At 45.3% G+C, this 141,662-nt stretch overlaps 5 protein-coding genes and 2 non-coding genes across 14 annotated transcripts in view; 2 read left to right on the top strand and 5 right to left on the bottom strand.

The window, feature by feature from the left end:
* Positions 1-9,536, bottom strand: part of Celsr2 (cadherin EGF LAG seven-pass G-type receptor 2) — a 25,698-nt gene extending 16,162 nt beyond the window's left edge. For all 3 annotated transcript variants that reach the window (XM_090334340.1, XM_090334341.1, XM_090334342.1), the window contains exons 1-2: positions 5,703-9,536; positions 779-1,426 (exon numbers count right to left, since the gene is read on the bottom strand). In XM_090334340.1, the coding sequence (XP_090190466.1) occupies positions 779-1,426; positions 5,703-9,030 (3,976 nt within the window). In that variant the 5' untranslated portion in view covers positions 9,031-9,536. The remainder of the gene's footprint in view (positions 1-778; positions 1,427-5,702) is intronic.
* A 10,780-nt stretch (positions 9,537-20,316) lies between these two features.
* On the bottom strand, positions 20,317-38,614 carry Sars1 (seryl-tRNA synthetase 1). 2 transcript variants are annotated; one of them, XM_090334339.1, is made up of 12 exons: positions 38,408-38,614; positions 31,549-31,619; positions 28,647-28,727; positions 26,877-27,035; positions 25,731-25,874; positions 24,821-24,976; positions 23,325-23,546; positions 22,483-22,612; positions 22,057-22,214; positions 21,484-21,555; positions 21,019-21,148; positions 20,317-20,682 (listed from the first exon to the last, which is right to left on the bottom strand). In XM_090334339.1, the coding sequence occupies exons 1-12, from the start codon at positions 38,541-38,543 to the stop codon at positions 20,525-20,527; spliced, it is 1,617 nt and encodes a 538-aa protein (XP_090190465.1). In that variant the 5' UTR covers positions 38,544-38,614; the 3' UTR covers positions 20,317-20,524. The 2 variants fall into 2 exon arrangements, with proteins under 2 accessions (XP_090190465.1, XP_090190464.1); XM_090334338.1 differs by lacking the exon at positions 21,484-21,555.
* An 8,759-nt stretch (positions 38,615-47,373) lies between these two features.
* Elapor1 (endosome-lysosome associated apoptosis and autophagy regulator 1) lies at positions 47,374-122,532 on the bottom strand. 5 transcript variants are annotated; one of them, XM_090334335.1, is made up of 23 exons: positions 122,109-122,532; positions 120,755-120,973; positions 91,565-91,685; positions 89,590-89,782; positions 81,541-81,688; positions 81,095-81,175; positions 79,232-79,337; positions 78,950-79,099; positions 69,310-69,398; positions 65,994-66,171; positions 64,660-64,788; positions 63,969-64,059; positions 62,767-62,872; positions 61,842-61,979; positions 58,968-59,231; positions 56,091-56,264; positions 53,463-53,643; positions 52,959-53,055; positions 52,403-52,504; positions 51,186-51,312; positions 50,924-51,102; positions 49,647-49,812; positions 47,374-47,658 (listed from the first exon to the last, which is right to left on the bottom strand). In XM_090334335.1, the coding sequence occupies exons 2-23, from the start codon at positions 120,908-120,910 to the stop codon at positions 47,590-47,592; spliced, it is 3,045 nt and encodes a 1,014-aa protein (XP_090190461.1). In that variant the 5' UTR covers positions 120,911-120,973; positions 122,109-122,532; the 3' UTR covers positions 47,374-47,589. The 5 variants fall into 5 exon arrangements, with proteins under 5 accessions (XP_090190461.1, XP_090190460.1, XP_090190458.1 ...); XM_090334334.1 differs by having other exon boundaries at positions 122,117-122,532; XM_090334332.1 differs by lacking the exon at positions 122,109-122,532 and having other exon boundaries at positions 47,374-47,689; positions 120,755-121,128.
* Positions 92,609-92,731, top strand: LOC150061445 (U6atac minor spliceosomal RNA). The gene has a single exon (XR_016536078.1). It is a non-coding gene; the product is annotated as a U6atac minor spliceosomal RNA (small nuclear RNA).
* A 71-nt stretch (positions 122,533-122,603) lies between the features above and the next one.
* On the top strand, positions 122,604-129,065 carry Cfap276 (cilia and flagella associated protein 276). Its single transcript, XM_090334337.1, has 5 exons — positions 122,604-122,746; positions 125,898-126,014; positions 127,266-127,381; positions 128,399-128,526; positions 128,924-129,065. The coding sequence occupies exons 1-5, from the start codon at positions 122,711-122,713 to the stop codon at positions 128,992-128,994; spliced, it is 468 nt and encodes a 155-aa protein (XP_090190463.1). The 5' UTR covers positions 122,604-122,710; the 3' UTR covers positions 128,995-129,065.
* A 3,253-nt stretch (positions 129,066-132,318) lies between these two features.
* Positions 132,319-132,700, bottom strand: LOC150061442 (small Cajal body-specific RNA 2). The gene has a single exon (XR_016536075.1).
* A 4,153-nt stretch (positions 132,701-136,853) lies between these two features.
* Positions 136,854-140,461, bottom strand: Tmem167b (transmembrane protein 167B). The gene is made up of 3 exons (XM_090334330.1): positions 140,317-140,461; positions 138,187-138,318; positions 136,854-137,031 (listed from the first exon to the last, which is right to left on the bottom strand). Exons 1-3 carry the CDS (start codon positions 140,324-140,326, stop codon positions 136,949-136,951), a joined length of 225 nt encoding a protein of 74 aa, XP_090190456.1. The 5' UTR covers positions 140,327-140,461; the 3' UTR covers positions 136,854-136,948.
* Positions 140,462-141,662: the final 1,201 nt, after the last annotated feature.

Raw genomic sequence — 141,662 nt, 5'->3', positions numbered from 1 at the left:
ACCCAAGGAGCAGCCAAGAGCCTGCAGGGAGGGTCAGGATGCAGAGTGGAGGCAGTAAGCATCTTAGGGAGAGCCAGGGGTGAGACGTGTGGGAGGGAGGTAGAAATGGAACCGTTCTGCCCAGGATGCAGTGTCCAGTCACCACTACCTGCACACCCTGCAGCTGCTGCCCCCAGCTTCTCCATGCCTGGAGAGAAAAGTGTGTGCTGGAGTCCTGGAAGGTAGCTCACTTGGCTGTGGGAGACCAGACCTAGGCTTAACCTCAAGCTATCTGGAGTCAGTAACCTCACCTCAGCATTTCCTCAAATACAAGCCAGTACTCGTCAGGACCCAGCGTTTGCTGGGTGAAATTAATTAAACGAATCCCCACCACCAACTTATTTTAAGCGGCTATTGGGCCTTGAATTCAAGGTCTAGCATGCTTGCTTGGCTTTTTCACTCAAGGCTGACACTCTACCACTTGAACCACACCTCTACTTCTGGCTTTTTGCTGATTGATTGGAGATAAGAGTCTTGAATTTTCCTGCCCAGGCTGTGTGTGAGTGTGAGCGTGTGTGTGTGTGTGTGTGAGTGTGCACGTGTGGGTGGGGTGCATGAACAGAGTGCAGTGCAGGCCCTTCATTTCCCCTTCCAGGCAGTGGTCAACACGCAGAGAAGTTCTGAAGGCTGGGTGAGTGGAAGTCTATCTTGCTCTGGGAAGGAGTGAGGAAGCGATCTCCACTAGCACCACAAGGTTTTTAGACGGCAGCCCCCGCCCCAGGCCCCCTCCCGGGCTCACCCGTGTAGCCTTCACGGCAGAGGCAGGTGTAGCCGCCCTCGCGAGTGCGACAGCGCCCGTGGGGCCCGCAGGGCCTCGAGTAGCACAGGTCCACCTCGGTCTCGCAGTAGTCGCCGGTGAAGCCGGGCGGGCAGCGGCAGCGCAGCCCCCCGACGGGGTGGATGGGCCGGAAGAGCACGGAGGAGGAGGCGATGAAGGGCGCCGAGGAGTCGAAGCGCAGCACCGACACGCAGCGCATGTAGTTCTCGCAGGGCTCGCGCAGGCAGATGTTGTCGTCGAAGGGCAGCACGCGCTGCGCCGAGATGGCGGTGAGCAGGCTGCGGTTGAGGTACAGGCGCTCCTGCAGGTCCTCGGACGGCAGGAAGGGCGGCCCGCCGCCGGGCCCGGGGGGCCGCCCCACGGACAGGCTCACGTTGAGGATGTGGCCCCCGGGCGCGTCCGTGTCCCGCTGCACGTTGAAGACCACCACGTGGTCCGGGGGCGTGGCCAGCGTGGCCGCCACGGCCTGGATGAAGAGTCCCAGCAGCGGGGACAGGAAACGCTCGGGCGACATGTCCTCCAGGCGCAGCGTGATGCTGTGCGTGAGCATCTCGTCCGTGATGATGGTGACGCGTAGCGCGCACTGGGCCGTCACGCTGTGCACGCCATCTGCGGAGGGGGAACGCCCGTGGGTCAGCATCAGGCCTGGGCTGGGCCGGGCCACAGTGCCAGGTCCTTGCAGGCGCGTTGGGTAGACCCTGAGTGGGGAACTCCGGGAGAAAGAGCCAGTGGGTCTCAAACGCTGTACCTCCCCTCCCCCCCACCCCGCATGGCATGTAAACTGGTATAAAGGGGGACCAGTGACTTGGAAAGATCAGTGGAGGGCGGCAGCCTTGCAGGGGCAGTCCTGTTGGGCTGTGTAAGAGGATGAGATTGTTCAGAAATTCTCTCTGTGTTTCACATACCTTCCCGCTCAGTTCCCTGCTGTGAGATGTGACACATTTGTGTGTGTGCTAGTCCTGGGGCTTGAACTCAGAACCCTGAGCGTTTTTGCTCAAAGCTAGTGCTTTATCACTTGAGCCATGGCTCCACTTTCTGCTTTTTGATACTTAATTAGAGACAGGACACTCACAGACTCTCCTGCCTTGGCTGGCTTTGAACTGAGATCCTCCTGAGTAGCTAGTATTACAGGTGCAAAGCATTTTTTTTAATGTTTGTGATGGGTCCCTGCTCCACCCATGAGTCCTGCCCCCCTTATGGCAGAATCAGGAACAGGAACCCCATTTTGTCCTTTGCTTACTTTTCTCCAAGGCCCAGAGCACTATGAAAGACCCACAAAAATCATCCCCTCATGGCCCTGTCACTCTTGACAGCAGGGCATTACCTGGGCCTGGCAGCATTGCCGCAGCAGGGCCGCGTGGGAAGTGAACTGGGTCAGCCGGCCATGGGGCCCCTCCCACTCAGCCTATGACTGCCTGGGCATAGGCCTGCTATCTCCATGGCAACACCCCACACAAAGCATTCTTCCCGCCCAACTCTGGGTTGCTGCTTTGGGGAGCGTGGGGGACCCCACCCCAGAAAATCCAGCTGTGCCACCTTAATGGGTGGCAGAACCACCCACTTGTTCCACGCTAAAGTCAAGGTACATAGAAGTGGTGGAGATAGGAGAATCTGGGCAGCTTCCACCGAGAGACCCCAGAACACCACTGGGCTAGTATCTCCTCTGGCTTCACACCCTCTGGCTACTCATCACCCAACTACCTACCTGCCATACCCTCCAGCGGCACACTCACTTATAAACAGCTAAATACTAACGCACTTGTTGGTGTCTCATGCCACCCACACACCAGACACCCAGAAATACCATGCACACCTGCATGTGCTTACATATGGGAATGGATTTGACGTCCTTCAAAAGTGAAAGCTGAGGCCATGGGGAAGGGAAAATGGCTTGGGAAAACTAGGAGATAATCATGTATTTATCTAGGATAATGCCTTACACATAGTAGGTGTTCAATAAACACTAAGAAGTGGATGAGAATCTATACAGTTTCCAGAATACAATAGTCTTAAAAGTACAGCAGGAGAGGCCCCAGAGCACATGGCACCTAAGCAGGAATGGGCAGGGGCCAGTTGCTAGGGTGGGGCAGGAACAAGAGAGGATTGTGGGACTAGATTCAGTGGTGGTGTCACAACTACTTGAGGAGGATGGCAGAGAGTCAAGCTTCACGGGCAGCTTAGTTAAGCTGAGGCAGACTGAAGCCAGACACCCATCTCAGCTATATTCCAACCCCACTGCAATCTGTCCTCCAGTCTCATAGCTGTCAGCCACCTGCTCTTGCCAGCAAACCTGCTGTCACTGATCACTTCTGCTCCTCCCACTCTGATCTAGAAGCTCCTGCTCAGGCTGCTCCCTCCTATTTGATCTCTCAAGACACCAGCCCACAGTCCTCCAAGCCTTCTAACCTGCCTTGAGATTGCTGCTCTACGAAGCTTGTCCATCTACCATCATTCCTCTGCCTCCTTTCAGAGCCACTGTACTTTCTCCACAGCTGGCACAGGGGCTCTGATGCACCTGCCCAGAGGTTTCTAGATAGGATATTCCTTCCAGGAAAGAAGTAACCCAACGTTCCACACACAGTGCTCTCGCTTCTTAGGGAAGGAGCATTCAAGACCAACAGGCAAGAAAAGCCCCACTGCCTCTCATCCCTGGGAACAAACGTTCCTCCTTGTGTCTCCCCTCAACATTCCAGGCCCCGTCTGTGCCCCTCGCCAGTGTGTCTCCCTTGCTTCCCATCTGGCCCACCATCTGTGGCCACCTGCCCCTTCTGCTATTGTCCCCACTGCAGCAGCCAAACTATTGCTCTATCCTTCCTTCTGTCCCTCTTTCCTGATTTGACCTCCATCACCCCTCAGATTCACAGGCAGGGTAGGAACAGGGGTAGAGTCCCCAGGGACTCTGCAGGTCTGGGAAGCTGAGCAGGCCATGGGCAGGCACTGCTGTCCATTCTGGCAGAACAGGAAGCAGCAGGGAGAGTTTGAGCTGCAGGGGAACCATCCAGCCTGGGCTGGTGCAGCTGCAGCCACCAGGAAGAAGAGAGGGGGACGACAGCCACTGAGGCCTAAATCCAAAGATGGGACAGGGGCAGACAAAGGCCCAGGAAAAGAGCCAACATTGGAGGGAGTGGGAGAGGAGAGTCTTACAGGAGCTGGGGGAGAGGGTAGCAGAGGGAGGCAGTGCTGAAGGACCCGGCATGGGCAGGGTGGGAAAGAAGGAAGAGACAAAGAACCAGAGAAGAAAAACAAAGAGGCAATGGGAGTCAATTCCCCTCACCCAGCCTCCTGAACTTTGGGGTTGCCTTGGTGACTGCCTCCAAGGGTCAGGCTGAGGGGGGAGAGAAGGCTAGGACTGGAAGGCCAGCCCCAGCTGCTCTGGGTGCCCTCCTGGACTTCCCCTCTGATCTAGGGGATTTCAGTCAGGGACTCTGCACTGGCAGGAGACAGAAAACTGAATGGTGCGATTCTGTGCCCTGGGTCTTTAGCATCTAGCCACACTCACCAAAGATAGGCTAGGGATGGAGGACAGGAGACAGAGGCTTCTTTCCTTTCTATGCTGCCACTTCCTTTAGTGCTAGGCATGGATAAGAATGTCTCCCAACTTCCTCCTTCTGGAGAGGAGGCTAAGAACCTGGTCCACCACCTGGTCCATTCTCCTTGGTCTTGGAGACTCCCTGGGGTTTGAGCCAGCAAAGCATCTATCAGCAAGCATGAATGGGGAGGGGGCTAGAGCCTCCCTTACCTCATGTGTTTGTTGCTAACAGTGGACCCCCATGAGGACCCTTATACCCTCAGATTCAGGGTAGATGCTCCGTAATCCAGGTGTGGTTCCCTCTCTGCTTCTCACCTCCCACACGGATATACAAGATAGCACACTGTCATGCACAGGGCTGGCTCTCCTCCCCCAGTCCTGTCTGTGAAGTGTGCAGGTTGAGCGCATGGCCAAGCAGCAGGAATGCCCAGCCTGGGCCCTGGCCAGGCTCCCACACCCCTGGAAATCTCTCCCCACTGGATCAGAGTTCTTGGAGTGTCTGCACTGAAAGTTCAGCCGTCTCCTGGCTCATTTTGGTAACCATGCCCCATCTTGAACCTGAGCTGGTCACAGACAGCGGGGAAAGCCTACCACCTAGAGAGAACCCACGGAGAAACCAGGGGAGTCCCAGCGGAGTCCTGACTTCCCTGCAGCCCTTCCCCCCAAGTCAGACCCCCAACTAAGGACTCTTGACAGTGGGGTCTGTTTGGACACAGACAATGAGCACTGGCCTTATTTCCTGCAGTAGCTCTGAAGGGGAAGCCAGGCCAGGCTCTTTCTGCCTGGAGGGAAAAGAATGCTGTAGACAAAGTCCATGTCAGCTCAGTTGGGAGCCAGAAAGGGCCAGAAGAGGACAGCAGGGTCCTGACCCCTCAGAAGAACCCGGTGCCCCCTGCAACCCTCTGTCCTGCCAGAGGCTGTATGAGATCACAGGACTGTCCTGTTGGTGGGGAGGGAGGTGAGGGGCCAGCTTGCTCCCCTCACAGGCCACGGTGCCCTCCACCCTTCCCCCAGCTCTCCAGGCCTCCACGAGCCTCCCCTCTCCCCCACCCCACGCCTTGAGCAATTCTTGGCAGCCACAGCCAGGGCAGCCTCACAACACTTCCCCCCAGCACGTCACAGGCTGGTAGGCAGGGGGCAGCCAACCAAAGCAGCCAGCCCAGCCTGGGGCAACAGGCGGGGCCTGCACCAGGCTGGCCAGGATTCCTGGGGCTTCTTCCCAAGCTGGTTCTTGCACTCTCCTGGGCGAGCCACTGGCAGAAAGGTGGGCCCTTAGCACCCCCATAGATGGCTTTCTACCTCCAGTGTCTCCCTAAACACTACTCCCACCCCAACTTTACCTGGGCCCCTTCTTACCTGACACCAGCACGCTCATGATGGCCTCCAGAGGTCGGTTGTTATCCAGTGCCCGGCTCAACCTCAGCTCTCCGGTGGAGGCATTGAGCAGGACCAGGCTGAGCTCATTTCCTCGCTCAAAGCTGTAAGTGAGGCTGTCTGAGATGTCAGGGTCATGGGCAGGCACGCGGCCAATGGCGCCCCCAGGAAAGCTGCTTGAGCGGTTGGTGACGTAGTTATTGAAAAGGATCTCAAAGTTGCCCAGCACTGGTGGGTTGTCATTGCGGTCCAGCAGCCGGACATGGACAGTAGCCCTGCTTACCAGGGGAGCTGATGTGGCTTGGATGACCAGCACGTATTCGGGCCGGTCCTCGTAGTCTAAGTCCACCAGGGCAGTCAGCTCCCCAGAGAAGATGTCGAGTTGGAAGACCTCAGGAATGTTGCCCTCCACAATCTGGTACATGATCTGAGCATTGGTGCCTTCATCGGGGTCGGTGGCTGTGACCCGGGCCACAGCCAACCCAATAGGGCTGTTTTCTTCTACAAACACATCGAACTCATCCTGCTCAAAGACAGGTGGATTGTCATTCACATCCAAAACAGTGACTGTCACTTCCATGGGTGTGCGGGCGGGGGGCATCCCCTTGTCCACTGCATACGCTCGCAAGACGTACTGGGCCACGTTCTCGCGGTCCAGCCTCCGCAGGGTTCGTACAATACCCGACGTGGACTCGACAATGAAGTCACCATCTCCATCATCCCCTCCTTGGAAAGTGTAGAAGATCCGGCCATTGAGACCAGAGTCCCGATCCGTGGCCGAGATCTGGAGGACACTGGTGAAAGGGGGCACATCTTCGTAGATGCTCCCCTGGTAGGAGTCCCGTAGGAACTGAGGGGCGTTGTCATTGACGTCGTTCACCAGAATCTCCAAGTATGTGGTGTCAGACTTCTGGGGGATGCCGTTGTCCCGAGCAGTGATGGCCAGCGTGTAGGACACCTGGTCTTCATAGTCCAGCTCCGCCTGGGTGGTGACAGCCCCCGTGTCCGCATCGATGCGGAACTGAGGGATGCTGTCCTCCATGAAGTAGGTGATGCGGGCATTCTCACCTGTGTCCTCGTCTGTGGCACTGATGAGCACCACAGTGGTACCGGCCGGCCGGTCCTCATTCACATTCACTGTGTAGTGAGAGCTCTGGAAGACGGGACGGTGGGTGTTGGCATCGGTGACATTCACCACGATCTGTGCTGTGTCTTGCCTTGTGCCATCAGACGCAGTAACCGCCAGCACATACTGACGCTCAAGCTTGTAGTCCAATGGCAGGGCCAGGGACACCAGGCCACCACCACTCTGGCTGGTGATGGAGAAGCGGTTTCGAGTGTTGCCGCTGGTGATCTGGTAGGTGATGACACTGTGGGCGTCGCGGTCCACGGCTGACACTGTCACCACACTGGTGCCCACAGCCGCATCCTCATTGAGCCGCACCGTGTACTCCGGTTGCGTGAAAGTTGGGTTGTTGTCATTGACATCCAGGATGGTCACACTGACGCTGGCCGAGGCGGTGAGAGCTGGAACACCGTGGTCTCGGGCTTCTACACCAAAGCTGTAGAAATCAACCTCCTCTCGGTCAAGCTCGGCAGCCACAGAGATCCAGCCGGTGCCATTGTTGATGGTGAAAGGGAAGTCATGCCCAACTCCAGCCAGGCGGTATTCCAGGCGGGCATTGTCACCAGCATCAGCATCGATGGCCTGGACATGGAGAACCAGGTAGCCCAAAGGGACGCTCTCTAGGACAGTGGCCTGGAAAGGGGTGCTGACAAAGATGGGGGCGTTGTCATTGATATCCAGGACTTGCACTGTTACCAGGCCAGAGACATTGGAGAGCGGGGGCCGGCCGCCATCCTGCGCCCGCACCCGTAGTGTATACTCTTTGGTTGTCTCATAGTCAAGAGGGCTCACCACGTCCAGAGCCCCAGTCTGGGCATCCAGATAAAACTGTCCCCGGGCATTGCCACTCATGATGCTATAGTGTACCAGGGCGTTGCTTCCCTTGTCTCGATCTGAGGCCGTCACCCTGAGGATGGGGGCTCCTGGGGTCACATCCTCCCGCACCTGGACCACATAACGCTTCTCACTAAACTGGGGGGCATTGTCATTGTCATCCTCCACAGACAGAAAAACAGCAGCCGTGGCACTTCTGGGGCCCGGATCCCGACCCTGATCACTTGCCTCCACTATCAACTTGTAGGATTCCACCTCTTCCCGATCCACAGGACCACGGGTTCGGATCACCCCCGAGCGAGGGTCAATCTCAAATACTTCGGAGGGGCTGTCCCCAGACCCCTCCAGCAGGCGGTACAGGATATTGGCATTGGGAGGGGCATCGCCATCTGTGGCCCTGACGGTCAGCACCTCGTAGCCAACCTCCAAGTTCTCCCTGAGGCTCTCCTTGTACTCCTGCTGCTCAAAAACAGGGTCATGGTCATTGGTATCCGTCACCAAGATGGTGAGGGTGGCCAAGGCACTCCGTCGGGGCATGCCATGATCCTGTGCAGTGACCCTGAAGACGTGGGTGCTCTTGGTCTCTCGATCCAGCTCCTCGGCTGTGGTGACAACGCCAGTGATGGGGTCCAAGGAGAAGAAATGGTTGGAGCGGCTATCAAACAGGGCGTCCATGGTGTACTCCAGCCGGCCTGCCTCGCCCTCATCTGGATCGATGGCTCGCAAAGATGCAACGGAGGTGCCTGCTGGCTGGTTTTCGGGCACCGTGGCCTGATAGCTGGGAGGCTGGAACTGAGGGGCTGTGTTCACATTCCTTTTCCTGCGCCCTCCCAAGGACTCCTCCGCTGGCTCCTCTTCCCCTGCCCTGAGCCCTGGGGCTTGTGTCAGCCTGCAAGACTGGCATCTCAGCCGGGGGGCTTTTAGGCATGGGTGCTCTTGAGGCAGGGTCAGCTTGCCCTGTGGGGAAAGGTGGCCTCCGATGCCCACGAGGCGACAGCTCCAGGGGCAATCTTCAGGAGCTGGTGGAAGGGGGATGCGGGCCCCAGATTCGGGACACCAGGCCCTCAGGCCATCGTGATGGGGCACCAGGTGGCCAATCAGCTCCGTGCCTGCATCCTTGCACCGGCTGGTGTAAAGCCAAAGGTTCGAGGCTGAGGCGGGACAGAGCCAGCCCACGGGGACACAGGCCCCGGAGGAGCCGCGTCCCCCGGACCCCAGGGAACGACAGGGCCCCACTTGGTCTCCCCGTAGTGGTGGCGGCGGCAGCAGCAGCAGCAGCAGCAGCAGTAGCAGCGGCGGCGGCGGCGGCAGCGGCGTCGGGAGGGGGACGCTGGCAGCCCGGCTCCGCATCTCTCCCGGCTCCCGGCCAGCCGGGGTCAACAGGCGCCGCGGCTCCTCCTCCGGCTCCAGCCAGCCCTGCCGCGCCTCATGCCCGGCCCGGGGCGCCGGTCCGCGGGGACCACCTGTGCGCCCCGCGGGGCCTGCGTCTCGGGACGGCTCGGCGGGGCCCTGCGCCGCGTCCCCGGCTCCCACGGCTCCCGGAGCCCGGCTCGGTCCCAGGTTACCCCGACCGACTCTCGCGGGCTCGCGCCTTCGCCTCCACCTGCTCTCCCGGCGCCCCCGACCTGTGCCCGCGGGCCTCGCGGCGCCCTCGGCCCTGCTGGCGGCTCCCCCCGGCCCCCCAGCCCCCGAGCGGCCCCGCCGCCCGCGTGGGATCGCCCACCTGCGCCTGCGGACCTGCGGCGCCCAGACCCCAACCCAGCCCGGCCGCCACCGAGGGCCCCTGCACCGTCCGCCCGCGCCCGGCGATCTCGCCGCTGCCGGTCGCCGCGGGCCTGGGCCCAGCCCCGCGTTCCCTCGCCTCCCCGGCGGGCGGGCGAGCGAGCTCTGCAGCGCGGCGGCGGCGGCGGCGGCGGCTCATTACCATAAACCTGCTGGCGCCGCCGCTGCCTTAAAGCGGCGACGCCCGCCGCCCGGAAAGAGGTGGGCCCCAGCCAGCGCCCGCCTGCCTAGGACGCTGTCAGCTTCCCGCCGGTAGAACCGGGCAAGTCGGCGCGGGGATCGTGCTGCAATCTACCACAACCTAGAGAGGAGCTCATCAGAAGCCAGACCGGGAACGGTAATCACAGAGGTGGTTCTTTGGGTTTGTCAGACCTTCGCAGGGGCTCTGGGGCCATGCTCCCAGCTACACAAACAGCTCTGCTGTCAGGGCTGGCCCCGATCAGACTGAGCTAAGAGGGTCTGACTCAACAGTACAAAGACTTCCTCAGATCCAGAGGTTGTAGTCTGCCCAGGGTGCTCTTGGGATCCAGCAGCTTAGGGTGCAGAACAGCTCCAGGCAGGGAGCCATGGCACCTAGATAGTCCTAGGGTGCAGAGAATGTTGAGGAATTAAGGTATGAAGGCTGTAGCTCCCTAGAGGCAGGGAGGCCCACGGCGGTTATTGGTCCACCACCCACCCCTTAGCTGTGTGACCATGTCACTTTTCTCTTAATAAAATAAGGGGATTGAAAAAAACAATTGATTTTCAAAGTGCATTTGGTGATAGGCTCTTTTTTTTCCTCATCCCAAAATGAGACTCTTATCTCCAATTAACCAAAAAGCCAGAAATGGAGTTGTGCTCAGATGGCTGAGTGCCAGTCTTGATTGAAAAGTGCCCAGGCCCTGAGTTCAAGCCCAGTACTGGCACTAAACAAACAAACCCAGAGGAGTTAAACTAGGATCTGGTGTGTGTGTGTGGGGGGGGAGGTTCAGGACTGAGGCCCCAAACAAGTATCTGTGGGCTACCCTCTCTGTGTGGAGCTTGAGGATGCAAGCAGATCCATCCTACTGGAAACCTCTGGATTAGATCTTCTCTTCCAACACTGCCTTGGGGTCACAGCAGTGTCACTTTCAGCTGGTCAAGGTAGATCAAGGTGGAGAGGCTTAAAGAAGCTCTGGTGACCACACAGACATGCCAAGGATGAGAAAACAGGTTTTCTCTTTCTCTCCTTGGAAATACAAAAGGAGCTGGGTGAAAGGATTATGGCAAAGGCGAGTGAGTGGGCTGGAAAGCCATGGGGTGGGTGCAGGACCCCTAGCCCAAGCAAGTGACTCCCCTTTGTCCTCTGGACAAGGCCAAAGGTACCTCTAGAGTACAGAAGTGCCCCAGTTGCTTGCATAGGGCTCAGTATCTCCAGACTTTATGGTTTGAGAGTATCTAGGGTCTGTGTGGGCATTTTGCTCTCTACCTAATAGCCATGTGGTGCAGAGAGTGTTCGGAAATTATACCATCTGTTAATTACCCTTTGAATTGGGGTTGGGTAATGAGACTCATTTCTGATGAAGGCCTGATGGAGAAACTGCAGCTCCATTCATCTGGTTCCCTTTGTAGCTAAAATAGATTTTCTGGGTGGGAGAGAGGACAGCTTCTACTCTGGTCAGGGACCAGTATTTGAAGCCCAGCAGTAGAGCAGGGTGTGTGTGTGTGTGTGTGTGTGTGTGTGTGTGTGTGTGTGTATGTGTGTGTGTGCAGGAACCACACAGCTCTCTAGGTGAATGGCCTTTCTGCCCAAGGCAGGCAGGCTCAGAGATGCAAGGACCCCTTTCTCCAAACAAATTGGTATATAATACTTCACCCTTCCCAGCCTCATTTTTAGGAGCCCAGAGAGCTGCTTCCTTCTCTACCTCACTAAAGCAGAATGGAAACTTGAAAACCGTATGTCTACTTTGAGGTGGCCCTAGTAAGACTCCTAAAGGAAAAGTTTCATGGAACTTTCCAGTTTGACACTTTAGGCCTACCTCCTGAGAGAAAAACCAAAGTTGCAGTGAGGTCCTGGAGTCTATTGAGAGAACTTACTGCATACCTGTAATCTCTGATACTTGAAAGGCTGAGGCGGGAGGTTCACAGGTTCAAAGTTAACCCGATCGAGATTGTGAGATGTTGTCTCAAAAGGAAAAAGACAAGAAAGGAGATTTATGCTGTCTTGGGGACTTGAGGGTAACCTGCTGAAATAGCCCTGGAGTCTCCTTCAGCTCTGGGGAGGTGGGGGGGGGAGTGTTTCTCACTTAGCCTTCCTAACAGAGGGTCTCTACACTTGTCATGAGTACACACTTGGATAAGGCATGACCCCGGCTCTCAACAGAATAATATAACTTGGGAGCAAGGCTCTAGGAGCAACTGAGATGTCAGAGTCAAAATGACTTTAGAGAGCCAGGTTCTTGTGATCTGAGGATTGTGGTTCAAAGCCAGCCTGGGCAGGAACATCACTAAGATTCATCTCTAGTTAACCAGCAAAAAGCCAAAATGGAGCTGTGGCTCAAGTAGCCTATCATTTACCAGCCTTGAACCAAAAAGCTAAGGGGCTGAGCCCAGTCCTTGAATTCACACACACACACACACACACATACACACACACACACACACACACTCTCTCTCTCTCTCACACACACACAGCAAGAAAGATTCAGAAAAATCAGGGAAGATGTGTGATATCTCAAACGCTTCTTGGAGAAAGAAGAGGGTGCATCTCAGAGAATCTGTAACAGCATTCCTGGCAAGAATTCTTTAGCAAAGTAATTTAATCTATTGGTTATGTTAATCTGGCTCCATGTTCTTTGTATACTATGAATGACTAAAAGGAATGAACAAAATGTGTCCCCTTGGCTGCAGCTGAGATTAAAGTGGGCTTGTTGTGACCTGGCACCCTAGAAGGGCAGTTAGGGGCCACATCAGGAAGAACCAGGTGGCCTCTGTCTCAGACAGATCCTTATGGGCTGAAATTCTGGAACCCATGGCCTGCTGAGAAGGAAGGCAGGGAGGGAGGCAGTTGATGGGAAAGGCTGAGGTGACATTTGATGGATGGGGCAATTTCTATGTCATGAGAAAAGGATGAGTAGAGCCCCAGGTGCCTGGTCCCAAGTTTGGACTCCGTGCTGCTTTACAGGGGGCACAGAACTGAACGCATGGTGGGCCTAGTAAAGGGAAAGGCGTTAGCAAATCAAGCCAGACCCCTGAGTGTTGTCTACCCCACTTGCCTTGCGCACCCAGTCTGCAGCTCCTCCCAAGCATTTGTTTCTTAGCCCTCACTCTAGGATTAGCAGAGAGTTCTCAGAGAATTGTGATCTTTCTTTTTCTTTTTTTTTTATCGGTCATGGGGCTTGAACTCAGGGCCCAGATGCTGGGTTTTCTGGTGGTTAACTGAAGAAAACAGTCTTGACTTTCCTGCCCAGGGCTGGCTTTGAACTGAGATCTTGAGGTCTTAACCAGTTAAATAGCTAGGGTTATAGGCATGAGCCACCAGCACCTGGCAGGTTGTGATGAAATTTATTATAAACTGTGCTGAAAGTGAAAATGCAGAAGAGTTGCATGCACTTTTCACCATTGTAAATTTGAAGAATTGTGTGACTTGAACTACTGCATGCTGGACATTTTTTTTTTCAAATAATAGAGGCCAGAGGTATGACTTAATGGTGAAGTACTCACATAAGGCCCCCGAGTTCAATCTTCAGCCCTGTATGCTATATAGTATCATATACATAAATATTATAGTATACAATATAGGATATAATAGATTGAATTGTTTAGTGTATTAATATGTAATATTATATATTAAATTTGTTTCTGGCTTCTATGAGGTGGATAGCTCCTTCCACTACAAGCTCTTGCCATGATATACTGTGCTGCCACAGGACCAAAGCAACAAAGCTAAGAAATCATGGATTGAAAACTATGAATTTCTGATCCAAAATGTATCTGGGAAGGTAGCTAAATGCTCATGGCTCACATCTGTAAGTCTAGCCACTCAAGAGTTTGAAATATAAGGATGGCAGTTCAAGACCAGCCTCAGTAGGAATGTTCATGGGAATCTTATCTCCAATTACCCAGCAAAAAAGGCAGAAGTACAGCTGTGGTTCAAGAGGTAGGGCAATAGTTTTGTGCAAAAAAGCTCAAGAACAGTGTCCAGGCTGTGAGTTCAAGCCCCAGGAACAACACAAATAGACACACACACACACACACACTAGCATAAAGCCCTGAGTTCAAGGCTTTTGACACCAAAACTAACTAACTAACTAACTAACTAACTATTTGGAAAAGTTTGAGAAAGAAAAGAAAGAATGTAAACAGAAAGAAAGAAAAAGGAAAAAAAAATACCACCATACTCCTCTCCTCTGGGCCCAATATCTGCTGACAGTTGGCTTTATCTTACTTAACTTTTGGAGCAAGCTGGGGAAATAAAGTGCTGACAAATGCACTGGGCCCTCCCTGTCCCCTCTTCATGTGCCTGCAGGACCTCTGTCATGGCCACAGCCAAGAACATGAGTGAGAATTCTTGGAATCCCCTAATGTCCAGCCTGATCCAAATTCCTGTCTCCCAAAGCTCTTACAGTTTGTGCTTTCAAACTAGTTTATACATCTGACTGCATGCCAGGCTAATTCTCTTGCCTTCCTCCCCCCACCTTTCTATCTTTCTTTCTTTCTTTCTCTTTCTTTCTTTCTTTTCTTTTCCTTTCTTCCTTCCTTTCCTTCTTTCTTTCTTCCTTCCTTCCTTCCTTCCTTCCTTCCTTCCTTCCTTCCTTCCTTCCTTCCTTCCTTCCTTCCTTCCTTCCTTTTTTCTGACATTGACTGAAGAGTCCAGGCTGGTTTTCTGATGGAGGTCCACATAGTCTATTTATTTGACTACAGAATCTTTCATGACACCTTTATTGGACTAAAGAATCTTTCATGCAAAACCTAGAGTCAGAGCATGTCACGGCATCATGTTTAAATTCTACATGGGGGCTTCCCTTTTGCCTACCGGAATAAACCCCAAGTTCCTCAAATCAATCCACAAGCTCCATGCACAGTGGTGGGGCTTCCTCTTCCTCCTCCCTCTTCACTCAGTTCTGGATACTTGGCTTCCTTCCAGTTATTGAACATCACAGTCTTACATGCCCCCTCCTTCATATATGGCAATTTATAATTATACAGAGCATGTACCTGTTAATTTACTTGGCTAAGAGCTGTCTTATCCATTGGCAGAAAGTTCTAGGATCAAGGAGAACAAATGTGTCCCAAATATATGTCACCTAGCATAGGTGACCTGACCTAGAACAGGCATTCAGTAACTATTATTCAAATGAATACTTGAATGAGTGGGTGGATGGACAGCACAGGGAGTGACCAGGTGTCTCTTCAGCCTGGAGCTTCCATCTGGTAGGTAGTTGGGTCTCTGGCTCACTCTGCAGGAAGCTCTGAACTCATTTACTCATACTATACTGCATTCTCCATGCCAGCTACACCCAGGGGTACTAGGCCTGATGCCCTAGACTTTCTCCAGGGCTCAGTGAAAGATTGCATTGGATGACAGGTTCAATCTACAGTTGCCAGAGCTGTTTGTCAGGGGTGGCTGAAAAGACTAGCATTACAAGCAGAGGATGAAGCCCCTGCCCGGCCCCACCTGTGTTCAGGGCCACATGTCTAGGTGTAACTGGCACACGGATAAACAAGATTTCAGTTCAGGCCTTGAGGTGTGGCCAATTTAATACCGAGACAACAAAAGTGGTGGGGCTAAACTCCTTAATATTTTTGTATATGGGTGGAAAATTTAGGGAAAGCTCTTTGTGGAAGTGGTATTTGAATGGCTTTGAAGTCAGAGGAAGGATCCCAGAGAGGTCAGTGGGAAAGCTTGTGGGGAGAAGGAACTGTAGGGGCAAACATGAAGGGGATGTGTGCATGGTCAGTGTTGGCAGAAGGGGAGCATGCAAGGACCAGCAGAGCAGAAGGCTTGCTAATCTGAACGTTTCCATGAACCCAGGGCCTCACTGAACTTGGCAAAACCATCTGCAATGTTTAGACAGACAGGGAAGGCTCAACGTGGCTGAATTCTCTACCAGGTGACTCAGCTACCACAAGGAAGCTGTACCTGCAGGAGGGTCTGGGCCCACACACCAGCAGAAATGCTGAAAACCAGGCTCTTTACAGGGGCAGAGTCAAGTGACTGTGGACTCAGTGGCACTGTGCTGTAGACTGGCCTGAGGGTAAAGAGGAAGTTGCCCAGGGTAAGGGGCAAGAGTGTGGAATGAATCCTGGGACAGAAAGGGTGAGAAGAGTGGGTAGTGAAAGTAGAGCTCTAAACTCTGATGCTCAGGTGGGGTGGCTGAGATGATCAGATGAGAGCTGAGTGCTGGTGGCTCACACCTATAATCTTAGCTACTCAGGAGGTTGAGATCTGAGGATCACCATTCAAACCCAGACCAGGCAGGAAAGTCTGTGAGACTCTTAACCACCAGAAAACCAGAAATGGAGCGGTGGCTAAAAGTAGTAGAGTACTAACCTTGAGCAGAAAAGCTCAGGGATAGTGAGGTCCTGCAACCAGGGGACGGGGGAGAGGTTTATCCTCCAATCCATTCCCCCACATCACTGGCAGGACAGCAAATGAAAAAAGCAAGGGAGGCCAGAAGCCCAAGGAATTTAACATTTAGGGCCAGACATCATCTCCTTCCCTGCCCACTTTCCTTTGCCCTCCTCAACTCAAATTCACCCTCACTCTGCACTTGACCATTCAGGACCATTCAGTCCTCCCTCCCAAGCCTCTCAGTGTTTCTTCTACCTGGAATGTGCTACATTCCCTCCAAGGGTGGGGGGGGGGGCGGGAGGGAGAGCCAGGAATACTGATGAGGTAGTGGAGCCTAGAAGTACCCACTGCTGATAGATCTTCTTCAAGGGAAAGAAGCCAGATGGAATGGTAATTTCACAGGAGAGGCCTGAGTGCAGGAAGCTGTCTGAAGATGGTCTTGAATCAGGTTAGTCCTGAAGGGGAGAGGTGGGAAAGGGAAGGAGCCATGAAAAGGAGAGGGAAGATTCAGGACAGAGCTAGCTGAAGAATGAGAACTCAGGGAACACAGAATGGTCCTTTTGGCATAGGATGCAAGGGCTGGTTTTGTGGGGTGAGGATTAGTTGTTGTTTTTTTTTTTTTGGTCCCTGAGATGGGAGAAAGACTAATGCTATTCTTCCACTTCAGGGTTCTAAAACAAGACTCCCTGAAGGATCAAGCCAGCTTATCAGCAATTTACACCTCGATAAAAGTAATTTCCCAGAGGGTTCCTGTAGGTCTATGTAGTGGAGGGTGGAGTCCAGTCCTACAGAGAAGCAGGGGGCAGGCGCCAAAATGCCAGGCTTGTGAACCAGTCAATTAGAGCCACTGCAATCTTATCCACCAGAAAAAAAAAAAAGGTGGGGGGGCCTCCTCAGAGGTCCCTGGGCCCCCAGGGCAGACCTAGAGGTTGAAAACTGGTGCCCAGGTCCTCTTTCCAGGCAGGTCAGTAGGGAAGCTGCACATTGCAGGTTTCCGCAACAAGACCCTGCCGACAAGCACCCTCCATGGGTGGGGGGGGGATCTTAAAAGGGCAACATCAGAGGCGGAGCCATCAGCCCCACCTGGGCCTGCTGCAGCTGGGAGCAGTTGGGAGCTGCAACGATGCATTCCCCTTTTGTGCCTGTCTGGGAGAGGCTGCTGGGGAACCCCATGCTGGGAGATGCGGGGGGGGGGGGAGTAGAGCAGGCCCCTCATTCTGGCACAGGCTCTGACATGCAACACATTTCTCTGGGGCGCATCCCAGCTCTGCCTTGTCAGACTCATCCTGGGAGTGCAGCCAGGGCGGGGCCCCAGGCCTCCTGTGGGAGGTATGGGGGCTCCCCAACCCTTCTGGGGACCAAGGTAAATAAATGGAAAAGCTTCAGGAAAGAAATAGCAGAGCAGGTCACCAGAGAGCCAGTTCCCAGGGGCAAGATTTTGCTCAGCCAGCTGCCATGCCCGGGGGTCCAATGAACTCAAGTTTCCTGCAACTCACACTGGCTTTTGTCTTTTAAATGCTGTTAGTCCAGCATCTACTTGACCCTCAGTAAAAGCCACACACAATCTCCTAGTATCTCTTGCTAGAAAACACTCAAACCTGCATCTTGGGCCCTGAATTCCTGGGTGTGGGAACCAAAGATTGGTGAGGGACTCAGGGTTCTGACTCACTCCACAGAGCCTCCGGGGCTTGTTTGCTGAGGTAACCTGGGTGGCTGAGGTTGGCAATGGGCCGTCAAAGTGCCAGGGATGAGGGAATCAGCTGTAGGCTGAAAAGACAACTCACTATGAGGGTGGAGTCAGGGTTATCTGGGCCCTTTCCTATCTGCTCAGGTTCCAGGTTGATCAGCATATCCTAAACAAAGCTTGCATCAGCCCCAAGCCTCCCCCCCCCTCCCACTGCTTCTGGGGCAGGAGTCTGTTTCAGCTCACTGGGAGGCACGGACCATGCCTTTCCCAATAGAATGAGTTGAGAGCAGGAATCCTCTCACCCAGCAGTCCTGCTCCCACTGGTGCCTAGCAGTAGGTCAGCCTGGGCACTCATCTGTGTGACCTATGGAGAGGCCTATGTTGGTCATTTCCTGGCCTTCTCTCCTTTGACTTCAGCAAGCAGGGGTACCTCCCTGCTGACCCTGTCATTTTGTCCACACAACCATTTTCCTAAGACAGGCTGGCAAAGACAGAATGGCAGCTCAGGGTGTCCAGGCACCAAAAGAAGCTGGCTCCAGAGAACTAGCATGGTGAAGAGGTCAGACAGTCAGTGCACGAGTGGCAAGAGGTAGGCCAGGGTGTCTACAGGCTCAACTCCAGCCTATAATCCTAGCTACTCAGGAGGCTGAGATCTGAGGATTGAAATTTCAAGCCAGTCAGGACAGGTAAGTCCATGAGATTCTGATCTCCAATTAAACTTCAAAAAGCTAGAAAGTCGGGCCAGGAGTTTGGCCTAGTGGTTAAAGTGCTTGCCTAGCATGCATGAAGACCCGGGTTCGATTCCTCAGTACCACATACATAGAAAAAAGCTGGAAGTGGTGCTGTGGCTCAAGTGGTAGAGCTCTAGCCTTGAGAAAGTCCAAGGACAGTGCTCAGGCCCTGAGCTCAAGCCCATGACTGGCAAAAAAAAAAAAAAAAAAAAACAAAAAAAGCTAGAAAGTGAAGCTGTGGCTCAAGTGGTAGGACACCAGTCTTGAGCAGAAAAAGTTAAGCGACAGAAATTGAGCTTCTGTTCTCCCACAGAGGCAAGTAGAGCCTCCAGCTGGAAAGTCAGCAGTCCAGAAGAGCGTGGAGACTTAACTCAGATAGACTGAGGTGTGCAGGCACCTGAGTTTCTAAGGGGCATGGAAAGTGGGGTGGGAGTAAAATCAGCCCCTGGTTCACTGTGCAAGCTGCCTTTCTTTGATCCAAATAGTGAGGCTGTAGGAATGTGAATTCTGGTCCTGAATTACAAATGGGAGTAGCCTGTTCTTTTGTCTCCTTGCCCTGCTTTGTTATCCTAGAGCTACAGCCTAGAGAACCTGCTTGGGGCCCCCAGCTGGCAGAGCAGGCTAGAAAGCCACGCACTTGACAGGGTTTCCAGAAGCAAGATCCACAGGATCAGCCCCCAATGGAAATTAAGCCACGTGGCTTTTTTTTTTTTTTCTTTTTTTCCCCTTAGCACCAAGCTCCAGCAGGCCCAGGGAAGGGGACTAAGGGGCTGAGATGAGCTGAAGAATCAGCGATGACAACTCAGATCACACTCTCAACTCTCAACCTCCCAAAGAGACACAAGTACAAAGCCACCTAGAGGCAGAGCTTCCGCATGGCCTTGCTCTCTTATTCTCCCCTCCCCTCCTGGGTCCTTCCGCCTGCCAGGATAGAACAGGTATAATCATGTCCCCCACCCTACCTTCTGGGACCAAGCAAAGATGAAAGGGATCATCTACAAGAATTACTTTTACCTGCTAGGAGAGGTGCTAGCCTGACCTAAGGTGTTATTAAGAATGGAGGACTGTAGATTGCAGATGAAAGGCAGCATATGAATAAAGAGCTGGAACACTACCTTCCCCAGGGAGAGGGTACCTGCTTACTGTGGCCCGAGGAGACTCCTGGGAAGGACAGAAGGTTCTTCTGGTGGTCTCCCTGCCCCCAACACACACTGGTTATCTGCAGGCTTTAGAGTTGCAGCAGGGAGCAGCTTACAGTGGTTTACCCACTTAAGCACAACTGTATAAAAATCACTAAGCTCTTGAACCTTGGGGTCCCTTTGGAGCTAGGAGCCTCCCACCCTCTCCGTGGAGCTCATTTATGGAAACATAAATGCTAGGAGGCTTTGGGCGAATTCTGGTTTCTAAGCTACTCCTTCCCACTGTTTTAGGGAGCAGTAAACTTACAGAAGATCCTGGCCCTACTGCTGTTTGCCTGTGTATAAGACTCAGTTGTTTTTGTTTTCCTACCAATATTGGAGCTTGGATTCAAGGCCTGAGTGCTGTCCCTTAGTGTTTTTTGTTACAAGTTGCCACTCTACCACTTGAGCCATAGCTTCACTTCTGGCCTTTTGCTGGTTAATTGGAGATAAAAGCCTCTCAAGTTTTCCTGCCCAAGCTGACTTCAAACCTTGATCCTCACATCTCAGCCTCCTGAGTTTTACAGGATTATAGACATGTGCACAAAATGCCTGGCAAGACTGCATGTTTGTACTCCTCCTTGAGCCATTACCAAATCTAATACTGCCTTCAACTACCAAACATGCTTAATGGAGCCTTATTTGGAAGGGAAGGCAAGACCTCAGTCCTAGAGAGAATGGGCAGAGACAGGGTTGGAGCCTGGGAAGAAGATGAGGACGTCTTCTACCCTCCCCAGAGATGCTTTATTACATGGCTTCATCAGTTATTGGTAAGGAGACAGGAATGCCTGCATGGCACATGGCAGCCAGTTCCCCTTGGCTGTGCAGTCAGGTGGGGAAGGGCGAGGAGTGGGGCTTGGCCTTCCTGCTTCGGGGCAGGCTTGAGAACCCAGCTAACAGAAAGGAGGTCTGGTAGGCTGGGATGAAGGGATGCTCAGGCCTCAGTGACCTTCATGCTCTGCAGCTGGTTTTCCAGGGTGACTTCTTTTGCTGCCGCTTTCTTTTTGTTGCCCTCATGTTGCTTCTTCTGCTTCTTGGATGGCTCCTGGTCAATGGGTGCAGGCTTTACAAAGGGGATCAGTTCTTGGAGTCCTGTGAGAGAAGAGCCGACCATGTGAGCTAGCGTGTCCCACAGAATCAAAGCACAACCATCTCAGGGAAGCGTGCAACAAGACAACAATCTCTTTGGAAAAAGGAGTCAACAACCATCAGAAATGCTTGCTTATTTATTCTTTTCTCTCCCCATCTGAATTATAGCAGAATTTGAATATTACACTATACTGGCCACTTTCTCTTTTTTCCTTGCACTGTCCAGCATCAGAGGTCAGGCAGAATTTTGGGAGATCATCTCATAAGATAGCATCACATACTCTGCAAAGGTGTAAGGAAAGGAGAGAAGAGGGAGAGGGGCTGAGCTAGGAACTGTACCTGGTGGCATGAACTCCTTCAACTTCTCAGGCACAGTGATGCCCTTCTCGGTCTGGTAGTTCTCCAGGATGGCGCAGATGGTGCGGGTGGTGGCACACATCGTAGCATTGAGCATGTGGACAAATTCCACCTGGGAAGAGAGGGTCCCAAGGGAAGTCAAACTCCACCCCAGCCAAGCGGGGTGCATCCAGCCAGAACTCTCCCAGCTACTAATACCCCAGTGAAAACGATGGCTTCTATCCATCTTCAGCTTTTAAAAACTAGAATCGTTTGGTATTAATGCCTATTGGATAACTCCAAAGATTCTTCATGCCTGCATGCGTGACAAATGGTGGGTCTAGTGTTTTGAGAGTTGGCGAGAAGGAAGAAATCATCATTGTGGTCCCTCCTTTTAATCCATGCCAAACCCAATATACAAGAGATCAGGGTCTGGACTGGGTTTGAGAGATGAGCTTACAACCCGACCTTCTTGGGCGAAAAGAAGGAAGACACTGCCTCCAACTTGTTCTGTGTAGATAAACGGAGATTATTCTTTCTCTAGAGTTAAGGAAAACAAAGCCAGAAAGAGAAAAGCTTGAATTACCTTGTAGAAGAGAGCTAGAATCAGGATTCTATCTGTAAGAACCCAGTCCTAGATGGGCACTAGAAGCTCATGCCTGTAATCCTTACTATTCAGGAGGCTGAGGTCTAAGGATCTCAGCTTGGAGCCAGCCTAGGCAACCAAGTCTGTGAGACTCTTTATCTCCCATTAACCAGCAAAAAGCTGGAAGTAGAGATGTCACCCAAGTGGTAGATTGCCAGCCGTGAGCAAGAAACTATGGGACAGTGTCCAAGCTTTAGTTCAAACTACTACTGGCACACATATACACCAACAAAATAAGTAAAGAACCCAGTCTTGACTCAATGAAGTTATTTCTGGATTCTCTTTTGGGTCCAGATTGCATGGAGAATTTCCTGTGGTTCTGGGAACTAACATGCTTCAGGGCTGAGGAGCTGGTGCCCCAAGTGAAGGCCCACTGCCCACATCCCCACATCTACCTTGTCCATCATCTTCTTAGTCTGCCCATATCGGATTCGGAGCCTGCGAGCCTGATAATCCGTGCAATTAGAACAGGAGACCAACTCACGGAAAGCACCCGAGCCTGGAAACCAGGCCTCTAGGTCGAGCTTCTTACTAGCAGCATGATTCAAAGAGCCTGTAAGGAAAAAGCCCTAGAATTCAGGAAGGAGGGATGGTATTTCAGGTCACCCTCCAGTAGCATGAAGAATTCTTTCCTTCACTTCCTCTAGCGGCACTAAGAGGTCTCATTCCCACTGCTCCCAAGGGAGCAGGCGATGGGCGGGTCAGGAGCATGGGGAAGGTGTGGGACTGCAGGCTAGCTCTGTGTGGGGTGGCTCAGCTGGTGAGGTGGTGTTGGGGATATACAGGAAAGGCAGGTGGAGGAGATGAGGGGGGTCTCCTACCTGAGACAATATTCACAATGTGGTAAGGGATCCCCAAAGACTGGTAGAACTCTTCTGCAGTGGTAATCATCTCTTCAAACATTTCCCATGACTTGTTGTCATGGGGCGATGCATACACGAACTGTTCAATCTACAGAGAGGCCAGAGCGGTGCAGGTGAATAAACGAGAGGACTGAAGTAGAGACCAAGAACCAACATGGTTTTTTGTGGGGGTTTTTTTGGTGCCAGTCTTGGGACTTTAACTCAGGGCATGGGTGCTATCTCAAAGCTTTGTACACAAGGCTAGGGCTCTACCACTTGAGCCACAGCTCCACTTCCAGCTTTTGATTGTGTGTATGTGTGGTTAATTGGAGATTCATGGACTTCCTTACCCCTGTTAGCTCTGAACCCTGATCCTCAAATCTCAAGACTGCTGAGAAGCTAGGATTACAGGTGTGAGTCACCAGTGGCCGGCTAAGAACAATGGACTTTCTAGAGAGCCACCAGAGCACTTGATGCCAAGGGCTTTACATATGTTGGCTGGTTCGATCCTTGTTCATTCTAGAGTGAGTACCATGATCACTATGCTCCTTTGACAGAGGTGGAAACAGCACAGAGAAGTTAGGCAACTCATTCATGGTTACACAGCCAGTAAGTGGTGGAGGTGGAATTACAATTCAGGCAGCCTGGTTCCAGTCTGTGTTCAAGGTCACTCTGCCATGTGCTTCCTGGGTTCTTCCTCACAGACAGAGCTGTGGGAATGACAGGAAAAGCTGGAGACACTTCTGTGAGTCCTGTCACTTCTGGAGCTGTCTGCACAGGTGGTGGATGGAGTCTACTCTTGACTCTGATCTTCTACTCACCTTCTCAAACTGATGGACTCGGAATATCCCACGGGTATCACGGCCATGGGAGCCCACCTCCTGGCGGAAGCAGGTGGACAGGCCGGCATACTTGATGGGTAGGTCTTCTGGCCTCAGCCATTCGTCCCGGTGGAGTGCGGCAATGGGCTGCTCTGAGGTGGCAATCAGGTATTTCTCATCGTAGGAGTTATCGTCAGACTTTTCACTGCCTTTGCCAATGACCTGCAGGAGGAAGGGGCCATGCTGGTTAAGACTGAGGGAGGACTTCCGCCTATCTAGACACAAGTGAAGAATTTCCTCCCATCCCTGCTGGAGAGCGGGGAGGGGATGCTAAAGAAAGCAGTGGTCTGTCCCAAATGAGATTCCTGGCTGGGTGAAGTTTTTAAACATGTATAGAGGCTAATATAAGGAGAATGTTCAAGACCAGCCAAGGCAAAATGTTAGTGAAACCTCATTCAACAAAAAAGCTGGGTATGGTGGCAAATACCTTTAATTACAACTACTTAAGAGGATTAAGGTCCAGATTAGCTCAGGTAAATGAGACCCAATGGGTGCTGGTGGCTTATGCCCATAATCTAGCTACTTAGGAGACTGAAATCTGAGGATTACAGTTCAAAGCTAGCTCAGGCCATGTCATTCTTATCTGCAATTAATCAGCAAAAAACAAAACAAAACAAAACCCACAAACAGAACTGTGACTCAAGTCGTAGAATGCCAGCCTTGCATGAAAAAGCTAAGAGACAGTGCCCAGGCCCAAAGTTCAAGCCCCAGTACCAGCATAAAAACAAAAACACAAACAAAACATGAGACTCTGCCCAAAAAATAACTGAAGTAAAAAGAGTTGGGAGTACAGCTCTAATAGCAGAGTAGCCTATTTAGCAAGTGTGAGGCACTGAGTTTAAAAAAACAAAACAAAACAAAAAAGCAAAAAGAAATCCCTGACAGAGATCACACAAATGTAAATTAAAATATATAACACAATTATATTAGTGGAAATAGGAACGCACCTAGTCAACACATGCTTGTGAGACATTTATTAAGGGTAAGTCATTCTGCCAATGCTGGGCAAAAGAGAGCCTGCTTTCTGTATTTAAGTCAATCCAGTGGCAGTCCTATTTCCACAATGTGCTTGGATATTCAGGTAAAAATAATAATCTTTAAAAAAACAATAACAGACCCAAGGGTTGTGAAATGGTAGAATGCTTGCCCGGGGTATGAGGGCCCTGGGGTTAAACCCAGTACCACAAAAGTGGGTGAGTGAGTAAAGAAAGAAGATGAACGTCAAGGACAGGAACATGCAGAGACATTCTAGAAATTCCGAGGGCTGGACAGACTGGGTTAAGACCTTGTCTCTCAAAAAAAAAAAAAAGTTTGCATTTTTAGCTGAAAGTGCTAAATACCACAGACAAGGAGCATGGCAGAATACTGTTGGGAGAGGCTTGCTCTGTGCCACTGAGGCAAAAACTCAGCCTCCTATGCTGACCTGCGCCACTTACCTTATAAAGTTCTTCGTCAAACTGACTGAGCTGTGCCACCTCCTGCATGACCTCTTTCCTCATGAAAAAGGGAGTATAAATGGGGGTGTAGCCTCGGCTTCCCAAGGTGCGGAGGGCATACTGGATGAGAGCCTGTTCCAGGAACACCAGGACCCCCTAAAGGAGCAGAGACACAGCACTGGGTGAGTGGGTCCTGTCACCATCTTCACCCCGCACAACAGACACTCAGTGGTATCTAGGCAATGGGTAGGAACACACTGCAGGCCAATGAAGACTATATACTGCTACAACTACTAGAATATTCCACCACCAAAGCCCAGCAGTCCATCACCAGGATCCCATTCAGAGAATTCTCTTTAAGATACCCCAGTAAGGCAAATGCATTATTCATCCAGGGCACATGAGGATTTCCTGTGCTAAGTCTGAAACTACTAGACTTATTTGTAAACGTAGAGCACACTTAAGTATATGGTGTTTCCGAAATTATTTCACCACATCCTTCTGGAAGTTTTCCCTGAATTCATGTGCCTACTGTAATCTGTGTCTGCTGCCTCCACTTCCCTGATCTCAAAACACTTGGGCATACTCAGACCACAAGCTTATTACACTGGGTTTTGATTCTTTGTTACTTGTCTGACTGTCCAATTACACTGAGCTCCTCAAAGGCAGAGACTGTTCTGATTCAGTCAGCAAAGCGTATTCATTATAGAGGATCACTGAGTGCCTTTTGTTCTATGGAATCTGGATAAGCACTCTCTTGCCTTAGAAGGAGAATTGCATCTAATTGCTACACATTTGCAGACAAGCAGGCAGCACAAGTGGCAGATTTGTGGGCCTCTTTAAGTATGATTATGATTTTATGCTTTCCTTTTTTATTCCTTTCTTTATCCCACTGGTTGCCAACTCTTACCTTCAGGAAGTATCCCCGACTACCAGCCACAATGGCCCCCTTTTCGCCTTCAAAGCCATCCACCATCACCACAAGGTCCACGTGAGAGTACTTCTTCCTAACTGTACAATCGCCCCAAATCCTCTCTACTTTGTTATCTGCATCCTAAGGAAACAAAACCAGAAACTCACAGGATTTCTTAATTCTACCACGTCCATCTTCCCCAAACTTCATACATAAATAACAGAGCTTTGTGAGACCATGGCTTAAACTGAGCAGCAACTTTTAATCCCTGTGTATAGAGATGAGGGAATTTGATCAACCAGAAAATACTGAATTATTAAGTCCCAGATACAGTTTTAGCCAGAAAACTAGGAATCATGATTTTTCTAAGAAATTAGCAGCATTCACTTGCTTTTTGTTGTTTTGTGTTTCAGCTGTTTTGTTTTGTTTTTTTAACCCTTTTAAATGACTCCTCAAAAATCCTGTCTAAGGTCAAGCCACCCAGACAATCAGCCATTGCCTGGGGTACAGAGGAGAATGTAGAGGATTTTTTTTCCAGGCTCCCATTGGTCTTAGGGCCACATGAAGGCGGGCTCAGGGCCATGACCCCCGAGTCTGCAAAGACTCTGAGGCCTCCCTCACACCCAGCCAGCAGTGAGTTTAATGTTCACAAGGGAATGAATGAAAAGAGGCACAGATGGGCCCAGCCTCGGCTGGGGTGTCTGGGAACAAAGACTGGGCTCAGAGCAGCTTTGTGTAGGGGAAGCTCCCGCTCAGCAGGAAACTTTTATCATGCAGATTTCCCTTCAACCTGCAGCTTCTCAGTGGGGTGTGGGTGAGGGAGGGGGTTAGGCTGATTTAACAGATCCCTCCCACAGGACCCACTGCTACCAGGGGCAACACACAGTGGAGGACAGCAGCCCCATTTAGAAGCGATTTCTGTGCCAGGAGTCCCCTCCTATCTGCTGTCTCCACCACTTCCCAATCAGGCAAGCATCTGACTTCTGCAATGCTCAATTGGTGGGCAGAGGGAACACACAAAGAGTTTGCTCTGACACCCAGGACCAGTCACACAGCTCTCCTCAGGGCCCCATCCCTACAAGCCATGTCCCTGGCAGACAGGGAGGAAGGCAGCCTTTGCCCTGGTGGGGCACCCACACTTACCTCATCATTACTAATGGGCACAGAAGGGTGTAGAAGGTTCCCGATCTCTCTGAGATTCTCAAAGCGCTCTGCCTCCAGCTTTATCCGCTCAGCATCACACTTCAGGATGGCTTCATCGATGAGAAGTCGGACTTTTTTGATTTGTGAGACTTTCAGGGTCTGTAGATAACCAGGCCAGACTCACACCCAGGCCACCATAATTGGGTAGGTGCAGCAGGAAGCTGCTGGTGCCCTAGCCCTGTCCTCTATGACAGATACACAATCATATATATCATTTTCTTTTTCTGTTTTTGTTTTTTTTTTTTCCATAGGGCTGGGATTGAAGCCAGGGCCTCCAACATGCTATATAAGTGCTCTCCCATTCAGTTACATCTTTAGCCTGGGAGTAGATTTTTAAAAATCAGCAATGTGGTGTGTTATACCTAAAATCCCACCACATGGGACAAGACAGATAATTGCCAAGGTCTACATAGGGAGGCATTATCTTAAAAAAAAAAGGAAAGCATGGAGCCAGGGATGTGGCCTAGTAGTAGAGTGCCTGCCTAGCATGCATGAAGCCCTGGGTTTGATTCCTCAGTACCACATATAGGGAAAAAGCCAGAAATGGTAGAGTACTAGCCTTGAGAAAGCCCAAGGACAGTGCTTAGGCCCTGAGTTCAAGCCTCAGGAATTGGAAAAAAAGAAAAAAGCAAAACAAAATAAAGAAATGAGATTTATTTCACAGGGATTTGTATGGTCTTGTCCCACAAATCTATGGAGCTTTCTTTTGGGGGTACCTCAGACAGAGATGAGTAGATTTTGGGTTATTCTTGCTGCTGCTATACATCCCAGGTTTGTTTGTTATTGTTTTGAGACAAAGTCTTACTATGTAGCCCGAAGAAGTCTCAAAACATCACAACCCTCTTGCATTAATCTCCTACATCCTAGGATTATAAGCAGGTATCAACAGGTCCAGAATCCTAAAAGTTGTTCTTTTGTTGTTTCCTCTGATTCCAGGGTTTGAACTCAGGGTCTTGCTTGACTAGATTGTTTGGGGCTGGTATTCTATGACCACTTAAAACACATCTGTTGTTGTTGTTTTGCTGGTTAATTGGACATGAAATCTCACAGATTTTTCTACCAAGGTAGGCTTCGAACTTCAATTCTCCATATCTCAGCCCAAGAGTATTTAGGATTATAGAGGTTAGACACCAGCACCCTGTTTCCTAGGAGTTTAATACAGTGACTCTAGAGAACTTTTCCTTAATTTTCACTAGTAATTTTTTTTATTACACCAATTTAGCACTTATTCCAGGAAGATCATAATTTGTCTTAACCTACTTTGTAATCCTTATTGTAGAAGTCTCCAACTGTAACTGGATTGGAAGCCCTGAGCAGGTTGGGCTGGACAGGAATAGGCTAGCAATGTGATCCTTCAAGCATACTTTGCTTTTTGGTTCATACTCTTACTACATGTTAAGGATTTCAAAACAAGAGTTCAGTGACAAAAACATGAGAAACTTACTGCCCACTGTGATTAATAATTTACTCAATTATAGTATACTGAGAAAGTGACAAAAACCACACACAGTTTGGCTCCTTTATTTTTCTGTTCCTCAACTTTTCTATTTCTTCTATGTATGTGTAACAAGCACTCTACTGTACAGTATAGTAAGGGCCCAGGCTGGAAATTCAAAGCTCCACATTGTTGTGTGAAGCAACACCTGCTGTCTAGGGATGAAGTTAAGACGAAAGAACAAGAGCTGGGCTAAGCAAAAGACAGCAACTTACTGCTAAAGTGTCTGCAGTGAGGTCATCAAAATTTAACACATTCTCTGGAACAGATTCATCTTCTCCCACTGGCTCTTTTTTCTGCAGGAATAAAAAAGGAGAATCCAATTAAATTAAGACAATATCTGAGATTATTTTATGAAGTGGACATCAGATTAATATATATCACATAAACTGATCACAGAATGCCCCATATGAAATTGAAACATGAAGAAAATGGAAAGATAGAAATTAAAGTTTCAACACTCATTCTACCACTTCTTCGCTTTTGACCTTGGCTAACTCAATTAATGTTAGGGTGACAGAGGAAACACCATGAGCATAAGAATGGCTTTTCCTACACAAAGGTCAGTCATGGAAATCAAGAGAGAATATATTTGAAATGGCTATGAACTCTGAACTTCTGGAGAAAGGCCCCGAGGGTGGATCTGTCTACACACTGGGAACAATCCCAGCACTGAGGTGAAGAGAAAAATGGATGGAATGACAGACTATGGGGAGCCAAGGAAAATACATGAGAGAATCCACAACTAAGCACAATCAATGCTACATGACAACCTGGCAGGAGTATTGTCAGGACTCCTTTTCTTCCCTCTGGTTTCTCTTTGTGTTTTTTTGGTAATGTTTTGCCTAAGCCTCATTTCTAATCCTTACAACTAAGCAGGGTCATTTTAAGAAGACAAGTTAAGGGCATGGGTGAGATGGTGTGGGAGTGTGTGTATGGGAGGGAGAGTAGGAGGTTGGAAGTTTGAACAGGCAGTTTAAGATGAGAGGCAGTCCTGGAGTTTGGCCTAGTGGTAGAGTGCTTGCCTAGCATGTACGAAGACCTGGGTTCTATTCCTCAGTACCATATATATAGAAAAAAGCTGGAAGTAGTGCTGAGGCTCAAGTGGTAAAACTCTAGCCTTGAGAAAGTCCAAGGACAGCGCTTGGGCCCTGAGCTCAAGCTAGGACTGGCAATAAACAAACAAACGAACAAACAAACAAATAATAAAATGAGAGGGGCCAGAAGTTTGGCCTAGTGGTAGAGAGCTTGCCTAGCATGTCTGAAGACCTGGGTTCGATTCCTCACTACCACATACATAGAATAAAATAAAATAAAATGAGAGGCAAAAGCAAAAGAATAGAGTTCAAGTTCAGCACAGGGCTACATAGTGAGTGTTAGGCCAACTGGACTACACAGTAAGGTCCTGTCATTAATCAAAGGTCCTTATAACTAGGTATATTATACCATGACAAAACACGCCGTGGCTCTAAGTGATAGAGCAGTATCCTCGAGGAAAGCTCAGGGACAGCACCAAGGCCCTAGGTTCAAGCCCCATAGCCAACCAAACAAAAATCGAAAAGGTTTAGTCTCTGCTAAGCATGTATACATAAAAGTAGAGAAATCATGTTCAAGTCAGACACTGTACCTCATGCCTGTAAATCTTAACTACTCGGGAAGATGAAATCTGAGTCTTAAGGTTCCAAGTCAGCCTAGGCAAATAAATTCAAGAGACTCTTGTCTTCAATTAACTAGCAAAAAAAAGCCTGAAGCAGAGATGTGGCTCAAGTGGTGGAATGCCCATCTTAAGCCCCAAAGCTAAACAAGAGCCTGAAGCCCTAAATTCAAGTCTCAATTTTAGCATGTGCACACATACACCAAAAAATAACACAAAACCTTCAGCAACAAAGAATAAGGGCTTAGACTTGTAGATTAGAGGTACACTGTTTACCTAGTGTGTGGGGGACCCTATGTTTATTTGGTCACAGGACCCAACAAAGCAAAAAATGAACAAATGGAAAGGAATGGTCAACAAATACAGTCATGAGGCTCATTGTACATATGTGATACGAGTGGGGGGGTGGGAGAGACTGATGGAAGGAATGACTGTGACTACTCATAAATGGTCACTGTGCTCATAAATGGATATGTTAAAATTGTAAACCCCTTGTACAACTGTTTGAAGACTTTAAACCCCTCCCTTTTCCCTTAAGAGAAGACTAATAAATAAACATACTACCTCCACTCTAGGTTTGTAGCAAAAGTAAAAATCAAAATGAGGTATAGATGTCTAGGAAAGTACTAGAACACTTCCCAGTGCCATACATGTAAAAGGACTATCACTACCAATTTAATAGTGGGCAAAACTGAACAGGCCCCGCAGTAAAGCCAGACCTAAGAAGGTCTGCCAACCTACTGTTATCAAAAACACCCAGCCTTCTGAGTGAGGTAGCGCACACGTGTAGTGCCAACACTCCCAGCTCTGAGGCAAGAGGATCAGGAGCTCCAGGCTACACAGTGAGACTATCTCAACTACCACCACCACCAAAACAAACACTGGGCTACTATTGGTATACATTTCCCAAAGGTGTCATAGGATTGCTAACTGGCAAATGGTTAAGCAACTTGAGTACCACAGGAAGAAAACTTAATTCTCATTGAACTAAAATTTGGTTCCATTGCTAGAAAGATACAGACTCTTATGAAGTAGAAGGTGGGCTTTGTATTATATTCTTTATTGGTTCTGGCTCCAAATTTTCCTTTTGTTTTGTTTCAGGATTTATAGCTTAAAAACTATCTAGAATGCTGAATTCAATTCTTAAAAACTATCTAGAATGCTGAAAACAATTCATTCGTTCATTCATTCATTTAGTGGTACTGAGGACTAAACCTGGGGCCTCACAAGCTTGCTAGACAAGTGTTCCACTACCTGAGCCACACTTCCACTGTTTTTGAGACAGGGTCTCACTATGTAGTTTAGGCTGGTCTTGAACTCTCAGTCTGGAAGGCTTGGTGCTGGGATCACAGTTGGATGCATCTCACTAATATATTTTCTTATGAAGTGGCTAAAGGGAAAATGAACAAAGAATTCATGATGAGTCTGCTCAAGTTCTCAAGGCTGTTGCTTAGTTCTCTTACCTTCATTTTCTCTCCAATTGTCTTGCTGCATAAGTTCTTCAGTTTGTTCAAGTTGTCAGCTTGAAATCTGCCTAAGAATAAAGAAAGGAAGAATATCCAGAGATGCACAGAATTCAGCTACTCCTCCCCATGGCTCTTCATGCCTGCTGTTGTTTGGACAAGCGTTCCCAGAGGACCCCAGGCTTAATCCCCAGCCTAGAACTACTGGACGGTGATGGAACCTTTAAGAAGCAGGTAAGGCAGGAGGTCTTAGGTCACAGGGCTATGCTGTGGAAAGGATAGTAGAAATCTATCCCATTCTCTCTCCCTCTCCTCTTCCCCCCAACTCCCCTATTTTTGTCGTAGGTATTAAAATGCCTAGTCATTGTCCCTGTAAGTTAGCATTGTACCACTTGAGCCACAGCACCACTTCCAACTTTTTTCTGTGATTCATCCCCTCTCTCTCTCTCTCTCTCTCTCTCTCTCTCTCTCTCTCTCTCCCTCCCTCCCTCCCTCCCTCCCTCCCTCCCTCCCTCCCTCCCTCTCTCTCTCTCTCTCTCTCTCTCTCCCCCTCTCCCTCCCCCCCCCCTCTCTCTCTCTCTCTCTCTCTCTCTGCTTCCTTGTCACCAAGAGGTAAGTAGCTTCCCCCTCCAAACCCTCTTGCTGTGATTTACTGGCTCACCAAGGGCCCAACAGCAACAGGAACAACCAATATGAACTAGGCCCCCCAAACTGTGAGCCAAAGCAAACCTTTCACAAAAGAAGTGGTTCATGTCAAGTGCTAATAGAAAGCTGACTAGCAAGTTGGGCGCTGGTGGCTCAAGCCTGTAATCCTAGCTATTTGGGAGGCAGAGGTCTGAGGATAGCAGTTCAAAGGCAGCCCAGGCAGGAAAGTCCATAGGACACTCATCTCTAATAAATGACTTGGAAAAAGCTGGATGTGGTTCAAGTATTGAGCACTACTTAGAGCAAAAAAGAAGCTCAGGGATAGCACCTAGGCCTATAGTTCAAGGCCCAGGACCCACCCATAGGCACACACAGAGCTAACTAACAAAGTTTGATCTCAGCTTAAAGTCAAAACGTAGGCAGAATTGCTTCATAGAGTAGAAAAATCTTAAGGGTTTTAGAGTTAGCTGACACACACTGTTGACAACAGTTAGGAGATCCCCAGTAGTTGGTGAAAAGGAAAAGGTCTTTCTTAAGCTGAAATTTTAAAATGGGCTAGGGGAAAAAGGCTCAAGTGTGAGGCCCTGAGTTCGAACCCCTGTAATAATAAGAAAAAAATACAAGTATCATAACCCATATACCACTGTGCAGCAACATAATGAAAAATTTTAACGATACACTCATATACCTATTTTTTTTTGCCAGTCCTGGGCTTGAGCTCAGGGCCTGAGCACTGTCCTTGGACTTTCTCAAGGCTAGAGCTCTACCACTTGAGCCTCAGCACCATTTCCAGCTTTTTTCTATGCATGTGGTACCAAGGAATCAAACCTGGGTCTTCGTGCATGCTAGGCAAGCACTCTACCACTACACCAAACTCCCGGCCCCCACTCATATAACTATAACCTGACCAATTATGTTTAAATTTACTCAAATGATATTGGAATCTAGAAAGAGGCCAAGGAGGAAAGGGAAAGTGATAGAGCGGATAAGATTGAGTGGTATATATTACAAACATGTATAGAGATGTAACAATAAAATCTCCCTCTGCATAACTAAGGCACTTGATTTTTGGCCAGTCCTGGGGCTTGAATTCAGAGCCTAGGCACTATCCTTAGGCTTTCTCCCACTTGAGCCACAGCATCATTTCTGGCTTTTTCTGGGTATGTGGTACCAAGGAATTGAACCCAGGGCTTTGTGCATCCTAGGCAAGCATTCTACCACTATGCCACATTCCCAGTCCCGTTTTATTTCTTTTAAATTTAAAGAAAGAGAGCACCATATTTCTATATCACCAGGCTAGAAATGATTAAGTATTCCCTTTGTTGTGACATAACACTCATCTGGCAGCTTTGATAAAAATTCCCTATATAATATGGGTTTTTTTTTTTTTGGCGGGGGTGGGGGAAGATGATATACTAATCAGCTAGGATATTGGTCCAAATTAACGTATCATCAGTCTAATTCTGATTTGCAAACATTGGATTACATTTGGGAGCAATATGGTAAAAATCAAGTTTTTAAGAGGTCAAATTGATAACTAAAGTAAGACAAAACACACAGGTACTATCTTAGGTTTTGCCAATAAACTCAGATCTTTGATGTCTCTTTGAACGTTAGCAAAAAAAAAAGATATACCTATTTTCCCTCATTCATTTGTAAACAGGGACAAAAATTAATGGTGGTTTTCAGGAACTAGAAGAGTAGGGAAAAAGAGAATGTAACTGGAAAGAGATAGCAAGAAAGGGCCTATAGCCAGGGTGTGGTGGTAGTGGTGATAAAATTCCATAGAAACACATACACATACACATACACACACACACACACACACATTAAAATATGTTAGGTTTGTGCAGTGCAGTAGTGTTTCAGGGTCTTGAACTCTCTCTTGGTTGGCTTTTCCCACTCAAGGCTAGTGCTCTACCACTTGAGCCATAACTCCACTTCTGGACTTTTGCTAACTAATTGGACATAAGAGTCTCATGTCCTTTTCTGCCTTGGGCTGGCTTTGAACCACAACCCTCAAATCTCAGCTTCTGGAGTAGTTAGACTCACAGGTATTAGCTTTGGCATTCACTATTTTATCATCAAAGATGCTATCTATAGATTATTTATTTTTGCCAGTCCTGATCAGTGTCCTTGGGCTTTCTCAAAGCTAGAGTTCTATCACTTGAGCTATGGCACCACTTTCAACCTTTTGTATGTATGTGGTGCACTCTACCAGTAGGCCAAACTCCTGGCCCCGGATTTTTTTTTTTTTTTTTTTTTTACTGAATACCATTTACTAGATTTAAAAAGTTCCCTCTACTCCTAGTATGCTGTATGCTGTTCTTATCATGAGTTATTGGCTATCCATATGAGAGGAAAAAATAAAAAATAGGGCCGGGAGTTTGGCCTAATGGTAGAGTGCTTGCTTAGCGTGTACGAAGGCCTGGGTTCAATTCCTTCGTACCACATACATAGAAAAAAAAGCTGGAAGTGGTGCTGAGGCTCAAGTGGTATAGTTCTAGCCTTCACAAAAGTTCAAGGACAGAGCTCAGGCCTTGAGTTCAAGCCTCACGACTGACAAAAAAAAAAACAAACCCCCAAACCAACACCCTTTAATCCCTAGCTTATACAAGGTGAAACGAAACATATACCTAAATGTGAAACCAATCTGCTTGTGATTGGCTAGTTTCAATAGAGTAAAATGTATTAACATATGGTGATTTTGAAATAAGATTAACTCTGCTATCTCTTCAACAGTCCCTTTTGAAAAGAAATCATTTTGAAATAAAACTTTACATTTCAAATATCCTTTTTTTTTTATCCCAAAGCAGTTTTTCTTTTCCTTAAAAAGAGCCAAACTACCAGGCCAAGTAGGAACTTTTAAACAACACACTTGTGTGTGTGTGTTGTGTACAGTACTGGGGCTTGGACTCAGGGTCTGGGCGCTGTCCCTTAGCTTTTTTGCTCAAGGCTGGTGCTCTAGCACTTAAGCAACAGCTCCACTTCTGTTTTTTTGGTAGTTAATTGGCAATAGAACTCTCATGGTAGCTCATGCCTGTAAATCCTAGCTACTCAGGAGGCTGAGATTTGAGGATCATGGTTCAACGCCAGCCTGGGCACTAAAGACTATGAGACTCTTATCTCCAATTAATCAAGGGTATGGTGGTAGCCTTGAGCTGAAAAGCTCTGGGACAACACCCAGATCCAAGGGTAGGGCAGTGGCCTTCAGCTTCCGTAGCGCTCAGAGACAGTGCCTAGGCCTAGAGTCCAAGCCCCATGGACCCACACAAAAAGAACTCTCATGGATTTTCCTGCCTGTTGTAGTTTTGAATCACGATCCTCAGATCTCAGCCTCTTGGGTAGCTAGGTGTGAACCACTGATGGCCCCTAAACATTCTATTTTTTTAGAGTAACTACAAACAAATGCACATCTACGTGCTTGGCAGCCTTCTTAGTCTGTCACAATCCTCAGATCTCAGCCTCTTAGGTAGATAGGTGTGAGTCACTGATGGCCCCAAAACATTCTATTTTTTAGAATAACTACAAATACACAACTACATGCTTGGCAGCCATCTTAATCTGTCAGACCCAGGACACGAGATTGCTACTCCTAGACTTTAAACTGCATTCCAGAGAGATTTCCTGCCTGGACTGAGCCTAACCCAGAGGGGGTATGTGCAACAGTGCAACAAAGATAAGGGTTTGCTTTAAGGCATTTATAGTAAAGGTTAACAGAAAACAGAACTTGAAGTAAAGGTAAGAAGAAATCTCATTCAGGACAAAATTTGAGGTAGGATAGAATTCCTGTGGCCAGCAGCAACTTCCAAGAAACTCAGAACTCTTGGGGCTTCGGGAGTACAGCCAACACAAATATGCCCAAATGTGGCTTTGTTATGCTGCTCTGAATAGTAAAGAAAAAACTGCAGCTCAATGAGTTGTGGTAATCTCCAGTGTAGTAGTAGGTTAGGTTAGACTCCTGTATTCCCAGTGGAGCCCTTGAGGTACCTTACATAATCTCCACAGCTTAAATGCTCTGCACACACACACAACCTCTCCACACAGCCCACAAGTCTTTATTTCAGTGCTATAAGTTGGAATTATATGTACATCTGGGATGTACGTATAAGTTAAATAAAACAATTATAAGAGCTGGGTGGTTCATGGTTCATGCCTGTAGTCCTAGCTATTCAGGAGGCTGAGATCTGAGGATCACAGTTAAAAGCCAGCAGGGGCACAAAAAACCCATGAGACCCTTAACTCTAATAAATTGCCAGAAAACAGGAAGTGGCTCTGTGTCTCAAGCAGTTGAGTGCTAGCCTTGAGCTGAAGAGCTCAGGGACAACCCGCGCCCAGGCCCAGAGTTCAAGCCCCATGACTGACCAAAAAAAAAAAGGGGGGGTGGGAGTTTGGCCTAGTGGTAGAGTGCTAGCCTAGCATGCACGAACACCCGGGATTGACTCCATGGTACCACATACATAGAAAAAAGCAGGAAGTGGTGCTGAGGCTCAAGTGGTAGAGCTCTGTTCTTGAGAAAGTAGTCCACGGACAGTGCGCAGGCCCTGAGCTCAAGAGGCCACTGCTATGAACTAGGCTTTGCACATGGTCCCAACAAACCAGACTAGAAATCAAAATGGAGTCATTCATGCTAAAGTTCTAGACTTTTCCAGGAAACAAAAAAAGGGACAGGTTTTCCAAATACATTAGTTTCAATATGCATGTCAATGACATTTCCTTAAAAATAAAAAAATAAATTGAAGTGGATGGAACTGGTTCACTCCAAGAATCCTAGCTACTCAGGAAGCTAAGATACAGACTTTTCTGCACAGGTAAGAAAGTCCCTTTCTCCAATAACCAAAAACCACCAAAGCCAGAAGTAGACAAATAATAATGGTTCCAAAACCATGTCCCCAGGCCTATTTTAGGCAGGGTCTCCATATGTAGCTCAGGATGGTCTTGAACTCAGGTTTCCTCCTACCTTCATGTCTGCTCAGAGTATTTTTAGCCTAAATAAAACATACAGTGATTTCATTTCCACCACAATTCAAAATCTTCAGATTCAAGGATGGACTCTTACAAACTATCACATTAGAGTGCCTCATATTAACGGAGTCGGACACAACTCCAATTAAACATTTTTATTTGGTGCCCAAGACCCTTACAATTTCTTCACAAAAATCCATCACACTTCTGGGTGCCAAATGCCTGTGCCATCCAACCATAAACCTAGTTCTCAACTCTATTTGAAACTGATTTTAAGGGGGAAGGGTCAAAGGAGAGTGATAGACAAGGTGAATCTGAACATATGGAAATTTCACAACAAACTCTCCTAATGTATATTAATTTAAAAAATCATTGCGGGGGGGGGGAAGAACCTGGTTCTCAGTTGATTACGGACCTATTGCATCAGACAAAACGAATCACATGTGTCTGACAACATCCGGCCAACTGGTGAGCACTCCGGCTAATCTAGACGGATTGAGAAGCAGAGGATTCTAAGGTTTTATTTAGCGTTATGAAAGATGCACTGATCAGTTCCAAGTTTTTGCCCGACTCTACCAAAACTTCCACACACACACACACACACACACAAATAATAATCAAACAACCTCAGCAATTACAGGCTTCTTTTTTTCTCGGCTCACAGTCTCCCTCCCCTCCCGTCGGTCTGATCTGCCACGGGAAAGACTTCTGAATCATCGGTCAGAAAGATGGCCTTCTCCAAAGCTGCAGGACCGCTGCCTTTGACCAAGAGCAGCCTCCAAAGTCCCCAAATGCTTCCAAGACGGTGGCATAAACTAAACTGTGCTACGGACGCGGCTCGGTCCGAGACAGGCAACTTCAGATCCTATCCCCACAGAGAGGCTAAGATGGCCTAGCAAAAGATGACAGAGATGAGTGATGGGACCCAGAATGCCCGGGCAGCTCCCACCTGGGTACCCCGGGGTGGAGAAGCAGGCCTGACAGCTCCCCGGGCGCGTGCGCCCTGCGCCTCCCCGCCGGCCCGGCCCGGCGCGGCGCACGGAGCACGCGCAGAAGGGGCTACGCGCAGCCCGAGCGGAGGGCAAAGCCGGACGCCTCCCGGCGTCAGACTGTAAGGGAGACAGGCAAACCCTGGGAGCCACCAGAGCCCGAGAGGGAGCATGGTAAAGCGCAGAAGCTGTGACCTCTGCAACGGTGACTCGACTGGCAGGGCGAAGCAGAGGGCTACCTCGCGCATCCTGGTACTTACATCGCCGCCACTCACTGTCTGCCTTCACCAGCTGGTCCACTAGTCTCGGGTCTTTGAAGCGCTTCTCCTGCGTCTCTCGAATGAGGGCTGGGTCCCCTCCTTTATCCACCCGAAACAAATCCAGATCCAGCACCATCTTCGCTTCTTCCGGACCAACACTCACAGAAGGGAGGATAGGACCACAGCAGCCAGCCCGTGACCGCCGTACTGCGCATGTGAGCTGAACTGTTCTCTCTGCGCACGCGCAGTGTGGCCGTGGTGGGCGGGGTGTAGACGGGAGGGGCGTGGCCTTCTGCCTGCTGATTGCTCCCAACTCTGCTTTAAACTATTGCCGGTGCTGCTGATCATCCTCTGAAATTGTGGGTTCCTCCACTTTCTCCTGTCGCAGGGCCTTATCTAGCCTAGGCTAGATTCATGACTTGATAGTTAGAGCCTTCTTTAGATGCCGGTTTTTATTTTTCCCCAACTACTGCCCCCATTTATTTATTTTTTTAGACAGGGTCTATGTAGTGCAGTCTGGCCTCAAACTGTAATCTTCCTGTCTCAGCCTACTGCGTGCTGGGATTACAGGTGTTTAACACATCACCAGTGACCTCTATTTTGTTATCGGAGTACGGTTACAATTTTGTTGACAGGGTTACCTCAACTCAAGACTTCTACTCTCAGGGGCCTGAGTGTGGGCTAGTGATAGAGTGCTTGCTTAGCATGTACAAAGCCCTAGATTCAAGACTTCTCTCTTCCTTCAAAGCTTGAATAGCTTTTTAAATCTGATACTAGGTAAATCAGGTCGTCCTTTGACCAATCTTTAAAATAACAGAGTTGGGAAAGCCCAGCTCCCCAAAGTACATAATAATATCAGATTTGAAAGTAATACAAGGTATTGGGGTCTTGGGTGTATTTGAAAGTCTCTGGAACAAAGACTTTATCATATATTGTATAAAATTCTTATGTCTGTGAAAGAATGCAATAGGGCCAGGCACTGGTGTCTTATGTCTGTAATCTTAGCTACTAGGAGACTGAGATCTGAGGATAGTGGTTCAAAACTAGCCCAGGCAGAAAAGTTCCCCTCAGTTCAAGCCCCAGAACTGGCAAAAGAAAAGAAAAAAATAGCACCAGGAAGTAGAGGTTGGCTCAAGTAGTAGAATGCCAGCCTTGAGTGAAAAAGTCAAGCAAGAACACAAGGCCCCACTCAGGAGGCTGAGATCTGAGAATTGCAGTTCAAAGCCAGACAGGAACTAGGAAGTCCATGAGACTCTTATCTCCAATTAATCACCAGAAAACCGGAAGTGGTGCTGTGACTCAAGGGGTGGGGTGGTAGCCTTGAGCTGAAGAGCTCAGGGACAATGCCCAGGCCCAGAGTTCAAGTCCCACGACTGACAAAAACAAACAAACAAAAAGCACAAGGCCCTGAGTTCAAGCTCCAGCACCAGCACACAAAGACATTCACTCACACATACACACAAAGATAGCATGAGGTAAGGATTCTATTTTCTGATTGAGCCAGTGTTTGCCAAAACAAGATGATTAGAGATGTCTATACCCTATTGCCTAGAACCATATGCTGCCAAGAAATACCTATTGTCTCATATATACTATATATATATACATGCACAGTGTATATGTATATGTATAATATGTGATGTATGTGTCTCTATATATGTTTGCAGGCTGGGTGCTAATGGCTCATGTCTGTAACCCCAGATACTTGGGAGGCTAAGAGCTGAATATCTATGTTTATGACCAAGTCCCACAGGAAAATCCATGAGACTTTTTATCTCTGATTAATCAGCAGAAATTGGGAAATAGACCTGTGGCTCAAGTGGCAGCATTTCAGCCTTGGGCACAAAAGCTAAGGAACAGCACCCAGGCCCTGAGTTCAAGTCCCAAATCTTACTATTAGCAGAGAGAGAGGAGAGAGAGAGAGAGAGAGAGAGAGAGAGAGAGAGAGAGAGAGAGAGAGAGAGAGAGAGAGAGAGAGAGGGAGAGAGAGAGAGAGATCCTTATGTGCAGACTATGAGATGGTCAACTTTACCAGTATGAACATATGTACCAAGGATGATAGTGCATGCCTGTAATCCCAGTTATTCAGGAGGTAGAGGTGGGAGGATCTTGGGCTAACACCAGCCTGGGTAAAGTTAAGGAAAGACTACCGGAAAAACTAAAAACAAAAGGGCTGGGAACATGACTCAAGTGATAGAATATTGGCCTAGTGAATCTGAGGCCCTAGTATTGCAAAATCATTGAAGCAACTCAGCAACTATAACAATAAATGAATTTAAATGTATTTCTGATAAGAGTTTAAATCCACTTGGACATGTCATTTTTGTTATCCCTTGTTAACTCTCCTAAGAGTGGTTCTTGGGTGTTATTTCTGACGATTCAGGGGTTTAAGGACCCTTTACTAGGAAGCAGTGAGTAATCATATCTCTCTCCGTTTCTTTTCCTTTTTTCCTCACTGCCTGTTTCTTCCTTCTTTTCTCCTTCCCTTCTTTTCCCTGTGCCTCTCCATCTCCCCTTCCTAAGTAGCTGGGATTATGGAGATGGCCAGTTTCACCAGTGAGAAGGAATTGTTGATGTTCCTTGAATATCTGGCAAATTATCCACAAAGTTTTGTGTTTATCTCTCTTTGTCATGTTTGTCTGTGGTTCACAATGAAATACCTTCTTAATAGTTTTAAGTACAAATCCTCAGTGACTTCTTCTCTGGCCACTACTTTGTCAGTGACCAGAAAACCTTTTAAATTATCTACACATTGCAGCTGGGCACAGGTGGCTCATACCTGTAATCCTAGCTACTCAGGAGGCTGAGGTCTAAAAATCATGACCTAGACTGGGCAGAAAAGTCCCTAAGACTCATCTCCAATTAACAAAAGAAAAGAAAGAAGGGGGAAATAAACGGAAGTAGAGCTTTGATTCAAGCTGTAGAGTACTAGCCTTGAGTAAAACAGCTCAGGGGCAGTGCCCACCCAGCCCCTGAGTTCACACGTGTGCACGTGTGCGCGTGTGTGAAATTATTCACACATTTACATCTCATACATATAATTGCAATGTTGGTGATCTGCAGCCTGCACAGTGCATGATTAAATTTGTGAAAGGTGGACATGGTCCATGAAACCCTAAACTAAAGCCCTAAATATCTAGTGGAGAGAATTCTTTTGGGAAGTGACCGGAACTAAAGTGAAGGAAATTAACCAAGCAGGAAAAGCCAGTGACCCTGGAAAATTTTAAGCCTAGGATTTTCTTCACATCCAGTCTATAATAATACACTTCCTACCCCAAAAAGCTGAGTTTACTTGTATTCGTGGGTATGTAATTATGTACTTGCCATATGCCATTTGAGGCCTGAACTGAAGGTCAATGGAACTAACAAGCCCAGTGATTTATGTGTTACCTTGTTTGCCTTTCACCTGGTCTCAGTATCATGTGATGAATTTTATTATTGTGAAAACTGACTAGGTCTACGTTGCTCTTTGGGGCCATTTTCTGTCTTCTTTAATGTAGGACTCAAAGACACCATTTTCTGTTTAGCCAGCTAGCCAGCCCATCCACATTCAAGAAAAACAACTCCAAAGGCATGTTTTTATTTCACCAAAAATATGACATGCAATACCCATCCCCTAAAAACTACAAATGCTTACATAATAAAAAGGAAATCCAGTTCATACTGACCAGACACATATTTGATTTCACAAGTCCGGAAAAAAAATCTATTACAAAGTCTCTTTCGTATAAATATACTTTAAGGTAGAGTCAGATCAGAAAAAAAGTTTTGTTGGTATAAGAAATCCCCTAGTCCATCAGTACATCACAATCTTCACTTGTATTTCCAGTGAAATAAATACAGGCAACAGGTACAGGATAAGAGTTACTTGTGTGCTCTTTGACCCTAGGGAACCAACACAATTTAAACATTATTTCCTGAGCCTACGTTCTCTCCTCAAATAGCTTTGAGGAGAGCTTAGGTCAAGGGCTAAAGCCTTTCTCCCATGGTTAGATCTAACATATGTGTTCTCAAATGTGTGTTCAAGGCTGGAGTTATAGCTCAGTGGTAGAGCACTTACCTAGCTTGTGAGAGTGCCTGAGTTCTGTTCCTAGAACTGAAAACAAAAATGGATATATAACTCTATGTGCATTCCAAAATCCATCGATGTGCGTGTGTATGTGTGTGTGCTTGCATTTGGTCATGGGACTTGAACTCAGGGCCTGGGTGCTGTCTCTAAGCTCTTTTGCTCAAGGCTAGTGCTCTACCACTTTCAACTCCAACTCCACTTCTATTTTTTTTTGAGTGGTTAATTGAAGGTAAGAGTCTCATGCGGGCTTTTCTGCCTAGGCTGGCTTTGAATGCTATCCTCTGATCTCATCTTCTTGACTAGCTAGGATTACAGGATGAGCTATCAATGCCTGGTGAATTTTATGTTTTAAATGGGTGAATTGTTAGCTATGTGAAGTATATCTCAATAAGTGTTGACCTATATAATTCTAGCTTCTCAGGAAGCTGAGATATGGAGGATTGTGACTTGATTCTAGCCTGAGCAGAAAAGCCTGTGAGACTCCATTTGTACAATAACTGGCAAAAAGCTAAGCTGGAGGTGTGGCTTAATTGGTAGAGCACATGCTAAGCAACCCAAGCAAACAAAACCTAGAGGCTCTGAATTCAAACCCTGGTAAATAAAGTAAAACAAGATAAAGTTAAAATAATCTGGATGCTAGCAGCTCACATCTGTAATCCTAGCTGAAGGCTGAGATTTGAGGGTCCTGGTTCAAAGCCAGTCTAGAAAGACAAATGCATGAGACTTTGATTATTAATTAGCCACAAAAAGATCTAAAATAGAGGTGTGGCTCAAGTGGTAGAGCACTGGTTTTGAATGATAAAAATCTAACAGATATCACCCAGGCCCTGAGTTCAGCCCCAGTACTAGCATTTGTTTGTTTGCTTGTTACTCTAATTAAAAACAAATCTGAGGGCCAGGAGTTTGGCCTGGTGGTAGAGTGCTTGCATAGCATGTACAAATACCTAGTTTCAATTCCTCAATACCACATGCATAGAAAAAGCCAGAAGTGCTATGGCTCAAGTGGTAGAGCTCTGGCCTTGAGAAAGTCCAAGGACAGTGCTCAGGCCCTGAGCTCAAGCCCAGGACTAGCGAAAAAAAAAATCTGAGCTGGGGGCTCACACTTGTGATCCTATCTCCTCAGGAGGCTGAAATCTGAGGATCACTGTTCGTGGTCAGCCCAGGAAAGATCAATGAAACTCTTATCTCCAGTAAACCACCCAGAAAAAACTGGAAGTGGTGCTGTGGTTCAAGTAGTAGAGTGCTATCCTTGAGTGCAAATAGTTCAAGAACAGTGACCAGACCCTGAGGTTCAAGCTGCAAGACTGGCAAAAAACAAAAAACAAAAAAACAAGTGTCTAAGTTATCCACTTCCCTTAGAAACAGCCCAGTAAATGGTGATTGCCTCCCATTTCTGGGAGAGTAGAGACTTAAGTTTGAGGTTGCTCTGGAGGTACTTAGTTTCAATATGTCAGAACAAAGACAAAAGGGATTCTACTTTTTCCACAATAGTTTAAGAACCTTCTGTGACCTTCATCCTAAAGGAAGTTACTTACTCGCCAGGTATTGCCGAGGCTGCTTGAGCTCAGGGGTTATCTGTATGCAGCTATCTGGAGACATCCCACCAAGACTACAAGCTCAGAGAGCCACAAAAGGGAGAGTAATGGGGCTTGAACTCAGGCCCTAGGCATTGTCCCTTAGCATTTTTTTTTAATGATTCATTGTCCTAAGAGTCTCACAAACTTTCTTGCCTTGGCTGGCTTCAAATTGCAATCCTTAGCTCTCAGCCTACTGCGTAGCTTAGATTACAAGCAAGAGCCAGTAGTGCCTTGCCAGGAGAGAGAACTTGTCTACTTGAAACACCTGAAACCTACAAATATTTCTTGATTATTGAGTCATTGGACTGCCTGCCACCTCTCATGCTGCTGATGGCTGGGAGTCTTGGCACAGCTCCACTTCTCACTGGCTTCTAAGACCACTGCCAAGGCATCCTTGGCTAATCAGATGAGCCAACCACTTTGTGGCAGACAAATCACTTGGAAATGCCTTTTCATTCTATATCAACCATCTGGCTACCCAAATGGTCACTGAGAAAGGACACAGGCACAAACCATAGGCAACTGGGGTTTGACCAAGGGATAGTCATGCTAGCCTGATAGTGATGGAAAATTGCCAGTAGTAGGAAGAAAAAGTCACTGAAAATTTTGTTTTCATTTTTATCATCCTGGGAATTTCAAGTCCATCAATTAACAGTTGACATAAACACGAGAAAGGGATAGCAAGAATACCCACTCTACTCACCTTTCATAGGTGATATTGCCAGAAAAGGAGCCAGAAATCCTTTTTGGTTTTTGTGCTTGTCTTGGGACTTGAATTCAGGGCGTCATTCCTGAGCTATTTTGCTCAAGGCTAGCACGCTACTCTACTAGTTGAGCCACAGCTCTACTTCTGCATTCTTAAAACAATTTTTTGGTAATGATAAGAATCTCACAGACTTTCCACCTGGGCTGGCTATAAACCCTGACCCTCAGATCTCAGATTCTCCTGAGGCGCTAGGATCACAGGTGTAAGCCACAAGTAAGTATCTGGCTTTTTTTTTTTTTTTTGCCAGTCCTGGCTTGAACTCAGGGCTTGAGCACTATCCTTGGACTTTCTCTACCACTTGAGCCACAGCACCTTTCAGGCTTTTTCTATGTATGTGGTACCAAGGAATCAAACCCAGGTCTTCTGTGCATTCTAGGCAAGCACTCTATCACTAGGCCACATTCCTGCCCTCTCCCCTTTTTTTAAGTATACAAAGAAAATGAAAAAAGGAAAAAGAGGTCAGGGACTTGGAAACCAGAAGTATCCCAATTTGAGGAAAATCTTGTTAAACATTACTAGAATCCCTCCTTGAAGACTAGTTTAGTTCTGCTATCAAGCTATGAGTCTGGGATCCGACTCTTTTTTATTTTTCTTTTTGCCCATATGGGGGCTTGAACTTAAAAGTCTTCATGCTCTCCCTTCAGTTGGTTGTTGTTTAAGGATGACACTCTACCACTCAAGCCATACCTCCGATTCTGGCTTCTTGCTGGTTAATTGGAGATGAGAGTCTTTTGGCTTTGTCTACCTGGCTTGTCTGCCTAGCTTTAACCTGTGATCCTCAGATCTCAGCCTCTTGAGTAGCTAGGATTACAGGTGTGAACCACCTATGCTTGGCTTACCTCTTTTCTGGCTAACCTAGAAATTGGTAATTCTGTGGCTGAACTAATTTTGTGGCTGAGTTAAGCCCAGAAACAGATAGCAGGGTCACTCAGTGTCATGTCATTGTGGACTGGATATCCCCATACTGCCCAACTGAAACCTTGGCCTACTGTGCTCTTTCAACGTTAAGGTATCCCAATTCTGTAATAGGCCAAGGATTTGAGGATTGCGCTGCTCAGACACAAACAGGAGTTTCCTTACGGGCAGGGTTTTGCCAGGTAAAGGCTGAGAGAGAGTAAGGGTAGAACATTTGGGCTTGGTTCCCCTTAGCATCATAGAGAGATGGAAGGAGGTTTTTGTTGTTGTTCATTCGTTATGCCAGTACTGGAGCTTGAACTCAAGGCCTCATGCTCTCATCTCGTTTCTTCACTCAAGGATAGAGCTCTGCCCCTTGCACCATGTTCTTTCACTCCTGGCTGTTTACTTGTACCATACCCTCCACTTCTGACAATAAGAGTTTTATAGAATTTCCTGTGCAGCCTGGCTTTGAATCTTGATCCTTTAGGTTTCAGCCCACTGACTAGTGGGATTATAGATGTTAGCCATCAGTGCCTATCTGGAAAGTTTTAGAAAAATGGTGAGAAGAGATCCACCAGGGTCTTGGATATTTTTGTTGTTGTTTTGCAGTGCTGGGGATGGAATTCAGGACATTGTGCATACTAGGCAACTGGTCTACCACTGAGCTGCTTCTCCAGAACTAGGCATTTTCTTCATAAATGTTTTCCTTTTGCTTTGTGAGAACATTTATTGCTTACTTAAGAGAAGGAAACTGGATACCTAGTTATAAAATGAAACAAACAACAACAAAAATCCCCTCCTTTCTCGCCTCTCTTTGTGCTTACAGAGCTCCTTTTATTCATCCCTTGTCTACCTTGTCCTCAGATGCACCACTACCCTCAGTTTGAACTGATTATCCAGGAAAAATGAATCTTAGCTACTATGAAGATTGTCTATCAGAAACCCCATTATCTCCTCATCCAGCCTCACTCTTAAAGAGATCTTGAGCAGAGGGCATAGAAACAGAAAAACCCCTGCGGTTTCTGCCCTTAAGAAGAAAGAAGAAATCATCTTTCTTTCCTCCCTTTCTCCCTTCCTCCCTCCCTCCCCTCCCTCTCTCTCTCCTTCCTTCCTTCTTTCCTTCCTTGCTTCCTTCCTTCTTTCTTTCCTTTTTATCCTTCTGCTTGTACTGGAGCTTGAACTCAGGTACTGAGCACTATCCCTTAGCTTTTCTGCTTAGGTTAGTGCTCTATCATTTGAATCACAACTACATTTCTGGCTTTTTGATGGTTAATTGGAGATGAGAGTCTGATAAACTTTTCTGCCCAGGCTGTCTTTGAACCTTCATCTTTAGACATCTGTCTCCTGAATATCTAGGATTACAGGTATGAGTTACTGGCTAAGACAGAATTTCTACACTTAAAATAAATATTTTAATTCAGAACTATAACCATTATGGGCAAGCTGGGCTCACCTGTAATCTCAGCACTTGGGAGGCAGAAGGTGGAGAATAATGGGTTGGAGGCCAACCTGGGCTACATAGAGAAACTTGATCTAAAAACAAATACACAGATGAAAAAAAAAAAACTTAAACTAAAGTAATCCAAGTACACAAAGTGAGGCTGTGACTTTGGGGGCTGGACCAGTTAGGAAACAAAATGCAAGCAAGGGAATCATATACAAACAAAGCGTGGGTATATTTGGCAAATTTGAGGCAAGCAGAAAGGAAGGTTTGGGGACTCTCTATATATAAAAAAACAAGATCTGAAATTCAAACGTCTTCTGATAAGGCCACAATGAAGAGATTTCCAGCAGCAGGTATTGCAGGATGCTGGTTCCCAAGTCATCACAGGTTTGCCAGGTAATGTGCCAAGGTGAAGAGGCGAGGCACCTCTCACAGGTCCATGTCAGGGCCTCCTGAAGATGTCTTCAGTGGCACTGAGTCAAACCCATCAGGAGTCCTCTGAAAGAGAGATGGTGACAGGAACTGGCTGCTGCACAGGGACAGGTTTGGGGGACAAGGAAGAGAAATGGAAAATAGGTGACAGAAGGAACCCTTGAGGAACTTGCAGTGGTTTGATGGAAATACAGAAATGAGATAGCCTGTATTCTTGCTCCTTTCAAGCTCAAAGAACAAGAAAAATCATTACCAAAAAGAACAACAGGGGCCAGGAGTGTGGCCTAGTGGTAGAGTGCTCTCCTAGCAGACACAAAGCCCTGGGTTTGATTCCTCAATACCACGTACACAGAAAAAGCCAGAAGTGGTGTGGCTCAAGTGATAGAGTGCTAGTCTTGAGCACAGACAGACTCAGGGACAGTGTCCAGGCCTTGAGTTCAAGTCCCAGGACTGGCAAAAAAAAAATGCTGGGTGCAGTGGCTCACCTGTAATCCTAGCTACTCAGGAGGCTGAGATCTGAGGATCAAGTTTCAATGTCAGCCCAGGGACAAAAGGACCTGAGACTCTTACCTCCAATTAACCTCTAGAAAATGGGGAGTGGGGCTTGACTCAGGGGTAGGGCAGTAGCCTTGAGCTGAAGAGCTCAGGGACAGTGTCTAGGCCGAGTTCAAGCCCCATGACCCACAAAAAAAAAGCCCTATTGGGGTACCTGTAATTCTACTCAGGAGACTGAGGGCTGGTTAAAATCCAGCCTAACCACTAAAAGCCAGAAATGGAGCTGTGGTTCAAGTGGTACAGTGCTAAGCTTGAGGGGAAAAAAACAAAACAAAAAAACAACTCAGGCACAGCACCTGGGTCCCGAGTTCAAACTCAGGCAAAAAACAAAACCTTCTCTTTCTCTCTTTCTCTCTCTCTCTGTATGTCTGTGTGTATGAATATCTATCTATCTATCTCCCCACCCCCACAATACTGGGGATTGAACTCAGGGCCTGGGCCCTGCTTCTTAGCACCTGTTTTGCTCAAAGTTAGTGCTCTACCGAGTTAGAGCCCCACTTCTGGCACACTGCTGGTGAATTAAAGATAAGATGGGTTGGCCTTGAACCTCAATCCTCACATCTCAGCCTCCTGCATAACCTAGGATTACAGGCATAAACCATGGGTTCCTGGCAGGCTGCTTTGCATCTTTGCTGACTTCTAGAAGACCTAGGTGGACTCAGGAAGTTCCCAAGCAAACTCTTCTTCCAAGGATGAAGAAAAAAAAAATAGTAAAGATCTAAGGAGGCCAAGGGAGTCAACCTGGCAGGGTCAACACAAAGGGAACAGATTCAGTCATCAGAACACCTAGCTACCATTCTTTCTTCACTCACCCTCCTGTCCTCTCCTCCCACTTTCCATGCTCCCCACCCACACCTGTTTGGATGATTGGCTCCCAGCAGTAGTCAGGTGTGCCTTCTTGGCTGCAGAAGCCCTGGAGGAGTTACCTAGATTCTCTCTGCTGGCCCCATGCCCAGCGACAGTGGTGTCTGTGTTATATTTATGGGCTTCATACCCAACTTACCCACCCACTTGGAGCCAACCCTCCCAGCCCAGAACTGCTCAGCAGAGAGCAGTTTAGACTTCCCTATGACTCATCTTCTCCTCGGGACTGGGCCCGGACACCAAGGGGACAGCGCCCTCCACTGGTCAAAGGACAGCCTTTTAGTCCATCATATGTTCCCAGAGAACATCTTTTGCTCTCCTCCAAAAGAAAAGAAAAGAAAAAGGGTTGGGGGGGGGGGGGGGGGGGAGGATGACAGTGATTCTTGAAATCACAGATGGTTCAACACTCCTTTCGAAAGTTAAAAAGTCTCAAACAGTCCACCAACTGGAGCACATGTTTCGAGAGGACCTGGGTCAAGAGTAGACTAGGGCCCCAGGAGAAAGGATTGGTGTGAAAGGTAGAAGGGTAGAAGGCAGGATTTCCAGGTGGGGGGCAGAACAGTGTGAGGAATTAAAGGTGGAGTAATACAGGCCTGTCAGTGCCTAGGAGAAGTGTCTTGTCTGGCCCTCCCTACCTTGGAGGTGAAAGATTTGATCTTCCCAAACAGTGACTTCTTGCTGGTAAAGATGAGGTCATCTTCTGCATCTTCACCTTCCATGATGGCACAACTGTCAGCTGCTGGCAGGTCACAGTCTTTGAGGGTCGTGTTCATTACCAGTTTAGAGTACTTGTATTCCAGTCTTTGGAAAGAAAGGACGAGAAAGATAGGGTATCACAATGTGGGAAGAAGCGAGAATGGCAGAGAGAGATCATGTCTTGGGAAAAGAAACTGAAGGACAGCAAAATAAATAGTTTTAGAGCTGGATTAAGAGAAGAACTTTTGGCTCCAAGTTTAAGAGACCACTTTCTCTTAGGATTGGCTGTTTCATGCTGGGCACCAGTGGCTCGTGCCTTTCAGCCTAATTACTCAGGAGGCTGAAATCTGAGATTGCACCTTGAAGCCAGCCCAGGCAGGGAAGTCATGAGACTCTTATCTCCTATTAAAAGCGCTAAAAAGCTGGAAGTGAAACTGGCTGAAGTCGAAGAGTGCTAGCCCTGAGCAAACAATCTCAGGGACAATGCCCAGTACCTGAGTTCAAGCCCCAGGACTGGCACTCACACAGAGAGGGAGGGAGAAGAAGAGAAGGAGAGAGAGGCGGGGGACAGACTTTCTATGCTTGCATAGCTTAATGGATATATTAAAATGATACATTATTTGTTATGTAAATAACATGGTTACAATGATTACAGTGCAGGTCTCTGAATCCAGGGTCTTTTCCAAGCTAGGCAAGTATTCTACTGCTGAACAAACACCTCCAGCTCAAGGAAATATCTTTTTGGTGTGTGTATGTGTGTGCTGATCCTGGGGATTGAACTTAGGGCCTGGGCACTTGCTGTTCCTGAGCTTTTTTTCTGTTCAAGACTGGTACTCTACCACTTGAGCTACAGCTCCATTTGTGGCTTTTTTGGTGGTTAACTGGAGATAAGGATCTCATGAACTTTCTTGCCCAAGCTGCTTTTGAACCATGCTCCTCAGATCTCAGCCTCCTGGGTAGATGAGCCACCAGCACCCAGCCATTCTTTGCTTTTCTTTTGAAGCTCTAATAGCCATCTATAGAGTACCATGTGCTACCAGCCGTGTTCAGGAGTCAGGATAACCAAGGTGTGCCCCAGAGAAGTGACTTTACAAGTCTTGGCCTGCATTTACAAGCTCTGCAATCAACTCTAGATCAAATCCCCACTGTCAACTGATCTCTCTCTGCTCAGTGACAAACTCTGCCCAACTGCAAACTCCAGTATCCCAGTGTGTACTTTTGATTCTTTTTCCAAAAGTAGCAGGTCAACACGGTGAGCAGGATGGCAGTACAGGTGCCTGCGGAGATGCCCACTTTCAGCCAGAAATCTATTGTTTTACAGATGGTGACCCTCTGCTCTGGTAAGGAGATGCCACCAGCACATATCTTTGGTTCTTTCCACACATATGTCGTCTTCTGTCAGGGAAAAAAAAACAACAAGAAACTCAGACTTCATGTTCCTTTCTCTCCCAGGAAGTCCCAGTCAGAGGGCAACCTACCTGGATCCCAGCCACACAGCTGCTAAGGAAGGCATGATAGTCAGCAGCTGAGCAGAGTGGACAAGCAGCCACGCTCTCCCACAGGAAATGGAAGTTACAGCCGTCGCAGGTCCCATCTGAGCATGTGCTAGCAAAGCAGAAAGGAGATCTGAGCTCACATTCACGCAAATGGTGAGGAAGAGCTGGTGGATTCATCACGTCTCATTCACCTTCTCTGACCTCAGTATATCACCTGGGTCCTGCCAACTCATCCTTAGCTCACAACTTTATCTCCAGTTATCCTAGATATGAGGCTTTCCACACCTCCACTGGGCTCCCCATTCTCTATGTTCTGCTGATATCAGGTGGGAGCTAATATAAAATGACAGCTCTAGTATGGCAGTCCCACCAATCCCTCAGAGGTCATTTCTGTGGATATTGACTGTTTTTTTGGTGCTGGTACTTGGTTGTAAACTCAGGGCCTGGGTGCCATCCCTTATTCTTGTTACCAGTTGAGCTGCAGATTCACTTCCAGCTTTTTGGTGGTTAATTGAAGATAAGAATCTCCTGGACTTTCCTAATGGGGCTGGCTGGCGTTGGGGAACTGCAATCCTCAGTTCTCATGGAGAGGCGATTTTTTTTTTTTTTTGCCAATTACTTGGAGTCTCATGGATTTGTCTGTTCAGTATGGCTTGAAGCCATGATCCTCAGATCTCAGCCTCCTAAGTGGCTAGGATTACAAGTGTTAGCCACTGGCTCCTGGCTCAGATTGGGTCTTGTTCCTAATATCAATAATGGCCAGACTACAAGAGAAGCTCCAAAGTCTCATTGTTTTACTTAATCCTCAAAACAATTGCCTAGAGGGACTTACTATTACACTCATTTTATATATAAGAACAGGAGGCCTGGAAAGGATAAGAAATGTAATAACCTCACTAAGTGGAGTTGCTGATATCAATGTGGCTGTAGCAGATAGCTGTTAACCCCTGTGCTGTGCAGCTCACCATAACGAAGTAGGAGGTGATGGTAGCTTTGCCTTTTCCTCCTGCCCCATTTTTGCCATTTGATGATTGAGGGATTGGCACCATATCTGTAAGCTCAGAAAGTTCACTCACAGATCTCAAATGATTTTTTTTTCATCTTTTGCCTTTTCTCAGTAATCCTTGGCTACTGGGATGGAGTGAATTCAAAGAAAGCAGGTGGTGGCATTTGTCACACTTACTTATAGGGATTATTACCTTGGCAGCGACAGGGTTCCAGGAACAGTTTTTAGCGGATTGCATCTGACCCGGATGGTGGTTGATCTTCCAGAACTGCAGGACTGGGTCACATCATTGGACCTGCAGACGAAGCCAATTACCCATGGGGAAGGAAGCTACTCCACCATGTCAGTGGAGAGCCATGAAATGAAATCAGCATGGGGTGATTCTTTCACAGGGCAAGCCAGGACTTGGCCTCCAGCCTGACACACAGGGAAGGTATAGACCTTAGCCAACAGACCTAGTCAGAGGGGAAATACACACAAGGCTAGCATACACTGGGGCCTCCTTAGGCTAGAAGGAAACTCTGCTGCAAATTTTTCTAGTATTTCTCTCTGCCTCCAGGGAAAAGAACTGTCCCAGTAATACCCAAGAAGCTAGGATGAGGGAACAACCAGTGTATAGTCTCATAACGGGGCAGAGCTGCTAGATCTCATCCATGTTCTCTCTTGGCTAGGTCGGTTGGTGGCTGGATACAAAAGGAGGGATACGAAAGAAATTGGGTAAGGGCACTAGTATACTAGCGTCTCCTCACCTAAAAAAGAAGATCACATCTGGTATTCCTGAGGTCTCTGGGTGAAAAAGTTCAGCTGGGGAGGTGATTCCATCCACAGTCAAGTCTGTTGACACGCCTGCCAAATTAAGGGTTCCTAATTAGTTCTCACTGGTAGCATTAGCTGGCAGCCACTTTGATGCTTTCAATACCTATAAACATCCAGCCAACTTCATCTTATCACAACTCCCAAGTGACTCACGAAAAGAAAAACAATTATTTATTGATCTGAGAACTCTGAGAAATGGATTGAACTCACTACCTGATGCTTTTGCTCATTGGCTAGCACTCTACCTCCAACTCCTTCCCCGGAAAAGAAAACCAAACATTTGAGCTAAAAAGCTTTGGCTCAAGAACCAAAGCTTTATCAGAGGTCCCAGGGACTCTCAGCACACAGGATGGGCTAGAGAACAGAGGCTGGATGCTATGCCATGTGCATCACACACATACATACTCTCACATGCCTGTGGTAGCCTGGGTACTCACCAACAAGTCGATCGGCAAGGCTGACAGGCTGTGAGGACACCCCAGCTTTATAACCTGTCACCTCTGGAGGGATGATGACCGCCTGGCAGACATAGGCTGTGATGGACTTAGAAAACCCTGATTCACCCTCGGGGACCCGGAGGTCTGTGACATTGTCAGTGCACACGGACATTTTCTTCCCCTGGTGGGTGGATTTAGGTAAAAGCCAATGGTTACAAAGAAATTCTCAAAAGGAACAAGGAGTATTTTTTGAGTACCCTCCACGCCCCTATCTGAAAGTTCACACTTTCAATGATATGTTGCAGCAGAATGATTCATCACATGTTTAAAAAATAATAATCATTTTTAAAAGATCAGCTATGGTGTCCCATGCCTATAATCCTAGCTACTCAGGAGGCTGAATCTAAGGATGAGGATTTGAAGTCAGCCTGGGCAGAAAAGTCCATAAGACTCTTACCTCCAGTAAAAATGCTGGAAATGGAACTGTGGCTCAAGTAGTAGAATGCTGGCTTTGTGCACAAAAGGCCTCGGCCCTGAGTTTAAGGCCCACAGGACAGGTACACACACACACACACACACACACACACACACACACACACACACACACACACACACACACGCACATTAATGTCAATGTAGCCTCGTGTTGGGGACGTTGGCCCAGAGGTCTCAAGCACTTTATTCTCTTGAAGTCGCCTGTGAGTCCTATATGAGTAGGGTCTTAATGGTAGCAATGGATTCGGAGCTCTAAACGACTAGCACACAAGTTAAGGGGCCTTCTTTGACTCTGTTTTCTAGACGGAAACAAACATGTAGATGGATCCCAGAAGCCTGTCCAATTGATTTGAACATCTGGCCTGGTTAATGTTCCTTCAGCATGTCTCCCCTCAGTGCAAGTGTGTCTCAGTAGCACTTTCTAGACAGAGACCCCTAGGGGTTCAGTCAGAGCCATAACCAAATCCTTCTCTCCTGAATAGCTAGGATTACAGGTATGAGCCCCTAGTGCCTGGCTTCCTTAACCTAAAAAAAATCAACAAAAACAAAAACAACAAAAAAAAAGGGAGCGTGGCCTAGTAGTACAATGTTTGCCTAGCATGCACATCCTAATCTTGAGAAAGCCCAAGGACAGTGCCAAGGCCCTGAGTTCAAGCCCCAGGTCTGGCCAAAAAAAAAAAAATAGTTTAAAGCTGTTACTCTACTACATAAGCTAGCCAGCTCCACTTGTGGATTTTTAATTCTTCAGCTAGAAATAAGTCTCAGACTTTTCTGCCCAGGCTGGCTTCAACCATGATCCTCAAATCTTAGCCTCCTGAGCATCTACGATTACAAGGTATGACCCACTGAGGCCTCGCTTTATTATATATTTTAACTGATAAACTCTGGGGAGAAGTGCTGGAGAGCTCAGATGCTTGTGTATGTTAGACAAACACGTTAACATGGAACTATACCATAATCCCGTGCTCCTTTGCATTTTAAAGACAATGTATTGAAAAAAGGAAGTATGCTCTTTTCCAATCACTAAAAGCTTCAGAATATGATATTCTAAATGTTATAAAATTTTATTTCAAATATTACAAATCTCTATTTCTCAGCTTTTCTCTAGATTATATAGATAAACCCTAGAGCAATAAGAAAACTTTACATCACAATAAGATAGTTCTTAAGTCCTCAATCTGAAGATCTGTAGTGTGATCATACATAGTAAGCATTTCTGAAAAGAATAAAGGAGCCACAACCAAACAAACAAAACAACCAAAAAGCACCATCCAAGCTAGGCGCCAGTGACTCATATCTGTAATCCTAGCAACTCAGGAGGCGGAGATCAGAAGACAGTAGTTCAAAGCCAACTGGGAAGGAAAGTCTGTGAGATTCTTATCTCTAATAAACTACCAAAGAAGCCAGATGTGGAGCTATGGTTCAAGTGGTAGAGTGCTAGCCTTGAGCAAAAGCAGCTCAGGGAAAGCACCCAGGCCTTGAGTTCAAGCTCTAGGACTGGCAACCAAACAAACAAATACCACCATAACCCCCATCTTCCCCACTATCTCCCAGAAGCCTGAGTGTGCTTCTGGAGTTCCCTCTCATCCCTCAGTGCTCACTACTCCTCAGTCTCTAAAACCAAGACACAGCTGGCCACTGCAGGCTCACTTTCTGCTTTTTTTTTTTTTTGAGAGTCTCAAGAAACCTCTGCCTCCTCAGTAGCTGAGACTACAGGTGTGATAACAGCATGTGGCTCTGCCTCATGTTAATAGTTTTTCTGATTTTGTAGATTGTTTTAATAGACTTCACAGGTGAGCATTTTAAATCTGGAAATCTAAAATGGGAAATGCTTAGAGATGTATAAACAGTCCTCATTTTGAGGAGAAAGAGATCAGGCAAGAATAAATGAGAGAGCAAAGGAAGTGGTAACATTGCACAAAAAGAAATGTACTCTTCTGAAACTCTATGTATCACCTTTATAATAAATAAATAAATAGACATTTATCATCCACAGGCTTTAATCTTAGGGGAAGAATTATCATTTAAAAACATGTTATCCTCCTCATTCCCTCTTTCCTGCAGCTGCCCTTTCTTTTTCCCTAGGTTGGAGTCTAGTCTCGGCAATTCTCACACCTTCCTTGTATCCCTTACCTGGTTTCCACAGAGACTCAGGGTAAAGTGATGGAAGTACTTAAGCCCTTTCGAAGTGAAGCTTGGCCCTCCAGCCAGGGAGGCAGTGCTTGCCAGGGCTGAGAAGTTGTAGTTGAAAATCCTGGATGGAGTGGTGCGTGAGAAGGTGCAGTCATTGTAGCAGAGAGAGTGGATCTAAGGGGGAGAGGAAGCCAGTCAGGGCAGATAGTTGCAGGGAGCATCAAGAAGCTATAGGGGGCGTTTTTAAGGGGCTGCAGGGGATCTCCGGGGCCGCAGCAGATGGTTACACATTTCTCCTCCCTGAAGGAGGAGAAAGGATTAGAGGTAAACATGAGAAGGATTTATGTACATCTTGCCATTCGATTCTTGGCACATATAAAGGGAGAGTCATACCATCTGTGCATGACTATCTGCAGTCACTATCATGAAGGACTTTTCTAGAACCACCAGCTTTCAGAGGTCACCACAACTTTATACAAAAAGGCTTTTTGCAAGGACATCGGCCCAGCTACTGACTGTCCAACCTTGGGCTAACATCACTCTTACCATTCATTATTTTCATCCTCAAAATGGTCTCCCTGAGCCAGGTGCTGGTGGCTCCCACCTGTAATCCTTGCCACTCAGGATGCTGAGATCTGAGGGTTATGGTTCAAAACCAGCCCAAGAATGAAAGTCTATAAGACTCTTACCTCCAAGTTAACCATCAGAAAACTGGAAGTGGCACTGTGGTTCAAAATGGTAGAGTGCTAGCCTAGAGCTGAAGAATTCAGGGACAGCACCAGCGCTCAGCCCAGATTCAAGCCCCATCTCACACACACACACACACACACACACACACACACACACACACACACACACACAAACTTCTCCTTGGCCAGGCACCAGTGACAGGGATTGCTGGGTGCCAGTGGCTCATGCCTGTAACCATAGCTACTCAGGAGCTGAGATCTAAGAATAGCGGTTTAAAGCCAGCACAGGCAGAAAAGTCCAAGAAACTTTTTATCTTCAGTTAACCATCAAAAATCCAGAAGTGGAACTGTGGTTCCACAAGTGGAATTTGTGGTTCAAGTGGTAGAGGGGTGGCCTTGAACAACAAAACTCAAGGACATTACTGAGTTCAAGCCCCAGAATATAAGCACACACACACACACACACACACACACACACACACACACTCAAATTCTTTGAATATGTTCATGGTTCACTGTGCTACATATATATCCATTTCAAAGATCTCCTGTTATCAATTATTAGTAGTACATATGTGTGCGTGTGTGGCATGCTGGTACTGGAGCTTAAAATCAGGGCCTAGGCTGTCTTGTTAGCTGTCCCTCTCTCTCTGATTTGTATTATGTTTTCCTATTTATTTATTTTGTAAAGATCAAACCCAGAGTCTTAGGCTTGTGAGACAGGCACAACAACCACTGAGCTGCATCCCAGCCTCTGCCCTTTCACCTTGAAAGACAATAGAACTAAGAAAATCCAGGTTCGAAGGAAAGAAATTTCATTTCTCCTCCTGATGCACTGTGGCCATCTGAAGTGACTGGAGCCAGGCGCTGGAAGTTCTCGCCTGTATTCCTAGCTACTCAGGTGGCTGACATCTGAGGGTCACAGTTTAAAGTCAGCCTGGGCAGGAGGTCCATGACACTCTTATCTCCAGTTAACCCCCAGAAAACCGGAAGTGGTACTGTGGCTCAAAGTGTTAGAGCCTTGAGCAACCCCTGGTCTGACCCCACAAACAAACACGTAAATGAAGTGGCTGGAACTCTGCTCTTCCCTCTCAGGTTCTCTGTAGGGAGATGAACTCTGAAAGGGATTTAGCCACCAGTTTCTCGCTCTGTCCTAGGGTCCCCATTCCGACAGCAACTTTATACCTTGCAGTTCCTTCCCACAGCAGCAGAGGGAGCTCAAGGGAAGGCTGTGGCATAAATCCAGGCCACTAAAAGAGGTAGCCAGGAAAAAAAAAAAAAAAAAAAAAAGCTAGCCAGGGGTGGGTGAAATAATTGCCGCCCTTATCTTGAATCCAAGCAATGCTTGCAGAAGTAGGACATAAATGATATCTTATAAACACATCTTTATGTGGTTGTGATCAGTAAGACACACAATCATTTACTCATTCATTTTCCTCATGCATGGTTGCTTGGATGCAGAAACTGTATGGGGGCAGCAGAACTGTCACATTGGAGAAGAATGTGTGTGTGTGTGTGTGTGTGTGTGTGTGTGTGTGTGTGCGCGCACAGTGGGAGTACTGGGGCTTGAACTTAGGGCCTCTCACTCTTCCTTGGATTTAACCTCAAGGCTGGTGGTCTACCATTTGAGCCACAGCCCGACAACCAGCTTTTTGCTGGTTAATTGGAGAGAAGAAGCTCATGGATTTTTCTGCCTGGGCTGGCTTTGACCCATGATCCTCAAATCTTAGCCTACTGGGCAGCTAGGATCACAGGTGTGATCCATTATGGCGCTGAGAAGAATTTCTATGCTTGTGAAGCTGAGAAGGCACTGGGACAGAGTGAATCAGACAAATGAACTGTACGCTCCAGCAAAGGTTAGGCCGCTACCTTTCCAACTGATAACAAGCATGACCGGGCTAGGTTTATCCAGCCATAGACCCAATTATTCCTTTGGGTTTCTGCACGAGGGCCAAATTATCCTGTGGACAAGGTCTCCCCTCCCCTTCCCTTCAACTGAGGATGACACTTGCCCATAGCTGGGGGAAATCAAGCCCTGCTGCTAGGAACTCATTGGTCATACTCCTCCAGAACTCTAGCCAGAGTATGTACATCAGTCCCTCAAGCTGATCTATCCAGGCCATCCGAGAAACCTCTGAAGCCATCCCACCAGAAGCTAAGATTAGGATGAAGGGTAGACTGCTGACACCTTATTGCTCTTGGTCCCTGGACCACAAGGCACACAGGCTTGGACACCATAAGGCTGGTGGGCTTTCAGGATTGTATTAGGCGGGCAGGAGTGGCAGGTCCCAGAATCTCGGTCGATGTAGTAGCCAGCAGGACAAGCCGTGCAGGAAGAGCCCAGGTCTGAGGCTTCAAGGGCACAGGGACGGCAGTAGGATGCCACCCCGCCCATGACATTGGTGACATTGATGGAGTAGATCTTGGCGACATCATTGGTGTACTTTCTGCCCTAGAGACAAGGAAAGAAGAGGGGAGAGTGTGGAGGCTCAAGACAGCACCAAAAAATGTAAATAGCGAAATACTTCCTATTTTATCCTGTGACACTTGAGAGAAATCTTGGAAGCATCCCTCTCCTTTTACTATTTAACAATGGCTCTTCAGTATTCACCACAGACAAGGTATGGAATCTGTACAGATGTCCCTCAGTGGATGAATAGATGTTAAAAATGTGGCATACATACATATGGAATTATTCTCATCCATAAAAAGAATAATATTGTACCATTCGTAAAGAAATGAGAAGACTTGAAAAAAATTATATTAAGTGAAGTAAGCCTGACCCAGAGAAATATAGGTTGCATCATTTCTCATTTATAGGAGCTGGAAAGTGCCTATAAATCTACAAGTGAACACACTAGATGGTTAAAAAACAAAACAAAGCAAAAACACTGGGGCACAATAAATTATATAGGTTTCTGGGCATTCACAGAGTGAGACCAAAGGAGTACTTTCTTGGGAAAAGATCACAAAGGCACAATGCCCATGATGCATCTGATCATATAAAATAATTTATCAAAGTGAACTTCAGGAGTGGCTGGGAGTTTGGCCTAGTGGTAGAGTGCTTGCCTAGTATGCATGAAGACCAGGTTCGATTCTTTGGTACCATATACATAGAAAAAGCCAGAAGTGGTGTTATGGCTCAAGTAGCAGAGCTCTAGCCTTGAGAAAGTCCAAGGACAGTGCTCTGGCCCTAAGCTCAAGCCCAGGACTGGCAAAAAAAAGAACACAAAAACAAAAACAAAAAACAAAAAAAACAGTGGTTCTTTATGGGAATTTTTAGGTCATTTTAAAATAAGACCATCTCATTTTGAGTTATGTGTTAAGATATTAAGTACCCTGGGGGAAATGTATAGTAGATGTCATTCAATAAAAAGTAGGTCTTTTACTTACTTAATAAACCTATATATTTTTTCTTTTTTTATTGTAATTAGTAAAAGGGTTACATGATATTTGCCAGATAGAAGGTGCATTAATTCACATACATTGATACCCTTTCACATGTCTTGGTACCCGTTTCCCTCCCCCCCCACACCCCCCACCCGTCTTGGTTTTCCCCCCTTCCCTATCAAATTTCAAATATCCAAATACAAATAAATTCAATATATCAGATAACAAAGTGAGATACTATACCAATATGAGATAACCAAGGGACAGCAAAGGAGATGAGAGACAACATAGTACATTAAGGACAACAATCATTCGTTATATGGCTTTTGTTTCAATATCCTGGAGGTCCTTTCAATTAGCTTCACATTATATGTCCTTATGTATCAAGATTTTGCTCTATTGCAAATCTCTGCTAGTAGAGCCCAAGGTTTCTACTGATTATGACGAATGAGGGAAACCATTGAGCCTAAGTTCCTTTGAGTCTGGCTTACTTCACTTAATATGATTTTTTCTAAGTCTTTCCATTTCCTAACAAATGGGGCGATGTCATTCTTTCTGACAGCAGCATAGAATTCCATTGTGTACAAATACCACAACTTGTTGATCCACTCATCAACTGAGGGACTAAACCTATATTTTTTGTAGAGAAATTCCAGCTAACAGCTGGGCGCTGGTGGCTCACACCTAAAATCCTAGCTACTCTGGAGGCTGAGAGCTGAGGATCTTGAATTAACCACCAGAAAACCAGAGTGGTGCTGTGGCTCTAAGTGGTAGAGTATTAACCTTATTAACCTTGAGCTGAAGAACATAGGGACAGAACCCAGGCCCAGAGTTCAAGCCCTACAACCAACAACAACAAAAAGAAAGAGAGACAGAGAGAGAGAGACAGAGAGAGAGAGACAGAGAGAGAGAGAGACAGAGAGAGAGAGACAGAGAGAGAGACAGAGAGAGACAGAGACAGAGAGACAGACAGAGAGACAGAGACAGAGACAGAGACAGACAGACAAAAAAGAAAAGAAATTCCAGCTAAGGCCAGGTATGGTGATACACACCTGTAATCCTGATGCTTGGAAGGCTGAGATAGGAGGATTAAAATTTGAAACGAGCATGGGCTATGTAGTGAGATCTTTTCTCAAAGAACAAAGAGAGAAGGAGAATAAGACAAAAAGAGAGGAAGGAGAGGGAAAGGAGAGTGAGAAGAAATGGAAAGAAAGAAGCAAGAAGAAAGAGAGGGAGAAGAAAAAGGTGATGGGAAGGGAGATAGAAGGAGAGAGAGACACACAGAGAAGAGACTTGATAGAAGAAAAAACTCTAGTTGTTAATTAATAGATCTGCTTCCTTTCACTTATCTGTATTTTCTAAGTTTTCTGCATTAAAGCCATGCCGGTGGGAGTTAAGAAAGAGTTTGTTATTCCAAATAGCAAGAGGCAGGCAGGCTCTACCGGCAGGCAAGGACTACAGGGGGGATGGTTAATTGAAGGCACCCAGTACCATCCCCTGGGAATCACTTAGATCGAGGGCTGCAGGAAGCAATCTCTACTTGATTCCTGAAGATTTTCCTGACCCTTGGATCCCCAGCTCCGGCTCCTTCTCATTGAGCTCCCATGAGGAATTTTCCTGAATCTGGGCAGTGTCTTCCAGGAGTTGGAGCCTGGGAGGGGGAGGGACTCACTGTCTCATGAAGCGTGGTCCTCTGGAAGGCCCAGGTGAAGCTCATGGTGGCGTTCTCCTCAATGGTATAGGTGTAGGACTGTTTGCCTTTGGTGCCTTTCCACGTTTCCACAGGAGTATTAGTCCTGGAATTCACGCCCTGAACGCAGGACAGATCAATGGGTAAGGCACGATGGCTGAAGGAGGAGAGGCGGCCATACTGTTGCCATCCCATGGACCAACCCAGTGGGCAGACCCAAGTTTGGGATGTATGTTAGTGAGGACAGAGGCTCACATGGATATTGGTAATGATGAAGGATTATGGCTTGTGGTCAGCCTAGGCAGAAAGTTAATGAGATTCTACTTCAACCAGTGAAAAGCTGGGTATCCTGGTAGTGGTGCATGCCTGTCATCCCAGCTATACGGGAAGCACAAATAGGAGGACTGAGGCCCAGTCTAAGAAAAAGCAAGACCCTATTTTAAAAGTATCAAAAGCACCAGGCACTGGTGGCTCAGGCCTGTAATTCCTAGATACTCAGGAGACGGAGATCTGGGAATTGAGGTTCAAAGCTAGCACCACCGGGCAGATAAATCTGAGGGCTTCTTATCTCCAATTAACCAGCAAAATGTTGGATGTGGAGGTGTGGCTTAAGTGGTAGAGCACCAGCCTTGACCGTAATAAAAAGAAAAAGAACAAAAGCTGAAGATGTGGCTGGTGATAGAGCCCCTGTCTAACAAATATGAGGCTCTTGAGTTCAAACCCCACTACCATGAAATAAACAAACAAACAAACAAATAAATAAATAAATAAGTGTGGTGTTTCTGGGCTTTCTTTTCTCCTAGGGACTCACTACAAGCCGGATGTGTATTATCTTGACTTCCCATAGGGTAGGTAGGACCAGCCCTCCTGTGGGAGCCCCACAGCCAGCAAAGAAAGGAGAACATACCACCATGAAGTAGAGTTCACAGTTCACAGAACAGATGGTCTCAAAGACAAACGTGATCCTGGCCACTTCTTTATTCTCTGTGTCTGCCATCACCGACTGTGGAGGTCTGGGGGGTGGGGTGGGGTGGCAAAAGTTAAAGACTGGTTTCCTGGTTCCCTAGACCAAACTGTGTTTACAGAGAAGCACAGACAACCTCTCAGGAAAGGGCCAGTTGAGGGACAGGAAGGAGTAAAGACTAAGTCCAGCTATGCCTCCTGGTTATGGGACCTTGACTTAGCCAGGATGAAGCTTTCTCAGCTGTAAAGAAAGTGGAAATAAAGCTGGACACAGGTAGCTCACATCTGTAAACCCACCTATTGAGAGCTGAGAATCAAAGTTCAAAGCCAGCCCCAGGCAGATAAATCTGAGTGACTCATCTCAGCTTGAGCAGAAAAAGCCAGCACAACAGGGAGTGCAACGCCAAGAGTCAAAGTCCCAGTACACATATGTGTATGCATGTGCGTGCACACCCCCCCCCACATAAACAACAGTGGGTAAATCATCCTGGAAAGCAACTAAGAAAGTATGTTAACATCTTGGTTACCCCGGCCGAATCACCACTGTGCTCCCATGTCTTCTGGAATGATATCTAAAATAAAGAGAAGCCAGGTACTGGTGGCACTTCCCCATAATCCTAACTACTCAGGACACTGAGATCTGAGGATCACAGTTCAAAGCCAGCCAGGGAAGAAAAGTCCATAAGCATCGAATCTCCAATTAAATATAAAAAAGTGTAAAAGTAGGGGCCGGGAGTTTGGCCTAGTGGTTAAAGTGCTTGCCTAGCATGCATGAAGGCCCGGGTTCGATTCCTTGGTACCACATACATAGAAAAAAGCTGGAAGTGGTGATAAGGCTCAAGTGGTAGAGCTCTAACATTGAGAAAGTCCAAGGACAGTGCTCAGGCCCTGAGCTCAAGCTCAGGACTGGCAAAAAAAAAAAGTGTAAAAGTAGAAGTGTGTCTCACGAGGTACAGCTTCAGTCTTGAATAAAAAAAACCAAGAGAGTATGCAGCCCTGAGTTCAAGCCCCAGAGTATCAAACATTCAATTCAGAGCTCAACTTTCTCCGAAAGCTCTGAAAGGCTCAGTCCTCTCCCACATTCCCAGTATGTAGGTTTTGGCATGGTTGTTGCAGTGGGCTTCCTCTTGGTTTTGTAGTCCTCACCTGAATCCTGGCACAACCAGAGTGAGAATCATAAAGTCATTGTCCGAGGCTCCAACAGCTGTATAAATGTGATCACCGGCCACCTCCCAACCTGGAAAGGAGAGGAAAGGGTTAACACTCTTATGTTCTTTTATGCAGGCCAATTATGTACCAGTAAATAAATCATTTAACATACCCCGCTAGATAAAGACCCTGAAGCTCTGAGTAAGACCTTAAGGACATGTATAGCCATTTCTCTATTCTCTGTTTCTGTTTCTGAAACTAAGGGTTTTTGGTTTTGTTGGTGTTGATGATGATGTTACTTTGTTGGTTCTGGGGCTTGAACTCCAGACCTGGGCAATGTCCCTGAGTTTTATGCTCAAGGCTAGTACTTGACCTAGGCAACCACTGGCTTTTTTGGTATTTAATTGGAGATAAGGGTCTCATGGACTTTCCTACTTAAGCTGGCTTTGAACCACAATCCTCAGATCTCAGTCTCCTAAGTAGCTAAGATTACAAGCATGAGATACTGGTGGCTGGTTGAAACTAAGTTTTTGCAGAGCATATGCCCATAAGGAGTGGAATTTTCAGAGGGATGCATAACATGATGAGCTGGTTTTTCTCAGATCTCCTCATGCTAAACAAATGTGAACTTGGAAGAGTCCGCGTTGGTGCTGGGAGTGACAGCTCACAGTGAGGGGAGAGGTCTCACCTGTCAGGCCCTTGTACTCAAAGTTGATCCCACTGAGCACTGTCGTTTCCATGTTCGTGGGCAATGTATTCCACCATTTGTATTCAAATCCCACAGCAGGTTCTGTACCAGCTGGACAATGGGTACAATCTGCAGAAGCGCAAATCTATCATTCAGTAGGAAGCCTGTGCCCACTCTGTACCTAGAAAAAGCTGGAAGTGGTGCTGAGGGTGAAGTGGTAGAGCTCTAGCCTTGAGAAAGTCCAAGGACAGCACTCAGGCCCTGAGTTCAAGGCCCAGGACTGGCAAACAAACAAACAAACAAAAAAAACCCTTCAGTGTTCTAGGGGCTGGTGGTTTATGCCTGTAATCCTAGCTACTCAGGAGGCTGAAATCTGAGGCTCACAGTTCAAAACCAACCTGGACAGGAAAATTCATGAGACCCTTATCTCCATCTACCTACCAGAAAGCCTGTAGAGATATGGCAGAGGGACATCCTTGAACTAAACAAAAGCTAAGAGAGTCCAGGTTTCATACCAGCATTTAAAAAAATGTAAATGCATCTTCTAACCTGATGGGTGAGGTTTACCTTGTTATCACATTATCATTAAAATATCCAATTAATAAGTATACAAAGGCTCCCATCCCCACAACAAATCCATTCTTTCTTTCTTTCTTTCTTTCTTTCTTTCTTTCTTTCTTTCTTTCTTTCTTTCTTTCTCTCTCTCTCTCTCTCTCTCTCTCTCTCTCTGTCTCTCTCTCTCTGTCTCTCTCTCTGTCTCTCTCTCTGTCTCTCTCTCTCTCTCTCTCTCTCTCTCTTTCTTTCTTTCTTTTTTTTTGATGCTGATCCTGGAGCTTGAACTCAGGGCCTGAGTTTAGTCTCAGAGCTTTTCTTTTCTTTCTTCTTCTTCTTCTTTTTTTTTTTTTTTCGCTCAAGGCTAGAGCTCTGACACCAGAGCCATGACTCTTTTGGTAGTTAATTGGAGATAAGGGACTCATGGACTTTTTGCATCTGCTGGCTTCAAACTGCAGGGCCCAAATCTCAGCCTTCTGCGTAGCTAGGATTACAGGCATGAGTCACCAGCACCCAGATCCACTCCATTTTTGTACCATGGTATATAGATTGTGCCAAAGTGGTCATCTAAGCTCCCAAATCTAGTTAGCACCTGCCATGCACAGGAAGCCTCTGTTAGGATGACTCAAATGCATGCACAGAAGCAACGAAGAGGAAGACAGGGAGTTGTTAAGGTGGATTCCAACCTACAGGCACAGCCATCCTTGACCTCTCTTCTCCTATACCTGGTCTCAGGTATAGGAGGATGGCTACAATGCCAGGAATGGGCACAGGGTGGTTACCAGAGCCATTGGAGTACCAGCCGTAAGGGCAGGGCTCGCAGGTGCTGTTGTTGGTTTTGAAGAAGCCTGGATTGCAGGGAGGACAGTGGGTCTTCACCCCAGAGGCAGGCAGCTTCACTGCCCCCTCCAGGTCCTCGCCACAGATTTTCGGCTTGGCCCATTTGTACATAAGCTGCGTCTGCAAAAATGAATTAGGCACAGTTCAGCCTAAGTGAGATTCATTTCTGACTTTCACTAGAGGGTGAAAACTCCAGGATAGAGAGCTCGGGAACTTTTGTGTGCTGGTACTAGGGCTTGATCTCAGGACCTGAGTACTATTTCTAGGTTTGTCTGCTCAAGAATGGTGCTCTACCGCTTGAGCCATAGTTCCACTTCCAGCTTTTTGGTGGTTCATTGGAAATAAGAGCTCTCATAAACTTTGCAGCTGGGGTTGGCTTTGAACCTCAATCCTCAGCTCTCTTGAATGGCTAGGATTACAGGCATGAACCACCATGTCCTGTAATTTCCATCTTTTAATGGAAGCATTCAATGCAGAAGCAGGAAAGAAAACTAGCATTCTTTTTTTTTGCCAGCCTAGGTCTTGAACTCAGGGCCTGAGCATTGTCCTTGGGCTTTCTCAAGGCTAGGGCTCTACCACTTGAGCCACAATACCACATCTGGCTTTTTCTGAGTATGTGGTAATGAGGAATCGAACCTAGGGCTCTATGTATGCTAGGTGAAGAAAGCTAGCATTCTTTTCATTTGGCCCTCAGTTCAAGTCAGATACCCATATAAGTGACAATGGGTGCCAGGACAAGTGAACAAAGCCCCTGCCCCTTTCATTCCAGATATGATGTCACACGGAGGAGAGGGAACCTAGGCCTTTCATTTGGGCTCCCCCCGCCACCCCAGCCCAGCCCTTCCTCCCAGAGTCCTTGGCATTTTTTTTTCTTTTTGTCACAGAATCTCACTAAGTAGCCCATAGTGGTCTGGAACTTTTGTTCCTTCTCAGCCTCTCCAGTGCTGGGATCAGAGATGAGTACCACTTGTATCTAACCTTATCCTGGCCCAAATCCTGTGAATTTCAAGCAGGAAATTTTACTTGGACCATCCCTTAAGGCAAAACAGCAAATTCAGTGAGTCCAGGGGACTGCAGTCCTTGCCCCTGAAAAACCACTGCAGCCCAGTGAGGTGGCAGGCACAATCATAGCAGCAGCAGAACCAGCGGGTTTCTTCCAGGCAGAACACCTGGCTGATGCACCTCAGGGTGCACCCCTCAGGCACAGGCCTTCGTGGGCCTCCTCTGAGCCACGTACTGTGGGCCTAAACCAGCATCTCCAGGCCCCACCACCGTAGGGAAGGAACAGACATTCGGATTCTAGGAAACAGAGTACACAACAGAATGGAAAGGCCTTGGCCTGAGCCAGGGAGAGGAGAGAATAGGGCAGAAAGGAGGAAAGCAAACCATACTCAAAGAAATATTAGACCTAGTAAGGAGAAAAGGAGAGGAATTCATTGTCCAGATAAGATGAAGAAAATGAAAATAAGCTGGGCACCAGTGGCTACTGCCTGTGATCCTGGCTACTCAGGAGGCTGAGATCTGAGGATCATGGTTCAAAGCCATGGTATGAAAAGTCCTTGGATTCCATTTTCAACTAACCAGCAAAAAGCCAGGTTAGAAGGATGGTTCAAGCACCACCACAAAGCTGGAAGTGAGAAATGGATGGACCTACAACAAACTATGTTAAGGGAAGTAAGCTAAGTTCATAGAGCTAACTGGTGCATGTTTTCTCTCATATGCAGAAGCTAGACATGATAAATTATATAGGACTCTAGGCATTCACACACAGTGAGACCAAAGAAGGATACTCTTAGGGGAGGAACACAAAAACGTGATGTTTATGTGCCTCTAATCATATAAAACAATATTAAAATGACACTCTAGGAAATGGAAACAAGAGGTAACTGTGAAGAATAATTAGTACTAAGAATCAGACTTGGTCTCATGTGAAGGGGAATTCAGGCAGCCAGCCACCAAAAACAATCGTGGTAGCCATGTATTGTACATAGTACTGGCTGCAGAATCCTGACTCCTAATCTTGAGAGATACAGATAGTTCGTGAGGATGTCTAGCTGGAGACTGATCCTGCCTCTTGCATCTTCTCGTCCACCCCTCTTTACTAGTGCTGGTCCCCAGACGCACAGACATTGGATTCGGTTACTTTGTATTAGGCCACAGAGACAATATAATAAAGCAAATGCAAGTCTCAGTCAGCTCTAAGTCCCCACACTAGTTGTACCTCCCTGGACACAGGCACACAAGTGCTTTGTGAACAGGGTGCTAATGGCCCATGCCTGTAATCCTAGCTACTCATGAGGCTGAGATCTGAGGCCTAGGGTTCAAAGCCAGTTGGAACAAGAAAGTCTGTGGCACTCATCTCTAATTAACCAGAAAAAAAGGTGGAAGTGGAGCTGGTGGAGGGCTGGCCTTGAGCAAAAACAGCTAAAGGAGTCAGAACCCAGCCCCTGAGTTTAAGCTCTAATATCAAGACACATTCTTTCTCTCTGTCTGTCTGTGTCTGTCTGTCCGTGTCTCTGTCTGTCTCTCTCTCTCTCTTTCATACACACACACAACCACCACCACCACCACCACCACCACCACCACCACCACCACCACACACATACACTGGGGGGTCTGGGGAGCCTGAAGCTCTCTCCCTGGAGAAGGGAGCCTGTGCAGACAAGCAGGCAGTACCCAGCAGCTAACGCAAGCAAAGAAAAAAAATGAAGTTTTTTTTTTCTTTTTTAAATATAGTATATGTGGAAACTCAGATAAACGAGGCAAGCACAAGTTTCTGACCTTCAAGTGAATGAAGCTGTCTCATTCCCCCCCCCCCCCTTCATTGGCCCTGGGGTCACCACATAGGTCGTGAGAGTTGTTATCTTGTGTTATCTTGATGCTGGCTTTTCTTTTTTTTTTTGGATTTATTTTTTTATATTTTTTATTGTAATTAATAAAGGGTTACATGATATTTGTCAGATAGAAGGTGCATTAATTCACATACATTGATACCCTTTCACATATCTTGGTACCCATCACCCTCCCCCCCACCTATCACCTACCCCCTGTCTTGGTTTTCCCCCCTTCCCTATCAAATTTCAAATAACCAAATACAAATAAATTCAATATATCAGATAACAAAGTGAGATACTGTAACAATATGAGATACCCAAGGGACGGTGCTGGCTTTTCTGATCCCTACACAGCTTTGGTAATGCTCAGAGGAGCAGGAGACAGTCTACCAGGGGCATAGGAGCTCCAAGAAGGACCACCCACCTCTCCGTTGGCATCACAGGCTGTGTGTGTGTAGAAATAATCTTTGTCTGTGCAGGCTGGACGAACCTTGCAGGAGGAGGATCCTTTTTCTAAATTGCCAAAGCAAGAAATAATATTAGACATTATAGAAGAAAATGAGGCTTGTGCTGGGGCTTGAACTCAGAACCTAGCTGCCTTAAAAAGTCTCATAGATGTCCCTGCCCAAGCTGGCTTCAAACCCCTCTGCAGGGTGGTTTCTACTTGGCCTGGATCCTGCTTACACGGCTCTGCCCCTCTCCCAGGTGATGCTGGGAAGTTGCTGGTCCTGCCTGGTAGCTTTTAAGGTGGCTCCACTGCAGGCTAGCATGGAGGATGTGTACCTGGAAACTAAAATAGCATCAGGCAAGTTAGCTCCTCCAAATCCAGCCCCCTGAAACCAGACGAATTAGTAACCCATGAAGCTGAGTTTTCTACTCCTTACAGGTTGAAGTAAAACATAGGAAAGCTGAAGACATTGCTTTTAGACATTCTTGTTTTGTTTGTAACCTAAGCTGGCCTGGAATTCATGATTCTTCTGCCTTTGCCTCCTGAGTGCAGAAGTATGCCACCATGCCCAGCTGCTTTGAAACTTTTATTCTAAGCCTTTTTCTGAATGCTCTTATCATGTACCTTGAATGAAGAAAGCCTTCCACCTTTGAAATTTTTAATTTCCTTGCACTCCATTTTTGGTTCTTTCGCACATTCCTCTGCCAGCACTGTCTTTACCCTTGGCCTGTGTCTGCTGAGAAATGCCAACTATCACTTCTCTTTCCCCGTGTTCTCCTTATGTTTATGCTAGGGCTACTCTGTACTTCAGTCAACCCTATGGTGTATTCCATAGGAGCTGTTTCAATGACTTCCCCTTTAAAGCAATGTATTTCACCTGTTTTGCTTTTGTTGTTGTTGTTTTTGAGGTAAAGTCTTTAATGTAACTCAGGCTGACCTGGAACTCTCTGTTCTTCTTGCCTCAGGTTCCCAAGTGCTGGGAATGCATACATGTACCAACATGCCTAGCTTAGAAACCTTTCTGAAAATCTGATTTTGTTACCTGGTATATTGTATATATGTTTATTTGTTTATTGGAAATAAGGAAGGAAAGGAGGGGAAAACAAGATGATTGAGAAGGTCTGGGGGAAAGGAAACGGGGACAAAAGCATGAGAAGGGGTATCAATGTGCGAGAAGTAATGCACCTACCACCTGACGAATGTAACTGTAACCCCTTATATATTATCTCGACAATTAAAATAAAAGTTGTTTCTTCTTATGAATTATGCATAATTCATGCAAGTAAAAATTTAAAAATTTCCATGGAAATTCATTTTCTGCAGAACAAAAAATTACATTGCTTTCTAAGGTACACATCCTAACATCCTACTGCTGCTACAATTAGTTCTATTATGAATACCATTTCCCCAGCAGATAAGCCTTTTCTAATGATGAGAACATCTCTTTTTTATACATTATCTGACAGGCAGCATGACATTGTGGAATGAAATTTTTTAGCTAGGCAGATCTAGGTTTGCATCAGCTTCTTCATTTAGCAGCTGTGCCATTTGAAGCAAATTGCTTAACTTCCTTGAGTCTCAGTCCTCTTCTCATCTGGAGAGCAGGAACAATAACATCTAGCCTTGGTGGAGTCAGTAGGTGCTGGTGCATTATTAATAGGTACTCACTAAATGATAGTAGCTATATTTATTATGTTTGCAAATGGTTTTTATTTGGGAACTGTCATAGTAGATTTAATAATAAAAGTTTCTTCCCCTCCCTTTCTTTTTTTTTTGTACCAGTAATAGGGCTTGAACTCAGGACACTACCCTTTGCTCAAGGTTGGTGCTCTACCACTTGAGCCACAGCTCCACATCTGGCTTTTTGGTGTTAACTGGAGATGAGAGTCTCATGGGGTTTCCTGCATGGGCTGATTTTTGAACCATGATTCTCAGATCTGTAGCCTCCAGAATAGCTAGGATTTTAGGTATGCTTGGCCCGAGAAGCTTATGTTCAACAGATCTTTTTTTCTTTTTCTTTCTCTCTCTCTCTCTCTCTCTCTCTCTCTCTCTCTCTCTCTCTCTCTCTCTCTCTCTCCCTCCCTCCCTCCCTCCCTCCTTCCCTCCCTCCCTCCCTCCTCTCTCTCTCTCTCTCTCTCTCTCTCTCTCTCTCTCTCTCTCTCTCTCTCTCTCTCTCTCTCTCTCTTTCTATCATTTTGTAGGTCATGGGGCTCAAACTCTGGGCCTGGGCATTGTCCCTGAGCTCTTCAGCTCAAGGCTAGTGCTCTACCACTTGCACTAAAGCACCACTTCTGGTTTTTTGGTAGTTAGTTGGAGATAACAGGCTCGTGGACTTTCACGTCCAGGTTGGCTTTGAACCAAAATCTTCAGATCTCAGTCTCCTGAGTAGCTCAACAGATCCTTTCTTTTTTTCAAGTGACTTTCCAAATGGAGCATTCCCTCATTCCAGCCTCGTTAGCCCATTTCTCCATCTCTTTTGTCTCTGTCTTGTTAAGTTGGGCAAGAAGGGACTACAGGCTGAGAAACAGCTGGGATTTTCTCAGCTCATTTACTTAGTTAACAAGCAGAGACTCAGTTCAACAGAGAGGGATGCTGGGATTCTTGCTGGTAATCAGCATGGCCAGAAGAGATTCGGGAGGAGATGCTAAAAACGTGTCAATTCCTAAGGCTTGTGTGTCAGGCCCAGCAGAGCATAAGTCACAGGGTAGAAAATGCCTTCTGCACAAACATCTTCCTCTGCTTGTCAAATATTTGCTCAATGTACGTGCTAGTGCCAGGTCTTAGCAAAACTATCCAGTTGTTTACACACCAACCAGTGTGAAATGTTTCAATAAATGATTAACCCAGATGTAGAAACAGACCTCACTTGGCTTGCTTGGGTTTCACCAAGGGGACTGGTCAAGTTTCAAAGAGGGGCCAAGGTGGATGGTTGACTTAGTGACAAGTGACTTGAATAGCCTGGGCCTTGGGCAGAGTTGTCAGAGCCTAACATTTATCTCAGGGGAGCCCAACCCCTCTTTCTGCACCTCTCTTCTCCTGTCAATGTCTCCTCTGTACTTCAGAGAGAACAGTGTTCTCCCTTGGACCCATTTTATCAAAGGAAAACATTTCCTTTGAGGACTTAAGGACTTAATGAATACAAGACCCAGCTCCAATACCACCTCAGACCTGTCTAGACTTTTCATAATTCATTCATTAATGGAGAATTTGTTCCCACATCATTCCCTGAGTAATAACACTCATTATAAAATGTCACACTCATTATAAAATTCTCCAGCAGTGACTTTTCAGTATGGCCTATACCAAGGGTATTTTCACTTTAAAAGAGGGATGGGGATTGGTGCTGTGGCTCAAAGTGGTAAGGCCTCGAGCTGAAGAGCTTAGAGACAGTGCCCAGGCCCAGAGTTCAAGCCCCCAAACATAGTCCCCCCCTCAAAAAAAGAGGGGTTATCTACCCAGGCACCAGTGGCTCATGCCTGTAATCCTAGCTACTCGGTAGGCTGAGATCTGAGAATTAGGTATGAAGTCAGCCCAGGCAGTAAAGTGATACTTTTCACCAATTAATCACCAAAAAAGCCTGAAATAGAGCTGGGGCTCAAGTGGTAGATCACTAGCCTTGAGCAAAAGAAGCTAAGGGACAGTGCCTAGGTCCTGAGTTCAAGATCCAGAACCAGTGTACACACATACCCCAAAGAATTAGTGAGTATGAATTAATAGAGTGAATCAATAGGATGAATTAGAATTAACTAATATGAATTAACTAATATGCCAGACCCCTCTCTAAATCCTCCACCGTGTTATTCATTCCTCACAAGAAAACACGTAGAAATTTTTTTGTCATTTTATTTTAGACAAAGAAATTGAGGCACAATCATTTCTAGGTTTTTCATCTAAGATGATGTGTAGAAACTGGGGCATAGACAAGTCATGTGCCTAACACATCATAGTGAGTGAGTGGCAGGACAAGAACTTGAAGTTTATGCTCTTAAAACTCTATCATACCACCAGGCACAGTGGCTCATGCCTGTAATTCTAGCTACTCAGGAGGCTGAGATCTGGGGATCAAGGTTCAAAGCCAGTCCAGGCACAAAAGGATCTGAGACTCTTATCTCCAGTTAACCTTGAGAAAATGGGAAGCAGTGCTTGGCTCCTGGGTAGAGTGGTAGCCTTGAGCTGAAGAGCTCAGGGACAATGCCCCCAGGCCAAATTCAAGCTTCATGAACGCCCCCCCCCAAAAAAAATTCCATCATACCTATTGGAAAATAGATCACCAGCTAGGTGCCCACATTAGTGGCTCACACCCATAATCCTAGCTACTCAGGAAGCAGAGATCTGAGGATCAAGGTTTGAAGCCCATGTAGGCAAAGTCAGTAGACTCTTATCTTCAAGTAACCAGCAAAAAGCCAGAAGTGGAGGGATGGCTCCAGTTGTAGAACACTAGACTTGCGAAAACAGAACAAAACAAAACAAAAAACTAAGGAAGAATGAAAGGCCCAGAGAAGCTCCAAAGTCGATCTCCCAAAATATGGATCAATAGTATTAATACTTCACATAGCTTATGACCAGATTTTAGGTAGCAATGAAAAAACATGCTTCCAGTCAGACTTTTGCCCATCTCTCTCTCCTGTAAGTCTCCAGACTACTCCAAGGCAGTATCAGTCTTCTTTATACTCTGTACCCAGCAATAATGCCTAAACTATGCCTCTGCCAAAAGGCGCATGGTCTCCTTGATATGTGGTATTAGATCCAAACAGTACAAGAGCGATGACTCAATATTCGGGTACCCAAGGTTATGGACATGGTCTTCAAGATATAAATGTAACTACATAGACATAAAAATCTATGATGGGATATATACTCTATACACATAATGTTTTATTACATAGATTAATATGTATCTATGACATACAAACCCTCAGCTTAATTTTAATTATGTTCTAAAATCTATGTGCCAGTGATTGCATATAGAGATTCCCTTCTTGAATACTTGTTTATTAAACATGACATTTGAAATATGATGTAAAAATCAGTATTAATAAACCCTTTTTAAAAAAATGCCTCTGCCGCTAGACATTCTCTTCTTCCAGGTCAGTCCAGGTCAGATCACTTTTCAGCTTAATGGCATGCTGCCACAAACTCACGATCCTCCAACTTCAGCTTCCTTACTTCTGAGATTAGAGGCATGTGTCACTCTGCCCAACACTATCTTAAAATTCTTTAATGGGAGTCAGGAGTGTGGCCTGGTGGTAGAGTGCTTGCCTAGCAAGCATGAAGCCCCATTCCTTGGCACCACTTACACAGAAAAAGCTGGAAGTGGTGCTGTGGCTCAAGTGGTAGAGTGCTAGCCTTAAGAAAGCCCAAGGACAGTGCCCAGGCCCTGTGTTCAGTCCCCAGGAATGATGAAAACAATTATTTAATGGTTTCCACTGATAATATCAAATCCTATTTTTAAAAATGTAGATTAACATGTAATAATTATACATTTATGGGAATGGTGCATTATTTTATTACAGATAAGATGTATATTGATCTAATCAGAATAATTAGAATTTCCATCTTCTTAACATTTCTTCTATATTTTAGATTCTTTATAAAATATGTAGTAGAGCATTGTGAAGTGCATTCTGCTGTGGAATGCTAGACTTCTTCCTGTGTAATTGTGCTTGGGTACCTATTATCTGTTACTTTCCCTCACTCTTTCAACATCTAGTAATCAGTATTCTACATTCAGATGAATTTATAAATTTTTAAGCAAATAGACAGACAGCTAAATACTCTGGTCCCTGACTACCTCTGAACCTTGAATATTGCTTCTGGCTCCTTAACCTCTAGCCAGGCTTATTTCCTGAACCTTCTGATCTCAACTCACACTGCCCCCACCCCTACTACCTCCTCCTTCTATTACCTCACTGATTCATCTTGCCGGAAGCAGCTAGGGAAGTCCCTCCTTCTCTCCCTTGTCCTGCTTCCACAGCACACTCCACCCAGCACTTCTAGCCCAATTCTTACTGGAGAGTGGACAGGCTGAGCCCCACGCCTCCAGGTCACTTGGTATTACACAGAATAGTGGCTATGCTTACCCTTGAGCCACCCACTCCATTTTATAAACAAACAGCTTTGACCTCCATTAAAAAGGACACCATTTTGAGTATAAGTAGCAAGGCAGAATGACCCTAGGTTTTATTTATAAACAAGTCAACAGTCATCATCTGCCAGCACCCCATGAGGCTCAAACTGAAAAATAGCTCGTGCCTAATAAATAATTACATCTGGAACATATCAGGTCATAGTAGACACAGGAGATACATGAGCTTCTCAATCACACCTGATGCCACCCCCTCAACTGGAACTACAGAGGAAGGAGCACCCCAAGATTAGGATATGACAAACCTTCTGATCCACTACCTGATTATTTGTCATAAGGTTTGCTCAGGAAAATTGCCACAGTCCCCAGCTCCAGCTGGAACATGTAGCTAGCTTCCAACTGACACCCCAAACTACCTGTTACCTGGTCCTGCATTTGATAACTCTGTGCACTGAACAGCTCCACACCTGGTCTGTGGAACATAATGTACACAAACTTATCTGTTCCCCTATAGGGAAGTTTCTTTGAATGTATTTCATCTCTCTATCTGTGCCTTAAGTATGGTCCCTTTGAACCCAGTAGCCTCTGTAACCCTTTCATAGTCATTCAGTAGCTATATATGTATTTTGTTGCATGAAACATAAAGTGTGGTCCGGGGGGTGGGGAAGGGAAATGGGGACAATAAAATGAGAAGGGGTATCAATGTGTGTGAAGTAATGCACCTTCTATCTGATGAATATAACTGTAACCTCTCTATTAATTACAATAAAAAGTGTTGTCTGAGAGCTAATATTGTTAATTAAGATCAGAATAAAAAGGTCAAGTGATCTGGGTGCCAGCAGTGCATGCCTGTAATCCTAACTACTTAGGAGGCGGAGATCTAAGGATCATGTTTTGAAGCCGACCAAGGCAGGAAAGTCTATGAAACTTATCTATCATAAATTACACACACATATTCAAAAGAAAAAAAAGTGGGGTTCTGGAGGCTCATAATTGTAATCCTAACTACTCAGGAGTCTGAGATCTAAAGATCACAGTTTGAAGTCAACCTGAGCAGAATAGCTCTTGAATTTTTTACCTCCAATTACTCACTAAAAGGTGGAAGTATGGGGTAGAGCGCAAACCTGAACAGACTATGTGCTTTCCCCAGTTGCCCTTTTAAAGTTGTAGAATAAAATAAAACCTACTCGAGAGTTTGATGCCTGGAGTTCAAGACCTAGTACAGGCACACACCAAAAATAAAAATCAGGAAAAGAAATCAAGCCCTGTGTTTGCCATAGCCTTGGTTATCATGAAAATGAATTCAGTAGTATTTGGAGAATTAAAGCCATCAAAATTGCTAGGCACTGGTGACTCACATCTATAATCCTAACTATTCAGGAGGCTGAGATCTGAGGCTTCTTGTTTGAGGTTTGAAACCAGGTCAGGCAGGAAAGTCCAAGAGATTCTTATCTCCAATTAACCACCAAAAATAAAAATCCCCACAGGAAGTGGAGCTGTGGCTCAAGTGGTAGAGCTCCAGTCTTGAGTGAACAAGCTAACGGACAGTGCCCAGACTCTGAGTTCAAGTCCCCATATTGGCATGCACATGCACACACACACACACACACACACACCAACAAAATTGACAGTTTGTGGATTTACTATTATTCGAAAAAATCTGACAGTGCGTTTCTGACATGAACTTGCTTGTGACAGTTCCTGCACTTCTGTGTTCATAGAACCACATTTCTACTTTGCAGCAGAGGCCAGAGGACAGGAACTGGCTCTGAGCACAGCCCCACTCTCAGCCTGCTGGACACTCGGGATGAATGTGTACATGATGCAGATGCATACTGTACATGGATGAGTCTTCTGGCATTCTCTCCACGAATACTACATCCCACGCTCTTACTAGACTGCATTGTCCCCAGATACCCAAATGACCAGACAATGTGCTTTCCCCAATTGCCCATGTACCCTTTTAAAGTTGCAGAATAAAATAAAATAAAATATAATATGATAAAATGTGACTTTATGCTCCAGGCTAGAGAGAGAGCCAACGAAGTTACCATGATCTTTTAGTAAAGAATCACTTCCCAAAGGGGCAGATTGAAAAATGGGTGACAGAGCCAGGCGCAGTGGCTCACACCTGTAATCCTAGCCACTCAGAAAGCTGAGATTTGAGGATCAAGGTTCAAAGCCAGTCTGGTCACAAAAGGACCTAAGACTCTTATCTCCAATTAACCTCTAGAAAATGGGAAATGGGGCTTGGCTCCAGGGTAGAGTGGTAGCCTTGAGCTGAATAGCTCAGGGACGGCCCCCAGGCCAAGTTCAAGCCCCATGACTCAAAAAAAAGAAAAGAAAAATGGGTGACAGAAGAATAGACTCTAAGAATTCACTCTCCCAAAGTTGTCACTTTCATGACAGCTCTGTGAATAAAAATATAAAAATCAGGGCCAGGAGTTTGGTCTAGTGGTTGAGTGCTTGCCTAGCATGCACAAAGACCCAGGTTTGATTTCTTGGAACCACATACACAGAAAAAAGTCAGAAGTGGTGCTGTGGCTCAAGTGGTAGAGCTCTAGCCTTGAGAAAAGCCCAAGGACAGTGCTCAGGCCCTGAGTACAAGCCCCAGGAATTGGCAAAATAAATAAGTATCAGTTCATACAAAGTTGATCAAAACACTCCCTACGCAGTGTTGTGTTTTTTCCTCCCTAGAAGCACCTTGCCATTCAAATCCTTGCACAGAAAAAGCCAGTGTCAGACTCACAAAGACTGCCATTGATTGAAGCAGAGCAAGGAAGAAAAAGAAGAAACACAAGTGGAAAAACAGGAATTTAGACATACAGATTAAGAAAAAAATGGATCTAAACTCTTCCTCTTCTGGATGTAAACTACACTCATTTGGCAAGATGGATGTAGATAAACAAGGTTTTTTGTTTTGGAAGAAGTGTAGAAAGTACAGTTCACAAGGTTCTGGATAAGCAAACATATCCCATAGTACCTGTGGGAAATCTGTGTGTGTGTGTGTGTGTGTGTGTGTGTGTGTGTGTGTGTGTGTGTAAGGAGGAGGGAGTCTGCTTGAGAGCACTTATGCTGAGTCTATGCTGTCCTAAGAGACCTGACCTTATGCCAAACACTGGGCTGCCTGAGCACAGGCTCCTCGGCTGGCACTGTCTATCTCATACCAGTGTCTCTATGCCTCTGATACCTCAAATGACCAAGTCTTTATTTTAGGAAAGTGCAAAACTGGGATACTTACATGGGAAGGGGTAGCAATGTTCAAGAAATAATGTACCTACTACCTGATGAATGTAACTGTAACCACTCTATCTCCCTGACAATAAAATTTTAAAAATGAAATACTTTTAGCAAACTATTAGCTTTCTTTTAGAGCCATGTTTTTTTTAAACTGTTCCAAGTGGGATCATCTAGCAACAAGAAGAATTTAAAAAGAAATATCCTCGGCTTAACAAGAAACATGGCTGGACTTCCTATTCCTTCCTGTTCCCATCTTATCCCTCCTAAACCTTCTTGCCCTCAGAACATCACCTGAGTATTTGTCAGGGTCACATGGATGACAGGAAGTTTCTCCTTTATTTGAGTAAGAGTTGGCAGGGCAGAGCTTGCAGAAAGAGGAGCCCTGCTTTGCTGCGAAAGTGCCAGGTTTGCATGGAAAACATTCTGAAGTGTAGGCCACACCTAGGAAGAAGAACCATATAGCAAAGCGGGGACTGAGTTCAGAGACCCAGGCCCTGGGCCTGACCCCACACCCCAACTGCCCCTGGGGAGGAGGCTAAGCGCAGACCCCTGATCCAGCTCCCCTCCGGGTACCTGTTATCGCGATATTTCTCACAAGCACAGGCTTGGAAACTTTGGACCACACTGAGAAAGCTGTGGTTCTCCAAAAGAGAACATTATTGCCTCGGTTTAGTTCAACCTAAAAACAACAGAGAGGAGGTGTTGGTTCACTTCGGAAACACGCATTTCTAACCTGATGATTAGACTCATCACATAGCCTGTTCTGACCCTCTCCCTTCTCTTCCTCAGCTTTGTCTTTCTTCTCAGGGTAGTTTCGACCTTTTTCCTCTTTCTTCTTTCCTCTTTCTTTTTTAATTTAATTTTATCTTTTATTGTCGGGGTAATGTATAGAGGGGTTACAGTTACAGTCGCCAGGTAGTAGGTGCATTACTGCTCACACATTGATACCCCTTCTCATGGTTTTCGCCCCCATTTTCCTCCCCTATCCTTTCCCAATCATCCTGTTTTCCCCATCCCTTTCCTATTTCAAATAAACAAATAAATGTATATATAATATACCAGCTAACAAAGTCAGATACAGTAACAACATGAGATTAACCAAAGGGCAAAAAAAGAGAAGTAACATAAGTACATTAAGAAGAACAATCACACAAGATAAAGCTCTTGTTTCCATATCCTAGAGATCCTTTTATTTAGTCTCATCCTACATGACCTTATGTACCTAGGTTTTGAGCTATTTACCCAAATGTCCAGAAACAAAGACATACTAAAGCCACTACAACGATGTTCATTGCAGCACTATTTATCATAGCAAAGATATGGAATCAACCCAGATGCCCCTCAGTAGATGATTGCATTGAGAAGATATGCTACTTATACACAATGGAATTCTATGCAGCCACCAGAAAGAATGGCATCACCCCATTTGTAAGGAAATGGAAAGACTTGGAAAAAAGTCATATTAAGTGAAGTAAGCCAGACCAAAGGAACATAGGCTCAATGGTTTCCTTCATTTGTAATAATTAGTATACATTTAGGACTCTCCTAGCAGAGGATTACAATAGCTCTTTTCTTTTTTTCTCTCTCTTTTCCCCTCTCTCTCTCTCTCTCTCTCTCTCTCTCTCTCTCTCTCTCTCTTTCTTTCTGCCAGTATTGGGGTTTGAAGTCAGGGTCCCAAATTTGCTAGATTGGGGCTTTATTACTTAAACCATGTCTCTTTATCTTTTTTATGCTTTAATTACTTTTCAGATAGGATCTTGTGCTTTCCCCCCAAGGCTGACTTTGGAACCCAATCCAACTATCCATGCCTCCTGAGTAACTCATGTACCACTATACCCAGTCCAGCTCTTCCTTCTTCTAGGCCCCCTCTTATAACTATCTCATGCCCTCTGCCACTAGACCTTACATTACATTTATTATTATTATTATTATTGTGTGTGTGTATGTGTGTGTGTGTGTGTGTGTATGTACTGAGTCTTAAGCTCAAAGCCTGTACTCTGGCCCTTAGCTTTTTTATTCAAGTTTGGCTCTCTACTATTTGAGCAACACTCTACTTTTGGCTTTTTGGTTAATTGGAAAGAAGACTCTCATGGACTTTCCTGCCTGCCTGACTTTGAACCATGATCCTCAGATCTTAGCCTCCTGAGTAGTTAGGATTACAGGAGTGAGCCACCAACAATCAGCTATCAGCACCTTGTGTGGTCTGGACTGGAAGCAACTGACAGTCAAGTGACTGGAATTCCCTCATTCTTCTCTGATTCTTCAGAAAGCCTGGCTCAAGTCTCTGGGATGAAGCCATAGCAATAACACATCCAGCGCTCCACCAACCACAAGAAAGGAACCAGTGCAAACTCAGCATCTCCGCTGCTCTCTTTAAGGAAGAGCGCTTGGTCCTTTCTCTGGGATCTCTGGGGTGAAGACTGGTGAGATACTCACACTGTGGAATTCCCATCCTTTCTCTGTAGTTTTCATCCACCTGGAGTCATCTGCATTGGGCTGGCACTGGTCATTCTGGACCTGGGACAGCAGGAGTTTGGGATGAGGCTCAGCTTCGGAGGAAATGAGGACTCTGAACGTAAGAGCCTTGAAGTAATGTGGGACTAGCTACACGAAAGACTTCTCAACATTGACACCAAGGGACCATTCAACAACATAGTCATTTAGGTGTCATTTCCATGACTGAGCAGGAAGAAACGCCTACCCCCACCCCCGTTCCCCTCTTTTCCCCTCCTCTCTAGGGCCTCAGCTAGCTTTACCCACTTTTCTCTTCAGAGGGAAACCAGGCTATAACTACACTTGGGACTGAGTTCTGCAAGTAAAGCTGAGCCTCTCAGCGTGTTGAGCATGCGCCCTCCCTCCTTCTCCATTGGTCAGGGCCTTACAAAAAACTCGAAGATGATGCTGGAGTCTGGGTAGTAGTACTCAAAGTTAACGGTGCCCGACTGCTTCAGGTTGACCGCGTACATCAGCGTGGCTGTGCATTCGTCTGTGTTGGAGGCGATGTAGTCTCCTCGGGGAACCCACTTGGACCTGTGAGGGGACAGGAGCCAAGGTCACCAGGTGGGAGCAGAGCCCAGCAGGCTTTGTACCATGTGGAGGGCTCACGTTCTGCTGGGGTTTTGTCTTTGGTGGAAGGATTTCACACTTGGGATTCACAAGTCACAGCTTGTGAACACACGCAGTGGAGAGACACATCAAGTAGCCTGGGGCACTCCTGGGCACTGGTGGCTCACGCCTGTAATCCTAGCTACTCAGGAGGTTGAGATCTGAACATCATGGTTCAAAGCCAGCCTAGGGAGGAAAGTCTAAGAGGCTCTGACTCCCACCAAATAGCTGGAAGTGGAGTATGGCTCAAGTGGTAACCACGTGGTAGCCTTGAGCACAGAAAGTTCAGGGACAGCACCTAGGTTCTGTATTCAAGTCCTGGACTACTCCAAAATAAAGCCTGGAGCATGGCCAGCAAGAAGAAGACAGACTGGGGTAACGCTACCTTAAAAAGAATTGGCTGTGAGGTAGATGGCAGATAAAATGGAGGATGGGAATCATTTAGTGGTTGTTTACTACTACCTGCCTTATCGTCAATTAACTACCCAAAAATCAAAACAAAACAAAAAACAAAAATGCAAACCACTGGAAGTGGAGCATGGCTCAAGTGGTAGAGTGCCAGCCTTGTACACAAAATAAAAGGGATAGCCTTATCGTCAATTAACTACCCAAAAAACAAAACAAAAATGCAAACCACTGGAAGTGGAGCATGGCTCAAGTGGCAGAGTGCCAGCCTTGTACACAAAATAAAAAGGATAGCGTCCAAGCCTTGAGTTCAAACCCCAGTACTGGCACCTATACATATATATATATGTATATATATAATAGTCACTATAACTTTCAAATTAGAAATCTTAGCTGAATAATAAAAATAAAAGGAATAGAGTCCAAGCCTTGAGTTCAAACCCCAGTAGTGGCACCTATACATACATACATATATGTATATATATATATATATATAATAGTCACTATAACTTTCCAATTAGAAATCTTAGCTGAACTCATCCAAAATGTCCTAACTAACCTAATGGCATTGCTTCTCTTTGTTCAAAAGGACATATAAATGTTGATGTATTCCATAGCATCAGTTATAAAGAACTTTTGAAGTCTGATGAATAATTAAAAGGACTCCATGAGTGGATTATGTTTGCAAATGCATTACAGTTTTCATTTCTGCCAGAACTGTCCCTGGCAGAGCTGTCTCACATTCAGTAATAACAAGATGTTTTTATTGACTGCCAGTTTCTGAACACTGCTGCAAATTCTTTTTTTTTTAAATGATACTGTATTTGCATGTAATCTACGAACATCCTCCCATGTACTTTTTAAAGTTAAGGAATTATTTATTTTGAGACAATGGCCTGCCATGTTTGAGGCTGGCCTCAAACTTGCAGTCCTCGTGCTTCAACATCCTGAGCTGTGGGATAATACTGTGTGCCACTGGAGTCAACTAAGTTCTTTACATGTACCATCTGTTTTAGTTCATTTTGAGGTACTGGGGCTTGAACTCAGGTTTATCTACCACTTGTGTCATGTTCCCGGCTCTCTTTTTCTCTCTTTTAAAATATAATTTCAGTATTATTTTTAGGGTATCACAGAGCAGTTACAATTTCATAATTCAGGTCATACATACTCTCTTTTGGACAATGTCACCCCTTCTTTTGTTTTCCCTCCCAGCTCTTTTTTTGTTTTTGTTATTTTTCAGTTAGGGTCTCTTATTTTGTCTAGATAGCATTGGATTTATTTTTGGTCTTCTGAGTAGCTGACATCATAAGTACACATTATTATAACAGAATTGGGGTTTGATTTTGTTTTTGAGATGTCTTCTAATGTTCTCTCCTGAGCTGATTATACTAATCTAGATGGATAATTGCTATATTTCAAGATTTCGATTATGTCTTTCTATGCCATTCTCACATTTTTTTTTTTGTTGGTCGTGGAACTTGAACTCTGTCCCTGAGCTCTTTAGCTCAAGGCTGCCGCCCTACACCTTGAGCCACAGCGCCACTTCTGATTTTCTGGTGGTCTCACGTTCTTTCATGCCTGGGCTGGCTTTGAACCGTGATCCTCAGATCTCAGCCTCCTGAGTAGCTAGGGTGAGCCTCTCATTTTGAGTTCATATTGAGAAATTTTATTATTCTAAGGGGCTTGTCTTTGGGTGTGACTTGTCACTTATCCTTTGTAGCTTTCCACATTTTTCCTTTGTTCTACATAGCCACTATTTTAGCTATCACATATCTAGGAGTGTTTATTATATGATCTTTCCTGTTTGATATTCTGTAAAATTCCTCCACTGGGATGTTTTCTGCTATTATTATTATTTTTTTTTTTTTTACCAGTCCTGGGCTTAAGCTCAGGGCCTGAGCACTGTCCTTGGATTTTTCTCAAGGCTAGAACTCTACCACTTGAGCCTCAGCACCACTTCTGGCTTTTTCCAAGTATGTGGTACTAAGAAATTGAACCCGGGTCTTCGTGCATGCTAGGCAAGCACTCTACCACTAGACAAAACTCCCAGCCTCTGCTATTATTTTTAAATAGGTTGTCTATGCCTTTAATTTGTATCTCTTCTTCTGCACCCATGCCTCATAGATTTGATCATTTGCTAGTACTCCAGTGATCCCATGCATTTCATTTATATTTTCTTAGTGTTTTTTCAATGTCTTTGATATAATTCCTCTTTATCTCCCATTTTTGATACCCTGTTTTCTATTCAATCAGATAGGCTTTTAATATTTCTTTAAATTTGGGCTACTAAGGACTTCATTTCTAAGATTTAATTTGTTTTCAGGATTTTTATATCTTTACTGAATTCCTCTTGTATATCATGCTTTGTTTTATGTCATTCAATTGTTGGTTTGAATTCTCTGAGTCCAATTAGTTGTTTGTGTCCTCTTACTTGGTTCAGCTGTGTAGACATCACCTTAATTTGATTATTTTTGTCATTCTTTTTTTGACTTTATTATTTGAAATTTCTTTTTTTTTTTTTTTTTTTTTGCCAGTCGTGGGCTTGAGCTCAGGGCCTGAGCACTGTCCTTGGGCTTTCTCAAGGCTAGAGCTCTACCACTTAAGCCTCAGCATGACTTCTGGCTTTTTTCTATGTATGTGGTACCGAGGAATCGAACCTGGGTCTTTTTGCATGCTAGGCAGGCATTCTACCACTAGGCCAAACTCCAGGCCCTGAAATTTCTTTTTCTTCACTATCTCTTAAGTCCTTTTTTTCCTGCCAGCCCTGGGCCTGAACTCAGTGCCTAATCACTGTCCTTGGGCTTTCTAAAGGCTAGAGCTCTGCCATTTGAGCCTAGCACGATTTGGGGCTTTTTCTATGTATGTTGTATCAAACCCTGGTCTTTGTGCATGCTAGGCAAGCACTCTGCCACTAGGCCAAACTCCTGGTCCCCTCTTAAGTCCTTTATTATGGAGTTGTTGGCTATTGAGGGAGACATGTTGTCCTGTTTATTTGTGAATTTAGTGATTTGGGGGGAGTAGCTGGGATTTACACATCTGGGCCATGTTTTTAGCCCCCATGTCCTTTTAGTTGATGAGTTATTAAAGATTGGGTAGTGGCTAGGTTTGGGTGTGTTTTCCTGTTACTAGATTGATGGGGAGTGGTTCAGTAGACAAATATTTAATCCAATGCTCAAGTCACAGTGTAGACTTCACCACTCAGAATGAGGAAACTTGGCTGCAAACTATTGCTAGCAGGGTGCCAGTAGCTCATACTTGCAATTCTAGTTACTTAGGAGGCCAAGATCTGAAGACTGCAGTTCAAAGCCAGCTCAGGTGGGAAAGTCTGAGAGACTCTTCTCTCCAATTAACCACCAAAAAGCTGGAGGTGGAGTTGTTACTCAAGTGGCAAAGAGCTAACCCTAACCTTAAAGGAAAAAAAAAGAACAGAAAAGAAAAGCTCAGGGACAGTGCCGGGCCCTCAACCTCCAGGACCAGCAGACACACACACACACATGCTATTGAAGTTGACTACAATCTTGTGTTTGGGACAATCCTTAGTGAAGACCAGTCACTATTATCACTGCAGTATCTTTAGATGAGTATAGAAGCAAACAATGCATCTTGGTAATCTTGTGATCTTCACCTCCCTCTCCTCCTCCCATGTTGCCAATGGCTTGATTTCTCTGTGGTTTTCTGCCTTCCTACCCTCTCTTTCATAGTTTCTGGTATTCTTTTTCTCTTCAGAAACAGTCTTTGCTGTGTTGTGAGTCTTCTCATTCATAGAATGAAAATGGTGGATGATTCTAATCTAATGTCTATTTTTTTGCCTAATAGAATGTTCATATCTTTCACGTCTATGTTTTTTCCCTCGTTTTTATTTCACAGTCTCAGTATTTGGTCTTTCTGCTCTTTTTTTATTTGCCAGTCCTGGAGAGTGAACTCAGGGCCTGGGCACTGTCCTTGAGCCTCTCTGTGCTCAAGGCTAGTGCTCTACCACTTAAGCCACGGCATTACTTCTGGCCTTTTCTGTTTATATGGTGCTGAGGAATTGAACTCAGGGCTTCATGCATGCTAGGCAGGCACTCTACCACTAGGCCACACTCGCCACCCTCTTTCTGCTTTCTTTTTCACAAATATCCTTTCAATTATTTTTTTTTGCCAGTCCTGGGCTTGAGCTCAGGGCCTGAGCACTGTCCTTGGACTTTCTCAAGGCTAGAGCTCTACCACTTGAACCTCAGCACCACTCCTGGCTTTTTTCTATGTATGTGGCACCAAGGAATCGAACCCGGGTCTTCGTGCATGCTAGGCAAGCACTTTAACCACTAGGCCAAACTCCCGGCCCCTCCTTTCAATTATTCTATTCTCCAATCTTGCTCCCTCTTGTTTATCCCAGTGTCTGATGTCAGACTGCTTCTTGCACCTCAGCTTAGGAACATCCATCATGGAAGATCCCCTGCAGCCTCAGGATCCTGTCTTGAGACCCTATCCAGTTGTCTGTCTGGTTCCCAAAGATTTGTTCTGAATCTACTGTTAGATGCTGTTAGGTGCTGGAGACAAAAACAGATTCGGCCTTCTACTGCTTGAGCACATGAAAGTAATCACATCGTAGCAATTGTTATAATTATCATAGAAAGAATCATAAGGTGAATTAATAGAATGTAACAGGATTTTATGACTGTATGAAAATCTCACAAGGAATCCTCCATACTCTGTAGTTGATACAATTAATAGAAAAAAAGTGGAGAGCTACTTGAGGTAGAAATAGGAGAATCACAGTTGGATACTAACTTGGGCAAAAAAAAAAGTTAATGAGATACTATCTCAAAGAATAAGCCAGGAGTGGTAGTACAGCCTGTGATCCCAGCATCATGGAAGGAAGAGGATGACGTCCCAAGGCCAATGCCTAGGAAAAAAATGAATGAAGGACCCGGAGTTTGGCCTAGTAGTAGAGTACTTTCTAGCATGCACAAAGACCCAGGTTCGATTCCTTGGTACCACATACATAGAAAAAAGCCTGAAGTGGTGCTGTGGCTCAAGTGGTAGAGCGCTGTCCAAGGACAGTGCTCAGGAACGAGCTCAAGCCCAGGACTGGCCAAAAAAAAATGAATGAGGCAAAAATGGACTGAGGATGTGGCTTAAATGGAAGAGGGATTGCTTAGCAAGTACCCAGCACCTCCAAAAAAATGTGGGGAAAAAGATAAATCTATGGACTCAGGGATAGGATCTCTAAGGAAGTGACTTTCAGTCAGAGACCTGAGATATATTGAAAACTCACCACAGGATGGAAACAGGCTGTGCTAAGCAGCCAGTGGGTGCACCTGAATTAGCAAGAGGAAAGGGACAGAAGCAGAGGGCAGAGGCCACACTAGTAGAGCCCAGTAGGCTGCAGATTTTGCCCCAAGAGCAATAGGTGTCCTCAATTTTGAGCAGAAACATATGGTGATTTGATTTAAATTCCAGATAATTTTAGCTATTGGTTCAGCATGGTGTGGAGAATTCAGAATCAGGAGACATGTTAGGAAATCTTGAGGCAGAGCACACTGGAGGAGACACTGGCTTGGCTCAGTCCAGGGGCAATGGAGTTGAATTCAGATTGAACAGAAAATCTAAATACTTAGGCCCTTGGTGCAAGCTGAAGTATTGACTTTCAAAACAGCTCTGGATGGCCGTTTTTTCCCCACCATTTCTAGAGAAAAGAAACATCCTCTGCTTCCCTCTTAGGATACTGTGGGAAGCCATCAGACCCAGGCTGGAGCCTGTCTGTGTGCCATGGGAACACTAGTTTGTTATTAACTAGCCCACACCCTGGGAGATAATGATTTCTTCAGTCTCAGTACAGTCCTCAGAGAGAGGTGAAACCCTCCTCTGCAGGTAGGAATTGATTAAGCTACATTTGTACATGGACCAGAAGTAACTGATATTAACTATTAGGACTCAATGGGGAGTTGACCATCTTAATGCACACATATGCTCTCCCACTGGCTGGTATCTTCTAGCTTTGTTTTTGCCCCTCTCCCCTGAACTTTATCATACTAATGATTATGGCACATAAAATTGAACTCTAAAATAACTTTACGTTTGAATTACTGAATGGCTCAAGTATTGGTATTTCTGGAAGATGGGGGGGATCTTTGTTTTGTTTGAGACAGGATCTCTAGAAGTAAGCCCTGGCTGGCCTCAAATTCATAGTCCTCCTGCTTCAAGTCTTCACAGGGCTAAGACTACAATTATGTATCACTTTCCTTGACTTGGCAGTCTTTTTTATATTTGCTTGCCCCCTCTCCCAGTCCTCACTATATTTAACAAAAAGCTATGTATGATTGCTTTTTGCATCTTTGCATCTTTTCACTTCTAGTAGCTAGAAGCAACATTTCCTTGGTCATAAATAAATGTTATTTGAGAGCTGGGCTCTGGTGGCTCATACCTGTAGTCTCAGCTATTCAAGTGGCTAAGATCTGAGGATTATGGTTTGAAGGCAGCCTTGGCAGGAAAGTCTGTGACTCTTATCTCCAATTAACCACTAAAAGTGGAGCTATAGCCTAAGTTGTAGAGAGCTAGCCTTGAGCAATAAAGCTAAGGGGCAGCACTCAGGCCCTGAGTTCAAGTCCTGGGAAATGTACAAATAGTAAAGAAAGGGAGATGATAGATAGATAGATAGATAGATAGATAGATAGATAGATAGATAGATAGATAGGTTATAGATGTTATTTGAAGATGATAGTCCCAAGCAGTTGAAAACTGGGTCTTGATTTGAATTCCAGACTTGCCAGTTGTAAGCTATAAAGGTAGATCACAAAACCCATGGTTTCCCCATTGCTGCAATGAGAACCATTTGCCAATTTCACCAGGTTCCTGTACAGATTGAAAAAAAATGAATATGTGTAATGCACCCAGAATGGTGCCTGACAGACAAGACACGTTTTATATTTTATATGTCAACTTTCATAAAAGCCTGAGCTTTTCAGGCAAAATCTCCATCTGAGCCGGAAATATTTCTGGTGACTAGAGTCAGAAGGAGTTTATCAGAACTCAGCCACCAGCAGCCCAAGCATATACACTCAGAATGAGGTTTCTCAATTGTAAAGAGTTTAGCACCCAAACCAGAAAGATACTCAAATACTTTCTCCATCATGCTCTGCACAAGTTGAGAGAGATTATGGCCTCTTGCAAAATTCCTCCATGCAAACCCAATTGGGCTTTATTTTCATCGCCTAGGCCATTAACCTCGTACCTCAGATCCACTGAGTCTATGAATCCATGTTTTTCTCACTCACAAATGCTTGCTAGCTCGGGTCCTCCTTGATAAGAGTGGGTGAGAAGACTCACCCTCCAGTCCTGTGGAGCACCTGGGAAGGCTCTTCCCTGACAGTGTCCCATGTCGTCCCTGGAGGGAACTGTCTAGTGTGCCTGTGTGTGTATGCACACATGTGCAGACTCACAACGTGCAATTCTCCGCAGACTCCGTGGTGCTGTCGTCCATCTCCATGTTGGCTGAGAGGCTGGCAAAGCCATGGGGCAGCTCATCCCATTCATCAAACCGGATGCCAGTGCCCAGGGAGTAGCGGCCCTCAGCGCAGGGCTTGCAGGACTGGTCCTTCATATCCAGAAATTCCCCAGCGTTGCAAGAGAAGGCTAGAAAGCAGGACAAGGGAGAGGTGAAGAGGTCACAAGTGATTATGCTGAAGGTATTCTAAAGGGAAGGGGTCGGGGTGGGGATCTAGGGCATATTTTATGGGATGTTCAGAAGGTATTGGGGTAGAAAGTCAATTTGTGATTGCCAGGAGCTGAGGGTGGGGCCTGAGAGAGAACACTGTGAACGGCTTCTTTCAGGATAGTTGAAAGGTTCTGAATACACTGTTGGTGACTACATGGATAATCTAAAAGCTACTAGAATTTACCCTGGAAAGGGCAAAAGTTTTGGTATGTGAACTGTCTCAACAAAGCTGTTATTTAAAAAAAATAGATTAAAGCCACTTATAGAAGATTATGAGGTGGGGACAGGAGCTGAGACAGTTCACCACCTAGACTACACAGTCGGATCAGTAGTCTCTGGAAGTGACAGTACATTTTAAAGACCTGTCTGAAAAATTTTCACCTTCTCTGGCTTCCTTTTCAGGAACAAAACAGTCACAGTGTTTGCTTGTAAATGCTGACACTGCAGAGAAATTCATAGGCAAAGATGAGAAATATGTATATTCATCTAGCTAGAATTGTATATACTGTATCCATTAACATGGTTTAATTTTTTTAAATAAAAGAAGCAGAAGCTAATGACTCATGCTTGTAAACCTGCTCAAGAGGCTGAGATTTGAAGATTCCAGTTTGAATCCAGCCCAGATAGATAAAGCTATAGGATTCATCTCTTCAATTAACCAGCAAAAAGCAAGAAGTGGAGGTATGGCTCAAGTGGTACAGCACCAGCTTTTAGTTAAAAAGTGAAGCAAAAATTTGAGACCCTGAGTTTAAGTCCCAGTACTTGGTGGGGGTGGCAGGGTGAAGGAAAGGAAAAAAAGAAAAGAGAAGAGAAGACAGGTACTGGTGCCATACCTGTAATCCTAGCTACTTAGAAGGCTGAGACCTGAAGATTATGGTTTGAAGCCTTCCTAGGCAGGGCAGATGAGTCCATAAGACTCATCTCCAGTTAGAGCTAAAATATAGAAGTAGAGCTGTGGCTCATGTGGTAGAGTGCAAGACTTGAAACAAAAAGTCTTAGCTGGGTGCCAGTGGCTCATGCCTGTAATCCTAGCTACTCGGGAAGCTGAGATCTGAGGATCTCAGTTCAAAGCCAACCTGGGAAGGAAGTCTGTGATCCTCTTATCTCCAATTAACCACCAGGAAATGGGAAGTGGCTGTAGCTCAAGTGATAGAGCGCTATCTTTGAACTGAAGAGCTCATGGGCAGTGACAGGCCCAAACTTCAAGCCCCACAACCGACAAAAAAAAAAAAAAAGTCTTAGTGGAATTAGGAGCTGGTGGCTCACACCTATAATCCTAGCTACTCAGGAGGTTGAAATCTGAGGATCACAGTTCAAAGCTAGCTTAGGCAGAAAAGTTCCCATAAGACTCATCTCCAAGCAACCACTCAAAAACCAGAAGTGGCACTGTGGCTCAAAGTGGTAGAGTGCTAGCCCTGAGTAAAAGAGCTCAAGGACAGCACTTAGGCCCTGAGTTCAAGTCCCAGAACCAGGACTTTAAAAAAAAAAAGCAAAGAGAAAAGAGAAGAGAAGATTCAGACACCCAGTTTGCATACATGAAAGGCATTTCTGTACCAAATTTCAAAAGAATTAGGAATAGAGACAAGGAGAAAGATGTAACTTCCACTACTGCACGAGGTAGAGCCTCGCTGTACCTCTACTTAGGGTAGAGGCTGATGCTGAGTAGCAGGGAGAAGCCCTGGAGCAGGAAGGCTGCTTACAGCATTCGGTGCCCTTGACAGGGTCAGGGAGGCTGGTACATAGGCCTGGTGTGTGTGGCACCGCGACCCTCCACCTGGAACCCGTGCTGTCACACGCTGTATACTCGTAGTGATACTCCGACTGCAAGGGAGAAACGTGTATTAGCATGACTAGACACAGAGTTTTCTGCCTACCAAACTCACCATCACAGGGATGAGGGGGGAGAGGGGTCAAAATTCTGGCAAGCAGCAAGACATCATATTGCCCAAATGATTACAAAGCCCACAGGACAACTTACAGTCATTGGATCATTTGGTTTTTTTACCCAGCTGTGTGTGTGTGTGTGTGTCTGTGTGTGTTTGTGTGTATATGTGTATGTTATGCTTTACTGTTGTACATAAACAATATCCTAATGGAGAAACAGCAGCAGAAGGTCACTAAAGATTAGGCTAAGCCAAATACCCAAAGTTTATGCCCTAATCAGGAGGCTAAGATCTGAGGATCAAAGTTGAAAGACAGACCAGGAAAGAAAGAAATGCAGCTGTAGCTCAAGGTGATTCAGTGCTAGCCTTCAGCACAAAAGCACAAAAGCTCAGGGACAGATCTCAGCCCCAGGATGGAAAGAAAGAAAGAAAAAAAGAAAGAAAGAAAGAATGAATGAAAGAAAGAAAGAAAGAAAGAAAGAAAGGAAGGAAGGAAGGAAGGAAGGAAGAAAGGAAGAAAGGGGAGGGAGAGAGAGGGAAAGGAAGGGACGGGAAGAGATGGGAAGGGAGAGGGAAGGGAAGGGAAGGGAAGGGAAAAGAAGGGGAGGGGAGGGTGGGGGAGGGGAGGGAAAAGGAGAGGAAGGGAGAGGAGAGGAGAGGAAGGGAAGGGAAGGGGAGGGGAGGGGAGGGGAGGGAAGGGGAGGGAAGGGAAGGGAAACTAAAAATCAGGAGCTGATGGCACACTCCTATAATCCTAACTGCCCAAGAGGCTGAGATCTGAGGATCGCAGTTCCAAGCCAGTGTGGATAGGAAAATCTGTGAGACTCTTGTCTCCATTTAGCCAGCAAAAACCCAGAAGTGGTGTTACATGCAAAGAGGAAATTAGCATCCCCTTGTCAAAGATGGAAGCGACTCTTGTGCCTGACAACATGCATGTGGTTAAGGTATTGCCACCTGTTTTATGGCATCTAACTGTCACTTTCCATCTCACCCCAGTTAGAGTGGCCACTATCAAGAAAACAAACAGCAACAAATGCTGGCAAGGATGCAGCCAAAAGGGAACTCTAATACACTGCTGGTGCAAATGTAAGCCTGCTCAACCACTCTAGAAAACAGTATGGAGGTTCCTCAAGAAACTAAACACAAAACTACCCTATGACCCAGCAATCCCACTTTTGGACATTTATCTAATAGATCATAAACAAGGCCACACTAAAGCCAGCAGCACAACCATGCTCATTGCAGCACTATTCACCACAGTGAATCAGTCTAGATGCCCCTCAATGGATGAACATATCAAGGAAATGTGGTATATACACACACTGGAATTTTAGTCATCTTTTAGAATGTTATTGTACTACTTGAAAGAAAATGGAAAAACTTGAGAAAAATTACATTAAGTGAAGTAAGTCAGACCCAGAGAAACAAATGGTACATGGTTTCCCTCATTTGTGGCAGACAGAATGTTCCTGTAAATCTATAAGTAAACATGATGGATGTGTACAAGTGGTTATGAATTAATTCACTGAAGTAAAATAGACTCCTCAAATAGTAATAATCTTTTAGAAAGACTAAGCCAAAGCCCAACAAAATCAACACCAAAAGTGGGTACACGCAAAGAAGGAGAGAGGGGGGTTAAGGGGAAAGGAGTGGATGAATGAAGGGGTAAAGGAGAAGAGAATACAGTGAAGAATTCATTACATATAGCACAAAATTAAGACAGGGAAGGGAAGGGGTGGGTTGAAGAGGGGTGAGAATGTTAAAGAGAAAATGTGACAGTGATCAAGATGCACTGTATTCATAAACTGCTTTGTTATGTGGTACCTCCTTTGTACAACTACTTAAAGATAATTTTTTAAAAAGTTAAGCCCAATGTGGAGCTGTGGTTCAAATGGTAGAGCACTAAACTTGAGCAAAAAGGCTAAGGGGCAGTGCCCAGGCCCTGAGTTCAAGTCCTGGTATTGGACCCCTCACTCCCCATAAATTGGTCTAGAAAAGATTGGTTTTTTTTCTTGTCCCAAACTATAGAAGTTATGAGCGAGGATGTTCTAGACAGAAGGATATTTAAAATGCAGGGCTGGTCCACAAAACACATATGTGAAGTGTCACACAAGCAGCTCTTGCAGTTGTTCCCCCCACCACCTTTCTGCTCAGGACTGCCAACTCCCACATGCATCATGAAAATGTCCTATTGCGGCCAGTTGTGGGAGGCACGCACACTTGCACCTGTTCATGTTTAATTTGTCTGTGCAAACAGCCACTCACTACTCAGTTGCCTTAGCTGAACTGGACTAAATTAACTAGAATCACAACAACACAGTCAAATTGAGCATTACACAAAACACAACAACAACAAAAACTTCACTCAGGTGAAAGAAAACACAGTTTATGTACCAAATGGTTTTAAGCATTTCGAACTCTTTCAAATCTCAACAACAGATCATGGAACTCATAATTTTTGCTCACACAAGTCCTTTATGATCTGTACTTATCTAGTAAGATGAAACTTCATATGACTGTATCCATAAGAAAAATAGAGAATTTTCCCTTTCTGCCCACAGGAAAATGTGATTGTATAACGTGTTTAACTGCCAGGAGATAAGACTAAAAATAAGACCATTTCAGGTACTATTGGGATCATGCCTATAATCTTAGCTATTCAGAAGACTGAGATCTGAGGACTACAATTCAAAGCCACTCTACGCAGCAAAGTCTGTAATTCTTATCGTCAATTAACCAGCTAAAAGCCAGAAGTAGAACCATGGCTCAGATGGTAGAGTACCAGCCTTGAACAAAAATAAATAAATAAATAAATAAATGAAGGTAGAGTGTCTAGGCTTTGAGTTAAAACCCCAGTACCAGCACAAAAATGTGTATTTTTCATATTTAACATCTGTAAAATCAAAAAATGCCTTTATTATTAAACATGAAGTAAATACTGTGTCATATTTTAACTGACAGAGCTTTTTCTTTCTTTGCAGCATACAAGAGTGTAGCTTAGAAATTGTGACACCTGAGATTTGTTATAACTTGGTGAATATGTTGTTTCTTGTTCTGTGACTACAGAAACTTAAGCCAAGAAGAGAACAATTGTAGGGTCCATTTTATTTTTCCATCTTTATAAATATTTACCAAACATATATTATATGCCTAGCATGCAGAGCTCCAGGGTGGCTGGCTCAGGAAAGCAACACAAACTCATTACTTTGAACCTGAAAAGGGGAGATATAAAGATATAGAGAGCCTGGGCTTAATTTTTAACTAGAATCTTTGGTTTTGGATTTAGATGTTCGTGTCAAGGAGAAAAACAGAATGGGAATTCTTTGTGCCATTGGCCTATCATCACTCTAAACCTGTTACTTCTCATTCCTAATCTCAGAGGATTTGGAAAAAATCTGGGAAACTTAGCATATATTTGTTTCAGTTCTAAAAATAATACTTTCAGGATGGTCTTGCTATGAGGAAAAAAGGGTAGGTCTAAATAGTGAATTAAAGAGTTGGCTAAACAGGTAGACTTAAGGATTCACTATTTTACCTGTGAACCTAGTTGTTCTGGATACATGTACAGTTGAGCATCATAACTCTCAGAAGGCAGCCAGAACAGATATTGTTTCCTTCATTGTACAGATGGTAAAAATGACTTCTTTTGTTGTTGATTGTGGGGCTTGAACTCAGAGCCTCGGCACTGTCCTTGAGCACTTTTGCTCAAGGCTAGTGTTCTGCCACTTTGAGCCACAGCATCCTTCCAGTTTCTGGTGGTTAATTGGGTCTCATAGGGATTTGTCTGCCTGGGCTGGCTTTGAACCATGATCCTCAGATCTCAGCCTCCTGAGTAGCTAAGATTATAGGCATGAACCACCAGAGCCAGGCTTAAGATGACTCTTGATGAGGTGAAATAATGGGACAGCAGTGACACAGCATTTAAGTCATTGAACTAGAACCAGGCCTTCCATCTCCTTTAATACCATAGGTCTGATAAAACACAAGCTCACATTGGAAATTTTTAGTAGTCACACCTAAAAATTCAGTACACACGACACCAGCTAGGCTCTGGTGGCTCAGCCTATAACACGAGCTATTCAGGAAACTGAGATCTGAGGATTGCCATTCAAAGCTAGCCTTAGCAGACATAGTCTGTGAGACTCCTATTTCCAATTAATCACTAAAAAACTGGAAGTGAAGGTATGGGCAAGTGGTAAAATACCAGCCTTGAGCAGAAAAGGCCAAATGAGAATACAGGTCCTCAGTTCAAGCCCCAGTACCAACATACATACATACACCCACCCACCCACACCCCCCCCACACACCATATTACCTAAGTAATTATCTGCCACCAGCCATACTGGGCTCACTCCTGAGATCTGAAAAGATGCTATTAAAATAGCTAAAATGGGGGCCAGGAGTTTGGCCTAGTGGTAGAGTGCTTGCCTAGCATAAACGAAGACCCGGGTTTGATTCCTCAGTACCATATACATAGAAAAAAAAGCCAGAAGTGGTGCTGATGCTCAAGTGGTAGAGCTCTAGCCTTGAGAAAGTCCAAGGACAGTGCTCAGACCCTGAGCTCAAGCCCAGGACTGGCAAAAAAAAAAAAAAAAGCTAAAGTGCTATCTATGTCTGACCATTGGCTGTCATTTGGTTTCTCCTGGGGACCTGTTGGATGAGAGGTCTGCTGGGAAAATGGAGAGGTTTGCTTTGGAAAATTTCCTTCATGCCACTTAGGGACAGTCACAGCATCCAAGGCTGCTGGCTCTGCTGCAGAAGTTTCAAAATAGATGCTTAGAGACAGTCAAGTCAGGGACTAACTGGTGAGCTTCCTCAATTGTACACAGTGATCAATGAACAAAGAAATCATTTCCCTAACAATACCTCAATCTATCCAGTAATCTGCCTTTGAGAGTGTACAGTCAGCACACTATACAGTTGTGCAAAGGGGACGGACAATACAAACATGCTATGTTGTGTATATGTTTCCTTTTGTTTTCTGAGATGGATCTCCTTATAGAGCCCGAGTTGGCCTTGAATTCTCAATCTCATTTCTGCTAGTATTACATGTATGCATTACCACACTAAGCCTTTCAATTTTTTTTTGGGGGGGGTGGTCCTGAGGCTTGAACTCAGGGTCTTGGTACTGTCCCTGAGGTTTTTGCTCAAGGTTAGTACTCTACCACTTTGAGACATAGCTCTACTTCTGGTTTTCTGGTGATTCATTGAAGATAAGGGTTTCATGGACTTTTTTTTTTTTTTTGCTTGGGCTAGCTTCAAACTGCAATCTTTAGATCTCAGCCTCCTGAGTAGCTAGGATTACAGACATGAGTCACCAATGAGTGGCTTCAAATATACATTTAAAAAACGCAAAAGTATATAATGGCCATCACCTAGATTTAACACATCCCAATTTCTGTCATTCTTGCTTCATTTATCCCACATACTCTCTGTTACTTCCTACCTGCTTTCCTCACTTGACATGGCTATTTTATATAGTTCTTATTTTTCTCTTAAGGTAAAATTGACATACATTACAATGCTCAAACCTTATCCACGTGGTTTTGATGAGTGAATACACTTGAGTGAAACATTCACAGGCTCACAATAGGTATCCAGAGTCTGCTGACAGATCCAGGAAGTCACCTCCCTATTTCTTCTACCCTGAGAGACTCCAGAGCCAGGCAGGGATCTCCTGCTATAACTGTTCACACTAGCCAGCCAGGCTGCATACGCCACATCTTCTCAAGGAAGCACATCATCCTGCCTGCATTTGTCTTGGCTGGCACAGAGCTTACTCAACAGGTTCTTCAGCAAACCTGGATTTTGACCACAATCAACTTGTGACTAAAGCCTTGGGGCCTGGAAAGCCACCTCTCATAGTTTCCCCCCCCCCCCCCCCACAGACAGCCTTATTTCCCTTCTTCCCTAAAAGCAGATCCTTTGGGAAAGACGGGGCAAGTGGCCTTGGGCTGAGGGCTGCAAGTCAATGGGTAGAGCTTCTTTGAGTGGGGGGGATGAGGACAGTCCTGGTGCTTGAACTCAGTGCATAGACCCTGTCTCTGAGCTCCTTTTGCTCAAGGCTAGCACTTTACCACTTCGAACCACAGCTTCACTTCTGGTTTTCTGGAGGTTAATTGGAGACAAGAGTCCTATGGGAACTTTCTAGCCTAGACTGACTTTGAAGCAATCCTCAGATCTTAGCCTTCTGAGGCCAGGATTATAAGCATGAGCCAAGAGTGCCTGGTGGTAGTTGCTTTGTGTTTTTTGGGGGGGAAAGGGGTGTCTGTGTGTGTCTGTATAGGCACAATCACTGGTTGAACTTGGGGCCTTGTGCTCTCCCTAAGCTTTTCCACTCAAGGCTGGCACTCTTTACCACTTCAGTCATGCCTCCATTTCTGGCTTTTTGCTGGTTAATTGGAGATATGAGCCTCTTGGATTTGTTTGCCAGGGCTGGCTTTGAAGGGGGATCCTTGAGTTTAGCTAGGATTACAGGTATACAATACCAGTGCCTAGCTGATAGTTGCTTCAATAGCAAATGCTTCTCTGTTTAGAAAGCACCTGGCCCAGACCAGAGCAGACCCCATGAGTAATACCAGGTGAAGGGCAGGTGTTTCTTTGGCTTTCTCCAGAAGTGTCCCCACTGTCAGATATATGGCAGGATTTGAAAAGTCAGTTCCGAGAAAGAGACTTTCAAACCCAGCCTTGGCAAGGTGCTTTCTTGAACTTCTGCTCCTTATCCTTGTTGTTGTTGGGAGTCCCCAACAAAAGTTTAGGATGCATGTTCTGGTAGAGGCACAGGGCATAACAACCTGAACTTCTGGTCCACTGGGCGGGGGAGGGAGGTGGGGGGAAGAAGAGGAGGGGGAGGAGGAAGAGGAAGAGGATATCTTACTCATTATCCTTTAGTTGAGCAATGGGGTAGGTCTCATCCCACACCCCCTTGGGACTGTACACTGAGTGCTACATCCTGAGTCCTAGGGTCTGAGGATGTACCATCTCGAGTCCTCTGGCACTGACATTTATGTGAATATCAAAATTGCCTAGAGATTATGTTAAAAATACACATACCTTGGCTCTACCCACAAGATTCTGATTCTCCTCTACATCTTCCTCCCTGCCCTCTTCTTTCAAAACTCATTCTTTTATTTGTATTTGGTTATTTGAAATTGGATAGGGAAGGGGGGAAAACCAAGATGGGGGGGTGGGAGGGAGGGTAATGGGGACCAAGACATGTGAAAGGGTATCAATGTATGTGAATTAATGCACCTTCTATCTGACAAATATCATGTAACCCTTTTATTAATTACAATAAAAAATATTAAAAAAAATCTTTTAGTCATCAAATGTTAAATATGGATTAAAATATATTTCTTTAACTTTCTGCATTTTTAATACCTGTGAAAATTAATAAACTTGTTAAAGAATAAAAAAAACTCATTCTTTTATGCCTCAAGACTTAAGCATGTATACCATGTGGAAGGAAATTAAAACATTTCTCACAAGATAGGATCCTTAATTTATAGCACACAGACCACTTCCCTATAAAGCAGGATGCAGAATCTAAGTATATGCACTTTTTTTCTGGGCAGTAGGTCACAGTGTTCTTTTGCTTTTGCCAGTCCTGGGGCTTGAATTCAAATCCTTAGCACTGTCCTTGGGCTTTCTCAAGGCTAGAGTTCTACCACTTGAGCCACAGCACCACTTCTGGTTTTTCTATGTTTGTCATACCGAGGAATCGAACCCCGGTCTTTGTGCATGCCGGGAACACACTCTACCACTAGGCCAAACTCCTGGCCCTAGGTAATAGTTTTTATTACACACTCTAAGGAGTTTATTGTCCTTCCTACAAAGGAAAACATTCAAACCCACCATAATGGCTTGCTAGTTTTCGAGTAGCTTAATAGTTTACAAACCCAAGGCTGTTCACTTTATAACAGGGTAGTTGAAAATTTTTGATCCAGTGATTTTCAAAATATGCTCCAGACTGCTGGTGTTTTGATTTTTAATTTATTATTATTATTATTATTATTATTATTATTATCACTGCTATCATTGTTATATCATTATTATTTCTGTGCCAGTACTGAGGCTTGAAGTCAGGGCCTGAGCACTGTCCCTTAGTTTTTACAGTCATGGCTGGTATGCTACTACTTGAACCATACTTCTACTTCTGGATTTTTTGGTGGTTAATTAGAGATAAGAGTCTCACAGATTTTCCTGCCTGGGATAGCTTTAAACCTTAATCCTCCATCTCAGCCTCTTGAGCCACCAACACACAGCTGCAGATGTTTTAAAAGATAGCCTCACCAAAGAGGAACAGGGAGATGTCTCTTAATAGTGTAATGCATTTAAAAAAAAACCCTCTTTTACAGATCTATATTTCTAAGTTAAAAATACTGTTTGAGGGCCGGAAGTTTGGCCTAATGGTAGAGTGCTTGCCTAGCATGCACGAAGACCCGGGTTCAATTCCTTGGTACCACATACATAGAAAAAGGTGGAAGTGGTGTCTTGGCTCAAGTGATAGAGCTCTAGCCTTGAGAAAAGTCCAAGGACAGTGCGCAAGCCTCACAACTGGTAAAAAAAAATACTGTTTGAATCAGGTTTCACCCACCAAAAAATTTAGGATGCCAGAACCTTTACTTGAATGGCTGGGTAGCTAATGGTGGGTGGCACACAGGTCCTGAGACTGCTGCTCAAGAAGGCCTCCAACTTACCACACAGGCAACTAACTACTTACTAATAAGACTTCCTTCCCCCATATCAAGTACCAGACCCCAAGCTGCCTGGTTACAGCTAGCTGTCCTCCTACCGTGTGTGGTTGCCCTAAGACACCTAACGTAAGGAGTCTAGGGGAATCTTGGCTTTACATGGACTGGCTACTCTTTATTTATTTATTTTTTTTGGCCAGTCTTGCAGCTTGAACTCAAGGTCTGGGCACTATACCTGAACTTCTTGTGCTCAGGCTAGTGCTCTACCACTTGAGCCACAGTGCCACTTCCAGCTTTTTCTGTTTATGTGGTACTGAGGAATTGAACCCAGGGCTTCATGTATGCTAGGCAAGCACTCTACCACCAAACCACATTCCCAGCCCAAGATGCACCATTCTACTACTCTGGATTTCCAGCTTCTACTCTGTGTGTGTGTGTGTGTGTGTGTGTGTGTGTGTGAGAGAGAGAGAGAGAGAGATACAGAGAGACAGAGAGACAGAGAGACAGAGACAGAGAGACAGAGAGAGACAGAGACAGAGAGAGACACACAGAGAGACAGAGAAAGAGATGGAGATGCAGAGACAGAGACAGAGAGATGGAGACAGAGACAGAGAGACAGAGACTCTACCACTTGAGTCATACCTCCACTCTGGCATTTTGGTGGCTCATTAGAAATAACAGTCTTGCAGACTTTTCTGCCTCACTAGTGTTGAACCTCCATCCTCCAATTTCAGCCTCCTAAGTAGCTAGGATTACAGGTGTGAGCCTCTGGCAGCCAGCGGCAGCTTTCCTTGAAATCAGATCCACAGAAGGTGGCTCCCACCTACCTAAGGAACACATCAACCACCAAAGCAAATCCTAGGTCTCCACACAAGCTGCCACTGTGCTTGGCACCCGGCGGAGCCCTCTCTGCTCTTCTACCTGTCTAAAGCTTTAGAGTCTCTATTAGAGTCTCTATTGGTCTGGGGGATCTGAGATCCCCAGGGCTACAGGTGGGTCTCATGAGGGCACAGCACTGACTGGTGTTAACCACTACTGCAGTGAGCATGTGTAAGCTCCCATGTGCCCATGCTGGGCTGGAACTGAAACTCTTCTCCATTAGCTCCCATTAACCCTCCTGAAATCTTGCTAAAGTTTAGGCTAAAATTAGCTAGATCCCCATCATCTCAGAAACAAACTGAGCATGGTGGCCTCAACTATAAAGGAGTCAAAGGCAAAAAGAGGGAGGAGGGTGGCAGAAGGTCCTATCTGAAAGGTAACTAAAACTAAAAAGGGAGTTAGGAATCCACTGTGAAGTCCTAAGTTCAAGTTCCACTACCACCACCAGAAAGGAAAAAATAAAGCCAGTTACTGCTTAAGAAGGTTCATGCAGAGAAGATATTATTTCCCTTTTTCTGTATAAGAAAATAAGACCTAGAGAAAGGAGGCTTCTCAACATTCCTGATCTCATAGTAATGAAAGAAAAAAGAAGATGATGATGATGAAACAAATGCATTTTATATATTATATTATAGATATAATACATCTAGTGATAAGGCTCTCCTGGGTCTCCCACTTGATGTGTGGGGCCTGACCTGGCTCACCCTCTTTTCTAATCCCTGCCTACTCATCCATATGCAACAACATCTGTCATTTGCCCACTCCTTCTCCCCAGCAGCTTGGCAGGATTGCTGTGCCTGGCTGCCCACAGTAATGACCCCCAGTACCCCATCAGGTACAAGGGCTTTTCAGTATTGGTTGTAAATATCAGCGGGATTGAAAAGGCTTTGTTGCCAAGAAACAAAATGTCCTTTTACAGGTTGCCACCCCTTTTCTGACAGGGCAGAGAACAGAGCACAGTTTACAAGTCAGGGTTTTATGAGATTGGAGATCAAAGCTGTGCATCTCTTGCTTTGTAATGAGACTGAAATGTCCCATCAAAATGTTTTTTACCTGAGCTTTCAAACATACAAGTCCAAACCAGGCCAATGAAGGTCTGGCTTATGCCAAGGCCAGAGTCTGGATGTGTGCAATGTTTGGGGTAGAGAACTGTAGCCTAGAGAATAGATTCTACCTTAGAGAACTAGGTCAATACACATGGGTTCTGTGACATCACTAGAGCCAACAGATCTGAGCTATCACTGCAGCCTATGTGTCTAGAACAATGTTTCTTAAACTGGTGTCTCTAGGCCCCTGAGGGTTCCCATATTGTTCTTAGAGTCCTCGAGGTCTCTAGCTTTAAAATAATGATGGTTGCTGGGCACTAGTGGCTCATGCTTGTAATCCTAGCTACTCAGGGGGGCTAAGATCTGAGGATCACGGTTCAAAGCCAGCCCAGGCAGTAAGATCCGTGAAACTCGTATTTCCAAGTAACCACCAGAAAACTAGAAGTGGTGATGTGGCTCAAGTAGCAGAACACAAGCCTAGAGTTGAAGAACTCAGGAATAGCGCCCAGGCTGAGAGTTCAAGCCCTGTGACTGACAAATAATAATAAGAAGAAGAATGGTAATGACAATGAAGATAAGGCTGGGAAGTAGTGGCTCACATTTGTATCCTAGCTACTCAGGAAGCTGAGATTTGAGGATCATGATTCAAAGCTAACCTAGACGGGAAAGCTCTTGAGATTTTTTTTTTTTAATCTCCAATGAGCCACCAAAAAGACAGAAGTAGAGCTGTGACTCAAGTGGTAGAGTACCAGTCTTGAGCAAAAAAGTAATGGACAGTGCCCAGGCCCTGAGTACAAGTTTCAATACCAGCATAAATACACACACACACACACACACACACACACACACACACACACACACACAATAATAATAATAATAACAGACAAGGTACAGAGGTTTCTCACATATCTCCTTTCTGAGAGTCCTCTATCAATATCATCTCCCTACCACAGTGTGTACTGGCTAAGGTTGATGCAGCATCACTACCTGGGTCCATTGTTTAGAATAGGGTCACATTTTGTTGTTGATGATGGTGGACAAGGGGCTTGAACTCAGGGCCTGGGCATTGTTCCTGAATTCTTTTTGCTCAAGGCTACCACTTTGACCCACAGCTCCACTTCTAGTGTTCAGGTGGTTAATTGGAGCTAAGAGTTTTACAGACTTTCCTGCCAGGACTGGCTTTAAATCCTCAGATCTCAGCCTCCTGAAGAACTAGAATTACAAATGTGAGCCACTGGTACCCAGATTAATATGATTTTCTTTTTTTATATATATTTTTTATTGTAATTAATAAAAGGGTTACATGATATTTGCCAGATAGAAGGTGTATTAATTCACATACATTGATACCCAAAATTAATGTGATTTTCAATGGGAACATATCTGAGTTCATTTGATAGCCACCTGGCCTGCAGGTCCCAAAGGCTGCCTTTGCATTTGTGTTGCATCTACTTCTTTACCCAGGATGGCTCTCAATTCTTTCACATTTGTCCCTTAGGATAGCAGGTACCTCACATCTTCAATCCTAATTATCTCAGAGGCAGAGAACAGGAAGATGGTGGCTCAAGACCAGCTTAAGCAAAAATTTTATAAGACCCTCTTTTCAACTGACAGTTGAACATGGTGGCAGGTACCAGTCTACTGTGTCAAGAAGTAGAATTAGGCCGGGTGCTGATGGCTCATGCCTGTAATCCTAGCTACTCAGGAGGCTGAGAACTGAGGATCTTGGTTCAAAGCCAGCCTGGGCAGGAGTCTGTGAGATCCTTATCTCCATTAACCACTAGAAAACCAGAAGTGCCACTATGGCTCAAGGACAGTGCCCAGGCCCAGAGTTCAAGCCCCACAACTGACAAAAATAAAAAAGAAGTAGAATTAGGAAAAATTGCATTCCAAGATGTCCTGGGCAAAAAGTAAGATCCTCATCTCAAAAGCAACCAGAGAAAAAAGGGCTGGAGGTATGGCTCAAGTGTTACACCACTCTACCTAGAAAGTACAAAGCTCTTGAAACCCGGTATCATCAGAAAGAAGGAAGAGTAATAAGAACAGAAAGAAAGGTGTCAAATCTGGGTAGGCTGGGAATTATGTGGATCAACAGGCAAAATTCAGCAGAGACATCATGTGTCACATTGCTTCTGCAATGAAATCTATTTTTTTCTTTTTCTTTTCTTTTCTTTTTCTTTCTTGTTTTTCTTTTTTTCTTTTGCCAGTGCTGGTATACTTAGACTCAAGGCATGGGCACTGTCCCTGAGCTTCTTTTGCTCAAGGCTAGAACTCCACCACTTGAATTATAGCACATTTCCAGCTTTTATTATGTATGTGGTACCAGGGAAATCCAACCCAGGACTTCATGCATGCTAGGCAGACGCTAGGCCACGTTCCTAGCCTCTTTCCCCATTTTTTCTTTCTGTATGTAGCCCAGGATAGCCTCAAACTCAGATCTTCCTCCTTCAGCTTTCCAAGAACTGGGATTATAAGAGGACCTCACAGCACTGACTACATCCACCCTGAAAACACCACTTCTAGATCCTTACCTCTAATCACTTACGAGGCATGGCACAGCACCTCAGACTCAGCGTTTAAATGCAGTTCCTGAGCTGAGAGAGAGAGTGGCTCAGTGGAAATTGCCTGCCTAGGATTCATGAGGCCCTGAGCTCAATCTGCAGCACCATAACAAAACATAACACAACAAGTCATAGCCCAGCTCTAAGACTGAAATTGCAGCCTTTGGTTCCACCTCCTGTCCTTGACACCTCCATCTTGTAGGCCCCAAGTATAGGCACTAAAATTTACCTCCTACCTCTAAAATATCTCTGGTGTAACTCCACCATCTCCATCCACACTGCTACCAGTGGGGTCAAATGCAGTCTTTTCCTGTGCAGACCCACCCTGCGGCATTGCTAAGCTGCTCACTCTGTTCCACTATCTCTGCAACCCACCTATGGGACACTGGGACACAGCCAGTCTAATCTAAATGTAAAGAAAGCCAAGCCCAGTGGCTTATGCCTGTAAGATGCTGAGATCTGAAGATTTCAGTTTAAAGCCAGGAAACGTGTATAAGACTCTTTTCTCCAATTAAAGAGCAAAAAGCTGAAAGTGAAGGTGTGGCTCAAGTGGTAGCGTACCAGCCTTGAGCAAAAGAGTCCATCTAAAATGTGGGGCCCTGAGTTCAAGCCCCAGTACCAGTATACACTCAAAAAATGTCCTTAGAGAGAAGATTCTACTACAGGTTTTTTCTGGTCTGGAGAGATGGAGAGAGGGCTGGAAGAGCACATAACATGTGGAACAGGAGCTGACCATGGGCTCACACTGCCTTGTGTTTCTTAAACCCCTAGGGAAAATGTCCTTTAAAGGGAAAATTGGGAATCAGGAAGTTCATGCCTGTAGTTGGCGGGGGAGTGATAGAGACAGCTTCTCATATTTGTTTTACCAAGGATTCTTGCCAGCTGTGGGTGCATCTGTCATGCATGAGTGCTCCAAACTAGAGAGGCTAAAGAGCTGCCTGGTGTCCTATAAATGACAACAGTCATGGTATCAACATGATCAACATGCCTGTAATTCTACCACTTGGGCAGCTCAGGCATCATGAATTCCAGGCCAGCTTAAGCTACATAGCAAAACTTTAATACACACACACACACACACACACACACACACACACACACACACACACTACATCATATCATATCACATCACATCACAAGGAAAATGTACTGGTGAAGCAGTTGTGGTGGCACATGCCTGTAATCTAAACTACACAGGACAAAGAAATGGAAAGATCAAGGTCAGAGCTGGCTCCTGTAAAAGTGTGAGACCAGCTGGGTGCAGTGGCTCACACCTGTAATCCTAGCTACTCAGGAGGCTGAGATCTGAGGATTGAGTTGAGTTCAAAGCCATCCTGGGCACTAAAGACTGTGAGACTCTTATCTCCAATTAATCATTACTAGAAAATGGGAAGTGGCGCTGTGGCTCAAGGAGTAGGGCAGTATCCTTGAGCTGAAGAGCTCGGGGACAGCATCCAGGCCCAGAGTTCAAGCCCAATGACTTACAAAAAAAAGTATGAGACAAGCCTGGCATCACTGGCTCATGCTTATAATCCTAACTACTCAGGAGACAGAGATCCGAGGATCACAGTTCACCAGCCTGGGCAGAAAAGGCTGTGAGACTTTTCCTATTAATCATCAAATAGCCAGAAATAAACCTGTGGCTCAAGGGGTAGACTACTAGCCTTGAGCAAAAAAGCTCAAGGACAGCACCCTAAGCCCCGAGTTCAAGCCCTAGTAAGACTGGCACCAAAAGAAAGAAAATGAGATACCATATCTTGGGAAGGGGTCAGGGGGGTGGGTGGGGGAGGAGTGAGCGAGAGAGAGAGAGAGAGAGAGAGAGAGAGAGAGAGAGAGAGAGAGAGAGAGAGAGAGAGAGAGAGAGAGAGAGAGAGATTGGAAGGAGAAGGGGAGAAAGGGAAGGGGACAGGAGGGGAGGGGAGGAGAGGGGGGAAGGGGAGGGAAAGGCGCTGGTGGTTCACCCATGTAATCTGAGCTACTCAGAAGGCTGAGACATGAGGATCCAGGTTTAAAGCCTGCCCATGCAGGAAAGTCCATGAGACTCATGCTTCCAATGAACCAGCAGAAAATCTGAAGTAGATCTGTGGCTCAAAGTGGTAGTGCTAGCCTGAGTGAAAAAAACTCCATGAAAGCACCCATGACTGACAGTCACACACACACACACACACACACAGAGAGATGATTTTGAAGGCATCTTTCTCCTCTCCTCAGTGCACACGGTAAGATGTCATATCCCTCACAGGGCTCTGGTCATCTGCCAGGACCACTATAACTAATCTCTAAAAAGTAGGTGGCCTTAAACCACAAAAATGGATCCGCTCACAGCTCTGGTGGCTGGAAGGCTGAAATCACAGGTCAGCAGGGTTGATGGGCTGATTCTGAAAAAGGATCTGTCCCGTGTCTCTCCCTAGCTTTGTGGTGACAGCCCAGTAACTCCCTGTGTTCCTTGGTTTATCACCATTTGGTTCCTATCTTCACATGACATTTTCCCAGGATGGGGGTCTCTGTGCTCACACTTCCCCCCTTTCTTCAGGATACTGGTGTCACAGTGGATAAGGTTCTAACTGGTGACTTCATTTTAACTTGTCACCATTTACAAAGATCCTGTTTGTAAACATAGATATATTGTAAGGCCCTGGGGCGCCTCTGGGGCTACTCAGCCACTCATAGAATTTTTTTGGAGGACACAATGGAGCCCAGGAGAGTGTCTCCATGACAAATTTTCCATCTAGACAAGGAGAGAAGTGAAGTTCTTAGTACCATGTCATGAAATTAAAATGTTTTTAAAATAGCTATGGCGGCCGGGCACGGTGGGTCTCACCTGTAATCCTAGCTACTCAGGAGACTGAGATCTGAGGGTCAAGGTTCAAAGCCAGCCCAGGCAGAAAAGAACCTGAGACTCTAATCTCCAATTAACCTCAAGAAAATGGGAAGTGGGGCTTGCCTCAAGGGTAGGGAGGTAACTTTGAGCTGAAGAGCTCAGGGATAGCGCCCAGGCCGAGTTCAGCCCCATAATCCATAAAAAGAAAAAAAAATAACTAGGGCACAGCAAGGGGTGTGGCCTAGTGGAATGCTTGCCTAGAATGCATGAAGCCCTGAGTTGGATTCCTTAGTACCACATACACAGAAAAAGCTGTAAGTGGTGCTGTGGTTCAAGTGATAGAGAAGTAGCCTGAAGAAAGCTCAAGGACAGTGCCCAGGCCCTGAGTTCAAGCCCCAAAACTGGCAAAAAAAAAAAAAGAGGTCGGGGGGAGAAAAATAGCTAGGTACCAATAATTCTTATCTTCAATTAGCCCCTTACCTTTCAGGTCCCTCATTTTATTTTATTATTTTATTTGTGTATGTACCAGTCCTTGGACTTAAACTCAGAATCTGGGCACTGTCTCTGAGCTTGTCAGCTCAAGGCTTGCACTCTATCAATTGAACCACAACTACATGTTTGGCTTTTTGCTAGTTAATTAAAAGTCTTGCAGACTTTCCTGCCCAGGCTGGCTTCAAACCTCAGTCCTCAGATCACAGCTTTCTAAGTAGCTAGGATTACAGATGTGAGCCACTGGGGACACCATACTCCATTATTTTTAAAGGGGATTGGAGAGAGAAAGGGAGGATATGGGAGGGAGGGAGAGAGGATGAGAGAAGAGAGAAGAACCTGAAGGAAAATATTAAATATGAACTCTCTTCAAGTTTCTTTCCTCTACTGGAAATGAAGACTCCCCTCCCCTGGAGTCCCCTTTCAAAGAATTCTGTAGTTGAGCTTCAGCTTTTCCAGCAATAGAAGGGAACTGGCTGTCCTCTCAGGATACAGACAAGTGGGAGGCTTTGAAAGCTGTCAGAAGGCTTTTGAAAGCTGTCAGAAGGCTTCAAATGTGTAATGTTAAGGAGGAGAAACTGATTGGGCTCCACAAAGCATCAGACACACAGCCAGAGAGAAAGGACAGCAGGTGCATAGCCGATGAACTGTCATTCTGTCTTACCAGTAAACCCACAGGATACCATTAAACGAGGTGGCTGTTCATGTAGGAGAGTTTACTTTTTTGTCACACAGATGGCTGGAACTTGGCGGGAATAAAAGAAAGTGGCATTTTTTTTGTATGTTTGGTGGGATTTTGGAGCTTGAACTCAGGGCCTAGTTGCTTGATGATGGTGTTCTATCATTTGACTCACACCTCCACTTAGCCCTTTTGGGTTGTTAATTGGAAATAAGAGTCTCATAGACTTTTCTTCTAGGCTGGATTTGAACCATGATCCACAGATCTTAGCTTCCTAAATAACTAAGAATTGCAGACATGTACCAGGATTAAAGGCAGGTTTCAGAAGGAAGTCATTTTTTTCTTCTTGGGTGTCATGGTGGCAGCCTGATACCAACCAATGGAGATTGGAGCCTTAAAAGGTCAACAGCAAAGCAGGACCTCACAGCTGTGCTCATCCTGGGGCTTGAACCCTGGACCTGGGCACTGTCTCTAAGCTTTATTTTACTCAAGGCCAACATTCTACCATGGAGTCACAGATACACTTTTGACTTTTTGATGGTTTACTGGAGATGAGAGTCTCATAGATCTTCCTGCCCAGACTGACTCCAAACCTCAATCTTCAGATCTATGCCTCCTGAGTAACTAGGATTATAAGCGTGAGCCACAGGCATGCAGTAGGTTATAGAGCTTCGCAAAATAAAACATGCAACCTGACACAGAAGGGGATAGTGCCACTGTACAGCTTCCCGGGTTTCCCTTGGCAAATTATAAGCTACTGGGCAAAAGGGAGGTTGGGATTTTGGATAAGGATTTGTAAGTAGGCTCAACTGCAAACCACTAGCTAAAGTTCACTTTCTGGTATAAAAATTGGTGAGAGGGGCCAGGTACAGATGACTCACACTTGTAATCTTAGCTACTCAGCAGACTAAGATTTGAGGGTCACAGTTCAAAGCCAGCACGAGCAAGAAAGTCTGTGAGACTCTGATCTTAAAAAAAAAAAGCCGAAAGTGGAGCTGTGACTCAAGTGGTAGAACACTACTAGCTTTGAGCAAAAAACCGCTCAGGCACAGGGTTTACTCAGGCCATGAATTCAAGCCTTAGGACTGGCACAAAAAGAAAGAAAGAAAAAATTGGTAGGCGAGCCTTTCTTGGTGCCACTTTCTACCCACTGCCAGGCACCACTACCTCCCTGCACCCCAAAGGTTTGCACAGCCATTACTGGAGAGCATTGCAATATTCCCAGTGGACATTAATGCTTTGGGCTATGTCAGAGCAGAAGTGGCTTAGATCCAAAAGTAAAATTTGGAGGGAGAAATGAAGGCAGGATGCCAACACTCTCTAATGTTAAGGAAGGCCTAGAGCATTCTTCTACTTATTTTTGGCAGACACAGGAAAAAAAAAAACAGGATAAATCTGGCCACTTCTTTATTTCATATCTACTGATGAATCAGCACTCTAGTCTTTTTTCCTCCCACTCTGAACTATATCAACTTCTATAATGGTTCACAGATAGCAATTAAACATCATGGTCTCCTACTATTTCAATTTGAGACAAAAGAAAATTACACTGATTTGAAAAAATATGACCAATTTTTTTTCTACGATCTCCAAATTCCATTCAGAAAAAAGATTATAATTTAGCCAGGCATCAGTGATTCACGCCAGTGTCTCATGCCTATAATCTTAACTATTCAGGAGGCTGAGATCTGAGAATTGCAGTTCAAAGCCAGCCTGCTCATAAATGTGTGTGAGACTTTTACCTCCACTACAACTGCCCAACAAATCCAGGAATGGTGTTGTGGCCAAAGTGAGAGTGCTTGCTTTGAACAAAAGAAGCTCAGTGATAGCAGTGAGAGAGTCCTATTTTCTAATTGTTAGTTTTTACCAGGTTAATAATTCGATTGTTACTCTATTGAAGCTGGATATTTGGGAGTGTAAGGCAGGAAGATAGAGAATTTGAGGGCAACCCAGGCAGAGTTAGCAAGATCATGTCTCAAGATCAAAATATAAACAAAAGAACTGGCTGATAGCATGGCTCAAATGGTAGAGGGAGGTCCTGGGAGTCAAGTCAATCCCCAGCATAAAGAAGAAAGATGTATTGGACTAGGAATGTGGCTTAGTAGCAGAGTGCTTGCCTAACATGCCCAAACCCTGGGTCCAATTCCTCAGTAGCACATACATGAAAAAAAGCCAGAAGTAGTGCAATGGCTCAAGGGATAGAGGGCTAGCCTTGAGCAAAAGAAATTAAGTTTAAGCCCCAGGACTTGCAAAGGAAAGAAAGGAAGGAAGGAAGGAAGGAAGGAAGAAAGAAAGAAAGAAAGAAAGAAAGAAAGAAAGAAAGAAAGGAAGAAAGGAAGGGAGGGAAATGGAGAGAGAGAAAAAGGAAGGAAGGGAAGGGAAAGAAAGAGAGAAAAGGGGAAAGGAAGGAAGAAAAAAGGAAAGAGGAAGGAAGGGAGGAAGGGAGGGAAGGAGGGAAAAGATATGTCTTGAGTCAGGTATGTGCAGCTCAAGCCTGTTTAACTACTCAGGAGGCTGAGATCTGAGAATGGCAGTTTGAAGCCAGCTGGGGAAGAAAAGTCCATGAGATTTTTTTTTTGCCAGTCCTGGGGCTTGAACTCAGGGCCTGAGCACTGTTCCTGGGCTTTTTCTCAAGGCTAGAGCTCTAACACTTGAGCCACTGCAACACTTCCAGCTTTTTCTGTTTATGTGGTACTGAGGAATTGAACCCAGGGTTTCATGCATGCTAGGCAAGCACTCTGCCACTAAGCCACATTCCCAGTCCCTCCATGAGATTCTTATCTCCAATTAACCAGCCAAAACAGAAGTGAAGGTATACTCAGAGTGAAAGAACACAAACCTTGGGGACAAGGCCTTAAGTTTAAGCCTTAGTATAGGCAAAATAAAAACAGACACAAACATATATATGTATATTATATATATTATATAATATATTATATTATGTGTAATATATAATATAATATATATATTATACTTGGCATTAGCTGCTCAGAAGGCCAAGATCTGAGGATTGCAATCCAAAGGCAGCCCTGTAGGAAACCCTGTGAGACTTATCTCCACTGAGCCACTAAGAAGCCAGAATTGAAGCTGTGGCTCAAGTGGTAAAGCACCAGTCTTAAGTGTGGGGTTGTGGCTCAAGTGGCAGCAGCAACTGCCTAGACCTTGATCCTCCTATTTATATCTTCCTCATGACTAAGCAAACAGGAGCTGTCATCTGTCACAAAGACCAGGCTCTGAGCTCAAGCCCCAGGATACACACACACACGTATATTTATATGCTCGTTTCCTCATGTGATAGACTCTACTAGATATTCAGTTCTTATATGTTTTATGTTTCAGTTGTTATCTAATTCAGTTCTTGTCTACGTATTTAAAGTCATTACTTTATGTATGAAGCTCTTCTCAGCCACTCCAGCCCATACAAATAATTTTCGGTTCATTTGTATTTTGGCACTTACTAACCATTACAACCTCAGCAATAACAAGTATATACCTTGTATTGGTAAAGTGAGCTCAGTTGTATTTCCACCCAAAATTTATGTCCACCTTGAACCTCAAAATATAACCTTAGAAACAGCCTCTTCACAGATTTAATTAATTAAGAAGCAGTCATATTAGAAAGACGCTAAGTCCAATGGCTGGTGTTCTTAAACCATTTGAAGATTCTAGAGAGACTCACAGAAGGAACAATGAGATAATGGAAGCAGCTATTGGACAGATGCAGAAGCAAGCCAAGAATACCATCCAGCTTGCTGATATCAGCCAGAAGCTAGGAAGAGACAATGGAGATCTGCACCACAGCAGAACACAGAGGGCCAGGTTGGAGAACACAGCCCCCTGTAGCACTTTCACTTGTGACTTCTAACACTCGGAACTGTAAGAGAATTCATTCATTCATTCATTCATTCATTCATGGCTTTTGTGGAGGGAAAGAGACTGGGGGGTCAGCTGTGAGGCTTAAACTCAGGGAGCTATTCCTGAGCTTTTGCGCTCACGACTAGCGCTCTACCACTTTGAGCTACAGCTCCACTTCCAGTTTTCTGGTCATTAATTGGAGGTAAGAGTTGCATGGGCTGGTTTTGAACCTGGAACCTCAAATCTCAGCCTCCTGAGTAGCTAGGATTACAGGTGTGAGCCACCGGTGCCTGGCTCTCAAGCATCCAAGTTGAGGGCACTTTATTACTGCAACCTTAGGAAGGAATATGTCCTGTCACTGTGCTTTTCTTATTTCTCATTTTTAAAATCATCTTCCCAATAAAACATGATCAGCTCCTTGGGTAAATAAGACACTGAGCTATAGCAATTTGCCCGAGTCTCTCAGCCAGGGAAGTATTACCTTGGATGTGAGCTTGGTCTCCAGGGACTGCTCTGTGAACTGCTCCTTTCTATCGGACCTCATTCATTCCATGATGCACTTGATCATCACATACTTACTTGTGTGACTACCTGCTCTGTCAAAAACTCACACCTGGGGGGCCAGGAGTTTGGCCTAGTGGTAGAATGCTTGCCTAGCATGCACAAAGACTCAGGTTCGATTCCTCGGTACCACATACATTAAAAAAAGCTGGAAATGGTGCTATGGCTCAAGTGGTAGAGCTCTAGCCTTGAGAAAGCCCAAGGACAGTGCTCAAGCTCTGAGCTCAAGCTCCAGGATTGGGGAAAAAAACACCTCACACCTGTAATCCTAGCTACTTGGAAAGCTGAGATCTGAACATGAAGATTTGAAGCCATTCCTGGTGAAACTCTTTAACCAGAAAAAAGGAGTGGGGTTGTGGCTCAAGTGGCAGCAGCAACTGCCTGGACCTTGATCCTCATATTTATATCTTCCTCATGACTGAGCAAACAGGTTTTTGTTAGTTGAGATAGGGGGACGGGTCTCACTAAAGTTTTGCGCTAGCTAGCCTCAAATGGTGATCCTCTCCAGGCTCTGCCATGGCAACTGGCTAAAAATAGATTTTTATAATTTGTTTTGCAAGAAGGGGTGAGATACTCCAATTTGCATGTAGAATTATTACAATAAAGATCTCTTATTTATTTATTTATTTGCTTTTTACTTCATGTCGGTAGTAAGATGTAAATTTAGAAAGCCATTGCCTAGGTCTGTGAAACTCACTCTACTTGTTTTCATGATGAATAATTATATTGGTCTTTTTGAAAGTGTCTTTGATGCTACATGACAGGTTGAAGATTAAAAAATAGGTGATAACCTTATATTAAGCTTCTGAAACTTAAAGGAATTTCAAAAGTAGAGATCCTAGGAAGTGTGAAAAATATACTTCGCCTAGCAGCTGTCAAGCACTAGCTATAATTATCTGTTCAATTCTCTGTTACAACATTAAAGGAATGCTTGAAAAAGAATTATAATGAACAGCATGGAGGAACAACACAGACTGAGCAAAACCTATGTGTTTACCCTAACTCATTTTCCAAAAACTTGGCTGAATTGCCTGCTGCCTGTCCTGATTTGAAAAAAATTAGCAGCCTGATAAAGCTGAGAGAGGCCTTTCAGCAGAGCCTTCTGTGTCTCAGTAATTCCTGGGGTGGTCAGTAAAGGGGTTTCCCCGAGCCTCTCAGCTTGTCACACACAGAGAATGCTGATTATAACTTTAGAAGTCCATGCTGTGGGTACCAGTGGCTCACTAGCTACTCAGAGGCTGAGATCTGAGAATGGAGGTCCATGCTAGCCCTGGTAGCCAGCTCTTGAGGCTCTTAATTCCAGCTAGCCAGAGGGAAGCTAGAACTAGAGAAGTGGTCCAGGAGGCTTTGATCAAAAATCTAAGGAAGCTCAGGGCCAGCGGTTCACGCCTGTAATCCTAGCTACTCAGGAAGCTGAGAACTGAGGATCATGTTCAAAGCCAGCTTGGGGAGCAAAGTCTGTGAGACTTATCTCCAACTAACCACCCAAAAGCTAGAAATAGAGCTGTGGTTCAAGTGGTAGAGTGCCAACCTTGAGTACAAAAACTCAGGGACAGTGCCCAGGTTCTGAGTTCAAGTCCTAGGATCAACACACACACACACACACACACACACACACACACACACACACACACACGGCTTCTGCTTTGATATTGATACACATATTTTTAAATCACAATTTAGTTGTTAAAAATTAAAAAGCACAGGGCCAGGAGTTTGGCTTAGTGGTAGAGCCCTGGGTTTAATTCCTCGGTACCACATACACAGAAAAAAAAAAAACTAGAAGTGGTATTGTGGCTCAAGTGGTAGAACACTAGCCCTGAGAAAGCCCAATGACAGTGTTCAGGCCATGCGTTTAAGCCCCAGGACTGGCAAAAGAAAAAGAAAAAAAAGAGAGAAAGAGAGGGAGGGAGTCAGGGAGGGAGGGAGGGAGGGAGAGAGGAAGAGAGGGGGAGAGAGGGAGGAGGCAAGGAGGAGGAAGGAAGGAAGGAAGGAAGGAAGGAAGGAAGGAAGGAAGGAAGGAAGGAAGGAAGGAAGAAAATTTAAAAAAAAGCGAATATCCACACAACCATGATCCCTCTGGGTTTCCATCTTTGAGAAATCTGTATCTTCTCATCAGGAGACAGATTCAACAGTGCCATAGCAGCATTATTTGAAACAGCAAAAAGTTCATTAATAGGAAAGTAAATTTTAAAATCATGAAATATTTACACAAGATAATATTTTGCAATCATGAAATAATGTACTATCCTACAATAACAAGGAGTTACAGAAACAATTGTTCATTTATTTACTTATTTATTGTTCATGGAGCTTGAACTCAGGGCCTCAACTCCATCCCTGAGCTCTTTCGCTCAAGACTAGCACTACCCCCTTTGAGCCACAGTGCCACTTCTGGTTTTCTGGACATAAGAGCCTCGCAGACTTTCCTGCTGACCTTGGCTTTTCAACTGCAATACTGAGATCTCCGCATCCTGAGTAACTAGCATTAGAGGTCTGAGCCACGAGTACTCAGCTAGAAAAGCAAGTCTTATAAGACAAAAGTATCATAGAGTCTAGAGGTTTAGCTCAGGTGTTTAATGCACTAGCCTATGAGTGCATGAGTTAAAGTCTTGATCCAGCAGTGGTAGGGTATGCTGTATCTTTATAGAAGTCAAAAATTATCAGGGAGCTAGTGGTTTTTGCCTATAATCCTAGCTACTCAGGAGGCTGAGATCTGAGGATCACAATATGAATCCAGCTTGGGCAGGAAAGTCTGTGAACCTTATTTTCAATTAACCGGTACAAAGCTATGCATGGAGATGTAGCTCAAGTCATTGAGCACTAACCTTGAGGGGGAAAACCAAGCGAGAGCATGAGAGCCTGAGTTCAAGTCCCAGTACCTGCATACATAGGCACACATGTTGTGTACACATGTTGCACACACATGCACACACACACACAAATACAAAATAAAATAAAATGACTAGCCCTGAGAAAAAGAACTTTAGGCACAGTGCCCAGCTCCCGAGTTCAAGCCCTAGCACTGGCATTAAAAAAAGAGCTGGGTGCCAGTGGCTCACCCCGATAAGCCGAGGCTGGGATCACAGAAATTACAGTTAGAAGCAGGGTAGGAAACTTCATGAGACTTTTATCTCTAATAAGCTACTAAAAAAAAAAAAAAAGCCAGAAGTGGTGCTGTGGCTCAAGTGAACTTAGCGACAGGGACAGTGTGCAGGCCCAGAGTTCAAGCCCCATGACCAGCAAAAAAAAAAAAAAAAAAGTCTAAGATAACTGAAGTTAGCAATAAAATAATAATAATAATAATTTGCTTCCTTTCTAAATAGCAGCTATCATCCATTAAACAACTCTCATTCCAAGCCATGTCTGCCAGGTTCCTAAGCTCATGGACTTCTCAGTATAGACTGGAAAGTCCCACTGGGGGCAATTAACACTGCAGCCTTGAGCAGTTTTCTGCTCCCACTCATTTCATTTATATTCATTGCACTATGAGAAAAAAAATAGCCTGGGCTAGAGCAGTGCTAAAGTAGTGATTCATGAGGATAAACATGACACAGGACATTTAGTTCCACTGGTGACCCTGACTATTGTAAAACAGAGAAAAGGAACACTATGCCCCAGCACACATCTAGCAACCTGCACCCCCCAAATTCATTGCCAGCAATATACAGGCCTCAAGCCAAACCTCTTTTTCCTGATGAGATCTAGTGGGATGGTTCAACTTTCATGGATAACCTAGCCTGTGACAGCATCATTGCCTCTAGGAACAGCCTTAGTCTGATTTTTAAAAATGTGGGGGGGAGCAGGGCTGGGAGTTTGTCCTAGAGGTAGAGTGCTTGCCTAGTTGCATGAAAACCCAGGTTTGATTCCTTGGTACCACATACATAGCCAGAAGTGGTGCTGTGGCTCAAGTGGTAGAGCTCTAACCTTGAGAAAGCATAACGATAGTGCTCTGGGCCAGAGTTCAAGCCAGGACTGGCAAAAAAAAAAAAAGGTTCTACCACAGGCTCACAAGAAATTCACTAGGAAGCTGAGTGTTAACAGCTCATACCTGCAATCTTAGCTACTCAGGAGGCTGAGATCTGAGAAAATTCTGTAAAACTCTTCATTTCCAATTAACCACTAACAAGCTAAAAGTGGAGCTGTGACTCAAGTGGGTAAAGTGTCAGCCTTGAGCAAAAAAGCCCAGGCCCTAAGTTCAAGTCCCAGTCCCAGCACAAAAATTAATAGAAAAGAAATTCACTAGGAATTCAGAAAGACTAGTCTACCTTGAGGTAGCTTTTACTATTTGGAGTTGGAGGTTCCCAAGCTTGTTGGATCAGTTCATATTGCCAAAAATGAAGAATGCTATAATAATGAGTTTATTCTCTTCCTTATTATTCTGGAATTGAGGGTGTTCAGTGGCTGTTTGCTTAAGGAGAGTGTAAATAGAGCTTGCTGATGCCTCTAAAGCTGTGTGCAACCTGGCATGGGTGTGGACTTCATAGTAAAGAAGCTGAGAGGAGTTTGGGAGAAGAAATTCTACTTGGAGGGCCGGGAGCACAGCTAGGCCGTGCTTGCCTAGCATGCACGAAGACCTGGGTTCAATTCCTTGGTACCACATACATAGAAAAAAGCTGGAAGTGGTGCTGAAGCTCAAGTGGTAGAGCTCTAGCCTTGAGAAAGTCCAAGGACAGTGCTCAGGACCTGAGTTCAAGCTCAGGACTGGCAAAAAAAAAATAGAAATTCTACTTGGAGTTGGACATGGGTTTTTCATTCAACCCTCAAAGCATACCTAGCATATGCTACCATAATGCCTACTGCACAGATCCAAAAACTATAGTAAGAAACAAGCTTAGAATACTGGTGTGTTGAATACCTTAGGGCTTACTCTTGGCAGTATAAGACCATTTGCTTAAGCAAATAGTGGCCATTTCAGTAAAACTAAAGTCAAAATGTGAATTCAAAGCAGTTGTTGGGTAACATTGTTTCTTCCCTCCCTAAACCAAGATGATACAAAATATTTAATGTCTTAAATGATTCATATTTTTCATAGCTGGTCAATATCAAGGAGAACTGGTAAGATTCCAATGAAAAGCCAATGTATGATAGGTGAACTTGCTTGCATTATTTTGGTTAGACCACAAGCCACCAAGGCCAATAAGCTGTTACTATCATCCTATTGACATATCATCCTATTCCTGGTATCATTAACATGTAACATCATAAAATGACTTGGTAGATAGGCAGATAGCCCAAGGAAAGCATACAAAATTCTATCAACTGTGATCACTTTTGTCATATCCATGAATCTTTGAAGTGAAACATCTTTATTCACACACACACACACACACACACACACACACACACACACACACACAAATTTCTTCTACCAGGCACTGGTGGCTCACACTTGTAATCCTCACTTGTCAGAAGGCTTGAGATCTTAGGATCACAGTTCAAAGCATCCCAGGCATGGGGGGAGGGAAATGGGTACCAAGACATGTGAAAGGGTATCAATGTATGTGAATTAATGCACCTTCTATCTGGCAAATATCATGTAACCCTTTTACTAATTACAATAAAAAAATTAAAAAAATAAAACAAAGCATCCCAGGCAGGAAAGTCTGTGGGACTCTTTATCTCCAATAAAACTGGAAGTAGTGTTGTGGTCAAAGTGGTAGAGCACTAGACTTGAGTAAAAGAGCTCAGGGATAGCACCTAGGCCCTGAGTTCAAGCCCCATGACCAACAACAACAAAAAAGTCTCTTCTGCCACTTCATGATTTGCTGTGCTGTAGATAGACTGATGCTTCAAACATCTTCATAATAGTATTTCTCCCTATAAGAATGAGTTATCATTGCTAGTCAGTTAATATTGATGACTTAATTTTAAAAGCATAACCACTTAAATAGCTGAAGGCCTGGCTCAAGTGGTAGAGTGCCTGACTAGCAAATGCAAAGTCCTACTACCATGGGGGGGGGAGGAAAAACATATAATAGCCCCTCAAAATTTTATCAAAATTTGACATTTGGGATTGCTTTTACAGTTCTAGACTCAATATATTTTGAAGTCTTGTGCATTTCATAGAGATACAGAACTTTCATTTTGCCTTTTCTGATGTAATTCTTGTAGTTTTTGTGTAGTTGCTTGTTTTGTCAGTTGTGGGGCTGGAACTCAGGGCCTGAGCAGTGTTCCTTACCTCTTTTGCTCAAGGCTCGCACTCCACCACTTTGAGCCACAGAACCACTTCTGGTTTTTGAGTGGTTAATTGGAGATAAGGGTCTCATGGGGACTTTTCTGCCTGGGCTGGGTTTGAACCTCGACCCTAGTAGCTAAGATAACAGTTGTGAGCCACCAACATCCACCCAGCTAGTTGTTTTTGAGATAAGATCTCGCTATGCTGCTTATGATGATATGGAACACACAGTCTTCCTTCCTCAGTCTCCTAAGTGTTGAGATTATGAGTGTGTGCCACCTTATTGGGCTATAAATATTTTATTATTGCCTCAGCCATATGGATATTTTAATAGTTACCCAGTGTACAACCAAATACTGTTTCAATATAGAAACTACCGAATCTCAATATTTGCAATGCCTTTTCCCATCCCTCCAAAAAGAACCTTCAAATGGCATTTCAGGTTGGAAGATATTCACTACTATTGCCTGAGTTATGCTTAGGCAACATTTTAGAAACACTTTGAATGAGACTTATGAACATATGCTAGCAGAAGGCCAGAGAATAATAATAAGGGAGTGGCAGAAAACTCGATGTTAATGAACTTAATGTCTAGATAAAGATAGACCATATGCTAAACATTAAACAAAGTGCAACATGGAAGGCAAAAACTATAAAGATCACATTTTTCATAGCCTGCAGGGTAAATGTGATTTTAATACAAGGGCAAAGAGTTTTTGAGACTCTATCATTCCTCTCACACACCTTTACAGTCATTCTTTTTTTTTTTTTCTGTTAAGTCTAGGATTCCTACATCTGCCCACTACTTTTCCCCCCCCTGGCCTTCCTCACTCCTGTTTTATCCCACCACCCTCCGTTCCTCTAGCCACTCTGAACTCAGCCGTGTTTCCAGCCACTTTTCAAGTAAATTCCCCGCATCTGGAAAGTAACTCAAGACCTCTTCTTTATTCTTTCCTGAGCTCAGGGGCTCAGATCCTCTTGTAGGAGCGGGGGTGGGGGGTGCTTTCTCCCAGCACTCTGTAGCCCCAAGCTATGAGGTTGATCTATTTCCAGAAGTCTCCAGTGGGCTGGCCTCGCCATGACGCCAGCCTGCTCCTCTCTCCCCCTCCCCCCCATGCCCCATCCCCAAAGAAATCCGAACTCCGTGGCTTTAAAAACTGTGCCAAGACCCCCCCATCCCCCCACACCAGGTCTCCTCGTGGATCCTGACTTCCGAGTGGGGTCAGGGCGGGAGACAGACAGTACCTCTTTGCAGGCGTGAAGCTGCTGTGTGGTTCCTCCCAGGGTCACCTGGAAGGTAGTCCCAGCCCAGAGCAGCAGCTGCAGGAGCCTGAGTATGCGCCTCTCAGTTCTTCCCCTGCCGCGGGCAGAGGGATGGTGGCTGTGACCAGGCTCAGCCATAGCCTCGTCCTGAGCGAGCGGCGGCCGGCAGGAGCGGCTCAGGTGCTGCGGCGTGCGCTTATGCTGGCAGGAGGAGGAATGAAACGGGGGAGGGAGGTACACAGTGGGGAGGATGCAAGGGGCTGGGCTGGCTTCAGTCACCTCCCTGCGGCTACGCCAAGGCCGCCCATCCTTCCTCCTCCCTCCATCCTCCTCTCCATGTTGCCTTGACAACCGCATCCTCTCTCGCTGCGTGCGGGTGGGGCGCGGACCACGCGCGCGTCTGCCGCTCACCTGCCCGTTTCCATGGCAGCCGCCACCCCTGGCGCGCGGCGTGGGCGTGCGCGCTCCCGGGTAGGCGATCCGCACCCCCCCCCCGCAGGAGGTTGGGGGACTTGCATAAAAACGTGCTATGAAGCCTGCCATAGGACTCATGCCTGTAATCCTAGATTCTCAGGAGGCTGAAACCTGAGGGTCAAGGTTGTAAGCCAGCCAGGGTAGGAAAGTCCATCAAACTTTGGTCTCTTACCACCCCCCCCCAAAAAAAAGCTGGAAGTGGAGCTGTGGCTCAAGTGGTAGAGAGCTAACCTTAAGGGGAAAAAAAATACAACCTCAAGTGACAGGGCTCAGTCCTGAGTTCAAATCCCACAATTCGTACCCCCCAAAAAGTGCCAAAAATACCCTCCAAACTATCACCCGTAAAATTCATTCTAAGTGCCAGCGATTGTATATAGAGATTCCCTTCCTGAATACTTGTTTGTTAAACACGTCATTTGAAATATGACGTAAAAATCAATGTTAATAAATACTTTAAAAAATTCATTCTTCTACTGCCCTTCTGGGCCAGAGGCTACTCTTGAACATCTCTAAGTTTGCAAAGTGACCTATGGAGCAATAAAAAGAAGATAGACGCCAGTGGCCCAGTCCTGTAATCCTAGCTACTCAGGAGACTGAGATCCGATAACCATGGTTCAAAACCAATCCTAGCAGGAAAATCTGTGAGAATCTGATCCCCAATTAACTACTCAAAAAGCCAGAAGTGGAGCTGTAACTCAAATGGTAGAGCCCTAGCCTTGAGCAAAAAAAAAAAGGCTCGGGGATAGCACCCAGGCCCTGAGTTCAAGCCCCAGGACTAGGACAAAAAACATGGATACATAAATAGATTGAGATGACATCGCCACCCTCTAGAATTCATCTCCTAGAAAAGTAGCTCTAGTACCTTTTTACCTATTTGCAGTGCCGCTTCTGGAGATCTATCTTCAATTGGGCCAAATTGGTCTGTGTTTTTAGAACCGCCTCTGTGCACAACCCTTGCCTCTTGTGTAGTTAAACCGAGACCAACCCCGGCGAGTTTGCCTTGAATAGGCAACTTCCGAAGTACGACAGGTGCGCTCCTGGGTCTCTTGACATCTCCATGCTAACAGAGAAGCCTTCTGTGTAGGTGCAAAGAAGAAGGACATTTGGGGGTCATCTTTTAGGACTTCTTTCCACAACTGAAGTCTTGGCAGAAGCGCTGTACCGTGGGAGGACGGCGATTTTTACCGGAGGCTCGGGGAGTGAGAAGCTGGGGGGCTCCACGAGGAGCGCACTCAGCGCTTTTCCTCTACATTCCCCCAGGAGCGTCCTCCCGCCGGGCCTACCACCTGCCAGGCCCCGCCTCCCTTGTGCAGAATTCATCTGAGTCACAGATGGAGGGCAGTTGCCTGGCAACCGCAACTGGGCGTTCCTAACAATTAGGATCCTAGATCCTCTGGGAACAAGGTCGTGTGTGGCTGTATTAACCTCTCCTTTCCCGAAGAGCATCTGCCTCGCCTTTGAACCATGCCGCTAGCCCAACAGCCTTTACAACCCTCTACGGTAGGTAATTCGTACTTGAGGAAACCATGGATTTACGACCAATTCCCAAAAGGCTCACTAGAAGTCTCCTTTCTGTTGGTGTGACCTGCAGAGAGAGTAACGTTTAAAACTCTGGTAAAGCTGGGCGCTGGGGGGGTTCACATCTGTAATCTATCTCAAGAGGCTGGGATCCGAGGATAGCAGTTTGAAGCCAATCCAGATAGAAAAGTCCACGTGTGATTCTTATCTCCAGTTAACCACCAAAAAGCCAGAAACAGAGCTGTGGTTCAAATAGTAGAGTGCCAACTTTGAGTGCAAAATGCCAAAAAAGAGTGCTGAGTTCAAGCCTCCGTACTGCCATAAAACAGAAACAATCTCTAATGTGGTCAGTGAATTCAGTGCCAGAGAAGTGTGTTTTCTGCCTGCCTCCATCTTCTGATTTAAAGAGCTTTAGAGCAGAAAGGAGAACTCTAGAAGATAAAGAGGTACCACAGTTCAAAGTAGTGCTTATAGGAATAAGAAATGAAGGCTCTGACTCTTCCAAGCCATCTTTTCCCCTTCTGTGGAAAGCTGTCCTCTGGAAAGAAATGAAGATCTTTTGAAAGGTTTCAGAGTATGCGTTCTATATCTGTCCTTAAAATGTCACTATCTTATGGTTAACGCCAGTGTGTGTGTTTAGTGTTATTTCTGTCAGTGATCTGGAAATTTAAACTGGCTCTTATTTTTCTGCTAGAACTATTTCTGTCGTTTGAAGAGATTCAAAGTAAAGTGAATTAAATGAAAATTTGGGCTTACTAATAATATCAAGGAGCTTCCTCTTATTCAATTTTGTTACTTATCATAGGCCAGGCACTCTGCTAAACACAGAGGAATTATAGATAAGTTAGATGGAGGTTCTGCTCTCAAGGAATCACAGTGAAGAAGAAGAAGAAAAAAAAACCAGACCAGGGGTTGGAGGTGTGGCTAGCCAATGAGCAAAAGTTTCAGGTACTGAGTTTTGAGTCCTGGTCTCAAACATTAAAAAGAGAAGAAAAGAAAAGGCGTGGTGGCTCATACCTGTAATCCTAGTTACTCAGAAGGCTAAGATTTGAGGATCAAGGTTCAAAGCCAGCTCAGACACTAAAGACCTTGAGACTCCTATCTCTGATTAACCACCAGAAAAACCAGAAGTGGTGCTGTGGCTCAAGGGATACGGGGGTAGCCTTGAGCTGAAGAGCTCAGGGACAGCACCCAGGCCCAGAGTCCAAGCCCCGTGACTGACAAAAAAAAAAAAAATAGAAAAGAAAAGAAAAAAGAAAAACCAGACTAGCAACAGCACTAAAAATGTTTCCACAATGATGTAATGCTGCAGAGCCTCTGTGCCATGAGAACCAGGGATGTGAAAGAAAGCTTCTCAGAGAAGAAGCTGAACTGGGTGGAAGGAAACAAGAAGGAAACATTCATGCGAAGAAAGCAGCAAGTGCACATTCATGGAAAGGAGAGATAGGGACTTGTTTGAGAAACGCCATGGCCCAGGAAAGCTAAGTGTGGTATGAAATGCAGGCATGGAGTGACTGCTTCTGGAGAAGAGACTTTTCATGACTGACTATACACTGTGCACCATGCTGGTAAACTAGGACTTAATCCTAGAGATTTGGGGATTATGGTGGGATTTTAAATGATGGCATAGCACAATTGGATGAGTGTTTTAGAAATCACACGTGGCAGTGGTTTGGACAGATACAAATGGGGCCAGATGGACCAGCTAGGAGGTGGAGACAGCTGTCTTAAAGAGTAAGAATAATACATGCACAGTAGAAGCTAGGGCATGGTCATGAGGTACAGATGTGAGAAGGACAGAAAGGCAGGACTGATAAGACTTGATGTGTAACTACATATGGACCCAAGAGATGGGACAAATCTAAGGTAACTCCCAGGTTTCTGAGGATTTAACTGATACTGTTCATTGAAATGAGACATACCAAGGAAGCAGACTGGTGGGGGGGGTGGAAGATGATGAAATTATTTATTATTTTATTTTGGGGCAACAGTTCTGGGGCTTGAACTCAGAATCTGGATGCTGTCCCTTTCTTTTTTCTTAAGGCTAGCATTCTACCACTTGAGCCAAAGATTCACTTCCGTTTTTTCATATATTTTTATTGTAATTAATAGAAGGGTTACATTATATTCATTAGATAGAAGGTGCATTACTTCACAAACATTCATACCCTTTCTCAAGTCTCGGTCCCCATTTCCCTCCCCCCAACTTCCTTTTTTTTTAAATTGGAGATAAGAGTCTCACAGACTTTTCTACTCAGTCTGGCTTTAAACTATGATCCTCAGCTCTCAGCCTCTTGAGTAGAATTATATGCATGAGCCATCAGCATCTGGATCCAATAGACTTTTTCACATTCCTTCAGTCAGTGAATGACCTACTTAGACACTGTGCTCTTACATTGTCCCTGGCCACCTCTCAGGGGCCCCTCCCTGCTCTCATTTATACAATTCTGTGTAGGTCTCACAAACAGCTATTCCCTATTGGACAGACTCTTTTCATTCAGATTTCTACTATTACTGTAGTATATGCATGTAAATTGTTTGGAGTTCCGCTCTGATATCTCAGACTTCCAATGTGCCTCTTGTTAATGGTATTAGAAATCTTATCTTTTCTCTAAACTCAAATCTTTAAGCTGCATTCACCATCTGGCTAACAGGTCCCCACTCTCCTGCTCTCCCCACTTCTGTCCTGCTCCACCTCTTCCATTTATATCAGTGCTAAGAAAGCTTAGGCGTCTTGCTACCACAATGTTCTCTTTGTAGATGTCCTTCTTAGAGTCACATGGGAAAGGATGCAGCCGGGCATCATTGGCTCACAACTGTAATCCTAGCTACTCCGAAGGCTGAGATCTAAGGATTTGGATTCAAAGCCAGTCTGGGAAGCAAAGTCTGTGGGACTTTTTTCTCCAATTAGTCACCAAAAACCTGGAAGTGAAGCTCTGGCACAAGTGGTAAAGCTAACCTGGCAGAATTTAAAAAAAAAAAAAAGTCAGGAATAATGCCCAGGATCTGAGTTCAAGCCCCAATACCGACACAGAAATAATAATAGCAAGCAAGATGAAATAGGGTGTCACTGATGCTAGCATATCAGAAAGGCCTCTAATAACCAGGTCCTGATGTGATTTCTCCTGTGCAGAAATCTCCCTACAAGAATCCAACTCACATTGCTCAGCAACAAGAACCCTGGCGTCGGCTCAGCACAATTTCCACCTTCACCTCCAGGAGGCGGGACTCATATTTCTCTGATCCCAAGGTACCTGCAGCTCTTTTTCATTTACTTGGGATTCAATAATGTTATTTTTGTTTGTTTGTTTGGGGACACAGTCTTGAACCCATGATCCTTGGCTTCTGCCTCCTCCAGAGTACTAGCATTACAGGTATGTATCACCACCCTCCAGCATTAAAACCAATTGTGCCAATTCTGGGGTTTGAATCAGGGCCTCAGTGCTGTCCCTAAGCTTTTGTGCTCCAGGAAAACACTCTACCCACTTCAGCCATGGCTCCAATTCTGACTTTTTTGGTAGTTAATTGGCGATGAGTCCCACAGGCTTTTCTGCATGAACTGGCTTTGAACTGTGATCCTCAGATCTCAGTCTCCTGAGTAGCTAAAATTACAAATGTAAGCCACCAATACCAATAAGCTTTAATATCCTTTTTTTAAAAAAGATAAGTTTGGAGCCAGGAGTTTGGCCTCATGGTAGAGTGCCTGCCTAACATTCACGAAGACCCAGATTCAATTCCTCAATACCACATTCATAGAAAAAAAAGCCGGAAGTGGTGCTGAGGCTCAAGTGGTAGAGCTCTAGCCTCCAGAAAGCCCAAGGACAGTGCTTAGGCCCTGAGCTCAAGCCCAGGATTGGCAAAAAAAAAAAACAAAAAAACAAAAAAAAAACAACTTTTTGTCTCAGATACAAGACAAGATCTTACCAAATTTCAAACCACTTTAAGCAGTAATCTAGAGAAAACAATTTTTAAAACCAAAATTTTTTTTTTGTCGGCTGTGGGACTTGAACTCTGGGCCTGGGTGCTATCCCTGAGCTCTTCAGCTCAAGGCTACCACCCTACCCCTTGAGCCACAGTGCCACTTCCGCTTTTCTGGTGGTTAATTGGAGATAAGAATCTCATAGACTTTAGTGCTCAGGCTGGCTTTGAACCGATATCCTCAGATCTCAGAAACCTGAGTAGATAGGATTACAGACATGAGCCACCATACCCAGCTCTTATTCTTTTTATTAAAACAAAGGCTGAATGTTGCTGAAGATAAGGTGAAGTTCCTTTAGCCCAGGTCAGGGGAGAGTATTTCCATGCCTCTAGTGAGAGTTCATACTCCATAGAACTCACTGGAAGAGAGAATCCTATAGAAAATAATTAAGGAGTCATTATTATGTCCTTTGTAGTAAGGGATTAGTAGATTTGACTATATTTCTGGGAAACAGTAGACCTACTAGGACTTGAATAGAAGCACAGGTGGCCAGGTTAACCCAAGGACTAACTTCCACTGTAGATACCACAGGATGACCTGGATTTCCGATTAACAGCCTTGTACAACCATCACAATGGACTATTCCAGAACAAAACTGAGATATTGTTCCATAAGGAGAGCGGCCAGGATACCAAAGGGTAAGTGGTAGAGGCATTCCACCCTGAGGATTTGGCCATCCAATTAAATGAGACAAATGACACCTGAAAATATCAACCAGTAGTTACCAATGTGCACAGCACTGGTGGTTCATGCCTGTAATTCTAGCTACTCAGAGGCTGAATTCTAAGGATCTCAGTTCAAAGCCAGCCTAAGCAAGAAAGTCCATAAGACTCTTATTTCCAATTTAACTAAGAAACCTCAGAAGAGGCCGGGAGTTTGGCCTAGTGGTTGAGTGCTTGTCTAGCATGCATGAAGACCTGGGTTCGATTCCTCGGTACCACATACATAGAAAAAAGCCAGAAGTGGTGCTGAGGCTCAAGTGGTAGAGCTCTAGTCTTAAGAAAGTCCAAGGACAGTGCTCAGGCCCTGAACTCAAGCCCAGGACTGGCAAAAAAAAAAGAAACCTCAGAAGTGGAGCTCTGGCTCAAGTGGTAGAGCACTAGCCTTGAATAAATGAAAAAGCTTAAGGTCAGCACCTAGGCCCTGAGTTCATGCCCCAGAATGGACACAAAACCAAAACCAAAATACGTACCAATGTGTATACCAGTTTCTGTATTTTCATGTTTATATTTGTAATTTAATTTGTGGAAAATTTCAAATGGTGACGGGGGTTCAAACGCAGAGCCTTGTGCAAACTGAACAAGTGCTTTAACATTAAGGTACATCCTTAGTCCTAATTTCTATATTTTAATTACCTAAAATGAATGAGAAATCCCCGTTAGTACTCATCTGCATACACAAACAAAATCTTTGAAAAGGCACCTTTGCTTCCTTTACTCCTTTGGTATTTTTGTTTGTTTGTTGAGACAGGGTCTCACTGAACCTAAAATTCACACTCCTCCAGCTTAAATTTCCTGTGGGTTGGATTACAGGCATACACCACATAGTTCACGTGGCAGCTTTACTTTTCAGGTCTCATGCAATTTTATCTTTGCCTCATCCTTTCCTTCCAGTTGACTACATTCTTCTCTGTTCTTCCCCTCACAATCTTCTAGAATCAAGAGCCAGTTTCCGGGAGAATGTTTACCTCTTCCTCCTCCACCCACCTCCACTTCCCTAGGTAACATCAGACACTGGATCAACCCTCAGAAGGAGTCCATTTATAGCATCCAAGGAGCCATAGGTGAGGCTGAAGTGGGCTGGTGGGGTAGTATAGGAGTCTTTCTGAATGAACTCAGGAATCAGATAGATGATATTACTGTCTGGTAAGGAAGAACATGGAAAAGCTGATAGAAAAGAACATGGAAAGTCTTAGAAAGTAGTGATTAAGTTGGCACCTATCAGACAAATACCATGGGGCATGCTGACCATAGGGCTAGGAAAATTTTTAGTATCAGGCTTAGATGACATTTCTAGCAGGACAGAAGCACAGAAGTTCCCCCATCAGTCCTCCATATTACAAAATTTCCCGGCTATAAGTAGCAAGTCTTCCCAGTACCCATAAATATAGAGATTACTCAAGGACTTCACAAAGGGAAAAGGATGTGAGGAATTCCCAGCTCACCCACTTTTCTCTCCAGTGTCCCCTCACACTGCAGCTACAAATGGTGGTTACTCCCGAAAGAGTGATGGTGGCTTCTTCTCCACCTAGTGGTGACAAGTTCCTGAACTAATCACAGAGCATCCAGCCACACATCTCCATTAAATAGATTTGTTCAAGCAGCAGCATAACCAGTCTGTGAGTCCCTTCTTGATAGCTCTTAAAATGTGGCATGGAGAGCCAGGAGTGTGGCCTGGTGGTAGAGTACTTGCCTAGCATGCACGAAGCCCTGGGTTTAATTCCTTGGTACTATATACACATGAAAAAGCTGGTAGTGGTGCTGTGGTTCAAGTGGTAGAGAAAGCTCAAGGATAGTGCCCAGGCCCTGAGTTCAAGCCTCAGGACTGATAAAAAAAATACATACATATATATATATATATATATATATGCACACACACACATATATATATATATACATATAGATATAGTGACATAGTGGCATGGAGATTTCCCAACTCTAGAAATTAATCCTATTGGTGATATTTGCAAATTAAAAAGTCATCTTGCCAAAAAGACAAGGGAAAGCACTGCTTTTTGCAAAGCACAAATGTTTACATGCTGTATACAGAACTCATTCCAATGACACAAAGCTATCCACTCAATACTGTTGTAAACATTCATGTGCCACACACTGAGTTAAGCATTGGGCAAGAAATGGTTATGGCCCATTCATTTAGTGTTTAAACACTAACATTATGTTAAAGTCACAATGAATAGATTTCAGACTGCCTGGATTTAGTCGTCTACTAGGCTCTAGTCTTCTGCTCCTGGTTCATTGTCATTGTGGTCTCTGCTACTGCCCAGCACTCAATTCCTTTTATGTTCCTTTTTCCTGTAATATATATAGTCCTTCTATGTGTGACTGTGTGTACATACACACTGGTATTGGGGTTTGAAATCAGGACCTGGGAGCTATCCTTTACCTTTTTTGTTCAAGGCTAGCGTTCTACCACTTGAGCCATAACTCCACTTCTGAGTTTTGGTGATTAACTGGAGAAGAGTCTCACAGACCTCCCTGACCAGGCTAGCCTCAGATATCCTCACATCTCAGCCTCCTGAGTAGCTAGGATTACAAATGTGAGCCACAGGTGCACAGCTTGGTTCTGATTCTTACAAGCATCATTCAAAACTCTGGTGTTTGGTCTTAAAGGTAGCCAAAATTCATGAACTGACATTATTTATAAAATGTCAGAGCCAGGCGCTGGTGGCTCACATCTGTAATTCTAGCTACTCAGGAGGCTGAGATCTGAGGATCACAGTTCAAAGTCACCCCAAGCAAGAAAGTCCTTGAAACTTGTATCACTAAATAACTACTCAAAAAATCTTAAATGGTACTGTGGCTTAAGTGGTAGAGTGCTAGCCTTGAGCAGAGCCTCGTGTCCTGAGTTCAAGCCCCACAACCAAAGGAAAAAACAACAAAAGTTGGGATAGGGCCTCAAGTTTGGCCGAGTGGTAAAGTGTTTCCCCAGCATGCAGGAAGACCTGGGTTTGAATCCACCATACCACATACGTAGAAAAGTTGGAAATGGTGATGTGGCTAAAGTGGTAGAATGCTAGTCTTGAGGAAAGGCCAAGGACAGTGCTCAGGCCCTGAGTTCAAGCTCCGGGACTGGCAAAAAAAAAAAAAGTTGGGCTAGGAATGTGGCTTAGTGGTAGAGTTGTCTAGCATGCATGAAACTGCATTCAATTCTTCACTACCACATATATTTTTTAAGAGAAAAAATAAGTCACTCACTAAAACCTGCTGTCATAAGACTAGATAAGCCATCAGCCATTGTGCTTGCCTAATTCTAGCTACTCTGGAGGCTGGGATCTGAGGATCAAGATTCCAAGCCAGCCTGACTTACCTCCAATTAATCAGCATCAGGCAGAAGTGATGCTGGAGCTGTGGACCAAGTGGTAGAACACCAGCCTTGAGTAGAAAAAGCTGATACAATGAGGCTGAGTACCATTTATGTTAGTAGGGAGCCATCTGGGAAGAAAAAGAAAAACTAGAAATAAATAACCTGCTGGGTGCTGGTGGCTCACACCTGTAATTCTAGCTACTCAGGATGCTGAGATCTGAGGATCTTGGTTCAAGGGCAGCCCAGGCAGGAAAGTCCATGAAACTCTTTTTCCCAATTAACCATCAGAAAACCAGAAGTGGTCCTGTGGCTCAAGTGGTAGAGCAGTAGCCTTGGGCTGAAGAGCTCAGGGACAACTCCCAGGCCCTGAGTTCAAGCCCCACAACTGACCAAAACAAAGTTAACCCATGAGGTCAAAGTGCTCCATGGTGAAACTATACATGGATAAAAGAAATTGAAAAGCATTTTCTCTCTCACACACACAAACAGAAAAACAAACTGCACAGTACCACATACATAGAAAAAGCTGGAAGTGGTGCTGAGGTTGAAGTGGTAGAGCTCTGGCCTAGAGAAAGTCCAAGGACAGTGCTCAGGCCATGAGCTCAAGCCCAGGACTGGCAAAAATAAAAACAAACAAAACTGCATATTGTCCATGGGTTGTTTCATTGTTCTTTTATTCATTTATTGACTCAACTTGTGGTTTTATTCATTTATTGCTCTTTCATTCACAAATTGGAATATTGCCAAAAAGCCCCAAACAATCTACAGATCATGGCATCTCCATCATAAAACCAGTAACATTCTTCACATAATTCTAAAAAAATAAAAACTAGGAGTCAGGGCCGGGAGTTTGGCCTAGTGGTAGAGTGCCTGCCTAGCACACACGAATTTTGCTGGGTCCCACATACGTAGAAAAAGCTGGAAGTGGTGCTGTGGCTCAAGTGGTAGATCTCTAGCATTGAGAAAGCCGAAGGGCAGTGCTCAGGCCCTGAGTTCAAGCCCTGGGACTGGCAAAAAAAAAAAAAAAAAGTGCCAGAATAGCAAAGGGAGTGAGACCAATCTTCAGTACCACACATAGAGAAAACCCCCACAAACCTAGGATCTTGAGCCTTCTCACCACACACACGTTTTAAATGGGCAGGCTTATTTCGACATAATACTATCTAAAGCATTTCAATGTTACATGGTGTACGATATATACACCTGCAATTCTACGTCAAATTAAAACAAAACAAAACAAAAACCCTTAGCCTTCCCCAAGTTTAATTCACTGAACTTGCATCCTTGTGACCGCAAGTTGCAATGTCATTAGCCTTGCTGCCACCGTGATTCAGCAGACAAGCCTAGACAAAAGGGGTCGCGGGTGGTTCTCGCACCTTCGGGCTCCCGGCCGGACGACGTGGGGAGCGGGGAGCGGGGGGTGGGGGGAGGATCCAGCGCCCCGGGCATCGGCCTGCGTGGCCTGGGCGGCGACCCTCGACTGGTAACGGGCTTCCCACCTCAAGAGCAAGCCTGGTGGCCGGGGCCGGGCTCAGATCAGAATCGCCTCGGTAATCAGCGGCGCGGGCCAGGCCCGGCCTCGTCTATCTGATCAATTCATCACTTCTGAGCGCCGCGCCCGAAGGCTCGGGGTGGGCCCGCCGGAGCCGCGGCGCCGCCCCGCCCGGAGGCCTCGCCGCACAGCGCCCGCCCGGAGCGGGCTTCGCGGGAAGGGGGGCTTCTCATCTCGGGGCGGCCTGGCGGGGCTGAGGGCACGACCCGATCAAATAAGATCAAGGTGTAGGCGCGGGGAGGGGGCGGGCACACGCGCTCTCCTTGCACGCCCCACGCGCACTCTCACGCGTCCACTCACTCTCGGCACGCACGCCACACCACACACGCACAACAGCCCGGCCACGCTCCCTCCCGCGGAGCGGCGGAAGGCCGCACTCGCTTTTAAGGCCCCCGTCCCAGCCTCGAGGAATTCTGGGAGGAACCGCCGAACAGAGACGGACACCTCCCCACGACCCAATCATCCCGGGCGCGCTTTGCTGCCCTCGCGTGGCTGGGAGGTCCTAGGGAAGGACTGATTTTTCACCGTACATACCGAATGGTCTTTGTACTGACTTGCTGTTTTTGCATATTTATACCCTCATCTGTAATCTCTGATCTTTACTTTTATCTGGCTTAGATTTCAAAGTGTCCAAGTTCAGATATTTTAGATTTATAGATGAATGCCTTGCCTATCGACACACCAGTCATAGGTCATTACCAATGAGAGCATCAACATGTTGTTGTTAGTTGTGGGGCTTGAACTCTGGGCCTGGGCTTTGTCCCTGAGTAATTCAGATCAAGGCTACCGTCTTACCCCTTGAGCTTCAGCACCACCTCCAGTTTTCTAGTGATTAACTGGAGATGAGTCACTGGGACTTTAGTGTCCAGGCTGGCTTTGAACTGCGATTCTCAAATCTCAGCCTCCTAGGATTACAGGCGAGAGCCACCGCACCCGGCAGCATCATATTCTGACTCAAATTCCACGAGTTAAAAATGGTGATTACAGGACCGGGAGTTTGGCCTAGTGGTAGCGTGCTTGCCTAGCCTGCACGAAGACCCGGGTTCAATTCCTCGGTACCACATTCATAGAAAAAAGCTGGAAGTGGTGCTGTGGCTCAAGTGGTAGAGGTCTCGCCTTGAGAAAGCCCAAGGACAGTGCTCGGGCCCTGCGTTCAAGTCCCAGGAATGGCAAAAAAAAAAAAAAAGTGATTACATAGGTAGATTGGCCACTTCTCACATTTGAAAACACAACTTCTCAGTTTCTCTTTTCCATGAAGTGAGCTAAAGCAAAAAAAAATTAATGGAAAATGATATATGAAGTTATAATTTGTGCTTATGCTAGCTAGTCCAACCAGATACCTAGAATAAACACTGAATATATCAACAAATCCCACTGAAATATTTTTAGGTGTGTGGTTGGTTAGCCTCATCACTTCATTGAACCATTTCATAGCTTGGAACTGAAGATCATGTTGAGCAAACCCAGCCATACTCAAGACAAGTATTACCTTGGAATTTGTATTTTTTTTAATGAGAGACTATTTGGAAAGCATAAAGAAATCAGCTAGAGAAGAAAGATGGAGGGCCGGGAGTTTGGCCTAGTGGTTAAAGTGCTTGCCTAGCATGCATGAAGACCCGGGTTCGATTCCTCGGTACCACACACACAGAAAAAAGCCAGAAGTGCTGAGGCTCAAGTGGTAGAGCTCTAGCCTTGAGAAAGTCCAAGGACAGTGCTCAGGCCAGGACTGGAAAAAAAAAAAAGAGGGAAGAAAGGGTGATGGAGTATTAGTATATTGTGTACCTATGCATATATATGAAAATAATGAAGGCTATTAATTTTTGCAATAAGTTTCACAGTGATAAGGACAGATAACATTTGCTAATTATATTATTTATTTTGTCAGTCCCGGGGCTTGAACTCAGGGCCTGAGCACTGTCCTTGGGTTTTCTCAAGACTAGAGCTTTACCACTTGAGCCACAGCACCACTTCCATCCTTTTTCTATGTATGTGGTAACCAAGGAATCAAACCCAGGCCTTTGTGCACACTAGGCAAGCACTCCACCACAAGGCCAAACTCCCAGCATTTTAGTAACCGTAATAACAGGAATACTGAAGGGTACTACCTATCTGATTTAATATACTTCCAAGTTTACTCATATATATGAATATTCAACTTCCTTACAGGAGAAAGACTGGTCACAATATATTGAGTTGTAACATACATTCACTATCACCCACAAGTGAATACAATGGTATTCACTAATGTGAACTAAAAATTAGGCTATGAACAGAACCCAGGCATTGAACAAAACTCAATAAATTCATCCCATAACAAAACAAAGACTGTAGGGAAAAAGATTTTATTTTCAAGGATTTGTGCAGACAGTGGTGAATTAAAAAAACTATTTCAACTATAAAAAAAGAGCTGATTTCATTATACCCTGGTACATGGGGTTTATGATAATGCAAGTCTGAATTTGAGGCTATATTGCTATCCTCACATCTCCATCCCAAAACAGTCCCCCAGAAGAACAACTTAGTATTTTCAGCCAAAAACAAAGTAATGAGTTAAGCAAGTTTCTATTTACCTGCTTACATACAGTTAAGAAAAGAAAAAGGCTGCGTATCTGCTTCTTGCTATAAATTACCTGCACCTTGTGCACTTTTTGGTATATTCTGGCTTGAAAACTTTTCAAAAAATTTAACAACTCAAGAGCTGAAGACAAGGTGACCCACCCAGGAAACTGCAAACATTGGTTTTAACTACAACTTTAGAGTGAAACTAGTTTAAAATATGAAGCAGCTCTAAGCAGTAAACTTAGAGACATTAGCCCTATTAGAAAACAAGTCATTAAAGCTCCAAAATAACAAGTGCAAAACATGCTGAACCTGTTTCCAGGGACTGAGATTCCAATGGCAAACAAGTCCCAAACTCACACCCAATAAGATTTCCTTTCTCTCGTGCAAGATCCTCAGAAATGATGGTGGAAAAAATATGGATCACTGAAATTTACCCTGTGGACCAATTCCTGAAAAGCTAACAGTCCCGACTCTGAGATGATTGGACATGTAGTGTTTACTTAAATGACTTTCTATACTTCTAGAAACTCTCATCAGCATTAAACTGTGCATTTCTGAACTTGAACTTCAAAGCTGCTTTTATTCTCTTACAATAAAAAGACTAATTTATTGCCATATAGAGCCAATCACCACTAAACTAACTTGTCTATAGTTGAACTTCATTGTAATGGACACTGAACTAGAACTTCCATGTGTATATTTACTTATTAAAATAATTTTAGTCCTGTTGGTTTTTTTCCCTTAAATAAAGAAGTTCTAGGTGTCATAAATCCAACAGTTGATTCTTTTGCAGATATAAGGAGGAGGGAATAAAGTCTTTCCTTTTTCTCTGAGTTATCTAGAATGATTGCACCATGGAAAAACGCTTCATTCCTAAATACAAAGCTCTAGTTTTCCTTTTCTACATCAGAAAATATGGATTTTTGTGAACTGTTCAAACATGCCAACAAACATTGGCAACCTCTCTCATTTGAATTTCTCGCATTCTTTCAGTAAGTAGAATGTTCCAACAATAAAAAAAATACTGCAGTATGATTAGAGTTGGCCAAGAGAAACAAGTAATCAACCCAAAATTGCCATAACCCAGACTTAAAGAATAATCTTGTATATTTTATAACATTAGAACTTCCATCTATGATCACAATAAATTCTTATACTAGATGAATATACTAGTATATGAATTGATATACTAACTCATTTCTACCATAATGCAAATATATTAACTATATTTTCAATAGTTTCTTCTTCCTTCAATGGCTGCATTTAAAAATGAGTTATAGTATTTAGCACTAAGTAATTTAGAAAATATAAAAAAGCTTTAGGAAATAAAATTTTCTATGTACCATTTGATTACAATAAGTCTTTCAGGGGATACTGTTGAACAGAACATGTTTTCTTGTCTCAGTCACTACTTTCTAGTCTCCGTACAAGTAGATTAATTCCTGAATTTTATGTACACTCAGATTCTCTCAGTAAAACTCTCAAGCTATGACCACATGGCAAAGTGCTTCATCTATTCTCTTTATGCAATGAGAGCAAAAAGAGAATTTGCCAAATCCAAGTCCTCAAGTGAAAAAGTCAAGTTTTGAAAATAATCTCTCCTCCCAAGAAGTCTGAACACAGCCTATGTGCTTCCTTAATGAGCCTCAATTTTTTTTTTTTTTTTGATACTAGGGAAAGAACTCAGGGCATGCTAGGCCAATGCTCTGCCACTGAGCTACAACCCCAGCTTACAGTAACAAATTTTTAAGCAGAAGTACATAATCACCAGGGGATATAATTTATCTGGACACTATATTCTTGCCTCTGAGGAGTGATTTTTACACAGATCAAAGCAAGTTGACTTTCCGGAGTCCCCTGAATTATAAATAATGCTTGTAACTAGGGAAAATTTCTCCCCACCCCCCATATGACAGAGGAAGGTACTGTGGTGTCATGTTGGGGACACTGATTTTAGCAGAGCTCTCCCACACTGGGTCCAGGCCTCTGACAGGTTCTTCACTCCCATCCCCTTGGTTGGCAGTTAGTGAGTTGAATACTTTTGAATTCATTTTATAAACAGGACGTAGAAGGCCATCACAATGCAGGCAATTGCCACCGCAGCATGCAGCCTGGTTCCAATCACAGCAGCTAGCAGACAAGAAAGAAGAAATCACATCCTGATCATCATAAAAAGTCATTTGTTCAAAGAAGTACTGTGACAAGGTCAGGTGTTACAGAGGAAGAGACCTACCAAGAATCTGAGAAAACTTTAAAAATATTACCCCTATAGGTTTTTAAAAATACTACCTCCTAGGGGCCCAGAGTTTGACCTAGTGGTGGAGTACTTGCCTAGCATGCTTAAAGACCTGGGTTCAATGCCTTGGTATCACATACATAGAAAAAAGCTGGATATGGTGCTGTGGCTCAAGTGGTAGATCTCTAGCCTTGAGAAAGCTCAAGGATAGTGCTCAGGTCCTGAGTTCAATCCCCAGGACTGGCAAAAATACATACATACATTACCCCTACAGTCTAGGTTTTGCGTAAAAATACAATTTGTTTAGTTTAACCCTATTTTGAAAAAGCAATCAGGTAGGTAGGATTCCAGGCCAAATACAACATAAAAATACATTTAATGAAACTGTAACTTAATAGATTCCCAGAGAATCAACTGGAAAAGAAAAATCAGTGAGGAAATATTCCTTCCTCTTGAGGGGAGGGATTCCAGACCTACCTAAAATAACTTCATTATGTAGAACCCTGCCACCCTCTCAGAAACAGGATCTGGCTTCAAACAGTATCTTCCTCAGTCTTCCCCGATGACAGCTGTGTAGCACCACACCAACACTCGTATGCTTTCATTCAATGGCCTGGGCACTGTCCCTGAACTTTTTTGCTCAAGGCTGGAGCAATACTACATGAATTGTGCAATTAGTAGAACCACCTCCAGCTTTTTAGGGGTTAAATAGAGATAAGAGTCTCATAGGCAAGACTGACTTTGGACCATAATCTTCAGATCTCAGCCTCCTGAGAAGCTAGTATCCCAGGTCTTAGTAATTGGCACCCTGCAACAATTACGTTTTAAGTAACAACAAATTTACAATTTACTTCCTCTCTTCCTTTTGGAAATGATTACTTTTTATTAAGAGATCCTTGACAGGTGACACAATTTGCATACTCTCAGACTCCATCTCAGAGAATTTTTTTCTAAAAGTGGATGCAAATTCAATCCAGCCTATTACATCTCCAGTTTAGCCCAAACTGTCCAGAGATGACATCTTTCCTCCATGCCCAGACATGACCTACCTTTGTAAAACACACCCCAAACTCCTTTCTTCTCTGAGAGCAGCCAGGTCTTGAGCCGAGGTACTTTCTTGAAGTAGGCACAGGTGCAAACAAAGAGCAAACCAAACACCAGAATCCCATCCAAGGAATACACTGTCATAAAAAGAAGAAAAGAAAACCTGTGGTGCTGCTCTAGCTTGGGACAGGTAATCCTGCTGAGAATTCTAGGAAGGACAAAATGTGATACAGTATCACTATGACAACTTAAAGGAGCAGTGCTACCATCTGACAGAGGACCTTATTTTCCCCAAATGGCTGGCAGATTTCTTCAGTACAACTTTACTGACCCCTCTTCTCACCATCCAAGAACTAGACGCACTGAGCACAGTGTGTTTATGTGGAATCAGCCTCCCAGGAAAGGCCAGTGCAGGCCATAGGTTGAAGAGGTGTTCTCTTTTTCGCTTGAGTATAAATCATGAAATATTGGCAGGGTTAGGTGAAGCACACCTTATAATCTCAGTACTCAGTGGACTAAAGCAGGAAGATCATGAATCTGAGGCTAGCTTGGGTTCCACAGTTAAGTGTACTACTTACCAAGATTTTGCCTAAAGGAGAAAACAAGCCAGGTACTGGAGGCTCATGTCTACAATCCTAGCTACTCAGAAGGTTGAAACCTGAAGATCATAGTTTGAAGCCTGACCTAGCAGTAAAGTTCATGACTTTTTTTTGGGAGGGAGGGAGGGAGGATCATAGGGCTTGAACTCTAGGCCGGGGTGCTATCCTTGAAGCTCTTCTGCTTAAGGCTACCTCCCTACTCCTTGAGCCACAGCCCCACTTCCTATTTTCCAGTGGTTAATTGGAGATGAGTCTCACAGGATTTTAGTGCCCAGGCTGGCTTTGAATCTCAATCCTCAGATCTCAGCCTCCTGAGTAGCAGGATTACAGGTGTGAGCCACCAGTGCCTGGCTTTGTGAGACTCATCTCTAAATAAGGTAGTGCTGAGGCTCAAAGTGATAGAGATCTGGACATGAGCGAAAAAGCTCAGAGACAATGTCCAAGTTCTGAATTCAAGCTCCATGGCAAATAAAAATGAAGGAGGAAAACAGAAAAAACCACACTTGTTGAAATAAATGGCTCACATCCTAGCTACTCAGGAGGCTGAGATCTGAAGATCTCAGTTCAAAGCCATCCTGGGCAGAAAAGACAGTAAGACTCTCATCTCTGATTAACCATCTACAATCTAAAAGCAGAGCTGCAGCTCAAATGGTAAAGTGCCAGCCTTGAGCAAAAAAAAGCTAAAGACCCAGGCCCTAAGTTTAAGTCCCAGTATACACACACACACACACATTTGTAACCTTGGCACTTGGAGAGGAAGCAAAGGACCCAAGAGTTCTATACCAGCCTAGGGCTACAAGGGAGTTCAAGGCCAGCCTTAGCTACATATCAACATCCCATCTCACTCCCCTCCTCAGAATTAAACATGTTATAAATCTCTCTAGTGATAAAGGAGAACTTGATGTTTACCCAGGTTTTAATATTTCATATCTCATGTGTTGATAAAGAACATGGTAAGGAAATAAAGCTCAGTGGAAATGACCAGTTAGTGTTATTTCAATTTTCCTATACTTAGCTTACACTTGATGAATGATATTGACAAACCACACAACAGAATAGTTCCCTGTTGAGGGGGGAGGGAGAGGAACTTGGGGAAGCTGTGGGTGGGGGGGGCTGTCTACATTTACCATCCCTCTCCCCGTTGTAGAGTTTAGCATCCTCTGTGATTGCCCGGTCCAAAGCAACCAGCACATTGGAGGCCGGGAGGAGGAGACTCTCCTCCCTGCGGTCAACCGGCACTAGTTCTTTCTAGGATGACTGGCTACCCCAAGGGTCAGAAAGAACTTCTAGGGGAAAAAGAAGGTAAAGGGGTAGCGATCAAAGCCTCGAGGTGCGGGTGCCGCAGAGGTGGATACCCGACGAGCGTCCGGGGCGCCGCAGGAGTGGATTCCAGCTAAGAGTTCGGGGCGCCTAGAGGCCAAGAGGGGCCGGGCTGGGAGGGGGCGGGGAGAGCGGCCACGTCAGTCCGGGCTCCACCCGCCACCTTTCCCCTCCGGTCCTTTTCTCCCACCCTTCGTTTCAAGCCCTGGGTCTCACCGTTCGTCATGGCGGCGGGGCCTGGCCTGGGGAAGAGTCCCCGAGTGCGGCGGCGGGACCGGCGAAGGCGAGGATACCCGGCTCCCGCTTGACACTTCCCGATCGAGCCGGAGCTACAGGCAGGAACCGTAGTACGCAAGCGCAAGCGCAAGGGCAGAGGGGCGAGAGCCGAACGCCGTTAGGCATCAGGAGCGGATCGCCGAGCTGGGGGGGGGGGTGCGTGAAGGTTGCCGGTGTGCTGACGTTGGCGAGGACAGTGTCCACGAGTGGTCGTCATCTCCACCCGGGCTGCTGCAGATCCCGTGCTGGGATTTGACCTGGTGGTGTGTCCGTGTGTTGGAAAAAGCCAAGTTCGTTGTGTTTGCTCTGTAGCTGCTGCACTGGATGTGTTAGACGTTTGTAATCAGCAGTCCACCTGCCACCCCGAGGGTCGGTCGTCTTGGCTTCCATTTAAAGAGAGCCTGCCTTGATTCACCACAGTGGTGCCCGCTGTCGGTCGACTCCGTCCCCCTCCCCATCTTCTCCAGGCCTTTCAGAATAAAACCAATCTCTATCTAAGAAACTAAAGCAGAGCTGTCCAATTTCCCAATGGGTTTGGGTACAATTCCTAGAGAACATACTGGAAAAGAACAAAGCTCACTTTTTTTTTTGGCCAGTCCTGGGCTTGAGCTCAGGGTCTGAGCACTGTCCTTGGACTTTCTCAAGGCTAGAGCTCTACCACTTGAGCCTCAGCACCACTTACGGCTTTTTTCTATGTATGTGGTACTGAGGAATCGAACCCGGGTCTTCGTGCATGCTAGGCAAGCACTCCACCACTAGGCCAAACTCCCGGCCCCCACAGCTGATTTTTAAGGGATTCCACATGAGACTGAACACAGATTTATGCTATATCATCTTACCAGAGCAAACTGGAGATGTCACCAGTATGTGGATAATTGGACATCTTTTATTGGGATTACGGGCCTTGCTTTGTTTTATTTAGTTTCCATGCTGTGCATTCGTTGAGTTCATTACTAAAGACGTGTAGCTGTTGGTTGAAGAGGACAAGCAGTTTTCGCACCCAGGTCCTTGTGTGTGGCTCTTTCCGATTCCTAATGAAAACTACTCTGGTTGTAACTGGACTTTCTGGATGAAATAAGGAACTTAACACTTTGCAGATCCTTAAATTTCCCACTAAGGGAAACATTCTGATTATTGTCTGCTTCTTTGAATGATTTTTTTTCTGTTTTCTTAATCTATCAGAACTGTTTCAACTATCTTCTATATTTAAATTGTGCTGAAGTCATCTCAGGCACTTCAGCCAGAAACCTACCGTATCTGGACAGTGCTTTTTCTGAAGATACCTT

This window comes from Megascapheus bottae, chromosome 6 (assembly GCF_031878675.1).
Source record: "Megascapheus bottae isolate mThoBot1 chromosome 6, mThoBot2.hap1, whole genome shotgun sequence".
In the NCBI taxonomy this organism is placed as follows: Eukaryota; Metazoa; Chordata; class Mammalia; order Rodentia; family Geomyidae; genus Megascapheus; species Megascapheus bottae.
Note: the sequence above shows the minus strand (reverse complement) of the source record. Positions and strands in the feature narration are given on the sequence as shown.

What these genes read in the sequence shown, in the direction of transcription:
- Sars1 (XM_090334339.1), bottom strand. Translation starts at nt 38,543, where the DNA reads ATGGTGCTGGATCTGGATTTGTTTCGGGTGGATAAAGGAGGGGACCCA. An exon ending in GTCGGGGATACTTCCTGAAG is followed by an intron (nt 24,977 to 25,730) that starts GTAAGAGTTGGC and finishes CTGCTCCTTTAG; the next exon opens with GGGGTCCTGGTGTTCCTGGA. An exon ending in TTGACGAAGAACTTTATAAG is followed by an intron (nt 23,547 to 24,820) that starts GTAAGTGGCGCA and finishes TTCCTCCTGCAG; the next exon opens with GTCATTGGCAAAGGCAGTGA.
- Elapor1 (XM_090334335.1), bottom strand. Translation starts at nt 120,910, where the DNA reads ATGGCTGAGCCTGGTCACAGCCACCATCCCTCTGCCCGCGGCAGGGGA. An exon ending in GAGAAATATCGCGATAACAG is followed by an intron (nt 79,100 to 79,231) that starts GTACCCGGAGGG and finishes TCTTCTTCCTAG; the next exon opens with GTGTGGCCTACACTTCAGAA. An exon ending in TGACCCTGACAAATACTCAG is followed by an intron (nt 69,399 to 78,949) that starts GTGATGTTCTGA and finishes TTGGCAATTTAG; the next exon opens with AAAAAGGATCCTCCTCCTGC.
- Cfap276 (XM_090334337.1), top strand. Translation starts at nt 122,711, where the DNA reads ATGCCGCTAGCCCAACAGCCTTTACAACCCTCTACG. An exon ending in AGCCTTTACAACCCTCTACG is followed by an intron (nt 122,747 to 125,897) that starts GTAGGTAATTCG and finishes TCTCCTGTGCAG; the next exon opens with AAATCTCCCTACAAGAATCC. An exon ending in CATATTTCTCTGATCCCAAG is followed by an intron (nt 126,015 to 127,265) that starts GTACCTGCAGCT and finishes CTTCCACTGTAG; the next exon opens with ATACCACAGGATGACCTGGA.
- Tmem167b (XM_090334330.1), bottom strand. An exon ending in TTGGGGTGTGTTTTACAAAG is followed by an intron (nt 137,032 to 138,186) that starts GTAGGTCATGTC and finishes CTTGTCTGCTAG; the next exon opens with CTGCTGTGATTGGAACCAGG.